At 40.6% G+C, this 144179-nt stretch overlaps 3 protein-coding genes and 1 long non-coding RNA gene across 7 annotated transcripts; 1 reads left to right on the top strand and 3 right to left on the bottom strand.

Moving 5' to 3' along the window:
- Positions 1-86155: 86155 nt before the first annotated feature.
- On the bottom strand, positions 86156-89654 carry LOC147147623 (uncharacterized). The gene is made up of 3 exons (XR_015086927.1): positions 89296-89654; positions 88438-88841; positions 86156-88193 (listed from the first exon to the last, which is right to left on the bottom strand). It is a non-coding gene; the product is annotated as an uncharacterized LOC147147623 (long non-coding RNA).
- Positions 89655-91358: 1704 nt separating this feature from the next.
- LOC147147622 (dual specificity protein phosphatase 18) lies at positions 91359-92171 on the top strand. Its single transcript, XM_086030957.1, has one exon. It carries the CDS (start codon positions 91478-91480, stop codon positions 92021-92023), a length of 546 nt encoding a protein of 181 aa, XP_085887083.1. The 5' UTR covers positions 91359-91477; the 3' UTR covers positions 92024-92171.
- A 194-nt stretch (positions 92172-92365) lies between these two features.
- tgoln2 (trans-golgi network protein 2) lies at positions 92366-101540 on the bottom strand. The gene is made up of 4 exons (XM_086030956.1): positions 101320-101540; positions 97653-98512; positions 94147-94230; positions 92366-94074 (listed from the first exon to the last, which is right to left on the bottom strand). Exons 1-4 carry the CDS (start codon positions 101372-101374, stop codon positions 94069-94071), a joined length of 1005 nt encoding a protein of 334 aa, XP_085887082.1. The 5' UTR covers positions 101375-101540; the 3' UTR covers positions 92366-94068.
- Positions 101541-106250: 4710 nt separating this feature from the next.
- Positions 106251-143455, bottom strand: tcf7l1b (transcription factor 7 like 1b). Of its 4 annotated transcripts, none has more exons than XM_086030825.1 (12): positions 142613-143455; positions 142435-142534; positions 142227-142354; positions 120204-120287; positions 111901-112036; positions 111133-111235; positions 110743-110826; positions 108655-108798; positions 108399-108561; positions 108188-108295; positions 108035-108086; positions 106251-107160 (listed from the first exon to the last, which is right to left on the bottom strand). In XM_086030825.1, exons 1-12 carry the CDS (start codon positions 142796-142798, stop codon positions 106685-106687), a joined length of 1764 nt encoding a protein of 587 aa, XP_085886951.1. In that variant the 5' UTR covers positions 142799-143455; the 3' UTR covers positions 106251-106684. The 4 variants fall into 4 exon arrangements, with proteins under 4 accessions (XP_085886951.1, XP_085886952.1, XP_085886953.1 ...); XM_086030826.1 differs by having other exon boundaries at positions 108399-108558; positions 142613-143452; XM_086030827.1 differs by having other exon boundaries at positions 142435-142507; positions 142613-143451.
- Positions 143456-144179: the final 724 nt, after the last annotated feature.

Here is a 144179-nt window from a genome sequence, read left to right as displayed (position 1 = left end):
TAGTAGGCATGGCCTACTTCCTACCTGCTTCGCTGAAGATAGCGATAGCGGAGCATAATATCCAAAATGGATAGGGGGAAATGCATTCTGGGTAATCCTGAGATGTCGAGAGGGTCGGCTACACCAGGGGTCGGCAACATTTTACAATCAAAGAGCCATTTTGACCCGGTTTCCACGGAAAAGAAAACACTGACCGCCGCAAACACTTTTTGGCATGTAAAATGAAGATGTATATTTATACTTGTAATATAGTGTGTTGCTTATGAAATACATGCATTCCATCCATGTTTCAGAAAATTTAATTTGATTTATTAATTAATTTTGAACTCTTACAAAAAAAGCGCAGAGTTGAAGGTCTCTTTCAAATGAATTAAAGAGCTGAACTTAAAATGTCCATTTAGCAAACAAAAATGCCTGAATTTTAAAATACAGTGGAAAGAAGAGCATTATTTCAGTGAAAAATGAAACTAAATATTTGCAAAATAACTGCCTGAATATTTATTTTACCTAGTTGATGGGACTTCTGCTCCTGAATCTTTACGCACATGCAGCATCTGCAAATCGGGGCTAGGAAGTCATTTTCATCTTTACGCAGGATTATAAGCTGCAGTATTTTTAAGAAAAATATTTTTTGTGTGTAAGCGTTCATATTACATTATAAATGCGACATCGCTCTCTTTTCTTGTGTGAACATAATTGCGCCCCTAAAGTGACCCGCATACGCAGAAGAAGAGACGGTCGACGTCACTCCCGACTTTGTGTTTACGGAAGTAAATGTGGTGCAGAATTTCGGGGCATCTCAACAGGGGAGCGATTCGGTCAAAGGTAGAAATACAGTATTTGGGGGAAATTATGAGGCAAGGCTTTTTTTATCTCATTTCATGGAGACGTGACTAAAGATGACGTCACGTTGCAAGCACGCGCAAAAAATGAGCCGATCGAGCCGTGGCTGAATTACTACCATCACCATAAATGTCCACTTTATGCTTCATGTTTCAAGTGGGATTAAATTAAAGTCAAACATAAAGTCAATAGACTTACTCAAAACAACTGCCGAGTCACTGTCAGCACTGATCCCTCCGACCCCGCAGAGCGCATTTTGGGCTCCTGACGTCAATGTCGGATGTATGCAACCTAGAGGTTCAGTCAAAAACTTTCACTTACTAAGAATACATGATGCACGTTTTTAAGACAAATAACATGCACTTCAATCGGACACTTATAATTTATTTTCCCAAGCCACGCAGAGCCACATCATAAGGATGAAAGAGCCGCATGCGGCTCCGGAGTCGCGGGTTGCAGACCCCTGGTCTTTACTTACCGAGAGCTTGTCATTGCTCTGAAGATGACCCCTGTTGGGCCAGTGGCGTCACGCACGCACAGGGTCTAACTCGCCGGGGCGGCCACTGAAAATAATTTCTGCATCTTTTTCTAGGTCTATTTATTGCTATTTTACCAGTAACCATTAGAATATCATTAATTGTGCCTGTACTCCTTTTTAAAAAGTTTTTAGGGTAACCTTTTTCATGTCCCATACACTTTAAGTCATCAACATTATGAAGCAATATTAATGCAATTATTTGGTAAACAAACAAATGTTAATCGAAATAGAATGTTTTATAATGTAGATTCATCAAATTAGGCACCTTTTGCCAAGATAACAGATTTGCACATCTTGGTATTTTCCCAGTCAACTTTATGATGTGGATGATGCTTTATGACCTGGAATGACGATAAATTCAGAGCTGTACATTACCAAGAGTTAATAGCTTGAATTCCTGGAACTCTTAATGTGTTTGAGACCATTTAAATTTGAAGGTGTGTCATGTGAGGAGAGGGATTTGGACCCAACAGCAGACGTGACATGTAAAATGAAAAAAAGTTAGTCTTTATCAATGAAAACACAAATTAACTACAGAGAGCATGACTGGAGGAATTCTGACTGGAAGAAAGCTTGCATACTAACTTGAAGAACGTGTTACTTAGTCACTCGAGATTATAAACCATAAGACATCCGGCCTATATGACATAATAAAGCACAAATCATAAAAGGACTATAGCAACTGCATCACAATTGATACATCCACCAGTCACCAGGTGTTTCCAAACTTTTGACTGGTACTTTATATACGTATACAGTATACAAGGGTAAAGCAAAGCAAAAGGCAACAGCCGTCCTATAAATGTTCCGCAGTTTAATTGTCATTAAATACATGGGAGCTGTCGAAGCATTTGCGTCACCCATTCTTTGTCTTTCACCTGCTCTGACATCCTTCCTCAGTGTAATACACAGTAGCAAGCGATCGATACATAGTCAGACCAGAGCCTGGAGGAATTGTGGCAGTAGAGGCAACACACATTAGAGGGGGCCAAGGCCAATAACGTGGAAAGGGATAGAAGAATAAAGATGAAATCGGAACCAAACAACAGCTTGTCCGCTTTGACTTTTCCAGATTTTTCTGTTATCTCTTTGAGTGAACCATCAACAAGTCAACCACAGTCTGATGTTTTTAAAATGTTCCCTTGCCGCCCACTTTATTTAGCTAATTATTGTAATGCGCATTGCACCACAGCAAAGGCTATGCCAGTATGTTTCCATAGTAACCAATCACATTACGGCTGCTGCATCATATACTTCTTAAGCCTCTTGTGGTGTATTAAAAACTGCCTATTTCAATCAGTGAGGGACTTATGCAAACACACAATTGCACAAATTATTTATTTACCTTAATATATTCTATTGTGTGAAAAAATGTGTCCTGTTGGCACACCATATGCTGATAGTTATTCTGCCAATTCTTAATTTGACAGAATAGAAGTGATTGTCAGATCAAAGTTGAAACATCAGTCTTTGAATTAATGTACTCTATTATTCACACTATGGAAAATCGGTAAAACATTTTTTCATCCTCTGATATTTTGATGGGAGACTTTCAACATGAGTATAGACTCAGTCGTGTAATTACAATTAGAGACCTTTGGTTGACCTGAAAAAACAGTTTGAAGAAATTCTGACATATGAATGAGGGTACGTTTATGCAAGACCCTATTTAATTGTTAATGTAAGATAACTCATTCATTCGTGTAACGTCAAAGGTCCAACTTGGTGTCGAGTAGCCATGCCAGCATCTGGGGTCCTAAGCCAAAGAGGCTGGCTTCCGAGGGTTGTCTGTATATGGGGCAAGTGGTGATAATATGGTCGGCTGTCTGTTTAGGGTCGCTGCACTCGCATGCCATGCCGCAATGTCTGACAGGTCCCACTTCTTCAATGATGTTTTAAAGCGACTGACCCCAGTTCGTAGTCGGTTCAACATGTTCCATTGCCGGCGTGGTAGGTCATCACCCCCTATGGCGCCACCTCCTGAATCCCAGATGTAGTGGTGGATGCGGGAGGGACCTGCTGACCGCCACTCTTGCTTCCAAGCTGCTGCCAGCCAAGCATCTCTGGAGATGTCCTCAGAAGTGGAATTGAGCATCTCCTGTGCTGCCTTGTTGTAGGGTTGGTGGGATTTGAGTCTGCTTGGAGGCGCTGCTGTTGTTGTGGTGTTGTGTAGGATGTGCCATTCATGCATTTGTGCCCTCTTGGCCAGGGCGAGGGTAGCAGCCTCCCGTCTGAGGTGAGCAGGGGCTCTCCCTGCTAGAACTGGCAGGAAGGACACTGGGGAAGGTTTTAGGCATCCAGTTATTATTCGGAGGGCCCTGTTGATGGCCACGTAAACTTTGCTCGCAAGAGGGCTTCTGCACCAGACTGGCACGCAGTATTCTGCTGCAGAAACGACCAGAGCTTGGGTCGATATGCGCAGTGTCTTTGCGGGCGCTCCCCAGGTTGTCCCTGCAAGGCGGCGGATCAGCGCAACCCTGGATGTCACTTTGGCCTTGACTTCTTCTAGATGTTGTCTGAAGGTCAGTGTCCGGTCCAGTCGCACACCCAGGTACTTCGAGTACATCGAGTTCCCTCTTTGCCTCTCTGGTATTGAGATGGTATGCTGCTACAACTGTCTTTCCAATGCTGAGCTGTAGATGCCACCTTCAAAGGTACTTTGCCAGAGTGCCCATATCTTTGTTAAGGCCCTCTTCCATCGACTTCCACGTTGGACGCCTCAGAATGATGGCAAGATCGTCTGCATAGCCGTACTTTCTGGATGATGTGACAGGTAGATCATGTATGTAAATATTGAACAGCATCGGAGAGAGGGCGGACCCCTGCGGAACCCCATTCCTCAGTCTTCTGAGCCTACTGCGCTGGCCACAGCAGGTCTGGAGGACAAAGCTGCGGTTGGAAAGGGACTCCATGATGAACCTCACCATGTGCCAATCTGGTATTGTCCTCAGCAGCTTCAGGTGGAGACCACGGTGCCACACGGTGTCGTATGCAGCAGTCAGATCCAGGTACATTACCCCAGCCTTCTCATTGTCCTGGAAGTTGTCCTTGATGTCCTGAGCAAGTAGTGAAACCTGATCTACTGTTGATCTTTCACGACGGAAGCCAGCTTGTTCTGGTGGAAGCTGTGGATCAACCACAGTCCTGTCAACCTCTTCACTGGAAGCAGCTCTCTGATGGTCACTAAGAAAATGGCTGCACTCCTTGTCCCAGCCCGGGATGTAGCTCTTGTTATAGCCACGTAGAATGGCCTTCTTTGCCGCATCCCGGAGGACCCGACAGTAGAATGCATAGACCACATCCACGTCCACTATTTCTGGGTCTGGCAGGCCAGCTGACCTTGTTTTGGCCACTCAATTAAATGACTGGCATTTTGTAGAGTGGACATTTTTAGAAAACAATGGAATTATCGTTCCTGTCTGAACATATTTAACTATACATTCATTCATGAAGGTTGGGGCACGCAGTGTGCGTGCGCATGGGTGTGCATGCATGTGTGTGTGTGTGCGTGCGCGTGTGTGTAAGTGTGGGGATGGGTGCTCAAGATAATGAGTCCAATGGAGACATATTACTCATACAACTGAAATTCGTAACATGAATATCTGAAAAGTAACTTCTGAAAAAGAGAGGAAAGGCAGGCAGCTGTTGCATGTGTGCAATTGTCATTGTCATCTGTATGCAGTGCTTATAAAAACAGAAAAAAAAAACCTCTCCTATCTTTGGGCCTTTTTGTATAAACTTGCCATTGGGCCGCTAACTCTACCTACTCAACTCCACGAGCTGCTGCTGGACTTGAGACCCATCAAAATTCTCTGCTGTCCAGCAACAATCATCCATTAGGACACTGATTATCCTTGCCAAATTAGTAAGGCAGCGGATGTACTTCCTGTGGCAGTAACTTGAGGAAGTTCATCCTGCTACCACACACACCTCCTCCATCACCATCTGGTGCTTGGCCGTCACTGCCAAGAACAAGAACATGCGACAGCAGTACGCCCACGCTGAAAAGGTGAATCTCTCTAGCAACATACCCCCCACCCCGCCCCAAAAACACCCACCCACCCACTCAAGGCGCAGCATCCTGACACTATGCTGCTAAGATCATGGCCACTGACACTAACAATCTTTTATTGTATCAAAGGATTATATTCTTGCGGTACAAATTGATTTCTCTTTTGAGAGTGCTTTATCCGTGAAATAGAATAATTATGTGTTACTTATCTTCATAATGTATGCATACAGTATGTTTTCTTGAGCATAATACAGTATGAAAATCTGAGTTATTTATTAAAACAGCTTTGATAAATCATACATTATTTTGGTTTGTCAAAGAGTGACCTTTTTTTCCTTAAAATGATAAACAAGCACACCTACCTCAGTATGTGCCTGATTTTTGGCTAAAACACTTCAATGTTGAAACCCCCTGCTGCCTGAAAGAGCCCCCTGAAGTTAATACAAGGAAAGGCCTCCAACATCATCACTTTTTCTGATTACAATCAGTAACATCCAGATGACTTTGTTGGGAATAAATTGCTTGCAAAATACTGTCAATTTACATAAAATATTCCTAGAAAAAACAAGTGCAACAAAAATGTATTTGCCTTACAAAGTTAATAATGCTCATTGCTCACTAATGTTGACACGGTCAAAGAAGTATTCTAGTTAGACCAGGGGTTTGACACATACAGTGGAACATTAATTTTCATGATTAATTAATTCCGAAAAGTCTGACTAAAACCAAATTGTACAAAAACTAAAGCAATATTCCCATCCGAATGACTCTAAATCCAATTATTCCATTTCAGACTCTTCAAAAAATGTATAAAAACAACACTTTAGAGAGAATAACTATAGTTTAACTTGAGTTAAAAATAGTAATAGTTTAACAATGCAACGGATAAATGAATATGATAAAAAGTGACGTAGCCCCTATTCCACCATTTTTATTATCATTTTTTTTTTTTTGGCATGTAGTTCTCAGTGGAAATAGAATGGACATCCCTGCATTAGACAATATACTTATTTATCAGTATTTGCAGTGGGGTCAAATATGTTCTTCTCTGAAGATGTTTTTAATATTTTTTACCATGTTACCTGCTCTTTTATTCGCTGTAATAAATGTTGTTGTGGACACTGTGTAGATGTGAGAGAAGGAAATAAAGATTGGCTGGTTATCTCAATTTTATTTGGACAACAATAATCTAAGCTTCACAGTAAAAGTTTCACATTTGAGAGGTTTTATGCTATTACACCTTTTATGAGCGACCACATCTGTGCCGCCTGAGGACATGCAGCATGTGGAGAAGATTCTCACACACACACACACACACACACACACACCGCCGTATGCACACACACTACAAAGTACACGCAAGTAACAAGTTGTCATTTGTCAATGCTGTACTCTCATCCACTTTGCTCTTTTTTTCAGTTGAATTTTATTTCCGTGTCCTGCTGATGTCTGAGTTCAACACGTTTATCTTCCTCACCTTCCCATCCTCCATCTCAATCTTAATTGCTCCCCTCTCATTTGTCCTCGCTCTCTCCCTTCGTATTGTAGACTGACAACTTTCAATTAAACCAGCTGTTTCTTCAGTCACTCACAAGAAAATTGCCTGCCAAAAAAACAACAGTGATATTTTTGGAATGTAACATGGCTATAGTTTGTATTGGAAATTAAATTTTCAGCCTTATACATCAGCAGTCTTATATCAGCCACGCATCTCTCTTCAAGCCATCTCTTTTCTTCCTGCTGTTTTAATGAACCTAATGTAGATAATTATTTCCACTTGAAATATCAGCGCTATTGCTGTAGTTATTCGTCGAGTGTATTGCCCATAGCATCTGGTTAAGTAATGTATGTATGTGCCCGAGCTGCCATATACTACACCATCAACATGAGCGGGTAGTTTTAGTGATTAAACATTTTACTGCAGGTTAAGTGCTGTTATGTTAGCCAGGCCCTTTTGGAATATTATTACTGCTTGAACTTGAATGGTAGGTTTGAAATATTCAAGAAATTGAAGAAAAATATTTTTCCATCATTGGAGGATTAATCACAGAAAAAATGTACTTGTGATAGGATTTTCTGGTTTCTGAGCAGTTAGATGAAGTAATTCAGCATGCAGACAAATATATGTACCGGTGAGCATCCATATTTCATCTGCAACTGCTTGCTCATTTTTCACAATGCGTATTCATTAACATCTCGTGCTGAATTGAGTTATAGAGGTGCTGTAATGCTGTGTGTCAAGCAGCCACCTCCATTTCTGTGTGTGATCTAGTTCAGCTCCTTTGCCTGATTTTAGACTAGTGTTACCTTGGTGAAAAGGTCAAGGTAGCCTTAAAAACACAAAAAACAAGTCACTCTTTGCCTGTCACTTTTTGGATGGGCTCCACAAACTCTCCTCAACATTTGAAAATATATGGGTACAAATGACAAAACAATACACAGGTGCAGGCTAACATTAGCTTCCCCTGTTGCCACACCTTATTTTAGCTCTTTTTGGAGAGACAGTCCTTTTCTCCCATTTCTTTTAGCTCCCAAGTGGCGCTTCAGTTTTTGCTGTTGCTTCCATTAATGAATCAATGTATTACCAAATTATATGCACTGTATATTAAAATGAATTACTAATGTAAGAAATACGTTATATGGACTGTGCATCATTTAGCTTTATACATTTACATACCCAGAGTGCGATATAAATAAACTCTATAATACAGTACAATCAGAAAGGGCCAACAAAATGGTGTCATATTTTTTGTGTCGGCTATTGTTGAATTACTGGAGTAACGGGAACAGCTGCAGTAGACACTCAAATGTTCATTAACAGCAGGTTCCTTTGTATGAATTTTCTTCTGTAGCCGAATAGCTGAAAATTCGCCGATTGTTTGTGGAGCCTGTCCAATATGACATTTTAATTATGCCAAGTCTGCACTAGTCTCTCCTAATGTTGAATATTTGGAGATTACTTGAGTCTGATGAATGTCGTTCTTATTTCATAGAGTCAGAGTCCTTGACACACTTATTTTGGCATTGTTAGATTGTGTCATCCTTTCGAAGTGATATTGAAAACAATGTTGTAGGAAATGGATTTATGCCGAAATGTAGATATAATTTCTGTGATGCTTGGGCACTTTGGAAAATGCACTGGTGTTGTAAACTTAATTACACTGTTCAGAAAGCAGTTTATTTTTAACGCTAAGAGATTTTTACTGAACATAATGATTTTCAAAAGTTAAATGATCTAAAACATTAGAGGGCTAAGTTAAATGGCTGAAAAAACAATGAAATTAAAAATTATAGAAGAAGATGGGAGGCTGTGAATAAATGTTTAGTTCTGGATTAAGACTAAAAATGCATTAAATCACTACTTTTTCAGGGGGTGAATTTTAGTGCCTACCTAATTTTTACAGAGACCTATTATTTACAGTAAGTGCCAATGTTCAACCCAATCAAGTGTCACTTCAAGGTGGGAAAGGAAAATTGGTTAAGGTTAAACATGAAGAAAAACTTGGTTAATGTTAGGGTTAGTTACTCATCTTGGATACATTTGGGAGAGCAAAACAACTTTGGTTAGGTTATGTTTGCATTCATATGTAAGAGAAGAAAAAAAAAAAAAGCCCACTCCTGTCGACCCCTTCACAGAATGGTCTCTAGGAACCAGCTAACCGCTAGTTAGCAAATAATCCTCAGTCTCCACTTTCCTGCAGTGGTCCATTTTTTGCTGCCTTCAACCTCCTGTCAAATATAATGTGTCGTCTTAACATTAAGACCAATAACTAATTAGGAGACCGTAGTTCTCCTCTACTTCTGTTATGTGTCTAGGTCTGATGCGTTCAAGGGAGCTGGACTTTTTTTTTTTTTGCACATTCCCTGCTATACTGCTAGAAATTGGAAAACACAATGACCCAAACTGAAATGAGTAGAGCAGGGACAGTCCTGTGAAGCGGAAGAGTTGCGTGTCAACGGGATTTTTACATGTCATATCAACAATAAAAGGTTGTTGTTGTTTTTAAATGCAATTTGAATACCTATCACCTTCCTGTATGGAGTGTGCACATTTTCTCCATGCTTTAGTGGGTTTTCTGTTTCGACACTCCGGCTCCTTAAAATTGTGTGTTTTGTCCATAGGTTTGAATGTACAACGGTTGTCTGTATGTCATTTCTGATTGGTTAGCAGCCAGTTTAGTAACAGTTTACAAACCACATTGAATAGGATTATGGACAAAGATGAAAGTTCAGTTCAGTAACGAAACCTGACCAAACAAACCACACAAATGGTTATTTCGGGTACAGTTTGAATAAAACGGATCTAAAGTGTGCTATTGTGAAAGTTCTTTTAACCCCACGATTAGAGCCATATTTCTCATGAAAGACAATGTGATGAAAATAAAAATGGAGTGGTGTTGAACATGACATATAGCAACATTCACTGGGATATTATTGAGATTTCACAATTTATTTGCTGCCTTTTTCCCCGAACTGCACACTAATGCCCTATTAAGCTTACCAGATCACGTTTAGCTGAGAGTGCAGAAAGCCCCCTGTTTGTGAAAGCTCTTCTAGGTCTCTTATAGTGAGAGTGCAACTGCAGAGTACGTAACGATCGCGTTTTCCCGTGAAAGGAAAAATTCCATCCAGAGGAGGGATTCCTGCTGCTGGAGGAGGCCCAGGATGCAGAAAGCAGATGCTGAGGTTGGCGCCGCGCCAACACGTGCGGGAGACCTGGGGGCCGCCGTGGTGTGCATGAGCAGCGAGAGAAATGTTTGCTTTCTAGATGTTACCGTCAAATGTGGGGCGCACTATAAAGAGTATATACCCAGAAATGAGTCTTGGAATCAAGGCCAGAGACAATAATGCAGAGCTTCTTAAAGGATAGCCAATCTAAAGTTACTTCACCCCGCCCGCACCCCCATGTAACCCTTGTAAAACTGTACATTTCTACTTAAAAAGCAACTTATATTTCTTACATTTCCTTTGTGAGGCGGTGCATTGAAACATTGAAACAATAGCCTACCTCAGCACACCAGTAACTTGGCTGTACCAATCATGCATTTTCCATCATTCTGATCTTGTTCAAGAATGCGGTGGGCTGTAGTCAATCCCAGATGAGTTTGGGCAAAGGGAAAACTGCACACTGGACATGTCGCCAGTCAATACCTAGCAATACCATTCCTGCATATTTTGTTTGAACATCTTTATCTTTTCTTTTCCTTCCCATTCCAAATGTAATGAATGCTTGAATACTTCTTTGTATTTCGGATTGTTACAAAAAGGAAAATGTGGAAATACATGTCTTTCATTGAATGATTTGCAATACAAAGTAAGCTCCAAGCAAACCACATACAGATAAAGTGCTTAAGAAAGATAGAGTATTCTGTTTCTATGGACAGTATCTCATTGCTTCCAAGATGATGGCCTACCTTATATAAAAATGAACAAATGAACCCAGTGACCTCTGTAAGCGTTCCATGAGCCCTCCCTGCGGGTTTCCGGGAATATAAATCTTTGGAAAATCGTTTTCCTGCTCAGCACCTGCTGGATGTTGAGACTGCTCACCTCAGCTTCAACTCAGCGTAGCTCTCAGATGCCGAGTCCAAGTAAAGCCACCATAATGCTTTACTCAACTGCCCTGCTTGGGTTTGATGGTTTGCAGTGGCACTGGTCAAGGCTGGAGTCATGTTGTTTTATGATGAGCAATGTCATCAAATGTGCTGCATGTACAGCATCTAAGGCAGATGTTTATCTTGGTCAGGTGTGATGCCTTAACCCTTTTATAAATGCCTACTGCTCTTTGTTGCTCTTTTGCTTTTTTCAAGGCCTTTTTGTTGTATAACCTTCAATTAAACATAATGTGCTGCTAGTTTAAATGACTTTTTCACCTCAGACCATGGTCATACCAAGAAACTAAGCACCCACCTACACTGGTGCCCCCTTTCTACTGCGAGGATTATTTTAGACAAAAGGTAAAGTGTTGTGCTTCATGGACAGTCAGAGGCAGGGCGTAGGTAACCACACAGAGGGGGTGGAGCATTCTCGATGGGTTCTTATGAGAGGACCGGGCCGCGGCAGTTGGTTTAACTCCAAAATTACCATTTTACATGTTTAAAATTATTATTCACATTGATTAAAAATTCTGACTGAATCATTTAAAGATAGTGTTTTATAATTATGCACCCTCACAGGCATACAGCCAAGCGTGAGAGAAGAAAACAAAGAAACAAATGGCAGCCAACACAAAACAATTAAAATGCTAATTGTTTTTATTTTAATGGTACAAGTGGAGAGGGAAGACCCAAGGCCATTCCTTTACTCCTTCCTCCAACATGGACTACTTTTGTATCTTGGGTGTGCTGTTTTGTGTGTTGTAACTTGTTGCATCGTGCCATATAAACATGAAAAGTCCAAACTATGTTTTGTTAAGTAAAGTTTAAAGAGGAAGTCAACCCAAACATATTCTTTCAAGAATATCGTCGCTGTCCTGTGAAAAACACTTGTGTCAAATAAAAAATAATCATAATAATTTCACGTTAATGCGATGTCTGTTACGCGGAAACAAGATTCACGTAAAAATAAGAAAGTTTAAAAAAATGAACATATGTGTTTTTCACAGGACAGCGACGATATGTTCTATGCAAGCCCACTAGTTGAAACACGGCATTCTGATAAATATTGCGTTTGTGGAATAAGAGTTAATCCACTCGTTTTTAGCCATCTCCGGGGGCGACTATTTTGTCACTTCTGTCGACTGAAAATGACATCACAACTGCGTAGGGCTCAGGTAACGACCTTTCACGACTGACCTGCTTTCTGAAGCTGAGCCGTGATTAGTCATTACTGAATAGTTGTGATGTCATTTTCAGTTGACAAAAATGACAAAATGGCCGCCCCATGAGATGGCTAAAAACGGGTGGATTTTGCTGCTTAACTCGTATTCCACAAAAAAGCATTATTATTCAGAATGCCGTGTTTCAACTAGTGGGCCTGCTTGGAAGATATTCTTGAAAAAAATATGTTTGGGTAGATTTCCACTTTAAGGAAGGTTCCTGTGTGTTGTTTTGAATGACACTTAATTTGAATAACAACCTCTGATTTGAGGGACACACACTCACACACGCACACACACACACAACCTGCCGCACTTAAACATTAAGCACTAAAACATGCCAACACACCAGCCAGCTAGTGCTGAGTCAACACAAAATATCCACGCTGGTTATTTCGCAAGCCTCCACCTTCCCATACTCACACTCCTTTGTCTCCTCCCACCTCCTGCCCTCATTCTGCACCCCTGGCCCAACATTCCCGCCTCTTTACACATTAAGTATGCATTGATTCAGCCTTCCCCGTCTTATAAATACAGCATTGATCTGCTCGGAGATCAATAGACTCATTCACATGCATACAGCTACTTTGAGAGCACCCCCACTCTCAACTACTCTCCGTAGCATCCTTTTCCTTTTCTTTTTTCCCCCTCTGAGTCTCACTGAGGTTCCCATCTACATCATTCATTACTTTATACCCATGTTAAAATGTGTATGCATAAAGGCACTGCACTTACAATCAACTACACAAATCCCTTTGATAAGAGAAAGTACAACCTATTCCCTAACTCATCCAAATCACCTTCACAGAGTCAACTCACATGTACAGTATAATACCTACGCTCTTTACTGTTAAGATGAGGAGAGACAGGACTGAAGATTTACAGTACATTCTAGTGACTTGTGTCACATATGATCTATCATATATTTTTATTCATATTGTTGTTTTCCATCTACAACGAAGCTCACACTTTTATCTTTTTATGTACAACTTTGTGGTAGTACTCTATTTGCTTTTCGGTACATTTCTTCAGAGGATTGTCATTGCTTCTTCTGTTGCTAATTCGTTAGTTGCTGGTTGCTTAATTTTTGACATTAAGACCTATATGGAGATAATGTTGTATACAAAACAAAGTGAGAACATGGGGTTTAAAAAATGAATAATATGCTACTCTGATTTCACAAGTGTTTGAGCCTTGGGGGACGAGCACACTCACTCTATTTTGCCATAACACAATTTAGTCAGTTGTGAGTTGTGCTACGTCCATTCCAGATGTTATGATTTAGATTGACATAAATTTCATCCATCCATCCATTATCGATACCGCTTATCCTCACAAGGGTCACGGGGCATGCTGGAGCCTATCCCAGCTGTCTTCGGGCAGTAGGCGGGGGACACCCTGAATTGGTTGCCAGCCAATCGCAGGGCACACAAAAACAAACATCCGCACTCACAATCACACCTAGGGGCAATTTAGAGAGTCCAATCAACTTACCATGCATATTTTTGGAATGTGGTAGGAAACTGGAGTACCCGGAAAAAAAACCTACGCAGGCACGGGGAGAACATGCAAACTCCACACAGGGAGGCCGGAGCCGGGATCCAACCCATGACCTCTGAACGGTGAGGCGGACGTGCTAACCAGTCGACCACCGTGCCGCCCACATAAATTTCAACTATTAAAAAAATGTCCATTTTGATAGGCCCATGCAAAACACCCAAATGCTATTGTGTCCTTGAACATACAGATTCTACAGAATCTTTCCAAACTCTGGAGTTAAGTGGATCATATATTTTTATTCTAAATCCATCGTGTGGGTGTCTGAAGGCAGAACATTAAAACTGTTGCTTTCCAAAGATAGAGTGACCCAAAAAACGGGCCCCAACTTTCAATAGACATAATTTCTTAATTTTTTTATGGACTCAAATGCAAATTGAGGTAAAACTAATTTATTGTGTTTAGAACATCATATTATACTAATTGGCCTTTTCTTCTTCAGAAATCCAATTCAAATTTCCAAATCTTCTTTTGGGGCCCTTTTTTTTGGGCGGGGATGTCACCCTGTACCCCTGGACTTAACTGCATGACTCAACCTGAACACTGTAGCATGCTTCCCATGTTTGTGAGGTGTGCTATTCAGGGCCTTGCCACACAGCGCTCGATCAAGAGGTGTGGTGTTCACCATATTAGAAAAAAGTCCACAGTTAATCAGTAAATTTTATTAGATAAACTCTAGCAAAATCAACATAACAAAAAACCCGAGCTAGCTTGCTAGCCCCGAGCCAGGACAGAGAAAGAACAAGAAGATAATGAATATTTTTACAATTCCACTACACTCTATTTTCCGTCATCGCATTTCTTCTAAAGAGATCGAAAATGGATAAAATACAGACACTATGTAAATGTCTACACTACATTTAATCAGTTGTCAAATAGCTGATGCTAAGGAATCATGCAGAGCACCACCATTAGCCTGTCCAGAAAGTGGTGAAACTCCCAAAAAGTCTGCATTTCCAAAGCCCCTTTCAACAATTACTTTCCATTTCATTCACTTACCGTCCGTGCCATGCCTATATAGTCTCCCCTCTAAAAGAAGCGAGCTGAGGAAGGCTGTTGATCTTTACGGGGGTCTGTCCCTGTTGTGCGCTTAAGTAGCTCCTTATTGCTTTTATGGCAAGTCACTAAAACCTGTCTTATAAAAGGGAGTCCTGGGAGTGTGTAAGGAATGGGTGGGAGACATCCATAAAAGACAGAGAAAAGAGGGGTGAAAAATCAATGACCATTCCTCCATTGGCTATGAATTTTATTGAACCTGCACCATCCCAACATATCTTGGTCACAGATGTACCAGGTTTCGATTGTGCCTGTGTGCACTGTTCATCGAGAAATCACACAAGGGTTCATCATTTTCTCATTGTCCTCCTTTTATTTCCTCTCTTGCTAACATTTTGAGGAAATGCTAAAAGTCAACATGAATCAAACTGCTGTGGAACCAGCAGTCTCACATTTAAAATGACTCATCTTAATGTCAGAACCTCACTTTACATTAGCCCGGGTGTGTAACGAGCAGACGTTTTAATGCCATTTTGTCAGTGTGCTTCCAAGCAACTACATTTTGACGAGAAGTTTGTCTCGTCTCGAGGATCAGCCTCACTTGGCTCAGTGTGCAGCAGGACCCTGTCTTCCTTAACGGGATTCTAATAGGCTTAACCTTTCTGCCAGCAGCAGTCAAAACATCAGAGATTGATCTTTTGCTCCAAGCAATTTCAACTGCACTACACAAGCCCGGCCCCTAAACACTGATAGAAATATACTGCACAAGTGTATAACATGAAATTATGTTGTAGAAAATGAGGGGGAAAATAGGCTGCGCATTCAGAATTCTTTGATGCACCTTTGTCAAAATAGTTCATATATTCCAAAAACATAAACCAAAATAATGCTTCCAGTCCATTGGTGTGCTGAAATGTCTGTCCTCAGGTTGTTCTCTTCGTGTATTCTTCAAAGACATGTAAATGTATTCTGGCGCTGTCTTTTACCTTCACTCCTATAAAGCAGGCTTATTAAATGCATTAGGGGGAATCAAAGTTGAAGTGTGCTTTGAGCTCATTCAAAGAAGGTGGTGATTGGAGCTCAAAAATAGTGAGAGGATGGGAATCCCTCTTAGTGTCTCGGCGTCTATTAATGCACACTGCTTCATGTAGCTCCAATTAGTTGTTCAGCTTTCTTTCTGCTGCGAATGCCGAGCCTTGTTGCTTCCGTGCTAAATTAAGCACAAGATCTTGATTTCAGTCCTCAAACCAATTGATTTAGCCCTTTAATCAATTTATTTCATTAGTTATACATTCCTCTTTTTCCCTCGGTTCGTCTCAGGAGCCAGAATGAGAAGAGTGACCTATCCCTGAGTGTGACACAGAGGAGAGTGATTTGAATGATAACCAAATAGCTAGCGCTGCCTGCGCTGTGTTTAAAGATCATATGTAAATCAAATGTCGTGGGGGAGAAATTGCTTGGTGGGATTCTGTCAGAAAACAATTTAGTGATCGTTAAAAGGGATCCCTCACCGTCGCGCAAACCTCCACAAATTAAATCAATGCACCCAACGCTTTCTGCCCCCTTTCACTTCTATCAAGACCCCCACCATGAGTCTCTCTCTTTCTCTTTCTCTTTCTCTTTCTCACTCACTCGCTTTCCCTCTCTCTCTTCTCCAGCTATCATCGTTCCTCACTTTCACAAGCTCATGAAAAGATCCCCAGAGAGATGCTAAACCTTAAAGATTTTCATGGTGAAATGATTATCACTCTGCTCCAGCACACCAATTTAGGTAAAACTAAAAGTGAAAAGCCGTTACGTAGACCTCGAAAAGGAACACGGGCTAACACGCGCATGATGACAGAATGAGATCCAGGGAGCCTGAAACAGACCTCACCCGAAACGGTCTCACCGTTTATCCTAATGATGATGAGTTACAAGAACGCAGCAGACAGCTCTGCTACAAAGTGCATCAATACAGCATATAGTGATGGAGAAAAATACTCAAAAATGCTAAAACCCCCCCACCAAGAGAGCCACTCATGCTTGGCTCCAATCCCTAAAGCCTGGATGTGTCAATCACAGTCCCCGGGGAGAGGCTGCGTGTTTCAGAAGACTTAAGAAATAAAAACATGCCGCGGAAAATCTACATTTGGTAGACGGAGGCGACATGGCTCACATCATGCATCATGTTTGCAGAGTTGTGAGCCAGCGTGGGTTTTACATGTGGTTTGCAGTGTGTATTTTCTTTTACACGGCCCACTCAAACAGGCAGAGAGGTGGGTGGGCTTGCCTGCTGGCCCACTATTACACACACTGAACGTTCCTCGTAAACACCGTGGCTGAACACACACCGACAGAAAGACAACAATCTTCCAGTTTACCGTCTTATAAGCTTGTAACACACACACATTTCACACACTCTTTGTGTCTGCTTGTCAAATGCCACCTGATATCTGTCCACATCTGGGACTGAAATTAAGTGAGTAACTGTCGCCAAGGCCTCTTTCTCTCCCGCTTCATTTTTCTCATCTCACCATCCCAGGGCATAATTAATTTTATCATCATCCTCGTTATTATTGTTCAATTGTTTTTCATATTTATTCATTTTTTGGTGTCCCGTTTGTCTGCATTGAATGCCAAGCGTATGCTAATGTGTTGTGGAGACATGGAGATAGGAATGAGGATGGGAGATGAAGAGTGGATGAGAGATGGGGGGGTGTGGGAGACAGCAAGAAGGAAGGGGAGGGGTGCAAGGGAGCAATGAGGTTGGCAGGCAGAGGTGGGGGGGGTGCGTTCAGGTGGGTGTGAGAGGGCTGTTGTGAGGTGGGGGTGGCATTATGTATTCCGCCTGCGTATTTGGAACCCAATTAATCAAGCAGAAGAGAGGAGAGATGCAGAAAGGATGAGATCGCCCTTCACGTTGATGAGGCCTGGCTGGGGCAAGCGCTCAACCACCTGAGCTCCTAACAGCCATGCCGACACACTGGAATTATGGCAATACCTTTACACACACACACACACACACACCCGCACACACACACCCGCGCACACGCACACACCCCCACACCCACACACACTCGCTCACTGACATAGAGTCTCATCTTCTCCTCTTCTACTATCTTTTAGCATAAACATTTTTCAAATCACTGGAATGCAAGGAACTACTTGTGCTATTCAGTTTTGACTTCTCACTATATAGTGCTTAACATATCGTAAAGTTCGGACCAAAAGCCACAACTTTTCCCCCTATCTTTACATTCTGCGCCTTAAACAGTGCTGTGGTTTGTTTGTGGATTTTTAGCTCATAACTCTTAACAATTTTTAGCTTCTCTCTAACTCACCAAAATTGTGTTGACTATTCAGTGAGCTCCATGTTGACGTATTAACTTCACATTTTGAATTGCAATTTGGATGGATATTCAGATGTGCTTTGTAATGCCTACAATGGAGGCATTAGGAGTCTGGACCATATTTTGTAGTGCATATTTTGTTGTGGCACAGGCAGCGTTTTCACTTTTGTGTTAGTTCGTTTCAAGACAAAATATTCTCCAGGTGTGGTCCATTGATTGCAAATGACATTTGGGAATGGGCATGAAAGAAATGCATGTTGCAATGTCGCAAAAATTAGCACATGCCACTTAAAGTAGCAAAGCAATATTTTAGAAGAATTCCCCTGAGGTAAGTCTAATCATCATCATCATCATCTTCAGATGCGGGGTGGGGGGTATTCTGAGGGGAATAGCGCTGTTTTCACACACAAAACGTGTGACATAGCACGCAGAGGTGGGGGACTCAGGTGGGAGTCAGACTCGAGATGCTAATTTTAGGACTTGCGACTTGCTTGCCAAAAACATGGGAATGACTTGGGACTTTGGTATCTAAGTGATGCGACTTGACTTAGACATGAACCTCATGACTTGACAAGTCATCCTGATAATAGTTTTAAATCTGCATTCGAACACAGTTTGTCTTTTAGGAAGGAAAGCGAGAAAGAAAGAAAAAACTGTTTTTAATCTTTCACCCAACCTGGCAACCCGGTCAGCGTCACTTGTTTGTGTGAAGTGGCAACGTAAAAACACCTGCAGCGTTGGAGCATCTCCGAGGAGCACTAATTTGAGTTAATGGATTATTTTGTCAATGACTTAATAAAGTTAAAAAAAAATAGAATGGAAAAACACATGGTTTGCACCTCACGGAATGACAACAACAATAACAATGTGTTAACTTCATTTGTCATTCCAAAACCCACAGAGGGGTAAGCCAACCTTCCAGTTTAGCTTGCGATACGAACACTGATTTGGGACCAGTAAAACATTTGGTTTTGAACATTTAAGTACAGCTAAGTAGCGTAACTAGGTGGGGATGTTTTTTTAAAACTGTCCGAACCGTTCGTTTTGACTGTGGCATTTCTGTTCCCCAAATGCAAAAGTTCCACCCATCCTCTATTTAGTGACAAGATGAAGTGCTGTGCACTTCGAAAGTAGCTTCTATTTATCAAAACATAGACACCAATGTCACCGGCATGTTACTAGCAGTCAATTGTGGAGAGAAAAAAGATGTGGAGACATGGTTTTGATGAAACTGGGAAATATACAAGAAGCAACATGTAAGGTTTGAAACTCGAAGATGAGAGAGACAACATCTATAAGTTGCATTTCATCTGTCTGATGCATATAAGATAGCTCTGTGAACCTAAACTAGCTAGGTTAGCTCAACAATTTAGCTCACCAATCGCTGGTCAAATACTTCATGTCGGTTTTGCATTTCATTGAGAAGCCAATAAAGCCATAGATAGAACACCACAGATACTGTCATTTTGAAACTATACCGTGTCAAACTGCAGCTATTATTTAAGTATAGACATCGATACACAGAGTCTAACATAGAGCACTATATCGTTAAACAGATTCTTTGCAGAGGACTTTTCTGGTTGTGAGCGTATGCGCCATATTTGATGTGGCAGTGCCCCCCTAAACTAATGCACGTCAACTTACTCAACTTCAAAACGTGACAACCTATAAAGTGTACAAGGTTAATGCCTTTCGTTCACCCATTGACACACACTCATTAGATTTGGGAAACAGATTGGCACCTGAAACAAAGTCTCCAACATGTTTTACTGAGCCACATTTTATGACTTGACTTATGACTTGTTTGAACCAAGTAATGACTTGACTTGACTTGCTTGAAATTTGGTGGCAACTCATCTTGACGTGCTTGATTTTTTTCCACAGTGACGTGGGACTTGCTTGAGACTTGAAGGTTACGACTCGAGACTTACTTACTTGAGACTTACATATGTGATTTACTCCCACCTCTGCTAGCATGCTTTCCTGAGGTAAACCGTACTGGGTTTAATACTTCTCAACAGGAATTCAAGCCACAAATCCACTTAAGAAGTTAGCAACTTAGCAAACAAGAGATGGAAAGAAAGACCATCTAGCTTTATTTCAGACCTTAGATTTGTGACGCATCTAACTTTAGAAGTAGTGTGCACTGCGCTTGTTGTACAGTAATTCAAGGTCTGTGTGCTGTTATACAGTATCTGTATTTTATTTGTGGAAGGTTGTTTAAAATAATCAAATTATACCTTTGCTAACTGTTTACTACACAAGAAATACAGGAAATAAAGAAATAACTAAAACAAATACAAAAATTAATAAAAACCAAGCTGAAATAAAACATTTGGAAAACAAAACCTCAAACTCATAAAAACTAACAAACCCACTCTGAAAACTGATTAACACTAAACTCAAATTCAAAACCAAATAAAAAGTAACTACAATGAAAATTCCAAAACTATTATAACTATGATGTTACCAGATATCTACCAATTGAAATTTCAGTGGGGGAGCTACGCAGGGCAACACAAAAATGCTTCAAGCCCCCAGAAAGCCTTCCCATCCCCCCACCTAGATCGACGCCCCTGGACCTGATTCACATGGTATCCACATACTCATAGCCGCAATGAGCGATGGTAGGACCCATGGGTCTCCGCTTGCCCATGCCTGATCTACATAGTGCACGGAGTCTATAAATATTGAACCTCCGTGTCCAGCATGTGGCATGGGTGTGGCATTTTACTGTAGTGTACATACAGTAATATGACAGGTCTGTTTGAATGCCATCCACTTCTTCACACACACACGTACACGCACACGTACACATACACTGAAGAGCATTATTAGATTAGAGCAGTATTATTGTGTCCATTCATGCAGTGTAAAAGGGGCTAATCTCTGTTATAGTTCATCCTAAAGTGTTCCATAGGGTTAAGATGAGGGCTTTCAAGTTTTCCACGGTCTGTTGATGTGTTTATGGACCTTGCTTTGTGTACCGGGGTGCAGTCATGCTGGAAAAGAAAAGGGACTTCCTTCTCCAGACTGTTCCAATGAGTTGAAAGCTGTCATCACGTTCAACATTTGATGGATGGGTGGATGGATGGATGGATTCATGTGTCATAGGAGATGGGTTTTTTTTTTCCATTTCATGTATTTCAGTCATGACCCTCAAATGAGAGACACTGTTTTCGCCACACCTTTTGCATTTGGTCACAGTCTTTGTAACATCTGCAGGGATGCACTGATTTGACCCATAAAATGCTGATGTACGGCAAAAGTGGAGAGAAGGACCCCTCCTAGAAGTTTGTTTTGGCGCTTCCAGTTAGCCTAAGCCACACTTTTGTTTATCCCACATTAAGTGTGAAGGACAGTTTCCCAAAATATCCTCTTCGAGTTATCTCTACTCCATCGTTTCCTCACATCACTTTACCCCCCCAGCCCCTATCTGTCACTTCCACTGCTCACCTGTCACACCGTCACGTCACATGCAGACACCCGCTATCCTTTTTTGGGAGGTAAGGGGGGTTTGTTGGGGCTGGGGGTGATATGAAATAATTTTGTTGTGGGGTCCCCGGGCGGTTTCGTAATTTCATGCCTGTGTATGATAATTTTATGCTGTCCTGCGTCGCGTAATTCAGGGCTGCCAAATGCTGACAGGTGATAAATACGATCTTTTCCGCCCGTGTGCAGCAGACCTGGGAAAAAAAAACAGGCAGGAGGGGGTCTGAGGATTGTACTAAGGGGGTCCTTTTGTTACTGAGGCCTTGGCGGAAGTAGTATGCACCACAGTGTTGCCACTGATGGAGCAGTTGCCCTCTACACCTTGCCTCACTTTGCATTCACTCCCTCCATTTCCCTCATCCCTCCTTTCCTCCACTCCCCTGTCCTTCCTCTCTCCCACTTCCTCCACCCAGCAGAGGGGGAGAGGCCAAGAAGACTCTGGCAACCTTGAGTAGCAAGGGCGCATTTTTGGTGCAGACAGCAGTCGCAGGAAATCAACAAGCAAGGGTATATTTGCACACATTCAAGGATACAGAAAAGGTGGAATTAAATAGAGGGACTGGAGTAGCCGTTGTTATTGGAGCGGGGGCGGCGGGAGGGTCAAAAAGGACAAGAAAGTGACCCAAGCGTGGAGGACTGATGGCTTTGTGACTGACGTGATTATTCACCTCCTTGTGCTGTGCAGTTAGAATGATGATATCAAAAGTCCAGCATGCTCGCGTCCCATGTACACCGAGTGCACTGTGACCTTCACGTTATACCAGCCCATCATGTACATTATAGTTTATTGGTTATGGCACAAAGATAGTTCTGTCATACGCAGTAAGCCTCAACACTGCCCAAAGACAGATGTTTTAAATTCACCTTTCTGACATGGAATTAAATATATTTATACCCTATTTCCATTTTGTTGTATATTAGATGTAGCTACAATCTCTTTTCAGCATTTTAGTCAAATGAAAATTGATCATGAACATTCCTCCACACCATATCTGTGGATGCCACACCAAGTCCAAGAAATCCACTCAATCAATCCGGAGACGTGGGGGCGAGGGGAGCACGACTGCGGTTCCAAGTCATTAAGCAGCCAGAAATTAATTGACTTCATGGTGCTTATACGACTGAGCGTGGGTTTAACCCAGGAGCTGCAGCCTCTATTAGTATTGCATGCATCCTAGAGGTGCAAAACTAGAGGACATCATCCCCCAGCTCAACTCAGCAAAAAAATAAAAGCGAGACTGTCCTGTGATTAATAAGGTGATCACCTAGTGATAAAGCACCTCGGTGATACATTGTAAAAGAAAGGTTAATAATGCATGCATGTATGCGTGCATATAATCGGAGCTCATTATGCTGCTGACACTGTAGCAGTTTGTCAACACATCCCAGTATCATTTCCAGTGAAACCTGCAGTTCATCAAATGGATGACAAAATGGAAATTTGAGATCATTCCTGATCTACAACTTTACCTGTTAAGCTTCGTGTGAACAGAGCAGACACGCAGAAACAAACACATCATTTCCATTACATTTTGGAAAGATATTCACCACAATCTTACAGTAAATGCCGCCACCCTCCTACCTAAAAATCATTCACTTTAAATTATGAGGCTTGTCGTTCAGGAGGAACACCTTGTAAAACACACACGTGCACACTTTTACACACTACACTAAGAGACCATCCTCAAGGCTTTCTTTTGACCTGTTGGAGCTCACTTTTAGAATCCAATCATGTGGAAGTCTCCTGGGGGGAAACAGGGAAAGAAGATGTGGAATAAGGATTCCGAATTAATGGAGCAACAGGACTCTAAAGTCAATGTAAACTGTATCCGTGTCTATGTACAGTATGCCATTGGGCTTGGCATGGCTCGTGTGTGCGTGTGCATAGTGTGTGCGTGCATGTGTGAGCGTGTTTAACAGAGCTGGGCAGTCCGTCCCTGGGCCGGACTTTTTATGAATGAGGGTGGGGGCTCACGGCCGGAAGGGTACCCAGGTCAAGGGTGGAGGGTCGCGGCCGGACCGGCAAAAAAGGTCAAGTGCCCAGCTCTGGTGTTTAAGTGTGTGCGTTTGTGTAAATTCAGTAAAAGGGGAGGATGAATCATCTCACAATATATGATTGGATAGAAGGCTAGATGAATGAAATGCAAATGTGCAAAAGACCATTTAAAAAAAAACATTTATACAGAGTGAGAGAAACAATAATAAAAGAAAACATTTTGAGGACAGACATGTTTTCTTATTACAGCCAAGAACAACCAGAACTGACATCACACACCAGTGGTGTAGAGATGGATGTTTGGTTCAGACTGTGACAGCTGCATTAGGATTTAGAATCAAACTCCAGTGTTCCAGTGCCACAGTGTGTCACACAATATTCTCAAGGGAACTAACGGAATAGAAGCCCTAAGCACTGTAACATTTTTAATGAAAAAAAAAAAAAACATTATCCAGAAAGATACTGTTTGTACTGTATAGTGTATATGTTATCACCGCACACATCCAGATACAGCACATACAAGTACAACACATATTATTACAATACAGTTGCTTAAATGCTTCTTATTTTGTATTATTACTCAAGTAAAAATAAATGCCTTGCCAATACCCATTTTTTACACGTTTACATTGCATTACTTTTGTCTGAATTGCAGTATGTTTCATGTCATTATTTCCTCTTTTGGGATATACAGTATTTGTCTCTTTTGTGGTTACGTACTCTAACAGAGCAATATCAATGGGGGGAACAAATAGAGTAGTGCTGTAAAATTATAGATTTTGATAGATTGGTTATTACAGCATTGGGATAATTTTCCTAGATTAGACAGGGGCAGTAGGAGTTGTTGCCTGCAGCATATTTGGTTAAAATGTGCAACAAGGGAGCAAAGAATGTGGTGAATTATGTGAGCAAATAGTCTGCATAATAAGCAGAAATGTCCAAGTTAATCACATAAACAACATTTTGTATCATTTTCCCATCAAGTTAGCTCTCATCTCTACCAGTAACACACAAGCCAATCTTAATCTTCACCTTCATTTAACAATCCATACATTTACCCTAATGCAGTAGGGATGGGAATCAATAAAAGGGTGCATCCAATGTTTTTTTTGGGGGTTTTTTTTGGCGTGAGAGGCATAAAGACTATAGATTGGCCTACACAGAATGTGCTATAATCACAGACAGTATCCAAGCCTAATCATTAGCTTCATGTCAAGGAAGAAGTCCCACTGTGCTCAATAAAACAATAAGATAGTTATTTCTCACACAATAGCCGTCCGCTTAATATATACAGTACAAGTAAATGGCATCAAGTCTCTTGGGCCTCAGTGCTCGTGGTGAAAAATGCAAGGATTATTTTACATTTTCACTAGGTCAGAGAAAACAAGCTTCTCCTACCTTAATGTGGCAAGTTTGTGCTTTTGCTTCTTGTTTTCTTACATACTGAAGTCTGACAGTGAAGAAAATTAAGTCCCTTGCTCTCGTAATGTGTTTTCATCAATAAATCACAATCACAACTGTAACCGAGGGTCTCACTACACACATGACTGTCAAAGACAAGTAGAGGCAACCTATGAAGCATTGAAATGGTAGCTATAGTAGTCTCTGGTGGTTGATGGAGATTTCTGTTTGAGGCATGTGTGAGTGTGTACATACGTGCATACATGCGTGTGTATTTGTGTGCAGCAGGACAAGGGAACGCCAAAAAGCACTGGGTGACTGCTGATCACATGACCATGGAGATAATGGTCCAAACAACCTTGACGAGAGAGGAAGAGGTCTCTCTATTTAATTAGAAACTTTAATATTTCATTCTATGCTATGCCTCATTAGAGTTCTTCCATCCCACACTCACAGGCCTGTGCCCACAAGCACACACACACACACACACGCACGCACGCACATACAGATAGGCACTTTCTGCAACGGACAACTCTCAGTGGTCATGAACACTGGCCAAGAATATTTTTTTTTCAGTACATGTTTTGTCAGATGGTGATGAGTAGTAGATAGTAGTAGACATTTTTTTTTTTTTTGCACATTTATCACAATTCAATGTTACAGATCATATCTCGCAAAGACAACCGAAGAATATATAAAATTCTGTTTATTTACAAAAGGAAAAATATCCGAACGTAGCCCCATGTGAAAACGTATTTGTACGCCCGAACTGAATAAGCGGTTGTGGCACCCTTGGCATCAATAACTAAAATTAAGCATTTGAGATAAATAAAATAAGCTGAGCTAACATATTAAATCGAACCCTTAAGTGTGTATATCGTTGCACCCGTAGTACTCAATCTATCTATCTATCTATCTGTCTGTATGTCTGTCTGTCTGTCCATCCGTCCGTCCATCCATCCGTCCGTCCGTCTATATCATCTATATTGCAAACAAGAGGAAAAAGAAACGTTTTACAGCGACAATGCTCCCTGATATTATATCTTCCAAAAAACAAAATGAAAAAAGCAAATGTGGTAGAAAATGCAATAAAGGAGACAGAAACAAAGAAAAAAAACAAGAGAGTCACTTCAAAAGAGTCAGACCTACTGCTGACTCTTTTGAAGTGACCTGAGAACAATGCATAAATCTTAACAAATTTGAGAAAAATATGAAGGAACAAGGCATCTTTGAAGGTGTATGTTTGGTGGTGATCCAAATTAGGATTGCTCATCTTTTATGCAGGTCTGCAATTCTGTGTGCCACTGTAGTTTTTATTTATTGCAATGTTTGTTATTCCTGGAAAAATAAAAGCGAGGTTAAATATTGAAAATGTGTTATGTATTCACCAATGTCATATTTAACCTATCAATGACGGCACCAACAAGAATTCATTTAGAAGCTTTCTATTTTGTGTGGCATCACAAAGACCTCAGGTCACAAAGACGCAGTGAAGTGTCATCCCAGAGGTCCCCCTCCCACCGGCACCACCACAACCCCACCTTGGTCCATGTAATGGGACGTAGGAAAGTGATGACCAGACACTTTAGCTGATTTTGTTCAAGGGCACGTCATTCTGCCAGTGACAACATTTTAATCTGAACAAGGCATCTCACGAGCCGCTGCTTGTTGTCTTTCTCTTGATCTCTTTCCCACTGAACAAAATACATGCCACAAGGTCAAGTTTATGTTACTGATGTGTGGAAAAACTCCCTTCATCACAAATCACATTCTGATTACTGTTTGTAAGAGATATTACAAACTCATGTACAGTATATAATTTGCTTCTTGTGGGGGTTAGGGACAAAGAACCATTGCAAATAGTAGATACCTTGCCCCTAAAAACATTTATGATTGTCAATGTTAATAGTTTAAACCCCAAATACAACAATAATAATTCTAGTTATAACGATGATAGTCTTAATAAGGTTCAGTATGTGCCAAACTAAATATAGTTGCTTGGGTTTTTGTATTATTTCTTAAAAAATGGTATTATACATGGGTTGCAAAGCAGCAACATAAAACCTTGTTGTGTCCTCACATACACTTTTCAGATGTTCAAGTCTAAAGTCACTGCCTGCCTTGTCGTTGGTCGAGCAAAAAAAAAATGTTCAGAATATTTTGGAAACCCTGCTGATCATCTGATTGGTGAGAATAGTGCTTTTTTTTTTTTGCAAAATCTTTCTTGTTGATTTTACCTACTTGGACTAATTTAACTGTTTTAGCAGACTGATATGCACTGAACCAAAGGGTCATTCCTTGACAAAATAACGTGTGAGTTCTGGTGTATCTAATATTGTGGCCGTTGAGTTTGACAGGCACTTGACAGTTTTTTTCCAGTCCGTCCTCCATCCGCGACCTAGGTACCCTCCCGTCCTCATCCCTCCGTCCTTATTCATAAAGATGATTGCCCTCCGGCCCTGTCCGTTCTCGTCCTGTTAAAGCGGTTCCATCCTTACGTCTGCCCCCACCCGCCAAAAAAAACAAATAACGTCTGTGCATGACACCGCAGGAGGGATGCTAATGGCAGAGGTTTATATAAAGATCATTAGCTGGCTAATTTGTTATTCAAATCCGCTTACCTTATGGGTTTCCCACTTCAGGGTTAACGGTTTGACGAACCGCTTGCCACCACACGTATGTATGTAAGGAGACGAAGTGAGCGCGTCGTAATGTAACTACTTTACCTAACAGCGGTCATTGTTTATACAGTATGTCAATACAGCGGACGTGAGAGAGGTCAGTCTCTGAACGGATGGGCAGAGACGCCCGGTCCAGGGAGTGCTTCCATTGGTCAGCCCTTCAGGTTGCTGATTGGCTCGCTGGTTTCCCCTCCGCTTTCGGAGCGTCGACTGGAACAGTCAGTCCGTGTGTGGAGAAACAAATCGCGCAGGAGCAGCTTCGGTGCTGCTACATGTGAATGTTCAATTGAATCTGGCAGTGCGATTCAATTGAACTTAGCTGTACCTGTACTTAGCGCAGGCGGGCACTTTTGTGTGCGGGGCGGCCACTCGATTGCGATGTGAAAACTTTTTTGGGGGGTTTTCCAGTCGTCGTCTACTACCAAGCAATGCCCCTCCCGTCTCCGAAGTGCATGAATGAAGCGGCTGCGGCATTCAGGTTTCAAATTTCCTGCGGTCAAACGCCAACGCTCCTTTTTTTTCTCTTTCTTTTTCTTCATCTCATTCTTCCTGTCCTTCTTCCTTTTCTTCTCCGTGCAGACCGAAAATGTGCAATGCACAGCATTCCCGCCGGGGCGTTCCCAATGTAAGTAAGTACGTGCACTTGGGTAACTAGTGGCACGTTTGAAGCATTCAGAGGCAATTTTTGTCATTTGCCCATTTCGCCGAGTAGGTTGAGATGAACTTTGGCCGCCTCGCGACCACATCACACGCATGTGGGACGGACTAAGGTCCACGTCCGCACTTGCTTAGTCCATCCCTTTTTTAAAACTTATCATCCCCCATCATCCTTCCCAAAAATGTGTGTCCGTCCAGGAGAAGGACCATTTCGCCTCCGGGATGGAATTCCCAGCTCTGTATATAGGTTTGTATGCATTATTCTGCATTGTATGCTTTATTCTGTTTACATGCAATTTATTCACAGCAGTGATGTGTGTGTGGAACATTATACATTTGTGTGTGAGCAGGCAGAAAATATGCAGGATAATTACCAGGAAGAGGTTGGGATGCAGATGAAAGGCCTTGTATTGATTCTTGAAAGGACCTGACAGCTTGCCTGAGTGTTTTATTTCTCCCACATTGTTTGTTTTGCATATAAAGGGTTGCATTTTCTCACAATTTCTGATTGCTGTAATGACAGCAGACCTTTTGCATGTTGAGGGGCAGACCAGGCTGCGGTAACGGTTTGGAGACAGGAGAGAAATGTGGACAAATGGTGTGGGTAGTAAAGGGCCTCCTACTTGTCAGACCACCAACAATCCGAGTGAGAAAAGGTGAATAATGATTTGAAACAAAGAAACCAGGACAGCAAGGATTACTTTTGAATGTCAAGCAACATAGGGCCTACTGTAATTTGTTCCGCTCGAAAGTGTGATGCTTGAACACGCAAGTCCTAATCGGATCAATATTTTTAGTGTCCATGAAAACTGTGCATCCGATCATAATTTTAATGCGAACTCCGAATGGATTAAAGACATTTTGTCCATATAAACGTACCCCGTGTTGCATCATTACAGATAACTCTCTGCCCATCACAGAGAACACATAGTATTTTATTGATTAATACTTACATTTCAGAAGTACCTATGGCTTAAACGCAAGGTGTAGGGAGTCTCTGTTGCCAAAATGCACAAAAATGTCTGCTCGCGTGTCTATTCCAACTAAGAACATTCACCTCATTCTTGTCAATTGTGCTACGTTATTTGTGGTTGAGTTTTTTCAAAAAGTACAGTACAGTATATGTTGAGTATCAAAATGTTGTTTCCCAATCAGAACAACAGAGTTGTTCACAATTGACAGTATCTGTTTTAGTGAGTTGGTATGCATGCAAGTGGGAATCGCCAGGTGAACGGTGCGTCGCCGAATGTCATTTTTGCACAATTGTCCAGTCGAATCATGTTCGCCCACGTCACTCGGTGTGCAGCACACCTAGACCCTTCTCACGCACTTCAATGTGACTATAAACTGAAGACCGGGACAATGACATACATATGTATGCATTTTGGCGATGAAATGTCAAGCATGAAAACATGGATCCGGTTCTGGTGAGGCCACCATGAGCGCTGGAATGCATCAGCGTGTAGCATCTCGGCCCAGTGTAAACAGTCAGTGCACGAGTGCACGTGTGTGCATGCCTCCACTTCTCCAGGGCTGCTTCCCATTTCCCCCCAGTGACCAATCCTTCCCATTCAGACCTTTGTTCCACCCGCTACCACAGATGCAATCTCAACCGCATGATTTTTACACAAACACAACATCTGGATGGCCCTTCTTTGCAGCCTTCCCCTATCAAAGCCTCCTCAAGTTTGAAAGAATGTAGTCTTGCTTTATGCTCAATTGGAAATCGGACTATTAAAAAGAGCAAAAACAGAATTGCATATGGTCCCACTTTAGGATTGGATAAACATTTTTTCTTCGCTCAGGCTGCGTTGGCAATAAGAATATATACAGGGTGTCCACCAAGTCTCTTTCCCCTTTTGAAAAACAAAAGCAATTGATGATTAGATGTATTAATTATATTTGTTTCATACTCAATGGTTATCTATGTTTTTACTAAACACACTGCAATCGTGCATTTCAGGTACCCTGGTGATGAAATATGTTCAGCAAAATGAACTCTTTAAAAAAAAAACAGCTATTCCTCAAGAAAAGCCACAATGAGTAACGTGGTTTATTGAAACAAAATCGGATACACAGACTCAACGAAACTACAGGATGGAAGTCATTTTTCTGTACCTTTGTCTATTTGTGCATGGCAAAATGAATACTTAGGGGTTTTTTTTGTTTTTTTTATTAAATCTACATCACAGTGTTCAGTTCTCAGTATGATAGATAGAATAGAGCTCTACACCACTGCAAACGATACCACTTCGATAATAATAATAACCGGTCAACAGCAAATTTTAATCAGAGTTGGCTTTTGGTGTCCTTAAATGCATTTTTGATACTGATTTGAATAAAAAAGAAATGTATTTACTTTTTTCTAGAACATCAGATTTTTTAGATAATTAATTTTTTTTGTTTTTAAGTCCAACCTAAAAAAGCTTGGGCAATACGGATTTTATAATATGTTGTAATTTAAAGAGGGCATTTCAGAAAAAAAAAACTGTTGCTGAACCTAACCCGTAATAATAAATATTACTAAATATAAGTGTAATGGGTGGCACGGTGCACGACTGGTTAGCACATCCGCCTCAGAGTTCAGAGGTCGTGGGTTCGATCCCAGCCCCGGCCTCCCTGTGTGGAGTTTGCATCTTCTCCACGTGCTTGCGTGGGTTTTCTTCGGGTACTCCGGTTTCCTCCCACATTCCAAAAACATGCTTGGTAGATTAATTTATCATTCTAAATTGCCCCTAGGTGTGATTGTGGATGTTTGTTTGTCTCTCTGTGCCCTGCGACTGGCTGGCAACCAGTTCGGGCTGTCCCCCGTTTTTTTTGTTAACTAGCAAATTATGTAGTCATTTTGGCTTCATGAACCTGATTTTTTTTTTAGCATGATTATCCTGCTGAAAAAAGATCATGATGATAGGTTCACATGTAGATGAGGTAGGACACTCTTGCTTGGTGAACATTTCCCTTTCCATATTCAATTTACTAGCCTTTGAGCAACAGTAAATATGCAATAAGATATTGATCAGAAAGTGAAAATGCCCCTTTACTTGTGCAACAGGGTCAAAGCGCAGGGTCAGTCACAGCACATTGCCTATCAGCTGACATGACACTTTTTCAAAGACGCTTCAGAAAGAATACTTAACAGAATTACTGTGCTGTTAAAATATATTGCGTTTAAGATTGATCTCCTTTATTACCACCAACAAGAAAGCACCGTTGCATAAAATGCAAACTTGCTGTAACTAAAAAATACTTAATCCTGTTAGCAATTTAAATAAAGACACCATGCGCAAACACAAAAAAAGTAGGCATTGTGAGTGTTTCTCTGCCTGTCTATTAGACTTTGTAAATCAACTTGGAGAATTTCTCATTTACATGTATTTTATAGAAATAAAACGTTTTATTTTTCATTTGCAAAAAAAACCCCTGCTTGCTGTATTGAGTGTTAAAACTCTATGACCAAAAGCAGAAGGAGAAATTCTACATGATTGTTGAATGAGTGAATAATATCATGAGATACTCTATACCAAATGTGATGCTGTAGAATTATAGTCATGTGTCATATTGATGCCAATCCAATGCGTTCGCCTGCAGTTTTCCTAATTGTGCTGCAACCTGTTATAAAGTTCAATTGTTAACATACACAAAGCCAACAGTTCCTCTATCTGAAATGTCATTCCTCATTCTACTGTCACCCCCATTTCAAATCATCACCTCCATCAATGCCATTTTGCTCCTGGGCTGAAAAGCAATTGAAACAATTTTCTTGCAGAGAATTATTGTCCTTAATTGCAATGAAGGGCACATTTCCCCCATCATTCCTTGGGAGTGTTTTTCTCTCTCTGGGTGGAAATGTGGGCATTGCCACTGAGCGTGGGCTCTCTGAAAGAGGTCATAATTACATCCTTCAGTATGCTCGCCGTCGGCAAGGATTTTATGCCTCATAATTATTAAATGGCAGATTCATTTTTGTGAATGTGTGTGCATGTGTGTGTAGTTTTGCCTTTGTGGTTGTGTATGTGCGTGTGTATGAGTTAAATTGCCAAGTGAAAAGAGAGAATTTGTTCTTTATTTGTTCTAGAGATTATTTGTTTATTCCGTGCAAACTACAGAAAAGCCACTAGAATGTCCGCTAAATATGTTCAGCGATTACAAAGTGTTCCCTCTTTGTTATACTCGACATTGCTGGCTGTCATGAGCAGAAATCAAATTCACTTGTTTTGTAAAGCAAATTAATTCCAGGTTTGTAGTACAGAAAGAACAGACAAATTATGATTAAATTATTATTACTATACTCACGCTCATAATTTACATTAGTGATAGTTTAGCTCACCAATCACGTTGGCAATACTGTCCTCTTGATGTCATTTCCATATCATAATTATATTGTCTCACTCACAGCAGAGATGATAATATCCCACTCTCAACATTCCTCATCTGCCTCCCCGGTCCTCAGGCTCCCTGCCACTACTATTGTATGCTGTTTACGCGAAAAAGAAAATGGTTCATCATAAAAACATGTTATATTTGGAAAAAGCAACATGTAATTATTGTTGTCCTTCAGAAATAATGTTGTAAGTAATCATTTCTTGGGAAGGTACATAAGAAAAAAAGAACTTATAAAACTGTATATATTTTTTGCCTTTTTCCCCCCACAGACATTTTTTGCCACTAAGATAAAAATGACATGCTAGTTGGAAGGAAATTATGAAGACTCTGTTAAATTATCAATGAACTTCGAGTTCATTATTTTTCAAGTGCTGTGGAGTCAAAGTTTGACAAATAGGCCAAGCACCTGGTTTCAAATGGTGCATATTATAATATGTTTAAAGATTAAACGAGCGCATTGATCATTCTAGTTCATAGTGTTTGTCATTTCCATGCATGAAATGAAATTAAGCTTGTACAGCAGTTATCTGCTGATCTTACACCAGAGCTGTGGTTTGAACATTGATAAAGAGGAGGAATGCGGTTTACTCGGTAATAAGTTACCATTTTTTGTCCTCCACTATTGAAAACTAAAATAGTCAATCTTCTCGAAAGTGAGCAGTATAATATCTTGTTCAGCACATGGATTGAATTATTAGTTTGTGTAAATGTGTCCGGCGAATGTAGCTACAGTATGTGTACAAAGTGCCACCAAAACATTCCAAGTCTCAGAGAGTCTCAACAGGGGGGAGAAAATGGAATATTTTAGAGCATAAGCAAGTCAATAGAAAATAATCAAATAAATGTGACTCCTGGGTCTCTTGGGAGAACCAAACATCTCCTTCTGCATATCAAAACTTCACCTGTCTGCCACAGCAAGGGTGCGGAAAAACGCCCTGTTTAGTTGTGTTGTATTTCTTCACAAACATGTATTTTTCAGGTGAAATGGAGGAATCAAGACTCTTCAGTTGTCTTGCTGCAAACAGACACCTGAGTTAGAAAGTGGCAGAGAAGTTGAGCCGTTAGATCTCAGTAGCATACGCTCCCCTGGGGAAAGTTCCACAGCTCAGGGTAGTCATCCCACGCTGCTGTGGAGCTCGCTTAAAATACTGTTGTCACGTAGCGATCACAGGCTTCCACTGATGGTACACAAATAGTCCCCTCGCGAAGCTCTTAAAAGCCCATTAGACGCCAGCGCACACTTTGCTGCAAATGCCAGTGCTAAGTGCTCCCAATGCCAAAGGGAAAACACAGTGACAGACCTGATACCTGATGTGGAACAATCCATGTTTTTACCTGTGCTTTTCTTTTTCCTTCCCACAAATATGTTTGTTGACTTTTCAATTCATTTCATGCGGTAAACATCTGAGAAAGTGGTAACAGACCTCAGATCAGGCGATGACATTTTTTCATGTTTGAGAGTGTGACACAGATGTGGAGCTGGTGAAAGCTGACTCCCCAGCAGTGTTTCCCTTCCTCGAAGCATCTCGCAGTGAAAGAGAGCAGAGAGGAATATGATCCTCTGCAGGTAGAGGTCAAGCATGACTACTGACTTCATGCATGAAGCAGCTGCTGAAGTTGTGCATAAGAGGAAGAGAGCATTAACTTGCTTTCGTTGGGCTTTTTCATACAGAACGCGGAAGCTAAATAGTGCCATCTGGTGACTTGAGTTGAATCCAGGGGCATACAAAATGAATGCAATGTAAAAAGAATAGATTAAGTCACTAATTCATAAAATGCCTCTCTGAGTGCAAATGCTGTAATGCCGGCAAATTAAATATAGATTTGTTTTAAACTGCCGAGTGCTATGTCTTTTTAAAAGCTCGCTGCAACATCCCCACACTGCCTTCCTTCTGAGCACCCTTCTAACTCGGTGATGAATTTCAACAAAGCAAATTTAAGGATTCTAAAAATAAATTCCACAAGGTGCCAGGTTTGGAGGAAGCAATAAGAGGCGAATATACGGCAAACTGCAGGACACCGCTTGGGGAGTAAACAGCATCTGTACGCTCCAGTGTTGGGTGAGGCTAAATAACTCCGGGGCTCTGTGATCATTTTTCTCCAAATGGTTGCTGCGGGGATCAGGGCTGCTAGAAGAGGAAATGCTAACAGCCTCTAAACAAGGACAAACCTGTAGGGACCTACGTAAGAGCCCAAGCTAGTCTCTTTAATTGCACTTCATTACCTCATATTGATTTAATTAGCAACCGCACTGCATATACGCTCAGGGTATGAATGGCTTCAAACAAAAGGGCAAAAATATACATATCCTTATTTTAGGCAAGAATTGAAACACTGTGCAAATGACAACACTTAGCTCATTCACTGTAATTACAATGTCATCGAATACCGGCTGGCACAATTAGAAGGTTTTTGACCACAGGCCTCAAAGTCTGGCTGAGAGAGCAAGAGTTGATGTTTTCTCTCTTTGGAAAACTAGTGAAACATAAAAATAATTCAAATGATTCTGTTGTGTTTGTGGGAGTGTGTGGGAGTGCGTGTGTGCGGGTGTGTGGGGGGGGGTGCATATGTGTGTGAGGTTGACCGGAGTCAACACCAGCAATAGGATTTCCATATTGAACATAATTGTTGACCATCTTTTACATGTTGGGTGTATATACGCTATGTCAAATAAAGTTAGCCACACATAAATAAACATGAAAGTCCCAGAGAAATTACATCACAAGGAGAAAACAATTAAATGATCATTTCAATGGGCTGTACTGTCTTGTTGTAGGGACTTTCCCACTGACCTGACTTGAACATTGATTTAGAGAACACCGCAACCGCACAAAAGGCCACTGTTGACTGGTGGATGGGAAAATGTGTGTGTGGTGTAAGCTTACACATAGGCAATGATGACAAACTCAAGTTTTTGTGGTGGTGAGAGTAGGTGTGAGAATTTAAGGACATTTACAGCTGAAATCATTTTTGCTTGAACGGGATGTTTGTGATACTTTGTTTCTCATTCATGAATGTTTACATGTTGTTCTGGTAGTTTAATAAAAATCAGTTGAGAGATCTGTGAAATACTTTGGTGAACGCATAAGGGCTGGTTAGCAAGAGTCAAAAAATAGAGGTTTAAAAACTATTATTGCTCAAAGTCTTACTACAGTGTAACATCCACATTCAAACACACTAATAGCTGCACAATTTAAAAACAGTCTAACATCAGGAAAGTCACGACCTACAAATCCAGAAAAAAAAAAACATTTAATGCCCATGAAGAGTAAAGGACTTTTTGTTTAAAGGCCTTTTGACACCGCACATGGCAAAGCGCAGTGCACTGCCGCCAAACTCATTCATTGTTTACGTGTTGCCACGGTGTACATCAGATGGCCCAATCGGTCGCTTACATATAGCTCAGAGCAAGGCGTCTGTTTTTCTACCGTGGCCATCTTGGGTGGTTACACGCGCGCTACATGCACATACACACAGCTGTTAACAGGGATCATCAACTTGCTTTATTATGGCACTTTCAAAGTATTTTGACGACTTGCTAGCTGATCTACAACCGTGATACTGGCAGAAAGATACTCGGTTTGAAGGACTCGACCTGTGCACATTGTCCAAGGCTGATTCTTCTGCGGATAATGCTTAGCCAAGTGTGTCTTGTCCCGACATTGTTTACGACATGCTCTACGACACACCCAGATGAAAGTTTACAAATCACTGGAGGCTTACAAATATTTTGTAAGCAGAATCTAAACTTCAAAATCGTATCCGAAGAAGCCAATTTAGCACGGGTAAGTAAACTACTGGGCGTTGTTAATGTTGTACAGATACCAGTAATGGTAACTTTCGAAAATGAAGATGTGCTTTTGGTGATTCTCTCTGGAATTTACCACTCATGTTCTGACAAATTACCATCACATCACTGGTTATTTAATGATCAGCCAGAACACAAGTCCTCACTAAAGCCAGAAAGAGTCTCCTTAGCACATTGCACATACAGTAGCCAGAGTTCAGTGTTATAGCCAGTAGGGGTGGGCGATACTGAGAATTTTGGTATCGATCCAATACCAAGTAAATACAGGGTAGTATCGATACCGATGTGATACCGATACTTTTTGCTTGGAAATGTTATGATCCCCCTTGAGTTTGTGTATATATATATATATATATATATATATATATATATATATATATATATATATATATATATATATATATATATATATATATATATATATATGTTTTATTTCATTTTTATTAAATAACTACAATGCAAACTTTAACAGTATAAAAAAATAAAACCATCCTCCGACCACGTCCGTCCTCGTCCTTTTAAAGCGCTTTCTTCCTACTTAGCACATTGCACATAGAGGCCTTTTAACTATTACAGAAACATTTGAAAAATATTATTCCAATTTTCCGATGCTGTTGATTTCTGGCAGCTATGATATAACCTTACATTGGCTGGTGGTCTAATAGATTATTTAAGCATTGTATATAGCTACCGGTAAGCATTAATCAATATTTTATCAACAATGGATGGATGGATGGGTTGAAATGTCTTCTAGAAAAAGTGAACAAGAAGCTCTTGGTATATACTGTTGGCAATGTTTCTCCACCGAGGATGGAGGAAAGGCTTCAAAGTTACTAAGATACTTGGAATGTCTTTGCCCAAGCAGCCAATCATCCAAAGTGATTTTTACTAATGTACGCCTTAAAATGGCTGTAGACTTATTTTAATCAAAAGGAGATGCTGCTTTATAAAGTGCATTGGAAATTCAAGACATGATACAAACCTTTTACAACATTTGTAATATTTTAAAGATGTATTATACATTAGTATATCTACGAGAAACAGGACAGTGAAAAGAGCCCAAATGTATTTCATACCCACAGACTTTCCCAATTTTCACAGCCTTTTGAACGCGCTTATCTGCATTTATGACACAGCCCTTTGAAGGCCTGAATATACTGATGGAATGAATGAACAGTTCAAATCACTAACCGAGTTTAAAAGGGGTTAGCTTGACTTCACCTCGCTTCTTTTCATCCAGCCGACGCAAAAGTCTTTTGACAGCTCTGTCATCTGTCGAGTCGTCCACCAAAAAAACAAAGCTGAAGGCCTCCTGGATTCATTCAACCTCTAACCTCGCCAGCTCAACTCATTGCTTTGCGTTTGAAAAAAAAAAAAAAAGAGCTTTAGTTATAGTCATGTCCATTATCTATTCTTGTATTATATCAAGTGTAGACCGGCCTTCGGTTAATCACCATGTGTGCGAGCGTGCGTGTGCGCGTTTGAGGTATAGAGAGAAAGTTGCATGCTCATAGGAAGAGATGGCAAAAAAAACAATCTGCACTGGGTAGATCCACAGCAGCAATCTGCAAACACTTAAAGTGAACATAGGTCAACATTGCAAAGCCAACATCTTTGGACACTCATTCATCTGCTTTAAAATTGTTAAACAAAAAACAGCGCGGGTATGACGCCTTTAATTTCCTTATTTTCCTCCTTCTCTCCACTTGGCACAACTTCTCCTGGAGCGTGTTCTTGTCTCCTTTTTCACTGGGCTAGCTTGGCACGATGGATGGATGCACTTGGCAGATGCACAAAGCCTGCCTGGTAAAGTGAAGAAATCCGGTGCCAATAAAAGAGATTGTACAGATGGATGCGAAACGTTGCTGTTTTCTGTTTTATTCCTATTATTTATATATTCAATCTTCTCACTTGTGTTTAAAAACATCCTCTTATTTGAATGCTGCCCACAAGAGTGTCTGCTCATAGGCTGAGAATTGGCCATTAGGGTATACTGTATGTTCAAAGGACACATCATCAACGGCTAATTAACAATTATTAACTGTGCCGCTGTGAAAGAAGACAAATTATCATAAATTACTACCTACTTAAATTGCTCACTCAATAGTTATAAATCATTAATTTTAACACCGTTATCACATGCTGAGGGAAGCAATTCAACAAAAGGTCTATTAGACAAAAAGGAATTCACTGGTCTCTTTCAGCACAAAACCTCACTTTCCGCTTCTCGTTGCTATTGCAGTCATTAGCAATAATTACTCTTTGAAACACATTGGCTTCATTCACACATATTAAAGAATAATTAAACTACTGCCTAATTGCATTAAGTGAAGCCGTGTGTGGGAGCTTCCCAAGCTTCTGTGTGCAATTAGTGCATGGAAGTAGATGCATGGAAATGTTGAGAGAACAAACCAAGTGGTATTCACCGGCCACAACATTACAGACACATCTACTCACTGAGCTGTAATAGACTCTTCCTTTACAGCGGTAAAATGTCAGTAATTTAATTCCAAAATGTTTATTATCGGAGTTGTAGTGGTGTAGACATGCACTGTAAAAAAAAATGGGGAGTGATATTTACTTGAAAAAAAACCTAGGAACGTTTTTTCACTCAGAAATTCTAAGTACATTTTACAAGAGTTTTTGAGTACATTTCACTAGTTTATTGATTAAAAAAAAGTCACTCAAGGTAATCTACTGTAACCGTTTCATACACAAGGTAACTCAGTATGGTTGAGGATCAAACCCACAACCTCCACGTTGGGAGACTGCAACTGCTGTGTGTTAGTACAGTGCTGGTGTCTCCAAAAGGAGAGCAAAAACATTCCGCGTCTGGAGGATTCCATCCGACACACGACCTGTGGGTTCGACCCTCAACCACATTGTGCATCAAATGTGCTTTGTAAAAAAAACTGCTTTGCCTCGACCCTTGGCTGACTTTTTTAATTTGATAAACTACAATTTACCGGTAACAAACTAGTCAAATTTACTCAAAAAATGTTGACAGTTTGTGAAATTGTGAAATTTACCTAGAATTTCTGAGTGAAAAGACTTTCCTAGTTTTTTCCAAGTAAATATCACTCCCCATTTTTTACAGTGTACTGTGTCAATAGAAACCTTTATTAGTGTGGTACTGGTGCTACGCCGCTGCAAACTACACAATAACAATAATGAATGCGTATCTTGTTAATTGAAGCATACAGCCATACGTTGTAGTGCCACAAATATCATGACATCAATGTCAGTATCGTAAAGTGTGAAAAGTGTTGTGACGTTAACACCTGCCAGAGCCCTCATCGCCATCGCAGCTATATAGGAGTGGGAGTCATGGTGAACGGGGGCACGACGGGATGGGATATGTTTTCACCAGGACGGGAAGGGACAGGATTTTTTTTCCTGTTAAGAGTGCGATGAGACGGGAGTTAAGTGTCAGGTTACCAGTGTTAGCCTCTCAGCCAACTCAACGTCAGAGTGTATTTGTGACCTGTCAGGTAACATATACGATCAACTGCGTGAGAAGCCGAACACTGGCGTGCATATTCAGGTGCTCTTGATGAAAGCACAGACGTGACTGACGGCAACTCACCATGTAAGTCTGTGGTGCTGACCACAATTATGAAATGGTGGACTTGCTCATACTGATTCCATTGCATAGCCAGACCATCACACGGGAGCTGAATCTGACAAACAAGAAATTACAAGGTCACTGGCAGTTTGTCACTGCTTCCTGTGACAATGTCAGAGCATTCACTGCAAAACCTGCATTATGGAAAGCGTAGCTCTCTCTGAAAATCTCTGCCATTTTTCAGCTTCGATGCGAGCACACTATTCGGTGGTGAAAAGTATGCTGATGGAGGAATTTGATCACAAGTTTGCCATCTTCAAGACACACAGACTCATTTTTCAAATGATTGTTGACACCTTATCCCTCAAGGTGTAACATGTCCCTCCTGTGCTTTAAAAGGAGTTCATTGAACTACAGTGCAGAGTTCCTAGTCTAAGTTCAGGGAATTGAGTGGAAAGGCAGGCAAAGCTGGACGTTTTTTGAGAGCTGGATGACCAACCAATAATAACTAATAAGTCAAACTACAGGTCCAAACTTACTAATAACCAGAGCTGGGTACTTGACTCTTTTTTGCCGGTCCGTCCTCCGTCCGTAACCTCGGTACCCTTCCGTCCTCATTCCTCCATCCTTATTCATAAAAAAATATCGTCCTCCGACCCCCGTCTGTCCGTCCTTGTCCTTTTAAAGCGGTTTTGTCCTTACGTAACCCCCACCAACCCCCAAAAAAAGTCTGTGCATGACGGAGCGATGCTAACGGCAGAGGTTTATTTAAAGCTCAATTAGCTGGCTAATTTCCTATTCAAATCCGCTTACCTTATGGGCACCCACTTCTGGGTTAACGGTTTGACAAACCGCTTGCCACCACACGTTGTATGTATGTAAGGAGATGAAGTGAGTGAGTCGAGAGTTGTAATGTAACTTCTTTATTTAACAGCGATCATTGTTTATATGTCAATGCAGCAGACGTGAGAGAGGTCAGTCTCTGAACGGATGGGCGGAGACGCCCGGTCCAGGGAGCGCTTCCGTTGATCAACCCTGCGGCTTGCTGATTGGCTCGCCCCTCCACTTCCGGAGCGCCGACTGGAACAGTCAGTCCATGTGTGGAGATACGAATCATGCAGGAGCAGTTTCGGTGCTGCTACATGTGGATGTTCAATTGAATCTGGCGGCATGATTCAATTGAAGTCAACGTAGTGCGGTGATGCGTTTGGAGCGGTGGCACGTGGAGCGAAGCACCGAAAATCCACTCCGGGCGTCTATTCAGCACGGATAAAACAAATGAACCTTTTTTCCCCTCTTTGCCTCGCGGCAGCCAACCAGCATCGGGGAGTACTACGTCACACACAGCGTCCTGTACACTCGGCGGGTCTTGTGTGGGGAGTGCAAAATGATGGAAAAGATTATAATTGTGGTCAAACATTACCTGATATATTATTCTACGGACCTGTCTTTCAGACTGATGGAAAATAAAAAGAGGAAGCAATGCCTTTGTCTGTCTGGTAACACCATCTTATGCTTCAAAGGCAGCTTTACTTATGTTAGTGCATTTCATACATCTCATGTGCTTTACATTTAAGAGCATTTAAAAATGAAAAACACTAAAAACATTGAAAAATTATGTAGAGAAAATAAAAACATCTTACTAAAATTACTAAAAGAATGTACAGTGCAAGAAAAAAACAATTTTAATAATTGTTTTTATTAAAACGAGTTCAATCATAAGCATGAGGGGGGGAAAAAATCATAGTTTTTAACCTTGACCTAGAACCATTCACACTTGGGGCTGACCGACCATGTGTGGCCAGCATAACAGCTACAGAAAAGCAGCATAGATCCATTCGCTCATCCATGTCAAGAACGGTTGCATACCAAAAATAGTACCCAAGCAATGGTAATTGTGTAAGCCGAATTGTTCCTAAACAAGATCGCTTGCAACCCGAGTCCCCACGGTAATGAAATACAATTGTTTCACTTTGGAGGTTCCACTTCATTTTTTTTTTTTTATCTTACATCAAAGAAAATGTATGTTGTGTTGTGCTTTCTGATCCCTACTCTCTTCCATAATTCCAACATATCCTCTGCACGTGTGTTCAGTGACCCAGGGCTCCCTTTTGTAGGATTTCATTCTCTTTGTTTCCTGTTGCCGTCAATCTTCACCCATCTCGCTAACAAGCCAGTTCTGGGTCCAGTGAGGTGAAGTTGCAGTTGGGAAGTGGTGTTTTGTTTAGGGCTGCTTCAAACTGACATGCAGGTAAATGGCTAAACGTGTACTCTCATCCATATTCCAGTAAGCTGGGCTAAGGCGTTTGTCCAAAGCCAGGCTATGAAATATTAAAAGGATGAAGTGAAAGGTGGAGTGCCCAGAGACCCTGTGGGCAGTTAAACAGCTCTTTGTGTGCATGCATCCTCACTGCACTGAATCCCCACCTGCCATACACCACTCAGAAAGGCTGGGATTTCAGCACGCGCTCATTGTGCTCCTCCAAGGTCAGTACACTGAGCTTGAATCAAACTGTGCTCTATGATCAGCTCTTACCATCCTCAAGCACAACCGCTGATGTTCACAACACAAACAAATCAATAACTCTGTTGACTGCATGACTGGAGAGGTCATGGTGAGATACTGAAGATATAACAAAATAAATAAATAAAAACACTCTAGCTTGCAGTATAGCCTATGAAGCCTATGAGCTCTTGTTAGAATACTATCAAACCAACTAGGACTAAGATATATCAGGTTTCAATTAACCACAGTTTCACAGGGGCAGTCCACAGAGGTGACATGGCGCTCACTCTCTCCATCCCATGCTTAATTGCAGCCCTGGGGAGAAAGTAATGAGATGGCGCTCCATTTGGCTTTCCCCAACCTCCCTCTTTTCGAAAGAAAGCCCAACACTCACGGCCAAACGGAGCCTGTTGACACCTAGGACAGGTGCTTTGCCCATTTGGATCCAGTTTTCAGCCTGCAAGCATGTTTGGATACTAGTAGACGTGACACAGTTTGCCCCTCTAGACAGCTCTAGGGGGAGATATAATGAATGGACTGGATGGAGGCATACACATGCAGCAGAACTCTTCTGTGTATGTACTTTGTATAAATGTATGTATCGGATCAGATGATGGATGGATGGATGGATGGATGCTGGATGGATGGATGGATGGATGGATGGATGGATGGATGGATGGATGGATGGATGGATGATTGGATGGATGGATGGATGGATGGATGATTATGGGTGTCGTCATTAAAATCATCATAAAATCATAATGTAAGATAACATAACAGGATTACCAGAAATCACTGGAAACAAAGCAAAAAAAACTTCTGCGTCACAAGTTAAGTTAGAAAGACCTTCTAGTGTTGGATGTTTAATCAGTCATCTATTTTGTACGTTAAATCAATTACCAAAAAGGAAAAACATAAAATGTCATAATGCCAGCATGCAACTCAAAAGACAAGACAGCAAAGTTTTGGTATTTAATCAGACAGCAGTAAATTCTGTGGTAAGTGCTCAAATGTAATTTCAACAAAGTGCTCCACACAAACAAAGAGATCAAGGCAGACATTGTGGCCAACTGCCTAAAACGTATTGGTAAGGTGAATAGGAAAGATTGCGTGGAAGCTAGCGGTTCTAGTACAAGCCATAATTGACAAACGTGGCATGCCTTCACATTTGTCCCATAGTGTGTGTCCTGATTGGGGCAAAACAGCCTGCCATTAATTTTCTTTGCCAAGATTTCCTGTCAAAAACAGTACTACAATAATGTATTGTACTGCTTATGAATGATACCGTCCCACCTCTCTCGCGAATTCAGCCTGTGACTGAAACAAGTCAAAAAGGGACCACACAAGTATTTCCTTGCGATGCCAACGAAATTCCAAAGCAGATGAGGGCACAAAGTTTTGTGGAAGCTACAGTGCATCTGTCACTAAGAGGGATGGCAGTGTCATCGCCAGCTGAGGCGGGAAATCACAAGGAGTCGCTCTAAGATACACTTCTTTACGGCGGCACTTTTTACTTTCTGCTGAGTGCTCCTGGAAAAATAAAACCTAAATCTTGGCTGTCACCATGGGGCTTTGGTGCACTACAACACTGTCCACTGCATGGGCACTTGAGAGGCAATGTTGCTGCTGCTGCATATGTTATAAAATAAATACATACAAAAAATATATAACAAATATTTTGAAAATGGAAAGAAGTGTGTGTACGTGTGCGTAGAATAATAAGGATGAGAAGGGCTCAGTATAGCTGCACAGCTGCAGTTTCTGAAAATCAAATTCGTCTGTAATGAGGCAGACAACGGAGGCTCAGGCAGACCCAGAAGATTTGAAGGGCAGACAGAAAAGAGAGAAGGAAGGAGGGGAGCTGAAAGGATGACAAAGGGGGGGTTGGAAATTATTGAATTAGTCAGACAGTAATAGCAGAAAGAGATGAGCATAATATGGACATGCAATGGGGGAGGGGGATGCAGGGAGTAGTGGGTATTACCTAAAATAAAAATCATGCAAACAATGCCGGGATTGAATTGAAACGCAAAGGTTTGCATTTGCATCCTTTATCAGAGGCAGGGGTGTGTTATCAGGAAATATTTGTTAGCATACTTTATATATTTAAGAAAGGAAGTATTTTAAAAAAAACAATTCGCCAAAAGCAAACAAGGGACATGGAATTTATATATATATATATATATATATATATATGTATATATATATATATATATATATATATATATATATATATATATATATATATAGTAAAACAAAGCAAGGTTCAAACTAACAAGGAAATCAGGGAATAAATTCAAAAATACAAGAAAGAATATATGATTTGGTTACCGTGACGAACAACAACACATGGCAGCAACAATGAACCGACGAAGACTGAAAGAAACCAGGGACATAAACACAACTAAAGTGATGAGACAACTAGCCACACCTGGAGAAGTCTCGCATGGCTGAAGTGAGCTGATTGGTAGACACAAGAAACAGGTCTGACGAGAACAAGTGGAAACGAAAACCTAATAAGTAGACATCACATGAAAGGGACACAGGGAAAACATGGCAAACCATTAAACAAAAATTAATCTAATCAAAACAAAGTCAACAAAAACACAGTGCATGAAAGGATTGTTATTTAGACACAACATAAATGGGATCATAATGAAACAGCATCTGGTGTAATAGTATATGCATTTGCAAAAAATCTTATTGGACATGACAGTGGACAACCCATTGTGAGACCACATTCCACGGTTATGCTGGAACAGAAAGGGGCCTTCCACAAACCTTTGTTGTTGGAAGCAAACAATCAGACATGGGCATTCCATCCCAGCTATGGAACGGTCTGTCCATCCGTCCCATACGGACGGCCATTTTGGGGACCGAGGTTGGAGGACGAGAGTTTTTTTTAAAAGGACAGAAGCGGGTTTTTGTCCATCCCTGTCCCTAACTAGTTCAAGTATCGACTGATGTGTTGAGTTGATTTCTTTTAGAAAGAAAGACCACTGTTCTGTTATGCGATACCACGGAGCCGCCTGCTTGCACAACACCTTTTTGCACAAAGCCTGCTTTTTTTTCTTTTTTATGTGCGTTCTTGCTGTATTTTATTGCAAAATAACGCCATAAAAACTGAAAATGTATCATGTTATAATGCAAATGTTTTGCAATAAAACGCAATAGTATTGCGTTATAAAGCAATCTTAAATATTCTTGTTATGTCCCCTGGCGAGTTCCGTAGCCTGATGACCGACTCTGGTTGTATTGGCAACTAAATACTATCACTTAAACTATCCATTCACGATACTCCCAGCCGGTAAGTGGATGTGAATAGGAAATAAGCCAGCTAATGAGCTTTAAATAATGCTTATGAATTATGAAACCTCCGCTGTGAGCATCTCTCCTATGGTGTCATGCACGGACATTTTTTTTTTTTTGTGGGACGGACTGCCGAAATGTAAGGATGTAAGTTCTTAAAAAGGACGAGGATAGACGGGTCGGAGGCCGATTATTTTTATGAATAAGGACGGAGGGACAATGACGGAAGTGTGCCCAGGTCGTGGACGGAGGACTGAGGACGGACCAGCAAAATAGGGTAGAATGCCCATCTCTGCTTAAAAGCTCTGCGAACAATTGCCTGCGATTTAGCGGGGGATCACGGTATTGCATTATTTAGCACATGGCTGAATTTCTTTCCTGCACTGTGTGTACAGGAAATAATGAAATCAAAAGAGTCGATACGCATTCGAGTAACATCTACTCGTTCTCAAGTCTGGACTTGTATACTATATGACAGCTCAATCTCCACAATAAGTATTGTCCCATGGAGTCTGACTTACTTGAATTCTTGGAAGGTGCTGGTCCAGAGTCACATTATTTCCCCCCCTGATCTGCAGTCACACAGCAGATTCCCAGGGAGCGTGTCACTGGAGGTGGTGGAAAAGGGGGGCTCAAACGCTCCGCTCGTTACTCTAAACGCTGCCTAATTAATAATGTATCGGAGCGGACGCACCGAGGCACAGCAGGGCTCCTCTGCTTGTCACAATCACTGACAAACGCACTCCCTACCACACAAACACAGACAGACCCACACACACACAATTAGGAAGGGACTCATCAAACCTCATCACAACAGAGCCCCCTACCCAAAGCCTACTATTCTGGGCTCTGAATATTTACAAGCCCTTGTTAGTGCACTCCTGAAGCTGTACATAACATAAGAATACATTTGCATAGTCACGCACTGTATATACTGTAAGTGCACTAACTGACCAAAGCATTAGGGATAACTGCATAATCTAATATGATCCAATAGAGTGTGAATAATAAAGTGTTCATGAACACTGATAGAGAGGTAGTTAATTCAACAATGTTTATATTAATCACTTGCTCTTTGCAATGGTTTAGAATCATGCCATATTTACTTGACTTGCTTCTAATATTTTGATTGCCTTAATATATATATATATATATATATATATATATATATATATATATATATGTATATATGCGGTCACCAAATCATCCTCTTAACGCAGGATTTGACCATGTTAGTGCACATTAATATCCCATTTATGAAAATAAAATAATTGTTTGATTGTGTTTAATTAAAAGGGAAGTGGTCAATTGCGCATACAGCATTAGCAAACCTTTCAGAAATACATTAGATTATATATCAGTTGAACTTGATTACAGCCTGTATAATACAAATCCATTTATTACTTTTATTTGTTGGATCGGAGCAACATGAAGGATTTTATTAATTATTCCTTTAGAAACTAGTATTTGTCGTAGTTATACTACAGAGAACCTTCAACACCCAGAATTCTAGTGGATAAGCTTAGAAAATATAAGAAATGTCCTCTCAAGGTGGGTGAGAGGGAGATTTTTATATATTTATTTCCTATACAGTATATGTTCTGGAAGTGACAAACATTCAATGTAGTTGCCTCTACTCCCCCCACTGCCTCCTTCACATTTGATTTATTTGCTTCTTTGTTTGTGTTTGTCATATGGAGAGATGTAAATTTAGCCACCCCAAGGGAGAGCATCCTCGCTAGTGACACAAAAAAAGACAGCGGATAAAATCAGAATAACATAAGCCACAAAAAAGTGCAGGGGGTGGGAGTAAAAAGTAAAAGAGAGATTGTAGTTAGAGAACAAGAGGGAGGTTTGAGATGTGCAGGACTCTGTAAACAGTCAGTGCGGGGGCTGGAAAATTAACGCTGCATAAATTGTGTGAAACATGTCCTATTTTCTCTCCATTCTTTCCCTCAGAACGCTCTTTTAAAAGGGTTCAGGATGCAGGGCTGTCACATGAACGCCAGACAGGCATTTTCTAACTTTGTTTGATCCTCCTTCTTTTAAAAACACTTGCCGATGACAGAGAGGAGGCAGAAAAAGGTTGCAGCGTGTGCACTGGGAAGTGAGAAAGAGGAGAGACAAGCAAACAGGAGACACATGTAGTCACACTTTCACACTTATCACACCTTCATTGACACGAGCTTCCTAGCAAGCACCACCTCTCACTGAGCTTGTGTCTGATAAACGTGTCAACCCTTCAGCATATCTGATAGTTGTGCATGAGGTGACACTGAAAAGGTCAATATGCGCTTGTAAAAAATTGTCGAGCAAAATATACGATGTGATTCACTTCGTGTATATTTATTTTGAGAGAGTTACCAGAAGCAAAGAGCTGCTGTATAAAATAGAAAGGCATGTACAGTATGCAAGTTATTTACCATACATACATAACATACATTATTTACATCTAGATCAGGGATGGGCCACGGTGCCATATTCTTAGTGGCCCCTTGATTACTTGATGAATTAATTTTCATCCTATATATATATATATATATATATATATATACATATATATATAAATAGGATGAAAATTAATTTAAAAAAAATATGCCCTGCGTTTGGCTGGCAACCAATTCAGGGTGTCCCCCGCCTACTGCCCGAAGACAGGTGGGATAGGCTCCAGCACGCCCGCGACCCTTTTGTGAGGATAAGCGGTATAGATAATGGATGGATATATATATATATTTATATATATATATATATATATATATATATATATATATATATATATATATATATATATATATATATATATATATATATATATATATATATATATATATATATGATGAAAATTAATTAATCAAGTAACCAAGGTTCCACTAAGTAATCAAGGGGCGACTAAGAATGTGGCACCGTGGTATATACAATGTTGTATATATTGTATAATGTATAAAGATTTTTTCAAGACCGTTTTATGCAGTCATTGAAACAAGGTAATGTGATTGATATGAGTTAAGCAGCAAAATCCACTAGTTTTTAGCCATTTTAGCCATTTTGGCACTTCTGTCGACTGAAAATGACATCACAACTGCTCAGGTCTCAAGTAACGACCAATCACGACAAAGCTTCAGAAAACAGATCGTCGTCACAGCAATTTGACGTGATTCTCAGTTCACTTTCACATAAGATAACAAGCAACAAAAGAAACTAGCAGACTAGCTGGTTCCGTTACTCACCCTGCCATGCAAGTAGAGTTAGCTGAGGATGTTGTTCTTCTGTTGACGATGGTCCAAGCAAGGCTCGTAGTTTTCTTCGTTGTGTAAACACTAGGTTTCTCCACTAAATAAAGATGAACATGGGGTCCCTTTGCAACATCTTTCTCCCACTCTGTAATACCAAAAAGCTCGGAAAGTGTTCGTTTTGAAAGTCATTTTTGTGATCCTTTACAGTTAGTCGGCTTGAAAATATGAAGTTACCCTGCCGTTCTTTCTGATTTTTCTTTCTGATTATGTAATCTTTGCTTATAAATGTTTATTCATGTTCATGTTCATGTTTGTTCTTTGTTCATGTTTCTCCAAAGTTCGGCCAAACACAATCAGGTCGTCCAGATAAACAATGACTTCGCGTAGGTGCGTGTCACAGATGGCCTTCTCCATTAATCGTTGAAATGTTGCAGGAGCTCCTGTGATTCCTTGTGGCATACGTTCAAACTGAAAAAATCCCAAAGGACATATGAAGGCAGTTTTCTCCTTGTCCTTCTCAGCCATTGGAATTTGGTAATAGCCACTGCGCACATCTAACACTGAAAACCACTTGCTTCCAGACAAACAACCCAGGGCGTCATCAATGCGTGGTACAGTGTACTGATCTGGGATGGCTCTGCGATTAAGGGTGTGATCAATACACATATGAAGTTGACCGTTCTTTTTTCGTGCCAGCACAATTGGGGAAGCGTATGGACTCCTTGATTCTGTTATGATCCCAGCTGCCAGTAGTTCTTGGAGATGACAACGGAGAACATCCAAGTCAGGCATGGCAATGTGGCGTGACCGTTCTCTGAAAGGAGTGTTGTCATTTAGACGGATGTGATGCTTTAGTCCCCTGGCCAGACCAACATTACATTCATCGGTAGAGAACACTTTGGGGTGCTGAGCGAGATTCACCCTTCAAACAACGAATCACAATAAAAGAACACAGCAAGGGCAAAACTCTCATTACATTACAACATAGAATTATTTTAACAAACTGCAAGTGAAATATATTTGAATCATTTAGTAATATATTAAATCGTACTACACTCACTTGGAGCAAAAGGTGGCGATGGATTTTTAGTAACCCTCTTGATGCTGAAATTTTACTGTACCCCGAATTTACCACCGGGCTACACCCTCCCCCTTCTAAATGTTTTGATGTCCCCATCAAAATTAATATAGATTACCGAAGCATTCTCAATGCAGGCTACAAAAATAAGATGTGTCTATACTGCAAAGTGAGTAGGCCTAATATTTTTGGGGGGGATTTGGAATGATGTGCATGTTAAGTGTCCCTCTTTCTGGATATCAGATGTTGACCACTAAAGGACCATAATCAGGAACCAGTTCTGGTCCATAATAGGGCCAGAGTAGGGCCAACTATGGTGATATTATTTGGCTGAGATATGGGCCTTGTGTGGCCCACATTGTGGATACCAGATGTAAATCACTAAAGTCATTCATTGAGGTACGTGGCCCAAGGCAGGTGGGTTGCCAATTTTGTTATCTGGGTTGTTGTTAATTATGTTTCCTGGAATTCCGCCCTAGTTTTATCATGCCACTACGAGAACACTTTGTACACTGCTCAAAGAACTTGGACAATATTAGAACTATGTTAACAGATTACAGCTGCTCAGGTGAGGTTCCGTTCATATTAACAGCAACAAAAGGCCACCCACGCATGTAAATTGTGCGCGCGTGTGTGTGTGTGCCTGGCTGTTTTAAATGATTTATTCAACTGTTCCAGCTGTCCCATTTACACGTTATTGATATGGAACCACTGCCACTCTCAAAGCGGGCTAATTGTGTAACATTGGTGTGACATTGTGTTGCGTCTTTCCATCTCATGCAATTGTAATATTTGCCCCATGAAACGAAGGTGTAAAATCGGATCAAATACAATGTTTCAATACAGTTCTCATGCAGGGTGGTTGATGTTTTTGTCTTGGATGTATATGATTAAAATGAATACTTTACCATTAAGGCCATCATCCGTGTTTACTGAATCTGGATGAGGATATACTGTACAGTATGCAGGCTACGTTGAGCAGCACCTGCCCACTTCTGGCAGGTGGTCAGCATTAATGTTTGAAAAGAGGTATTCAAATAATAGTGAGGGATGGTCAATAAGTCACAGAGGAGTTGTCCATCTGCTCTTGTGTATCAAAATTATCTTAAGCTCCTCTTCCCAATACAACAACCCTAAACTTCCATTCTCCTGATAACAATATCGTCTTCAACCTTTGTGTCAAACAACATCTGCCTGCAGTTTCTTCGGCAGTTAATGAATTCCAAACTGTGTGAGGAGAGGGGGGAAAAGCGGGGCATCTCTCCTTGGTCTGCTTCTTTCTCTCCCCAACACAAACAACAGCCATTTCCATTTACAATTTCAATTGTTAATTTGCATGAGAAAAATTAGTTGGGTGACATGCGTGGTGTTTTTCCCCCCCACGCTTTTATTTTCTGCTTAATTTTCCCACTAATTATAAGCAGCAATGATGCATTATTTACATAAATAATTGTTGTTCCGTCTGTTCCCTCATATTTTCCTCCATTCTTTGTGTGTCAGAGTTGTTTTGGCATTTGTCGTCCGCAGGGGTAATGCTCCTTGGAGAACATTTTCAGATCTCTCATGACTGAAATATCTTGGATCGTGAGTGTTTTTTTCGCCTGGTGTTTGTTATGGTGTTTTGCTGTCCTTTGTTCAATAAATAGATTCATCCTACATTTTTACTTCCCCTCAAAACTTCTAGCTCTCATAAATAAATATGTCAACTGTCAACATCCTTTTACTATTTTTACTTCAAGACTGAACACAGTTTCACAAGTTTAAAGGGAAGGTTGTGGTACAAAGCAGCAAAAGTAGGCCTTGGATGTATGGATGCACAAGTCAAATTGTTCTGTTTATTGTCACCATTTTGTTCCATCTCAATTTTCTTCCTATGCCTGTATTCAAGGTTGGAGAGCAGGATAGTATTTTTGTTTATCACAAGTTGCACAGTAAACTGACCCCCAGGACAGAATATTCAAACAGACCATGGGCCCTATATTGCTACATTGGCATCCGTGAGCTCGGCATATAAACGGGTGCAACTTCATTTTCGTGCCGATGCAAGTATAGTCTTGCATGTTTGGGTGTGTGTTGCACCTCTCTAGGCATTCCAGTGTACAAAGTTGTCTCGATCTCCAATTCAGCTAACAATTTGTTAAAAAAATAAAAAATAAAAAAAGCAGTCTGCGCTTGGCGTAAAAACGGGAACATTGTCTTTTTCGTGCTGGGGCAACGGTCACTCTATTTGTGTGTTTGTGAATTTAGTAGACGTGCTATGCCTCAATGGGTGTTCGTGCCACACCTTCTGGCCCATCTATAAATTTGGTTCCAAAAGTAGATTAGCAGGTCTAACTCAAGTCACAGGTAATGCGATTTTGGTGTATTTGATTGAGATGTAGGCAGACGAATTCAGCGCTCCGCGGACGTGCGTGGTGGCGGAAGTCATCAGATTTTATTAATGAAATTTGACACCAGCATGGGACATTCCCTCTGAATCATTGTAGGGATCAATTTATTGAAGTGATTAAATATATAAATAAAAATCAGTAAATATGCTAATCTGTGAATGCCAAACTGCAAGTATGCAAGGGTCAGCTGTAGTTTACTGATGGCAGAAATGTCTTAGTTGCGCTTACCAGGTCTTATACTGCCTTCTACTATGCAACAATGTGAGTTTTGGGGGTTTTGAAATGACATGCAGGACAAACACATTACCTTAATAAGATTACAATTTTGAGTGATTTGATTTTAGTGAAAAAAAATCGGCACAAATGAATTCTTGCACTTAATCAGCATTTTTGTGCCATCCTTGAATGGTAATATTCTATGAAAGAGAGCCCTTTAAAGTGAAGGGGAAAATATCACAGTATGTAGTTATTTTGTTGCTTGCTTCAAACTCTTTGTTGTTGAGTTAGGAAAGTGGATCTTTTATACAAGCACTGAGAAAAGTAGTATGCAAAATGAAATACATTAAGAGCGCACATATTTTGTCCATATTCAAAATGGCATTTTTGTCATACAGGAAGTGCATGGTCTTAATGTGGCCCCCCAGTAGAATTGATGAAAAATTGTGGCCCCCTCCATCATTTAAGTTGCCCATCTCTGCCCTACAATATAGTCAAAATTGAGTTTGCTATCGTCGTGAAGGCATGTATTGCTACATTTCGAGTGCTGGGTCTCATTGAGTATAAGGAGAATGTGACTGAAGAATGACTCTGTATGATACTGACTGAGTATAAGTAATAGTAAAAGCAGTATTATCAATAGCAGCAATAGTATGGAAAAGTAGCTTATTTTACAATCTCATTTAAGGATAATTAGGCATACCGTGGCTCAAATGGTCCAGACAAAGCAGTTAGTTTCAGAGACAAAATGAGTAGGCTCGGTCATCTTTTTTAGTCTGCTTCATTATACAGCCTCAGACTAATTCCTCATACCTAAACACCTGCTTGACTCAGATGTCAAGGCCCTGTTTGGTTTTGAACCTAAACCTGGAGGTCGCTATAAACGAGAGGACTGGACTAGACAGTATGTAGGTCTTCTAATTGAGGCGAGAAAAGTGTGCATGAAGTGAGGGGCAAAGGGCGATCTTCAGAGGCCAATTAATTCGGAATACAAAGTAGTGGTGCAATCTGCTCGGATTTCTGTCCTGGTGTGTGACAAGCTCACACGGACCAAGTCTGTGAGGTATAAGAGATGGAATAAATTAAAGCAAACCATCCTACCTAACCACATCCCACATGTTTTCAACAATCTGTCCCACCTACTTTCATTTGTACCTGTAAATCTTAAATGAAAAAGTTGTCATATGCATAGTGTCATTTCCATGCCAAAAAAAATATATATATATCAATGGACAACCTGTCTACATTTAACGGTGACAAAAATATACTGAAAAAAGCAATCTGCTATAAGGATTTTTTCTAGTTCAACAACACAAGATTTTCCTAAAACAAAAGGAAAAAAGTCAAACTCATTGTTATTCACGTTAAATTAATCTTGCTATACTGATCGGGCCCACTCAACATTAAATTAGGCTTCTTGTGGCCCATGAACTAAAATAAGTTGACACCCCTGTTTTAAAAACAGTACTTTATATACGAAGCTATGCAAAAAGCCACACAGAAAGCTGGTTGTTAGCTCCATCCAACATAATCGTTACACTATACATTTTTATGTAATTAACTTGAATGTATAAAAAATAAGGATGGAGGCTATGCGTGGACTGATGAAGGTCAGTGTAAAAGCAACGAGATAAGGTTTGCTAACGAAGAGCAAAGCCTAATTGTGGAGGAGAGAGGATTTTGCAGGATCAAGCTCCTCTGTGAGATGGTTAATTTATAAGATCAGTGGCGAAGTAACACGCCAGGTCGAGTGATGGTCAGGAATTGTTTGAAGAATTCCTTTGTCTTCTGTGGCAGTCTTGCATTGGTGACACTCTTTTGTCTTCTTTTTCACACTTTTTGGTTTTGTTTTACCCTTCTCCTCAGCGTACAATGTTGCATGTGCAAAAGTAATCGATTTTGACCATGCTATGAATTAAATATTTGCCAGTACCATCTCTGGGATGTGTCATCCCCTGTGTCCCACAATGTCTTCTACAATAAAAATAAAAAAAGATATGATGTGACAATTTAGATTAATATATCTTTTTAAACAACACGCTCAAGAAATTGCATTTCTTTCTTTCACCTTAGATTTGTTTTGATGGCAAATCAGACAACAGATATGCTCCCGCCTTGTCTTTCCTCAATCTCTGGTCCTTGAAGTCCACCTATCTCACAAAGTCACACTCTGTCTCACTCCACCAACCCCTCCCCTTTGCTCTTCCACCTATCTATATCTGTGGCTCATTGCTAATGCAGGGCGCATAGCCGCAGCCGTAGACCTCGGTGTGGAAACACCCAGCAGACAAGAAAAATGACGTCCGGCGCAATCTCATTTTCAGAGGGGCTGCAAGTCAGGCAGGAAATGGCTATTATTCCATCGACACTGTCGGTATTAAGTTATTTCCTTCTCTAAATACGCGAATGTTCATGAATATCTATTGAGTTCCGGGTGCAAGCGTGGGAGTTTTTGTCACCACACACTTGGGTGATTGCAACCCTATATTCTGCACCCTCACTTCTGAGATTGAAGTGAAAGACAATGGTAGCTGAAATTGGTTAATAAATCCAGTGGAGGCGCCTGTTTGAGTAATACTACCAGTTCATGCATCCTTTTTAACAAACTCAAGCCCCTGTGGCTTTCCTCCCCCAGATGCTTTTCTTTAAAGCAGGTGCCCAGGCTAAATAGCTTAAGTCTTCTGTTTTGCAGGATGGCAATAGTCGTGTCAGTTATGTGAAGAGCAAGATATCAAACAAGCACAACACTAGATATTTTTACATGCACAGTTTAATGGAGTTGCTGCTGTAGCTGTAATAAGGCGTTTATCAGACAGATAGCATTGAAATCACTTGCCTCGTGACAATAAACAAGTACTGGCCAAGACCATTTCCACTGCCAAAGTGGTGTTAAATATTTGCCATGGCTTAATCGGTACCATCTCTGGGATGTGTCATCCCCTCTATCCCACAATGTCTTCTACAATAAAAATATAAAGAAAAAAAGATGTCTCTTTTACGTATTGCTGACCAATAAAATCACATCATACTGTTATTAGGGATAACAGTGATTTGGACACAATTGCGTGGCAGCACTTCTATTACAATCGATTAGTGGATGAGGTCATTGATATTTTTTCAGTACAGTATAGTGGTCCCTGACCTTTTCCCGGCACGGAGTGGATTGCCATATTTAGACAGATTGGCATAGAAATAAATAAAAACACATCATTAATATTACAACTCAACTCACCATTACGCTGAATACAATACAATACAATACAATTTTATTTGTACAGCGCATTTCACAACAGCTAGAGCTGTAACAAAGCACTTTACAAACAAACAACAAAATAGCCATAATACAACAAGTGAAGTCAATAAATGAACATAAAACACTATGTCATTGGTAAAATTATTAGGATCGCCCTGTGCATGTTTCACATCACTGAGCCTTAGCTCAATATTCCATAGCATAGTATGTTTTAAGATGAGACATCATCACCAGGCTAAGAAACTAAATTGATAACAACAACATAAAAATAAAAATAAAAACAATCTGTGTGTTTCAGTGTTTCTGTTTCACTTTTTCTTTTATTGTATTTGAGGATGGACTTGCATCTTTTGCTAACGGCGCTAACTGGTGAAATGTAAGGACAGAAGCACTTTTAAAGGATGAGGACGGACGGGGTCGGAGAACGATTATTTTATGAATAAGGATGGAGGACCGATGACGGAAGGGTGCCGAACTCGCGGATGGAGGACGGACCGGCAAAATAGGCTAAAGTGCCTAGATTAAGTGATGTGACGGTCCATCACACTGTTTTGCCACACAAGTGCCCCATACTAATCATCCTAGAGTTTAAGCAACCTACAAAGTCTGTATACGTGTCTTCACGATTCGTTTTTCTTCAGTGAATTTCCATCCCACTTTTCAGGAAAGGGGGAGCTAGACACACTGCTGTCTCTTGATTGTTCAACACACAACTGTCCGCACTGTTTTTGTGTTTCAATTTAATTTTTAAACGGGAAGGAACTATAAAGTGACTTTTACTGCGGATTTGGGCAGAACACGGAGTCAAAACGTTGTATATGCTATTAGCACACCGCACCGCATATGTGCTTATCTTCCTTGTTTGATTCTCTGGCACAGCTAACACCACCCTGCCTACACATGCCGGTATGGAAATGCAAACCTGATCAGCATTTACCTGAACTGAACCTTATTGTGGCAAACTGAACAGAACTGCAGGGCCACATACGGGCTCACGGCTACCCAGCCCACAGGTCTTTTGTCACAGAACTATGAAGAATAGCACAAGTAACCTGCATTTGGTCTACTGGGATGAATGTGTGTGCACAAATCATGACACCAAAGAGCCAGGCTCTCGGGCGTGGGCCAGATCACATATGCAACACAGAGGCAGCACGCTCTGTCATAGCTCCTCATAACTGACAAAGAGATGAACATTCACAGCATAGATGGGGCACTTATGACAGAACTAGAGTCAATTTGCATTTGTCCAAGATGTGCTTTTCTCCTTTCGGCAATGGCTATACACATTGTTCAGCATTTCTCTGCACATAGCTTCCATTCAAGAGGTGATCATGGTGGAGGGTGGCAGATGAATAGTCAAAGGAGAAAAAAAAAAAATACCAGTGGAAATGGAGAGCTGTGGAACTCTGCTTACAAGTGTCCAGTCAGAGGCAGTTCATCGCATAAAGGAGACGGGCGCAGAATTGATTGAAGGTGGTGGACCATAAATGAAGGTATTGATTTTGGGGTCAGAGTCACAGGATGAGGTCCTGAAATAAATTGAAATAAACATATCAATACATCAAGTCTATTACACCCCAAGCACACACGTACACTTTCACAGATATATTATGAACATTGTTTAGCCTCACAGATGTTTGATTAATGCACGTGTAATGGCTTTTATGGGTAACGGGCTGAAATAAGTTAACTCGGTAGTGATTTCTGAGCATATGTCAGAGACAGCACATGCTTTTTAGTTCTGATGATTCAAAAAGCATTGGAACAGGGAAATTACTTTTTTTCTTGGAAATATCTGTTCTAACCAATTTATTATTCAAATTCAATTATCTAAGCTTTATCCAGTATCATAGTAACACAGCAAAAATGGTGCTAAAATGGGTTTTCAAAAAAACAAAGATAAAGAAGGGTTTTTCATAAATGGCAGTCATGATTGCTACCAGACTTTGTGGAATTTGAAAACCCGTCTCATCTGCATAGTAAAAGAATAAAAAGAGTGCTATAAAGACAGCACTCAAAAAAGGTTAAAGCACTTCATATTTATGGGTCAGAGGAAGACCATTTAGCAGAGAGAAATGAAATGACTTGGCTGGGAGACCAACAGAATCTAAGTGTAAAGACACAGTAGCCAATTAAGAGAAAGGTCAAACCGTAAAAGAGGAAGCAGTACAGGAGAAGCTCTGCACGCATAGCAATGGCATCTCATTTTTAGTCTGCCTCGCCACAGCTTGTATGCTGTTTGAGAATTGTATTTATGTCTTTTCTCATGATGATTTGTTTTATGAACCAAAGTGCTTGGACAATTAACATGGATAAAGCTGCAGGAGAGCTAAGCGTACATTCACGGAGTGCTGTATAATGTGATACTGTCCAGATTTGTGATGACAAAGAGTCAACATGCTGTACACAGAAAGAAAAGCATCATTGTTGATCTGAACTGTCGACTGAAACAAAACTGAGACATTTTTTTCATTTATTTCCCACACCATCATCAATATGGCTCAGAAAATGACCAGAAAATGGTGCAGTTAGATATCATGAAAAAATACAGAATGATTTGGGTCAGTTTACTTGATTTACATGGCAGTGGTGTTTTGTAACGCTCAAAACCAGAGTTGGGCATTTCGCCTATGTGACGGACCAGTTCTTCTATCCACCTATGATGGACACCCGTTTTGTAGGAGACAAACGATGGACGGGAAATTTAAAAAGTAGTCGGACTAAGCATAGTCGGAAGCCCTTTTTTTCCGGTTATGTAATCCATTGTTTTTCCGCGGTGAGCCTTCAATGTCAGGGACGAGGCTTCCATTTCCTGTTGGCCGCGGCCGAGGTCCTCAAAGGTCCTCAAATGTCCATAAAAGTCCAAAGAGGTCCTTGAAGGAAACGCATTTAATCCGACCGCGGTGAGGCTTCCGTTTCCTTTTGGCCGCGGCCAAGGTCCTCAAAGGTCCATAAAGGTCCAAAAAGGTCCTCACAGGTCCTCACAGGTCCTCCCATGGTGAGGCTTGCATGCCACGCTGAGTCTTTCGTTTCAAATATCGCCCAGCGAGTATGCCAGAGGTAGCGTGTCAAAGTTGGTAGTCAGAAACTCTAACGGAAGCCCGATAAAAATGATAGGTGGACCGGCCTGTAGGTGATTATTATTTGGTTCGGCCAGACAAAATGGCGGATAAACGGACCGCAATTTTTTTGTAAAATACCCAGCTCTGTTGAAAACACAAACATTTGGGGCAGCGGTAGCTCATGTTTGAAGGTCTTTGGAGCAGAAGGGCCACCGTCAAGAAGAAAAAGCCAACTAGTTATTGAAGAGATGCTCTTTCGCTCTGACATCTGCGTGTGATCTGGTTCTCTGGTAGACCAGTGTGAGTTGAACTTTCCCTTGAGGGATTATAATGAGTATAATAACAACAATAACAATAATTGAAAACTGTTCTAAAAGTGTTTTTTTTTATGATAGTTATTGTCTCTACTGAAAATGTTGTTTGTAAACAGAGTGCATGAATGTTAAAACATTATATAATTTAAATGCTATCAGTAGACTGACTAAATATCCTCACTATGCGTGTGTTGCACAGGCTGTACTAGCATTGACAAATTAATACAGGGTGATCCAAAAAAACTGGAATTTTTTAATGCAGGAGCACGGCATCGACAGGATTAAAAAAAAAAAGAGAAAATTCCATCATTGTTTTAAGGTTTCAATTACTGTGAATAAAATATTTTTCATGCATCACTCTTGGTTTTATTGGATTGTTCAAACGTTCCCTTTTTTTTGTGTCACCCTGAATTTACCAAGTGCAATTAGGAAATTATGCAATTATTATGCAATTCCAAAAATGTGGAAAATTTTGTGTATTTCAGGCATGTTTAAATGTACACGTGCACTAATTATAAATACTGACACACTCTCATACTATTGAATGAGGAGATGTGACGAAACCCTTGACTAGCTAAATCTGACTTAAACTTAAATCAGACTTCAGATATGTCAATGACCTCTCAGTATCAGCAGCGACATAAAAAAAATGTCAACTTCCCTGGACATAGTACCGTCACCTTATCATCAGTAAACCATGGCTCCAGTCCATACCAAATTTAGTGGGGGTGGGGGGATGCTTGAATCCATCTTGGCCAGACAGGAAGGTGAACAGACCACCCCAGGGAGTGTACGCATTCCCAAGGATGTGTCTCTTGAAGCCCTATAGATTACATTTATTGAGGTAATGAGACAGAACAAAAGCTGTCTATATCAAGCTGTTCCAGTGTATTTGTCTTGTACTGATGTCCAGAGGCTAAAAACTGCTATTTTTTTCTTTAGAGATATATGTGCTTGTGTGATATTTGTAAAGTTCCCCCAAGAAAAATAACTTCAATAAAATAATGGAAACCCATTCATCCATTCAGAGGTGTTTCTAGACTCAATAGGAGCTCAAGACAAGAAGGACCACCAGGGAGCCCACCACACCCCAGCCCTTAACAGAAACATGGGCAATGGATAAGCAAACATATTTTATTAAATAATTGATGTAAAATAACTAATCACTTACTGAAGCAAACGTAAGAAGAAAACAACTTAATGTATTTGGTTAGCTTGTCTTATAATGATATTGTAAGTAAAGAGTTGCGTGTCACAATCATTCAATATTTGAGATCTGTGTGGAATAATTGATGACCAGAGCTGGGCAGTCTGTCCCTGGGCCGGACCGGTCGGACCCTCCGGCCCTGCCGGATGCCCATTTTTGGGGCGGGTTCAGGGGGTGACAAATTTTTAAAAATGGCTGGACAAAGTATGGCCGGAAGTGGATTTTAGTCCAGACTACTACTTGGTCCTCATGCGTTTGACGTGGTCGCGAGGCGGCCAAATTTCATCTCAGCCTACTCAGTGAAAGGCTTCTTTTTAGGCTTCTTTCTACTCCCACGTCGGCGCGAGCGACAACTGCCGCATTGATTCACGTGACCGATGCATTGTGCTGTTGGCGACAGGTCTGCGACACATGCCACGCACACATCAGGAATTGTTGCTGCTCTGATCGGTCCATTATGTCACATGTTGCGATGACATACAGTTTCCCACACGGAGAGGAGAGAGAGGATGCAGCACGCAGCTCATTGCTGCTGCAAAAGCAAACTAGTTTGGCAATAAAATTAAATGCATAGCCTAGTCATCTCAGTCCCTTTATGGTTGTCGCAGGCACGATATCCATTGTTTTCGCTGTCTTTTTGAAGCGACGCCCCCCGACTTGGAACTCAACTGTTTCAAAACAACTTGTGTCCACGAGTATATTCAAGCTCCGCACAGCACTGACTCAAGGATAACGCTGGCACATCAAGGTGGAGGTCATGCACTTCTTCTGGCGTCTTCCCTACTTCGGGAAATACACTGTAGCAAACCTGCTGTATAGTGGTTTGCTGGTATGCTTTTATTTTGAAGGCAGGCCGTGAACGAAGGGAAGTGTGGAAAATAAATAAGTAACTTGTTGAATGCGACTTCTGGCTGTCTGTTGGACCCAAATAATTATACAACAAAACCAACCCTGGCGCTCGCAATGGAAGTAAGCACACGTAGTTGGGTAAGTAGTAAAGTACTAGTGGCGCATTTTGAAGCGTGTCCACAGCGGGTTCGACTACTACACATTCAGGCGCCGGCCTTTACTCAAGACTAGGCTAGCTGACCGTTTACTGAGCCACAGCAACCAAGTCAGCCGCAGCACCCCCATCAATTGTTTCCACAGTACCAACAGCCACAACAGCATGTTGAGCCTCTTCCTGGAAGATATTCATTTCAAACTAATTGAACTTCATCTTCAACGGTGGACAGTTGTAAACTGAACTGAGCCTGCCACCAATGCATTCCAATGCAAGATCTCTCCCCCTCCCCACTGTTCGACAGACTGTGCCTACATTTACAAATGAAAAGATGCTCATGGTAGACAGCAGGGTTGTTAGTTAGGAATCTAGATGCCTTTTGGCAGCGTTCAGATATTTCACAGAGTTTTTGAAAATCCTGATAGTCCAAGTGTTAATGGTGTGTTGTAAACTTCTCTGATGTTTACCTTGACAGAGACACACTAAAATGGTCACCAGCCAATCAGAGTGACAAAGGAAGTTTCCACACTCATTTTCACACCAAAACAATTTAGAGTATTCAATTCAAAGTAAATGTTTTTATTTTCCATGCATATTATGTGAGTGGTCAGGAATTATCCAATAAATAACTTCTGCAAAATGGTAAAACATGAAATCAGAGGTAAAAGAAGGCCAGATTTGGTGAGGTGAAAATGTGTTGGGGCTGACCATTCAGCCCGTTTATTTAAATTTTTCAACACAGTTGGTTCCCAGTCCTCTTGTTGTAGTTTGCATGTTTTGTATGGTAGTGCCGCTTGATATTGAATTCCTTGAAAACAGTCACAGTTTTTGGACAAAAGCAGACACAGTTGTTTCATAGTTCAGTGAAAATCTACGCCACTTTCCACTTCTCTGTCAATTTTTACTTTATTTTGCTACAGACTCCATTTTAGAAATGGGCTGGAAAGGGTCACACAAGGATCATGCAGCGAGTGGTGCGTTCAGAAATTCACTCTGACGCCCAACACGACTCTGAGAGTGGTGTGTTCGGAGAGACAGAGCGTGCTCAGAGCCTATTTTCGAACGCACTCAAGAGCGCGGCCGACCACGCGTCTGCTGCCATATTCTGATGAAATATAAAATATATTTTTTGGCGATGTGTATTTTCTAATGCGGTCAACAATGCTGATGGGCCACACAGTATTAATTTCATGCCAGAGGCTACAGGCCGGAGGAAATTTGAACACCAGACGCAATTGGCCCCCTGGCCGGACGTTGGACATGCCTGCATTAAATTATGAGCTAGTTACACCTCACTCTACACCTCTCTACCTTTTCCAAAGCATCTGGCTGTGCACATGGGCAGAGGGGCGTGCATGAGGAATGACAAGTGTAATGTGAAGTGGCGTGACAATTTGGGTATTATGCGTTCCTGGAGATGTACTGAAAGGGTTGCCATACTGCTAGACTAAAGGTAGTGCAAAATAAGGTTCGCACTAATGTCCTGGTACACTACAATTTGATATTTGCATTACTTCTTAAAATGCATGTGTAGTTATTGCTACTAAAACGATCACTTTCTTGACTCATAAATGAATGATTCAGAGTATGTAAAGGGACTTGTCGATGAAAACTCATCATGTTGCATTGCAATCACAAGTGTAATGCAGTTTGATTGAAAGCACAACCTTGTGTGTTTATGTGACATAAACACATTGCTTCTGCAACATTCTGAATTGTATGGACGATTTACAGATTGTTTTTCCTATGTTATGTTTGCAAACAATACAGTATATGCAGCAAGGAAGGCTGATATCTTCTGCCTGTTTGAATGGTATCATCTGGAAGAAACCAACTATATATATGCGTGTGCGTGTGTGTGCGTGTGTGCATGCATTATTTGATGTTTGGTTTCCTGATTCCCTCTCTTATCCTAAGTCTAGGGGCATCTGTCCAGGCTTCTGTTGAGAGGGAGTGGGTGTGGTGGGGGCAACACATTGAGCATAAACACACCTGTCTCTGTTACCCTTCCTACCTGCCCTCGTGGGGTTGCTGGGCAGAAGGCCCTATCAGTGGTCCATCTGAGCCCGGACATGAGCACTGCCAAGCCCAGCTCCCAGTAGAGCACTCTGAGCTGACACTCAAACAGAGTGTGGGGAGACTAGGCGGCCTAACTGGCTGGTTGATGCTTCTGTACTGTAAAGAAGCGTGGAGCATGTAAAACCACAGCCAGTCCCTCTTGGGACTCCACAAGCCTGATTCACTGGCGCACAGTGGGTGGAATCGATCTACAGCCAAGGGATGAGAGGCCACCATCAATGGTAGAAAAGAAGGGGGGGCATGGGAGCATGGTCTCACTAATATCTGATATTAAATGAGTGCATTCCCACCTAAAATATGTCCATTTACAACTACAGTGCATTGTTGCCTGCGTGAAATCAACTACTGTACATACTGTATAGTAGTCAAGATGATTGGAGAGTACTGCAGTTTCAGCTTGAGCCATGTACTAATGGTGATTTGGGCTCAGGGGCAAGAAGAAACATGCCACGCTAAATCCATCGGATGGAGTTATGATCAAAATGTACTTTTTCTTAGTGCTTACAAAATGAATGCCTTTGAGTCAGTGACTACGTTTACATGCCGTCAATATTTAGGTTAAGATCAAATTCCCGTTTCTGACTTTCTACCGATGATAATGGACATTATATTCATTTTCAATCGCTTTATTCAAATGCGGGCGTACCTATGTCTGCTCATGCCATGTAAACGGGTTTTCCGAATGACTCAGAAATCAGAATTTTGACCATAACCCGAATATTGACTGCATGTAAACGCAGTCATTGTCAGTATCAGCAAAAGGTACCTGAGTCTTGTCTGAGACTTCCTCATTCCACCCAATAAAATGTTGAGATTTTCCATTATGCTGTCAATGGTCAGCTATCTTTTAAAACACTCATGTGGTCCTTGGGGTCTACCTGGTGCACCCGAGCACCATGTTGGTAACACCAGCTATAAAACGTCCATTTTTCTGATGACTAAGGGATTAGGATGCAGACACCAAAGGCACATTATAGTGATGTTGACCACTTTATGACTTTTTTCATAACTTTATAGGAGTGTTTTCAAAGTACAGGAAGTCCTCAATTTACGAACGAGTTCCGCTCCTACACTGGCAATGTAACCTGAATTTCCGTGTATGTTGGATTCAAAGTGCACAAAAGCACACTTTTGGAGCGAGGGGGAAACCGGCTGCTTCATTCCTGTGGTGAGCGATATGAATAATCAAGTGTTTTATTGACAGTTGAAAATAACACGCGGAAATGACGTCCATTTGAGTCACGACACCGTGCATCGCGGTTCCCGGTGGCTTATTCAAATGTCGGAGCAACTCTGTCCGCTCATTCAGGTAAAAGGGATATTCAGAATGTTTCAGAAATCAGAATTTTGACCTTTACCCGAATATTGACTGCATGTAAACTAGTCACTATGGTGCTGGGGACAAAATGGAGTAGGAAACACGGGCGTCGTAAAGTCGAAACTTTGCGTATGTCGTAATTTGAGGACTTCATGTAATTTGCTCCTTGTACACTATGTGTTGCTTCCTTTCTCTTGTGAGTGGTGCAGCAGAGCCATCTTCCCGTAGCGGCCAGAAAAGTAGAGCTTGTGCGTGGGCATGCCACTTGTAACTTTGCGGCACGTGGCAAAAAGAATTCACTTCTGCTGTTTTGTGCTGCTGCACCTGCTTGCTGGCTTTTTGTTCCTGTGAAAATGAACATAAAAAACAATTGTCATTGGTAAATACATTTGAAGTTAAAATAAAGAGCACTGTAGTTTCCCTGGTATGCACCCTACTTAAGCGTCTGACAATTTTGGCCTGTCGGTTGATTTCCCCAACTTGCACAGGTACTACGTGCCCAAGGGTCCTAGAGCGCTGCCAACGGTTAAAATGCTTGCTCGGGTCACTACTGTTATGGGTTAAATGCAGAGGTCACGTTTTGTGCACTGAATGTAAAATGTGGTTGTGTCTGTAAAGAGGTTGCTCTTTATAAAGTTATCCTTGCATTTTACGCAGATTTTCCTGTCTTCCATTTGTGTACTTGCACTGACTGCCATGCTGTTCAATCCGTCTGCTGGTTTAGTATCCCGTGGGTGCTGCTTTGATACATATGGTAACAGAAGTGGGCTTGCTTGCCATGAGGCTGTTGGATGTTTGCCCAGTGCAAGGAATAAAAAGGAACATTCTCTGGAGATGAGTGAAATGCATTGATGTATGCTCATGTGAGTGCATCATATAATTCGACTGTCAAAATTAATTTGTAGGAAATTAAATGAAAAGTTGTGTACAGTCTTCGAAAAAGTAACCTGTAAAGGTGAATGCCAAAAGCTTGTTCAACTTGGGATTTGGCCAAAACACTACTCTAAAGTCACACAAATCAAAGATTACATCAAGCTTGCTGTCATTTTTAGGTTTTGTTAAACTTTAAACATTTTATTTTGTGTACCGGCAAATGTGGCACTCTTAAGACTATCAAGAAACTTGGGAGCAAATTGTGCTGCTAATTGTCAGAAAGCTTTGTCTGAGCTGCAGGTCATGGGTTCTCCAAATGGATAGTGACCCGAAAAATAAAGCCTAACTGCCTAAGAATAGCCAAGAACAAAAACATCAGACCACTCTGAAGGGCCCTGACCTCCATCCTATTGAACTATTGCGGAAGCAGCAGAAACGTGCATTCTGAAAAAGGCGTCTAACCATCAAACCTGACAGTTGGAGTCATTTGCTCACCAGGGCCAAAGCACTTGTTAACGCTACGCGGTGTACGATGATGATTTTTTTTTTTTTTTTTATTCTGTTGTACCACAAAAATAAAGCAATTGGTGATATTTTTTCACTCATTTAAATTCTAGTAAATTTGTATTTGTGTTACTTTTGTTATTTCATTGACTATTGTAGGGGTTTCCTTTTTATTTTACCATCTACAATGTATATACTGTACATGTACAGTAATCATAGTGTACTTCGACTGCATGTCCAAAAGCCTACTACATTTTCATGAGAAGAGACTACAACAGTGTCATGCTGTCAAATAGCGTTAATGTTGCAAGTTCAACACTGACTTCAGTCAAAAAACCCGAGCATGCAACTTTGTCATCCTCTAATTTGAAAATAGTTCACCCCTGTCACAACAAATCAAAATCAACAATAAGCACATGCTTGTGATACCAACTCTGTCAACAACAACTCTGCCAAAGGAGAACTTGATCGTCTTTCTCAATGACAATTTGTTTATTTGCAACACAACCAGAAAGGGTTACGAGATCGACACTTCAAATCAAAAGCATTGAAATACGTTGTCATGTCAGGTGATGTCTTTCATTACCCTCTAATCAATTAGACTTGAAATTCATTTCAGCTACCATAATGACAAGCAGGGTACAATAACATTGTCATTAATCGCACAAAACAGTCCGTAATTAAAGTAAGACTTGACTCTATTTCTCAAAGTTAATGCAAGAACTTCACATTTATTTCTTCAATGCCAAAGTGATGTCAAACTCAATTAATGGTCAGTCAGCGTATACATATTTCTCAATTCACATTCACTGAATATTTGAAAACATGCTATGAGTTGAAATCTACTCTAAAAAAATAATAATAATGAACGTCCTTCGGTGTTTTTATTTTTCAAGTCACACAGACTAGTCAAACTACATTAGACAGCATAAACAGTGTATGGCACAGGGAGCCTATCAGTGTGTGTGATCTGTGTTCAGACTACACTGCTTGCTCACATCATTTAATGAACCAAGTCCTCTTGCTAATGAGGCCAGCAAAGAACTCAAGGGTCAAGTTGTCTCATTCACACAGACAACACACACACACCCACACACACCCACACACACACGCACACACACCCCGACTTTGTCTCCACTTAAATGCACTTTTGAAGCTCGGCGTGCTGAAAAAAAATTCAAGTGTAAAATTGAGTGGTTCATTGTTAATTAGTTAGGACAGACACACTTAAGTTCATTAACCTTTGTTGCCGTTGCGCGAGTGAGTGTCTCTTTCATATTTCATTATTGTTGGAAATCATGACCTCAAGAGACATCACTTGCCTTTTTAGTATTATCTTGTTTTAAAAATGGCTGTGGGCATTAAAAATGATTGGTGCAAGAAAGTCATGTAAATACTGTATATACATTTGGCATTTCCTTTATTACAGTTATTGGACTATGATAAACATAAATTAAGTTAGGTTTAAATGAGACAATTTGCGATTTCGTTCACAATTTGAAACAGTTCTAAAGTATCTTCATAAGTGCGCCTCAAGGGGGTGGCATTTTTGCGGTCAAAATATACAAAGGATGAAGAATTACAGCACACTTAACATTCACCGGTAACATTCTGGTTGTGATCACTTGGTTTTGTCTCATGAAATGAGCCACTTCTCTGAGTTGCTCTCTTAGCCAATGAAATGCATCAGAATACACATGTGACGGTGTTGCGAGTCGTCGGAGGATATCCTGAATTTTTTCGACGAGTAATGGCGGTTCAGTCCCGGGAGCTCTGGAGGGGCTTAAGGCTTTAATGGGTTAATTGTCACAGAAGTCTTAAATCAAATATCCCATTGCCACAATTTGTCCTCATCAAAAAGAGGCCACAGGGCCTAAAGTAGCAAAAATAAACCAACCGAACTTCGGCTGATGATGAATAAGAAGATGAATTGTAAGCTTAAAGGTTGTTTTTTTTTATGCGGTTGTAATTTTTTTAATTTCATCTATTGAGAGGTCAATCTTCCTCAGTTCTATTCAAATTTCAGATGAATTACCTGTTATTGGAAGTTTTGGGGTCAATATTTTTCCTAAGGTACTGGTTGCTATGGACCTCTGAAAGATATATGTACTACAACTTGAATAACGTTTTCTCAGAACTAGGAATTTCAACCTGGCAACATTAAAATTGCTGTAACTTTGTTATTTTTTTAGGTTACTTGCACGGACTGTGTATCACTTGAAAGGAAATTAAGTGTAGGATTAGAATATATGAATATCTCAATTTGCATTTTTTTGACTTTTGGCCAGCGCTAGCCGCAATTTGTATTTTCACTTGTGGAGGCAGCACTTCATCACCAACCCACCAAATTGCTTTAAAAAATATTTTTAAGATGATGATGATAATAATAATTCGTTCGGTGAATTGATTTCTACTCTGATCCAGAGGGATTGATGGACGTTGCTGTCATATTTATGAATGAAATTCAATGACAACCACCACACATATCAGCAGAGCGCAGAATCTGTTTGCCTATGCTTGGATCAAACCCGCCAAAATCGCGCTACACCACCTGTGCCATAAATTAGACCTGCTCCGAGCTGGTCTATGGTTTAGTCACTTTCAGTCATCAAATTGCCAGGTGCGCTGGGGGCGTGTAAATGAAAATGCACTCGGTCCGCTGGGACACACAGCGTGGTCTGCCAAATTCCCAAACACGGAAACTAGACTTGCCCAGGCATGAAAATGAAGGTGCTGCAGTTTTTATGCCGAGCGCATATGTGCCTGTGTATGAAATAGGGCCCTTAGTGTGATGGTAGCACTCCATTATGAATATGGTGATTTTCTGGGGTAACAAGGTAACAGGTCAGCCATGGCCAAGATGAGGCCAGAGGTGTCAGATTTTTTTTTGTTGTTCCAACAGAATGAATCTTTTAAAAGACATGACAAAACGTGTTTTGTTTTGTTTTGTTTTGTTTTGTTTTGTTTTGTTTTGTTTTGTTTTGTGTTTTTAATTGTGAACTCCTCCTTGTTTAATGTTTAAATGTAAAAAAAAAAAAAATTAAAAAGTGTGTGGGTTGAGGATTCTTATTTTCATTTTCACTTTAAATTTCACTTGGGGTCATGTGTCACAGTTATTCACTTGGTTGAGCAGATACAGCCGAAGTGTAAAAAATCTTTCTGAACAACCACTTTCTAAAGCCACCTTACAGTACAAGACTGGAGGGAAATGGTGTTGCTTGCTATGTCATGATTTTACTTTCAGTCCAGCAGACATGTTTTGGATTGCTCCACCTTTGCCAAGGTTGCCATTTAAATTACATGGAATATCTTGTCTTTTATCATTATCATTTAAACATGAATATATCACAGCATAGTCTCAATGGTGAACCACGTGTGCAATGACATCCTTCACTAAGTGCCATACACTATCAAAATAAAATGATACCAGCAGAGATACAAACAATCATATTATTCTTCTCTGCAGGTGCTGTCATTGGCTCGCTCCCTCATCCTCCTAACTTCCTTACTCTCCTCACTTTCCCTTTGTTCCCGGACGGCACACCGCCATGTCCAGGTCTCGCCTCCAGGGAGTTCAGCCTGGCAGGAGGTTTGTTTTCAGAGCTTTGCTCGTTTCTCCCCTTTCTCTTCTCCTCATCTCTCCTCTTTTTTTTTTCTTTTTTTTTTTTTTTTTATCTGTACGAGTGCAAGCTAATTACCAGCACATTCTCCTCCTGCCAAGTGCACGCCGCTTCTGTCGAACACCTATCCACTTTCCACCCTCCATGCCAGCACCACCCCCACCCCTCTGTTTCTCTCCTCCTGGAGAGAGGAGAGACGGAAGGGATGGGTACAGATGTGTATTAATGAAGCAGTGAAGGACAGGGGGTGACTCATAGAGAGGGTGAGCAAGGGAGGGGATGTAGAGCAAAAGGCGATTTGCATGCAGAGACGAAGAGATTCTACACTTTTTCCCAACGCCTCGCTTCCCTATCTGCTTTTCTCTCTCGCTCACTCAATCTCTGACTGTTCCTCTCTTCCTCCACGTCCCCTTCCCATCATACTGGGTTCTTTCACTTTGCTGCACCCTCAGTCTCCTCTACCTCCTCGTCCCTCTCCTTTGCTCTCTAGCTTGCTGCCACTGCTGATTTGAATAATTCAGCACAAGCTGGTATTCTCCAGGGCCCCATTGTCTGTGCGCAGCAGGCAAATAAGGGGAGAGAGAGAGCGAGAAGAGGAATGGGGGGGGAGGGGGGGTCCAGGGCAGTATATGTGCGAGTATGTGAGTGGTGGAGGGGAGTGGGAGGTCCGGCCTGCCCGTCTTCACCTAGGTGTGGTGTAATTCGGCGCTAATGAGGTAGAGGAGGAATACCTGCCTTGTACTAGACTACAGAAGACTCGGGTAGGCAAGCATATTAAAGCAGATGTACATGTAGCCATCTGCATTCAAACAACACCTTCATAACCTTGACTGTTTTGCTTTGTTTTCAGTTATTGTCTGACTTGTTGCTAACCTTCACTCTCTGTGTGCAGTCTGGCACATGTTCAATGTCATCTTTCAGTGGAAGAAGTAGTGACCCAAAAAAAACAACCAAAACAAACTCCCAAGGGTAAAAAGGCAAAATTGAAACCATTGTCACCACTATCATCAGTGTATATCGGCAGCAAAGAGTTTTAATTCTTTACGCTGATCACAGTCAATACGTCATCAAAATTTGAATACACTGAAAAAGGTTTTCATTAAATTTACTCAAAAAAGTACTTAAAGTAGACTGAACAAATGCATAGTCTACTTTAAACATGTATCCCGTTCCGGATGATTTCGTTTCACGCAACCACTTTATGAAATAAAATAAATTAGTAAATTTACACACCGTTTTGTTCAGCGTATGCACTCCACATGTATGCACTCTGGGAGAGAGTGCTTGGGAGGTATCGACTGCTGACAATAATCATCTGCATGTGCATTACAGTGGTGACTTTACGTTTGACTTTAATTTAATCCCACTTGAAACCTGAAGCAAAAAGTTGATATTTATGGCGATAGTATTCATTCAGCCACATAAACTGTTCATTTATTACATGCGGCAATGACGTGAAGTCATCTTTAGTAGGCGTCTCCAATGAGATGCAAAAGGGTCGGCGTATTTCGCCAAAATATTTCTACCTCCTCTCATCTCGCTGCTCTGGCGACATGAGATGATAAAATGAGCCCCTACATGCGGGTCCATATTTACTGGTGTAAACACTGTTCCGCGTGACATCTTTTTTTGTGCACGTCTCTTGATGTCGTGCTTTGTGTGCATGCGTGTCACATCACGGACGTGTTGCGCTCACATTAAATCTCATTTGTTTTTGTTATGTGAACAAGTGCATAAAAAGATAGGATTTAACAAAAAAACTGAATTGGGCATTACGCCTTGCAGTGTGAAAGTATTGACAATACTGAACATTTCATGACACAACGCGCCTTGTCGGTGAAAACAATCCACCGTATTGTACAGTAATCCTTCATTTATTGTGGGACCAGAACCCCCGATCCCCGCAAAAGGTGAAAACCGTGAAGTAGAGGTTAATTTTATTAGTATTGTTTTTATTATTTTTTATTTCATATTATGTTTATTTTTTATTTAGAGAGGATTTACGCCTCTATTACACCGTTGCGAACCCCCCCGACATAGTTTCCACCCTTCTAAATACTACTCAACAAATGTAACTTTAAAATGCAAAATGATGAGTAAATACTAAGCCGCATGCTGTGAGAGGAATGTTCGCTGCAAGCCAGGCAGCGGATGATTACGATGGAACGCTGGTTAATAACTACATTAAAGTTTGAAATTTTATCCTAACTAACTAGAATCCTGTGGTGCATTTTAGCCAAAGGGACAATCCTGGTGTATAAATGCACTTTTAAATCCTCATTGTTGTTGTACAAAGCCAAAGAGTGTCATTTCTTCTGCTCTTGGTGCGGCTGCTTCTTCGTTGTCTCCTTTTTTTTCGCTGTCGTCTTCTTCTTATCTCCTCTTTTAAGACGATAAAGAAGAAGCTCTGTCACCGGCAGTAAACATGGCAACTTTGGCTTTGCACAATAACACCAACAAGGACCTTTGGATAAAATGCAATGCGGGATTCTAGTTAAGCTGTTTTGTCTAGTAAGCTGTTTTAAGACAAACTTGAACAAACAACTTGAACATTTTAGTTGCCGATGTTTCGTTGTGCTTATGCTTGTCGTTGGTTGAGCGCGGTCTGGTCACAACTTCTGAACACAGGTGTTTAGTACCCACTTATCCGACTTCACTCTGACTAACAAAAACGGCACCTTTGAATATTATGAGTTTTCAAACAGAACATTTTTCAAAAATGCCATTTGTTTATTAGCGTGGATGAGACTGGCGAGACACACCAAGGGAAATTCCGGTGAGGCTGCGATGATGCGCAGCCAACCAGCTCACGGTCAAATCCACCCGTGCTCTCATTGATCGATCTTGCGCCGGGAACCAGTCATGTGCCTTGTACTGCCGTGGGTCTGTACAAAGTCAACTATCTCTCTTTTGTCTTTCCACAATGTGGCTTTCGATATAGCTGTATTTTTTCATTTTTATTTTTTGATGAGTACTTTTTGAAAACCCGCGATGCACTGAGGCCGCAAAACTCGAACTGAGAAGTAGCGAGGGATTACTGTATTGCTTTTGCCTGTGACTAGCATATAACGTTCGCAGAAAATCATGCCCTGATGTTTTTGTGCGGTTGGATCGTCCAACCTTAACATGATGGAAACTCAATTATCATACTGTGTGGACCCTGAACGTCAGAGAAAGTGGGTAGGCGGAGCGAAGAGAGTGGAACTGGCCGGTTTGGAATGGAAACTAGCCAAGACCGCAGTGCTTAGTTTGTAGTAATCACTTCTAAGTGGTAAGAATCGTTTTCGAGTGTGATGAAATGTACTGTTTTCTTTCCTAGATATTTTAGGCTTTAACAAGCTTGCTTCATTATCTATGTAAATGTCGAAGAAAAAAAAATCACAAATCAAATGACAACGATCCAAAGTTCAATGCTTTTCAATGAGAGGGAAGTTTGTTTTCACAGACTTCACTACCATCTTGACATGTGACATCATTTTGACGTAAACCCGGAATATCACCAATGGCTGGTTGCCAACATAAACAGATAGATACACTGGAAAGTCACAAAGGTTGTACAATGTTGAGTTCTACTAAAGAAGATTTTCTGGAAATAAGGGCCTTGAAAGACTAACTAAACCTGAAATTCAAACTATCATTATGCACAGCGTCATTCAACTTCAAGACATCGACTAATTAATTTCTCTGGGATTTCCGTGTTCGAATTTACTGCAGCTTTTAGGGTCTGGCTGTTTAATAGTCAGACAATTAATTGAATATCAAGCAACAGCCAAGCGATGTTGTGTTTAACATACAATTATTTAAATACAAATACATATTAGAGAAGGCATAATGACAAAGCAAACAAAAAGCCAACATGTGCTCTTATTCTGCCTGTTGACAGAAACACTTATTCCAGCAGTAAGTGACAGTATTGCTCTACAAACACCTGTTCACTGATGTGTCTTCAAATCATGTATAGCTTTACTTTATTTTAGTTTTATAAAGTTGTTGTCAGGGGTCGCCAGTACAGAGTAAAAAAAAAATCATTTTAAATATCACTATCTGAATATGTCCTCCACAAATGAAATTAAATGGCCTTCATCCCAACAGCGCACATTCAAACAAAGATTCTATAACCAATTTAACAATTAACAAGGGCACATCATCTGTCGCACTACATGCATTAAATCATCACTCACTCACTTGCATGTGGTTAGGGCCGCCGCCTCAAAAAAAATCTCGTTTTAGCAGACCGCCCTCAGTCCGCCCACCACCACCCCCACCCCACCCCTTGGCACCTGGACACCTGGCAATTATTTTGAATAGTAAAAAAAATATATGTCAATTTCTTTTGCAAACATCACGATAAGCATTGCCTGTTCAGTTTTCTGATGGTGACGTTTTGATTCTCTAGCAAATTAATTAACTTTTCTTATTTAAAAATGTGCTGGAATTAGAGTAACTTGGAAATCAGTCAGACTGCTTTTGATTTAGGAGGTTGATCCGAATTCCTTTACTTGAACTTTGACACTTTCTTATTCGGCAGAAGAAAACACCTCCAGTCACTGCCTGCCTTCTTCCCATCCGCTATCAGTAGTGACTTTCACAAAAGGGGGGGCGGGGGGGCTGAAATGTGTCCCGTCCATGGGAACTTCCCCAGATGACAGACAATACAAAGACTGGCCTCAGATCAGCTGAATCTAACAAAGCTCCTGAGACTCCATCTACACGGCAGATTTTTCACACCCTACTGGTGATTTGTTCCCATAAGAAAATATGTCAGTAATCGCTACACCTTCATGAATATGGACCAATGTGGAAGCTTTGTACTGGCTACACGGTGACTTCAGTCAAATGGCACTCTCTTAAGATGACACACTAGCCCGTGAGATGGAGGCTGGTTGAATTTCTTTAAAAAAAATATATATATATATATATATATATATATATATATATATATGTAAGTGTCACTTGGTAATCCACATGCATTTCAAAGCATCATAATTTCCAGATTTGTCTCCTGTGGATGAGCATTTTAAAATAATCTCTATGAATGGGAGACGTGTTTTTCAGAGACCCATAGCCTGTTTCTCTAGGTACACTTTACAAATCAATTGTGAACACTTATTGGGTTGTTTATGTAGAATAACTGGCTTGTTAACATGTTAGATGGGCTCATTAAACGGAAAATCACAAATCGGTCCTCTCTTCCCATTTTCTTCCCTCATTTTCAGCTCGTTTTATGTTTATCCTATGCTCCATCCAATCCAAATATATGAGTTATGTGTTAGGCATAAAATTAGAAGAAGGTGAACCTTCAACCTCACTTTGACAAGAGAATATTACTTGTCTAAGGACAAGTCATTCAGCTAAAATCAGATGAGAGTGGAATTTTCCAAGTACAGTTTAGGGCAGGGGTGCCCATTACGTCGGGATTACTGTACAAAGGCATCTATCATCTGTCCTCACTAGTTTTTTTTTGTTTTTGTTTTTTTGTTCACATAATACAAAACTCTCGATGGGAGATTAAACAATTGTTTGTGCAATTACCATAGAAAGAGTCTAGTATAGAGAAAAAAAAAGAAAGAAAATCCTCATTATTGTATTACTACTTTCACACCAACTACGTTAGGAGCGTTTCTGGCGGCGCGTTTCAATTGGAGTCAATGTAGCTTGGGCGGGCAGGCAAGGTTGTGTGCGAGGCGGTGCGAATGATGCGTTTGGAGCGGTGGGACGCGGAGCGAAGCACCGGAAACCCGCCCATTTACTCTATTCGGCGCGTGTACACCAAATCAACCTTTTTGTCATTTTGCCTCAGCCAATCAGCATCAGGCATACCAAAGTCTCTCACACACAGTCGCACAGCGTCCTGTTCACTCAGCGGCTTTTTTTTTTTTTTTTTTTTTACAGTTCTAGAACTTTACCAAGATAGCAATATTGATAGCATTAGCATAGTGTGCAAAAAAGTTGACTTGTTTTATACGCACCGAATGGAGCGAATGGGCGGATTGTTGTTGCTGCAAATCTGCTTGAGGCTGGCTATCAGCAGCTACTGTCAAGACTATGCGTCCCTGGCTGATTCCATTCGGTGCAAGTCATCAGAGTACGGTAATTACAAAACTTTTGTTGTTGTTGTATTGTGCTCTATAGGTTGATGCAGTCTTGCAAGGTACAACAGCATGTACGTACATATCAAAATAATTCTCAATATATTTATAAATAATGTGATTTGCATTTTCAGTAGGTGGTAGATCATTTTGACTCGGTCATGTCATAAGTAGCTCTCAGGCTGAAAAAGTGTAGGCACCCCTGGTTTAGGGGAAAAAATACCAAGAAAACAAGACATCTGTTAAACAACTGATAGGAATTCTTGAAGATGCTTAGGGAAACCAGGGGATTTAAAAAAATGCAAGAAAGCTGGAGCAGGAAGAAACGTTACATCCAAAATGACTGGAATGTATTTAATTGATTCTGTAGGAGTCTTGATCCACAACATGCAAAGCTGATCAAAATTACATTCCATTCATAAAATGTCATTTCACCATAGCGGTGTGACCACGTGCCGTCTTGTGTAACATGTACTATCACAAGTGGCTGACCCCAGCACATCTGGGTTGTTGTTGTTTGATTCATAACTGAAGCCTTCCCAACAGCTAAAGCAACACAAAACAGGTTTACAGTACACATCTCGACACACACCCTCACATCATGAGCAGGCCTTGTCACTCCCACGGGCATAGACAGTAATCAGGTGGAGAAGTGAGTGCTTAAGGAGTGTCAACAGAAACAAGCCCAGTGCATGGTTTAGGCCAGATTGAAGCATAGCTCATTGCCAGTGACATAATGTAGATGAATGGTGGTGCAATCCATCAGAGGAGGATGGCTGGCGTGAATGTGAGGCTGGAGGAGAGGAGGGGTGTGACCCTCTCACTGTCTTGGCTGCTCGTAGGGATCTCCTTACCCTACACCTGTTAACACCAATCCCCTTTGTACAAACAGTAAAATGATCCTTTCATCCAAAGCAAAAAGAGAGGAACTGAAAGAAAGTATACGTAAAGGCCGAGAGAGAGCGAGAGAGAGAGAGAGAGAGGGAGAAAGAGACAGAGACAGAGAGAGAACTATGAAGAAAAGAAGGGCAAGCAATATGTTTGTTTGGTTTTGGAAAGATTCACACTTCCGGTCATGATGGATTTATTAGTCACATATTGTAGTTCACGTACATGTTGTGACTAACACAAGAGGGACATCTAGTGGCATATATGTGAACTTGTCACATTTCTAAAGAAACTCTAGTGGGAATATTTCCAAACGTTTTCTGTGTGGATGTCAAACGTCACAAAGTCAGCTGTGATGAATTATTGTAGTACGTTACAACAATGTCACAAGAAAAAAAATGAAATGATTCTTTTCAGATGAAAGAGAATATAGTATGCTTTGAACATGTTCTTTTGTAGACTACATCTGCATGTCATCTTCTTTATGTGCAAACACACATGACCACCACATTTTGTTGATCAGCAAGACGTAATGTAGCCCTGCCCATATTCTGTCTAGTCAATGAATAACCGGTGCATAACAATAGAATGGAAAGCTGTAGAACACAGACAAAAGTGACAAGCAGCTTAATAATTACCTATTTAGATCAGAAACTTTTTAAAACGTCTGATAAAAGAAGTTATTATTTCAGTGCATTGTCCAAAAATTAGAGTAGCTATATGTTTATATATGTTTATGTGTTTTTTTAATTTTCCTTCACACTCACACCTCTGTGCAATTTAAACTCTTCAATAAACCTACCATGCTTGTGTCTGGATTGTCAGCGTACGCCTGAGTGCCCAGATAAACATTGTGGTGGTAATGTATAAAGATGAAATCATAAAACCTAGATACAACACTGTCCAAACACTTGAAGTAGATATGTTCCATACCACAGATTCCCTTTCCAATTCGATACTGTGTAAAATTTAGATGATATCAGTAATATTGATTCGATTATGGTACTTTGTGCAAATACACCTAATGTGTCTGATAATGTTAAAAATGTAATGTATTTCAAATGATAACTTCATAAACAATACTTTACTTAATATTGTATGTGGCTCAGCCAGGCTTCTTCTACAGAGTGTGTCTAGTTTTGTCTTCATATTCAAGTCAGTGAAGTCTTCTGTCCACCTCATCATAAAGCCTCTCATTCTGTGTTGTGGTTTAACCTAACTTGTTTCACAAGGTTACATGTGTTGCTAAGAGTCCTTACCATGCATTTACCATGAGCATCACAAGCAGCGACTTGGCTGTTTTTAGTGCTGGAATACCCCACGCATGACTGACTCCGTTTTCACTCATAGGGCCATTGTGTCTATACAGAGTCAGGCTGAGACTGAGTAAATGACTGACCAGTGTGTGGGATGTCAATAATTTGGCTATTTTCCGTTTTGTTCCCGTTAATATTATTAATTACAGTACTGAAAGATAAAAAATGATCAATATTTTGATTTGAGCATTGATTGTAGAGCATAAAGAACTGCATTTGAGGTATCCATATTTCAGTATTAGTTACTAACTTTAGGCGTAACGTTCATGGAAAACTTTCCATTGAAGGGCTGATATTTATACACAAAAGATACTGTCTCATTTAATGAAAGTACAGTATTAGTCATGCAATTTACTGTCTCTCTGTGATTTTTGTGGTTGTGCAGTGTTCCGATCTGTTGCCTTTTAGACCATTCAGTAATTCTTTAATGCCTACGTAAATCATAATTAATTTGACAATGAGCATTAAAAAGCATATGTACACTGCCTAGGCTGCCCCTCAGTGAAGTCACACATTATTAAATGCATTGAAGAATGAGACTATTTAAAAATAATAATCAAACGCATTTTCTAACACACCGCGGCACCCACTGCCGGCTCAACTGACAGAATAAATACAAAACCCTTTTTAGTTCCTCATCCTCAAATGTCTCCTTTCCTCCTCTCAGTCCTCTTTTCTCACCCTTACACTGTGTCTATAACGACTCACGTCCATCGAGCAATTATTATGAAATTAAAGCTATTTTCCATGGCTGATGTTTGCCCCGGTAATAACCACACCAAGATAGGCTTCATTCATTTAGCATTTTAGTTCAGCTCAATTCCTGTCGCATTAGCAAGTGGAGCAAAATCAGAGTGTCACTCAGATATTCTGCTTAATGGTTCGGCAATGGCCCGGGCTTTTTTTTTTCTTCTTTTCCTTTCGCGATCCTCCTAACCCTATCTTCCTGCCAATTACGCAGTTTAATCTATATGTAGATAATGGTGTCCAGGACCTCCCTGTTGAAATGTCAGGTGTGAAGAGGTTATTAGCTAACTTTTAATTACTGTCCATCATTCAGTAGCTCATAGGACAGATTGGCTTTCTTTGACTGTTCGCTTATCTGGACTCTAAATGTTGGCTGCAAGAAGGGGAAAGAAAGACATTCAGGAAGCGTCAGGCTGTTGTGATATGAAGTCATAGCTTCATATCATCATTTTCACACTATTAAGGGGGCTCTGTGTGTGTGCAAGAAGATGGTTTGACCAAGAACATCCATACGTTTAAAAAGTTTACAGGCTGAAAGTGGGCTTGAAGAAAGTCTAAATGCATGTAAGCAATTTTGCATGAACATTCATCAGAAAAAGAGTGTGCTTTTAAGTTTTCCAAAATACTAAAACCATGTTAGGTTTTGTGGTTCAGCAAACTCTGAGCCATGTCATCCTCTGGAAGATTTGTTGGTCTTGGGAAACTACAGCAGCTTTGGGACACAGATGGCCCTTTTCATTGCCGTTTTTTTTTTTTTTTTTTTTCTTTTTCATAGCCATTTTCTCCCTCTTCAAATGTTTAAAAAGTCTGCAAACCATTTTCTCAAACTCCCCCTGACCCTGGCTTAAAGACCCGATTGTACATTTCAAGACCAGCAACCCCTCACCCTAACTCTGCAGTTCTCAACTGCAACTCATCGTCTTCTATACTGTGTGTTTGGGGCCCAAAATAACATGGGCGTCAGCCACAATCTCTGAAATCAGGGACTCACTTCATAATGCATACAATTGTGTGCATTTACAAAAATGCAATGTTTGTCTATACTGCATGTCATCAGGCTACCTCCTGGTTCTTAGAAAATGAAATGTACCATTTTTAATTCTAAGGGCAGGACTATTGTGGATCCCAGGATTTCTAAATATTTGTTTTTCATTTTGTTACTTAGCATGCAGGCTACATTTTCGATTATGCTATTTGCAGATTACCAGAACTCTACCATTTTCATTTTATTGACAGAGGGAGTAGTTTAATCAGTGCTATAACAAAAACTATTTTATATATACATTTTTATTTCAACCATCCCTCGAAAAACAGGTGGGTCAAAACTAACTATTTTTGGGTTAATTAAAGTCTGAAGCCCCTCGTGAGACATTTCTCTACAAAATAATTAATATCTCAGCCCCTGTAGCAGATAGAAACATAATTCCCCAAAAATTGCAGAGCTTAGACATGTGGCTTTCACATAGGCCCGAGTTTATTCATCCTTACTGTTTCAATCGAAGATGCAAGAGAAGCTCTATTTTAAACTGAAACATGTAGGGCAGGGGTCGTCAACCCGCGGCTCTGGAGCCGCATGCGCCTCTTTCATCCTTATGTTACGGCTCAGCATAGCTTGCGAAAATAAATTATAAGTGTCCGATTGAAGTGTATTGTAACGTCTTCCAAAGACACGACGTCACACGTAGCTTAATTATCGCCCGAGCGGACGCTAAATTTTTAGTAAAATGCCCACCTCTGGTTAGTGTACTCACTTTGGCTCAGATACGCACACAAACATTGCAGCACCAAACACATCCCACAATGGCGGCAGATTAATGTCTGTTTTTTTAAAAATTTCTTTTACGATTCCCGCACTCATCCTGTCCAACACACAGGCACAGTTACAAGGCAACTCGTTTTCAAAAGATTACAGTGTCTGAAGTACTTACCAAAACAGTGTGATACATGAAGAAATCTAAATGTCAAAAGTGTCGTTGACTTGACCACGATGCAGCGTGTGTAAACATATGAACAGTATGTCGATCACTGTCATGGCCGCCAGTCATACTTAAAGTCTACACCTGCACAAGACACCTATATATGGGCCTCTAATGTTGATTTTTTTTGACCCAACAAAATCACTACTGGAATATGACCTAATAAATATTCAATTTTGAACCAACAATTGGGTTATTTCATAAGAAATAACCCAGAATTTTGACCCAACACAAAGAATCCAAAAATTGCGTTAATGAAATAACCCCACTGTTTTTAGAGTGATCCATCCATTTTCAGTAGCGCTAAGAGCTTATCATTTATCACTGCTAACTGTGGCTTATGGGCAGTCAATCACAGGTCATATACAGAATAAAGCTTGTCAGTTATAACACTTGTGAACTACCTCTGAATGAATATACTAGTTTAAACTCTGCAATGCTGAGCATTGCCTATACAGCGCCACTGAGAGGGCTATAACACACCTACTTTTCTGCAAACATTAAGATCACACTTTGACACATCTACAGCTAGTTATTTCTTTGTTTCTGTCTTAGTCCACATACATGTACTCAAAGAGTATGTTTTCACAGACTGCATGGTAAATGTTAAACCCATTTAACTGAAAACATCATTAAGTCGATTAATGCTTTTCATGCCAGACTACCTCCCTTTGAACTGGAGTGTGTGTGATATTTAAGACTTTAAGTGGAGCCGGATTATACTTTGAGGGGTATTGTGTGTATTAGGACTGTGCTTGCAGCGCTGCCGTGAATTATGGATGACCCATGAAGACCCTGGGCCCCGCTACCCATACCTGTGGAAACCTCTGTCATCTGGTTCGCATCGAACTCACATTTTAGGAGTGGGGGAGTAATGCACCCTCAAACAAGTAAAGAATCAAGCAAAGCTGGTGATGAGGTCATCGAAAGGGGGGGGGCATAATGACATTTGTTCAGTATAGATTCAAACTGGCTTTCATACTGGCATTGCAGTCAAGAGAGACTTCCACCGAGGCACACAATCTTGACTTGGATCAGCACCTCCACACATACCTGAAGCTTGTCATTGAGATTTTTTATTTTTGTTATACTCATCACGATGTGTCAAAGAGAAATTCACGTTATACTATGCTCTATGCATTTCTGCTGTACGACACAGAAGCAGAAGATCACACAAATGCAGACATGCAAGGAGAAAGAAGTCAGAGTGATGGGAGTTGTGTTTCAGGGGAGGTTGTGTCTCGCTCAAAGGCACCTTGACAGTAGTCAGGATGCAGACATCTGCTTATTTTGTGTTTTATATGTATATACAAGTGTACTGCGATTATCTGGCAAGCAGTTCAGTGGACACACTTGTCATTCAATATGTTTTCTTCATTTTGCCCTGCCCGCCTGGGGGTTAAGATCAGGGGATGTCGTTAATATGTTGTCAGCTATGGGAATGTAAAGCCCTTTGAGACTTTCTTGTGATGAAGGGCTATATAAATAAATTTGACTTTTCATGACTATTTACATTGTAGATTCTCACTGAAGGTAAAACTATGAACGAACACGTGCAGTGATGTACTTAACGAAAAAAGGTGAAATAACTAGAAACATGGTTTATATTATAATTTCTTCAAAATAGCCACCCTTAGCTCTGATTACTGCTTTGCACACTCTTGGTATTCTTTCAATTCATGCAGCTTCAAGAGGTTGTCACCTGAAATGGTTTTCCAACAGTCTTGAAGGAATTCCCAGAGGTGCTTAGCACTCGTTGGCACCTTTGCCTTCACTCTGCGGCCCAGCTCACCCCAAACCATCTTGATTGGGTTCAAAACATGTTTTCAATTATTTCCACTTTTTTTTTTGTTAAGGACATAACTCCACATGTGTTCATTCATAGTTTGATTGCCTTCAGTGAGAATCTACAATGTAAACAGTCGTGAAGGTCAAGAAAACGCATTGAATGAGAAGGCGTGTCCAAATTTCAGATGCGATAAACGTGGTTTTCTCTTCAACTTTGGGATGATGAGCAAACATGATGACCTGGAGCAGGGTCGGACAGATGCTGTTGGGTGAGACCATGCAGGTGTTTAAAAACAAATTGTATTTTCAAATCAAAATGAAAACGATGGAAACCTTTGTAATTATTTTGTTTAATCAATGTGTTGTGTTCTCATTGCTTTGTGCCAGCTAAAAGCCATGCAGCAGCATTCTGAACTACGTAGCTGTAGTCGAGCCAGTTATGTCTGGCTAAGCTCAACATCAAGTGCATTGCAGTAGTCTAAATGGTTCATAATCAAAGCATGAATTAAAATAAAGGTGATGCAGAAGTCTGGTCTGGCGTTGGTCAGTCTCAATTGAAAAAATCTTGACTTGACAATTAACTAATCTGAGTATCAGAGCTCAGCGTCCGGTTTCACTCCCAAATTGGTTGCTGGTTTCGAATATTGCACCCGAGTACCCAGGTCATTATTTACTGTGGTGACATCACCAGGTCCAAACAATATGACCTTAGTCTTTTTATCATTAAAAATCAAAAGATTTAAAGATATCCATGTCTTAATACCCTCAATATACTCAATGAGTTGTTGCCTCGAGGGGATCTGGTTAAAGCGCATTATTTATTCACTGTGCTAAACAAAATACGGGGTTGTTACAGTTAGACACAGTGATATAAGAAAATTGCTAATAATTTTAGCAGATGTCTCTGTTTCCTAATAAACATGGCAACTGCCTCTTAATATTACACAAGGCACATGTAATTTTTCTTTCTTCAACTTACGCTGTCCTTGGTTTTGAATTTCTTATGCCACAGTGTTGAATATGGACTGACCAGTTAAGTCAAAACCAGATTATAGTGCTTCGACAGCCGTAGTAGGACACAGCATATCAGTTGGGCAAATTGCTGAACTTTGACTGAAATCAGCCCGGAAGTGAGCAGCGATGGAAGAATAAACAACATGACAGCATTGCACAGGAGCACATGACTTAGTTATAACCAGAAAGTGGGAAATCAAAAACAACAAAACATGTGGTCTGAAGATGTCATATCAAAAACTTTCAAATTATAAAACTTAAAAGCGTGCATTAAAACCAGTCAAGAGTGAGCCCGCGCTCATGTGTGAGACCAGAACATGTATTAAAGTGACCTAAAATTACAACACGAGACGTGATGGTTTGATGCATTCAATGTTTATAAATTGTGTACATGTACCACACAAGAGAGTCACTGCACACAAGCTTAAAATGTGAAAAGACCAAAGCAAAGGCTATTACAAAACAGATAACTAAACGAAAATGCGAAAAATGTCATGTGAAAAATTGATAGCTCACTCATACGTTTTCTGCCACCTATCGTTTTCAAGGTGATGATAGGTCTCTGCAGGGAGACAGTCAATCATAGGTTACATACAGATAAACATCCACACAAATGGGCAGTTTTGAGTTTTAAATTAAAGCAGAGTGCATGTTCAAACATAAACTTTAAGAAATTTTGGACTGCAAGGTAGTTGTTTTAACAATGGCGGAGGAAGAAATGATAGTACTTCATATAGTTCAGGTTATCAACTGGTGGCAGTTTCCTAAAGTTTCTGGTCCAGTGATTCATAACTCTGTAAGGGTCATGACACCTCGGCACCTGTTGGAGCTGGATGAGCAGCGGCGATTGTTAGAATCTCTTACATCTTTTGGAAATAAAAGCGAGTCAAATGTTGTACGGTATAATTTTTCTTTCTGAATTCCTTATACTCGTGTATGCATTCACACCTAATCATGCAACTGCTCCCACTTACACAACACTAGAACATGTCAACATACATTACACAAGATACAGGTTGCCAAACTGAACAAGTAAATCTGTGTGCAAGCTGGTCCCTTGTAGATCACTAAGGTAAGTCACCCCGTGCCACCATGTCTAGTTAAATTACCTTATCCTAAAGGCGTGCTGAAAAAATGATTATTTTAAATGGTTATTATAAGGAGAAAAAATACTATAATGGGTTTTATTTGACTTCATTGTTGTTGTATGAATTATACAATACCTAATAATAAAATTAGCATGATGTGACTTTTGTGTATATGTAAAGAAGGGACCATACCGGCTCCAAGCACCCACAACCACCAATCCTCTAATTTGGTGAGGCTGCCCCCTCCTGGTAGATAGCAGCCAAGCATGTACTGCATTGTTTTACAATTGAATCATCTGTTATGAATGAGCAGTGATCATGTGCGGTAATCACGCTTCACGATTACAGCAATCATGCAACTAAATGTGTCATTCAGGATAATGGTGCTCCAGGACTTTGCATTCCAAGCAAAATACCCGTTCGACTCTATTGAGCACATAACAGAGGGGCGCCGTAAGGGGGAGAAAAGTCATGTCGATTCAAGGGCCTATAGCTGACAGGGGGCATTGAAAATATTTTTAGCACCTCTGGCACGACTTGAGGTCATGTGTGATTTCATGTTTCTTTGTGGCATGGTGCTGCATGGGCCCCAAACAGCACAATATCATACTTCACATCTTTTGCAGTCCATTTTTGGATGTCCTGGTGTGTGTAGTTTTTTCTTTATTTTAAAGCTACTCATGGCAGTTGGCAGAGGGTCTTGAAGGTCATTTTTGTTAATTAACTGACTTTAATTTATATGTTAAAGAAAATAAAAGGGAAGAAGAGAAAGGAGAAAACAATGTACAAAATAAAACTGCATAAAACTGTTCTTGGTCACCACGGGGGGATATTGGTTGGCATGTTTGTCTCACCATTGGGAGGTTCTGGGTTCTATTCTCTGCTTGGGTCTTCGGTGTGGAGTTTGCGTTGGTACTCCGTCTTCCTCCCTTTGGCGATTTCAGGTACAGTACGTGCAGTCACAAGTAGTATGGAAAAAGAGATTGAATGAATGGATGCTCTTTGCCAGATATATGCAGGCCTTGGCAACGTCTTCAGTCTGCACTCCACTGAGTGCCTTTGTAAAGGGTGCTTTTGTTTACGATTCGACATCTGCTAAGCAAACAGTTTATGGTTTTACAAATGGTAGTTCTTTTGTCCGCGAGCGACACGAATTGCATGATTTTCACAAGTTATAGTCATATACAACTCAATGCCACAAAACATAGTAAATCTGTTTATTACATATAAGAACATTCAAAGTCCAAAAAAGTGTTTGCTTTGTAGTCCATTGAGTCAAGCACATAATTTGTGTATTTATTGTAAGAGTTGTTGAATAATAATTAGATGGGATCGTGAAGCTACAGAACAGAGCCAACCCCTTTTTTATTCTCAACTAAAATAAGTGAGTCATTGTTGTTGTACAGTATTTTTATAGTCGTGCTGTTTTGCATTATATTCTCACTCTTACAAGTACTGTAAAAATAATCTTAAGGATGGCAAATCAGGCAGACAGACAGTCACTATCATCCATATGTGTCCATCCACTCACTCATCTGTGCACAGTCAACCTTGATAGCATACTCAATATGTGATGCAACTACTGTATACTAGTACATGATGGCAAGATGACTTCAGTCAGTAATCAAGATCAAAGTTGGTCAGTGTGTTTGTTAGTCAATTAGTATGTTAGTTTGTTAGTTATTTAAAGCTTTTTGGTTAGTATTTGTCATATTTGTCTTGCTCGTTACACAAATGATGAGTCCTCATGATTTCGAAAGTTAATTCTTGTGAACACAGGCCATGCTTTAGTCTGTTAATCAACAAGGACAAAGAATACTTCGATTTGTAAATATAAAATGAATTTAAAAAAAAATATATGCAGAGCAGAGATGTTAGTACTTGGCAGCCGTGCCATTGTTAGTATCAGAGGGAGTTAGTAATGTTGCCCTGGGTGACAACAATTAAGGCACTCACCTGCAAAGCTTGACCACACTGTACACACAAAGTCACACATGTTCGATTCTTCGACTTGAGCCTAAAGTGTGACATGATGCATTACACACAAGATCTTTGTGGACTTTGTGGTCAAGACAGGTTTGATAAGCCACTTTCCTGCTTCTGGCTCATGCCATTTCCTCCCCAAATCTTGAAACCCTTCTTGACACACTCAGCTACTCTTTATATTTGATGTCCTTCTGTAATGATCAGCCTGAATAGTTCATAGAAGAGGGGTTGCAGGATCAAGAGAGAGCTTTTGTGTGTGTTTGCGGCCATAAAGCAGAGGGTTAGTCACTGATTGTGAGGCCAGCCAAGAGCACTGAGCAGAGAGGTTAGTAGTCATCACACTGTTAGCAAAAATTAGTGTTGTTAGGGAGATAGTGTTAGTATAATCCAGACCTCTGTAAAAACCTATTTGCATAATTTATTATCATATGTTGGAATTTGTTTATGAATCAAACACAAGTTGGTCCTTTAGTAGCATTCTTGTAATTATTCACAAGGATCCTCCATATGGGTTAGATGTAGGTTATTAGTATAGTTTGATTTAGTAGCTAGGGCAAAATGCATAATAATATATTTATTGATATTTAATCCAGGGTCTGGTGCATTCAGTAGTCAGAAGTTTTAGAATAAACATGCACACGGACAAACAAAGACACCGAAATATTGCACATGCATACAGACGTGCGTTCACGCAGACTCACAGTTCAGTAAAATGCACACAATACATTATCTACACGTCCTGGATTAGAGACACATTTTAAAACTGCGGGAGAGGTTTTAGGCGAAAACATGGGAAATGTGTGTGTCTGCTTTTTTATTTGACTGTAACAGCTATGAAGTGTGAGCTGTCCGATAATGAATGTCTTATGGTGAATTTAGTTATGTTCTTACAGAAGAAAGAGAGCAACTATTAAGAGAGGTAACCAAGGTAACGGAGGGGGGGCGGGGGGCTTTAGTGCACACACACAGCAGGAAATAAATGTGTTCTGCGCCGCAGTGGCTTTTTCACATGCCAAAATGTGGTTGATAAAGGTAGTTTAGGATTTGCATGCCTGATTGAAAGGACAAAATATTGTCTCTATGTCATATGAGACCACCTTCCTGCTTAAAATCGGATATATTTCTCATTCTAACAGGTAGAAAGGTAGAAATCTGATCTCTCAAATGCATTGTTCACTGACACACAAAAGCATTAGAAGTTGATCCATCCTTTGAAGGCACAGGCTAGCAGGTACTCTGTTGTTCCAGATTCCTCCTGCAGAAAAAAAATGAACCAATAGAAATGGAATAAGTAGCTGAGATTGTACGTTTTGAAATTTGACCAAAATATGGGTGTGTTTGTTATAGACAACAACATGGCAACACAGCCATACACTTTATATGCACATATCACACTCTCACAAATGAATACATACAATACAGAATAAATGTGAGTAACGTATGTGAAGCGGTGAATAATAATAACCTCTTGGTTTTAATCTACAGACGTATTTTTTTACCATCAGTGAGGCAGCACAGGGTGAGTCATTCGAGCGATGTCACCGGCACAGGAGCACAATGTGTCCAAAGTGAGCCTTAAACTGGTGTCTCTCCGTGTAACTGGGACACACAACACAAAGCTGTACAAAAGCCAGAAAACACCTGCACTGCCCACAAGCCACTCCTTGATGTTTTCAATCCACAAATTCATTAAACTACATCCACAGCTACCACAGCAAATGTTTATTGGGATCACATTTATTGAAATGGGCTAATATTGCAAGATATAAAATGAGCCTATCTCTTGGGTTTATTTAGAAAATACAGTCTTGAGCACATAACCTGTCCAGCTGCTGCTCCGGTAGTCTGAATTGATGTCAACAGTCCTTGAGGTTGAATCCAGTAAATCCCAGCACCTTACTTCCTTAAAAAAAATAATAATAATAAATTAAAAAAAAAAAAAAAAAATCACAACAATAGAACATGAATACAAAATACAATTAAAACAGGGAGGGGGGGTGGAATCTCTCAGACTCGTCCAGCAACCTTTTTTTTCAGGAACCTGCAGGCAAAGCTTGTGTTGAATTTAGGTCACTTCATTTTCCAATACAAAAAAAGCCGTCAGTCAGTTTATGGTGTAGAGCTAACATGAGCCAAATGCTGGTATGATAAAACAAAGAAATCGTTGGAGCTCAGAAACAATCATTATTATAGTCTACAAGAAAAAAGCGGTACTAGTAGAATCAAAGCGGGTTCTCTGTACAGTCACAGCCAATAATAAATGTTATTTCAAGAAAGACGAACCGAACCGACTGTGCCACACGCAATACAAAGTTACTTACAAATATGTCACAATATAGCATGGATCGTTTCCTTACCAGTCATCTGTAGGTTGCACATCTCCCACAACGCCGACATGATTGTATTAGACCTCTCACGAAAGCGGCCAATGTAACAAACGTGCACCATGTTGTTCCCTGCAGTAAAAGAGAGAGATGGTGTCTCCGACTCAGTGTTCAGCTGCAGCGCTGCTGCAAGCCCAAGTGGGAGTGCCGGGAGCAGCTGCGCACAACCCAGTTTGGAGCACTGGATAATGTGGATAAGTCCCAAAACAAAGGACTGTCTTGGCTGTGAAGGCTGCGCCGACATGAATAAGTCAGTGGAGCCGTTCCCCAGCTGCTGCTGTTTGGGCTGTTATGTATGTGCGCCCTCCATCCGCCATCTGTTTCCTGGGCAACCGAGGACTGCCTGCGGGTATCAACACCCCCAGCCACCACCTCAAACAAGAAACACTACTATTCTTGTTACCATGGTGCAAGAGTATAAGCAGGCATGTGTGACACAGTTAATTTGTATATTTTCAAACAAAAAGATAAAACAAAGACAAAATCGTAGGTGCACCTCTGTCAATGAAAGAAAAAGTCATCAGGAGTCGGTACCGGTACAGTATACACATCTGAAGGTGGGCCTACTGTGCAGGTGAGTGAAGGGGATTTTAAACTTCTAAGTTGTGTACATTCTTATACTGTATAATGTACATTGTATTTGTTCATTTTCAGTGACTCCAACTAACGAGGAGCATCAGAAATAACCGCAGTTTGACTTCTCCCCATGTCATTGTCCTTGTGCACAAGACAGTACTTCGCCAATGAAGTAAAATTTGGTGGTTGTGTCTAACTTGAAGCCCAACACTTGGAGCTGTGGGATTTATATTTTGTGGCAACTGCAATTCAATAAAATGTCTTAAGCATAAGCCTTACTACTTTAACATTTGACACACACCAAGGTGAATGGATGGATCAGCTCGACTGTAGATTAAGCTTGATAAATTTGGCATCAAGTATGTAAATCGTGTAGATTTTGTGTAGTTTGGGGTTTTGATCATCTCCAACATACCTCTGTCACATTCACTACAAATTGGAAAGAGATGTGGACTTGACAGAGTATTCAGCACTTTTACACAGGCGTAGGCATGCTTTAAGGTGCTTGAAATCAGACATGTTCAAAGTCCGGCCCGGGGCCAAATGCGGTCCGCAGTCAAATTTTATCCGACCCATAGCCTCTGTCATGAAATTAATAATGTCTCGCCCGTAGCCTCGTTGACAAGCGTATAAAATACACTCTGAATGCAATTTCACATTTACACACAAGAGGCCACCTCCATAATCCTGTGTGACCCTTTACAGAAAAGTTTCTAAAATGGCGACAATGAATAAAAAAAAGGAAAGTTGACAGCGAATTTAAGGAAAAGTGGAAATTGGTCTATTTTTTCATTGAAATACACAACAACTGTGTATGCCTCATTTAGAAGGAGATTGTTACTTATTATTTCTCGGTTATTGAATCTAAAAGTTCAGTCAACATTTATTTTCAACAATATGCCATGTTTCAAATTAACCCTGGCCTGTAGTGGTGAATACGATATATATTTTTACATATTTCCCTTGTTATTGAATTAAAAAGTGATGAGAATATTTAATTGCCAGTTGTTATTCATGTTTGAAATGTAATTTGCACTGGTGAATACTGTTACTTATTTCTCTGTTCAGTGAACATTGCATTGCTATGTCATGTTTCAAATGGAACAAAAGACATGTTTTAAGAATCTTGAAATTTAAATAAAAATGTCAAAAATGAAAGGCAGACTGGTTTGATAAAATGTGCTTGGATTTATTGGTGTTCCATGTAAAAAAAGAATGTCAGGCTAAATGGTCGGACACCCACATTTTCACCTCTTCAAAGCTGGCCGTCTTTGCAAAAAGGTTGGACCCCGCTGCTTTAAATTGTTTCCAGGGGGCAGGACGTATTAACAACAGCAGGTAGCAAATAAACAACATTTATTTGAGGGGGCCAGGCCCACCCTTGCCCCTGGCATTTAAGGGCGTGTAGAAGTGCCTTCCAATATGTATTTAACATCTCGCCCAGCTGGGGGCGACAGCATACCCCCTCTTGGCTGTCTTATAACCGGAAGTTGCGTGTGCTATCGCGTTTCTCCTCGGACACGTCTTGTTTTGTTGACACTGGAGTTACTCAAATATATTGAGCTTGACCCATGGTCTCATGTATCCGCCGGTCGTTGCAGGTCTTTCCGGCCTGTGTCGAGTCACTGAACATCTTTACGTGAGTAACGGCAGAGCGGCGGGTCGCGCCTCTCTGGTTAGAGGGAACAACATAACATGCATCATAAACGTCACGGAGACCAAAAGCTGTACTACCGCCCTTCCCGGTGTAGAGTACGTCCACATTTCCTTGTCTGACTCACCGTCCACACCACTCGGCGACCACTTTGACGAGGTGGCTGATAAAATACATCAAGTAGCACAGAGCGGTGGTCGCACGTTGGTGCATTGCAACGCAGGCGTGAGTCGCTCAGTGTCACTCTGTATGGCTTTTCTAGTCAAGCACCACGGTGCGACTTTGGTGGAGGCTCACGCAACGGTCAAGACCTGTCGGCCCATGGCGAGGCCTAATAATGGTTTCTGGAAACAATTAATCCAGTATGAGGAGGAGCTTCGTGGGTGCTCGTCTGTCCGGATGGTGTCCTCGTCACTGGGAGAGATACCTGACGTGTATGAAGAGGCGGCCAGAAATATGATGCCACTCTGACAATCTGCTGCTGTTTCTCGTGCTTGGGGAACTGTTCAGTCTGAAAATCAGCGACTGATAATTACATGTGAACTCATTGTTTATTTCATTAACTTCACTTGCACAATGTAAGAGGCTAAGAGCTACATTAAAACGTGCTTTTACTAAACCAATGCCCATTTTTGACAGATTAGAATTTAAGATGTTGCGTTATGCATTGTTTGGTTTTTGCAAAATTGTTCAACAGGTTGTGCAACATTGCGTCAAGTGTTCTCAATCTCAGGTGGAAATTACCACGACCTACTTGATTATCATGCTTTCCTTTCTTAGGTGTATGATGTGACGGGGGAAAAACTACACAACTTCAGAGATCATAAAAACATTTATTTTTGACAGCAGGATATTCCAAACATTTTAGCCAGATATATTAAAATGATAGCTTTACAGAAACCAGACAGGTTCGACTTTTCTTCATTCATGACCACTGCCATTTGTAAATGGTGCTCCTTATACAATAATGTAAAACTGAATATAATACAATGAAGCGAGTTTCATTTGGCACGCACATATGTACTACAAGACTAATCTTGTACGTTATTTACCCCCAAAGATTTCCCCCAAAGTATTTAAGGAATGCATCTGTTAGTCGTTTTCCTTCAGAAGTTTTCACTGAAAGCAGCATGTCGGATAAATGTCGGGCGAAACGCAATGCAACATACAAGAGGATAGTCTTTCAATGTCATCCAATACAGAACCATTCAACCATTTCAGGAACTAGCTACCTTGCTTCCATTCTCTCATTACAAATGTACATGTGTGGCGAACAACAGAATAGTGGTTAAACATCATCCAACACAGAACCAATTCAAACATTTGAGTAACTGCTGTAAAATCCTGTTAGTACACATTTAAAAGTATCTAGGAGTTGTAAAAGGAAAAAAAAAATTTGAATCACTTATTTAGAGCGTATTTCATACACAACGCAAATCAATATTCTTACATACTGCAGTTAAAAGTAAAACATTTAAAAGCAGTTACAAAGTAAGGGATTTAAAAGCAAATATTAAAAATGAAAGTTAATGTTACTAAAAGTGTACTGTGCAAGAACAATATTTTTGAAAACATGATTGTAAAAATAACTTAAGTCATAGGTATGGGAAAAGAGAATGGTTTTTAAACCTGGATTGAAAAGCATACACTTTATTGTGATGTTTTGAATCACTATTCGTTCATATTATTCGCTCTGATAATAAAGGGTACCGGCCAATAGGGAGACCGGATTATACACGAGAAACAACAGCTTTGTATGGGTGCGTTATCCAAGGGACTTCCTTCCTACTTCCACTCTCATTACCAATTTCCATGTTTGAAATTTATAAATATAAGAACAAAAAATACAACACAAACTCTCATTTAAGTACATTTGTCAGTTACGAGACATTTTCATTCATTCAAACGTTGCATTTAGGTCTTTTTTCATGTTCAATCATCTGAGTCTTGCTGGTTTCCAATCTTTGTGAACGCCAAGTCTTTAAATTCACTTCTCCAAATAAAAGAAAAATATATTGATTCTCAAATGTTTCTAATTACTTTATCAAAGAAATGTGTAATTAATTCTTGGGAATCAAATATTATAACATAATAGAGCTGCAAACTCAAGCAAATTTTAATAAACGTAGGTAACTGCAGACCTTCTTTAACAAATGATAAAATATTTTATATTTTTTAAAGGAGTCATAATGGCTTATTTGGCTCACAGTGCAATCATAGCTGTACAAACACAGCAAGTAAATAACATTAGAAAACAAACCGTCCATCTGCTACTGAAATATCCTGAGTCATGGTTTCTCATAATTAAAGTGGAATAAAGAGACCGGTGCAAAAAATGCATGCATGTTTAACTATCACTTCGTTTTACTCGATTTGTCAATAAGGCAATAGTGTCATCTGCATAGTCATGCAATACAAATCTAGAGAGTAGAACCAAAATGCATGTCAGTTCAAATGCTCACTTCCTCTGATGCCATCCCACAGTGCATTCAGTGTCTCAAGGCTACAGCATCTGATTACAACTGAGAAAAAAAATAATGATTAATGAAATTCACACCAAAGAAGGAAAACACACACACACACACACGAATTACCTGTTGTTCCAATTTTTGGTAGTCTGTGGCTTTTGGTCGACGTGCAGATTTTGATCTTTTTCCTTCCAAAAGGAAGGCAATTATCTAGGGGCGGGGAAAAGGAAAACATTCTAGTATTGGATGAAATGCGAAAGGTTGGAGATTGACAAACAAGAAATGGGAAAATAGCTTAATATTTCTGGCTGTTTGAACTGTTAATTGTATGGCTGCAGCTATTGAAAATTTTGGCATTCGGTTATCCTCCTGAAAATTCTATCGCATAATTGGGTAATCAGATTTTTTTTGCTTGGTTATAAATACAGAGGACAAAAAAAACACATTTCCATTTGGCTGTTTGAACTGTTAATTGTATGGCTGCAGCTATTGAAAATTTTGGCATTCGGTTATCCTCCTGAAAATTCTATCGCATAATTGGGTAATCTGATTTTTTTTGCTTAGTTGTAAATACACAGGACAAAAAAAACACATTTCCATTTAATAATGAATGAGGAACTTGTTTTCATTTTTAGATCATCAAAATTTTATGTTTAAAATTTAAACGGCACAGTAGCATAATTTCCTCTCTAGAAACATTAGTGAGATTTTAGACAAATGATTAACAAATTTTACTGAATCAATAAAAAAAAAAAAAAAATTAAACAATATGCGCATTTTTTTTACATAATATAAGATCAGTAAATCAATTATAATTTACAGATGCAATTTCCATATTCAAACAAATCTCTCCCCCCATAGATATTGGTCTATGAGATGAAGTGACGTCAGGACCACAGTTGTAATTTTGCCGGCTAAAACACACTTGAGTAAGCCCGGTTTGCTCAAAAGTGATCAGGCTGTCAGCATCAAGTATAGAGAGTCATTTACGTCTAAAGGTAATCAAACGGCTCTCGCTAGCCACTAGCGCTGATATCCGCCAACACTGAAGTCACCGCTGAACGTTGGCAAAAGGTGCCATACAATACAGTGTCATTGTAATCACGTCATTTTTTTAGCGCTCTTAATGTGCGATTGAACGTTATTTGAGGACAACGTGTTGTTGGCATCGGTAACAGGTTTGTCCTGTCTGGTAGCTGAGTCAAGTCAGCCGTTACGCCGTGACACGCTTCCAGTAACAACTTAAAAATAAAATCCTTTCAATTTCTCAAAAATTGACAGTGTGCCTTGGAATGCGGTGCGCCATATATATGGAGAAATGCCGGCTATTCAGTTCGTCGTCTTTAATTCAAATCCCATTATATGATATAATATTACGTTTGCGTTGTCATTCTCTTGCCCATCTACTGTACTTGCTAGGAGACGTCAATAGACATTTTTCATTATACTGGAAGGAGGACTACTTTGTGGTTCTGCGTCTTAGAATCATGGAAAATGTAGTCCTATTAGCCTCATGCAAGCTATTTCTGGTGGCGCATTTGTAATGTTGCAATGTAGGACAATATCATTGTGGTCGGTGGGACCGAGAGGTAAACAAAGTTGAATTCTTTCCCATTTACTTCAACATTCATGTTTTCATTCTTATCTGCATCTAATGGCTGGCAGCATCTCTTTTTGTCATAACAAAACTAGAAATACTTTCTGGTTTTGTGTCTGAGAATCAAGGGAAAAGTAGTCCAAGTAATGCTGCAGTCGCCGCGGAGCCAACGTTAAGATGAGCTTTTCTGGCTTTTCCAATGTTGCGATGTGGATCCGGCCCGGCGTGAGATAAATGACTCAATCGGAAAAACTACACACTACAGATCTATTTTTGCCCGATTTATTAAGTAACGCTCACTTGCCTGAGAAAATAGCAGAATCGCCGGTATAGACATGGAAGTTGTCGTTGTTTCGGACTGCGCGCTCGTGGGAGGAAGCGGAAATGCAGAGGAAACTACAGTGGCTTGGATACACCAAAAATAACAAAATCGAACGTGCTGATTTGAACGTTTTTAACATCATTTCATCCAGAAAATTTGGATAATCGAGCTTAATCGAGCAGCCCTAATGATGATTCTGACCGGAGCAAACCAGGGGACATGAAGAGAATATTTAAGATTGAGTAATAACGCAATACTATTGCGTTTTATTACAAAATGTTTGCGTTTTAACTTACGTTTTTATTTATTATAAAATAATGAATGCAAAAGAACGCAAGGTTATTTTAAGAGGAAACAAAGATTTTCACTTCCAGGTCGTTTAAATGTATGCGCTGGTAGGACATATTTCGCAAGCAAAGGGAGGTACTAAACAGTTAACAAAACTATCCCGAATTACACACGCAAGACATGCCGGTCGCGTTTCTGTCTGTGAGGTGAAATGGCTGACTCCTGTGACATCCATCCATGGTATTACATTTGTTGAACCATTAGAGGGCAGAATATGCATGTGCAATGCAACCACTGGTAAGCACATGAAAAGCGTTGTGCAGGCTTAATGAAGGCGGATCCGTAGAAGACAACATACAGTGACTGAATATTTATTTGCATTAGCTTTAGCACAACTAAAGCTACATACTCCTCCTTCGGCAATCAGTCAAGCAACATGCTGACGTCACTCGCCGTGTGCTGCTCTGACGCTGCTCACCCTACTGGGTCTCATTACTTGTCGTACTAGTAAAACTCGGGCGCGTTAGGGGCGCGTTTGAAGTGTTTTGAGGTAATTTATGTCATTTGCCCATTTTGCCGAGTCGGTTGAGATTTTTAATTTTGGCCGCCTTGTGACCACGTCACTCGCATGAGGGATGATTAGTGGGACGGACTAAAATCCATCTCCGCCCTTGGTTAGTACGACCCTTTTTTTAAAATTCGTCGCCCCTTGTCATTTATACCAACAATGGGCGTCCGTCCTGGACGTAGGGACGGACCGTTCTGCCCCCCAGTCCGTCCGACTGTCCAGCTCTGGAAACAGAGATCAAGTCCGGAAATTTAAGTTTAGCACGTGGGAACAAGTAAATTTTATTTGTGCTCATAAAAGGACAGTTGAAGGCTTCATTGTGTTTTTTCCTGATCTTGGAATTTGTGTTGTATTTGTAAATTGTTTTTGTGGCGTTTGATGACTGCAGATGGTGTCTTTTGGCACCAATCTGAAAATAAAGTAATGTAAAGCATTTGTCTGAAAACCTCTCACCTGGTCATCAAGCTGAGGCCGAGCTATAGTCAAAACTTGTCTTGGAGAATAGATGATTGAAAGTTTTCTCAATGCGGGGGGCATCCATCCCTCCCAATCCCCCCTAACCCCCAACATGAGACCTATACTGACAACTTCCATTGATGCATAGGCAGAATTGTGTACTTCAAGATTCTAAATATACATATCTTGGCAAAGGCGTAATTTATATTTGTTGTATTGTGTGAAACAGGTTTCAAAATACTTCGATCATGTGATGTGTTACTTTGATCTCAAAAGTGTTTCAGATTTCCAACATTTGAGCCGTGTGCATCAAGACAGGTACAGGTGTGATAATTGCAGTTGCGACTCAGTAAACAGGCAAACAATGTCAAAAAGAACAAAGATTTTCATAAGGCACGTACCTTGCGCTTGTTGTGGTAAGCGATGTAAAGCACTGCAACCACCACTGCTGCCGAGACCAGGTATGCAAAGAAATGACTACTCTCCACCTCGTCACTTCCACCATACTGACGGTTGCCTCCCATTTTTTTAATGTCTTCATTGCCTCCAGATTTTGCCTTACTGTCAGGTTCATCCAATTGTGCCGACTTGCCATGCTGTCCCTCTGAATTGTCCTCCTTGCCATGCTGTCCCTCTGATTTGTCCTCCTTGCCATGCTGTCCCTCTGAATTGTCCTCCTTGCCATGCTGTCCCTCTGAATTGTCCTCCGTTAGAGGCTCTCCTTCTGGTTTGCCCTCATTTGTAGACTTTCCTTTAGATGTGTCCTTCTCTGCAGGGTCTTCTGATTTGTCCTTTACCAGCGCTCCTGGATTCTCCTCACTTTTCTGGTCTGCTATTTTCTCTCTCTCTTCAAGATTTACTTTAGATTCCTCCTTTGTCGGAGGTTCTTCCAATTTTACTTCCTTACCACCCTCCGTTTTTGCCTCCTGTGCAAGCTTTCCTTCAGATTGCACCTTAGTTGTGATTCCTCCTTCAGGTTTTGCCATCCCTCCAAGATCTATTTTAGATTTTGTAGGATCTATTTCAGATTTTGTATACTTCTCATTAGTAGGGTCACCTGACTTTGGGTCAGTTGTGATTTCTTTTGTCTCCGATTCCTCCAGAGTTGTTTTGCTCTTGGCAGGTTCTTCCAACAAATCTTTCACATCCCTTTCACCTTCTTTAGGCTTTATGCCTTGTGCTGGTAAATCCTCCGCCGCCTTGTCATTTGTCTTAGGTTTAACAGTCACACCTTTACTCACTTTAGAAAGTTCTGTGGCCCCTATAAAAATGAATACAAATATTATTTCCTTTCAAAACCAAACACACACCCTCATCTGGAGTTTCACACCATAATGGAATCATACCTTTCTGTTGTATTTCAGTATTTTAACATAAACATTGTATAGATACCATATTTAATACTGTCCCTATTTTTTTTCAATTATTTTGCCTTGTTTTCAATGTGAACATTACGGGGCAGTGAATTTCTCTTATGGATAAATAAAGTATCCATCTAACCCTTGATTATACAGAAGCACCTTGTATAAATTCAGTCAGAAGGTGGCCAGTTCAAGTCTGCTATGGGTAAAAAAATATGGAATTGGGACAGTGCACACACCTCCTGCACACACCTCCTGCTGACTGGATCTGTTGATTAGAAGATGCCAATAGAATAACACGTAATAAGTTATAACACAAAATGCTAATAAAATAATACATTCCTCGATTCATGTCTTGGAGCTCTTTAATAAAATAATGGCTTTTCCATATTACACATGTATCAAACTCAAGGCCCGGGGGGCCAGATCTGGCCCGCCACATCATTTTCTGTGGCCCGTGAAAGCAAAGCAAGCATGTCAACTTCCATGATGCTTGATAAAATCTGTACCAAAATTTCGAATTGCCGCATGTAATAAATAATAATGTTGAGTATTTTGCAAGGATTTTCTTTCTGTTATAACAGTATTAGTTGAACAAACTATTATTCCAGACTTTCGATTTCAAAACTAGTTGTCTATCAATTTGCCGTGTACTGAATATGAGGAAGTAATTAAACATTTATATGGTTTCACAGTCATAACAGCCCTCCGAGGGAAACTACAATGTGGCACGCGACAAATTTTTTTTTTTTTTTTACACATACGCCATATTATAATGAATTGTTTCCCACCATTTGTTTTACTCAGCTCTGTGCATGGGATGTCACTGCCAGGCCAAAAAAATACACTGCCAATGTTCACCATACTTTTGAAGCCAGTCGGATATGAATAGATTCAATTACATCTCTGACACAGTTTTGCCAAATCAGGACATTGCATTATAAGTACTTATACAGGTGCATCTCTTTTTCCCCCTAAATCCATACTCACAGGTAGTCCATAGTCACTGCTAGTCAGTAATATTCTGTCACAGTTTTAATTGATTTCCATTACTTAGGACAGGAATCAACATCCTTCTTGGAACTGAGAGCTACTTCTTGGACATTGAAGGGCCAGCAGATTTAATACACACTTTTGAAATAAAATGTTCAAATTTCTGTTATAGTTATTAATAATTAATTATATTCATATCTGTATAGATACTGGCCGTGTTAAATTATTCATCCAAATAATTATTCACAATGACTTAAAAAGCTAAGGATAGAAAGCTCTCTACATTTGACATTTTCAAGTAATTACCTGTATAACCTACCTAATGAATCACAATGCACCATCACTGATGAGACAGTTTTAGAACAGGCCAGCGGACTACGCATGGTCAACCTTTTATATCACTAAACTATATAATGTAAAAAAAATAAATAAACACCATATGGTGACAGAAGCCTAAATTACTTTGACGTGTTTGGTATTGAGGCTGTCTCAGTGGAAGTTTGGACTCAAAGTATAGTCTAGTTTCAGTGGTTGATTTCCCCCCTTGTGTGTCTCAAAATTTTCTGTTTCGTTCATCTGTTGTTAAGACTCTTAACGTTTTTCTTTCAGTTGACTGACTAATACCGACTTGCTTTTGTTGCATGTTGACTACTTATTTGACTAGACGTTCTTGGGCTGATGTGTTCTGGTTTGACAACTTTTTACCTGTTGTGAAATGGAATTAAATCACACCCGCACATTACCAGAACTTGTGCCAGAGAAACCACATTAAAATCAAATACTTGAAATGTATGTACTTTGGTCTAAAAGTCATACCCTGGGTTTTTGTTGTTAGTGTTGGGTTTTGTGTTTGTTGTATATCCTGCAATTTTCTTTAAGTTGGAAGTTGTTAAAATCCTTTCTGAAAAATACACAACTCCACATCAATTTCAGACCTACGTTAGCGCACAGTGAACAGTCTGCAGTACAATTGGATTAGGACCTCGCATAAGATCGTGACATATTTCAATATATATTATAAATTACGCCTGGTATTTTAGAAGACACTCGCACTTGCATCCATTCGGGTTACACTTACATCATCCCCCTATGCTGCGCACAATGTAGTTAATGCTGTGATTAACCGGTGTTAATTTATCGTGTATAATTTGTTCTGCTGGTTCACTTTTTTGTTTAAAAAATATGAGAGAGCGCTAATTCTGGAAATTTGTTCAGCCACCTCAAATTATAATGAAAATTGGTTTGCCAATTCACCACTCAAGTTTATTTGTTAGAATGGCTCCAAGTAATTTGCCAACAAGCGTGTGATGGCAGATTAGCGTGCCTTGAAAGATCATCAGTTGGTCACTGTGTGGGTGTTCTGGGGTAAATGATCTAATTTGCCTCATATTTGGTCTGAAAAGTCACATTTATTTACAACAAACAATGTATCTTTGTTCTTTTATCTATGCCATTTTAATGTTAATTTTATTGTTATTTATGTGTGATTAATAATTATATTATGAACTTTCATGATTTAGCTCATTATCGTGTTTATCAAAGCTGTGATGCGTGTGCAAAGCTATGATACTCTTCAAAGAAACTGGACATATTAAATTCATATCGCTACTCTGCTGAGTTTTGCTTACTGGTGGGGTATTTACAAAAACATCAAGCAGTTCAATCGACGAGGGATGTTAATTGGGCCGAGGCTTAAATGTAAAAAGCCACTCACCTATCACCATGGAGGAACACACAACTGTAACACATGCCAGGAAAACAAACCTCATGGTGTTCGCAAAGGAAAGCAAACTAACTGCTCGATCAAAGCTTTACGCGAACGTTACAGTCAGCATTGACCAAGACCACTAGGAAGTGTCAGCTTTGACAGCGTCAGAACTCAGTCTGCTTCCCTCTTCCGTGTACGCACCACGCTCTTCTTCTGGGTTCCGCACACACGCACGCAAAATGTTCATTACTGACATCTAGGGCCTGGAGACAGATGTCACGTAAACGATAGTATTAATTCCGCCGCTAGATGTCAATGCTATAACGCGACCGCAATTTTGGACAGCACCCTTTTTAAAAAGAAAACTTAAATGGGGGTTTTCGGGAGTACAAAGATGAATGTTCACGTTGTACGGGGAATGTTTTCAAGCAATGTGTGTTGTTACAACGAGGAACAACCTTAAAAGTAACCGCCATACGTCTTTTTTAAACCGTTTCCCTCACATTTTTCAAGCATAACAACGTGTTTCCATCTGAATTTCCCACAGGAGTTAATCACAAACGTAGCTTCATCTCGATCGTGTAGATCCTTTAATAGCCTGAATTTTACTTGCCCAGAGCCGTTGCTTTGAAGGTGGCCTTAGTTTGGAAGAGCAGAACCGTGGATGCGAGAATACATAGTAACACCCTAAAATACTTACAAGTACATTGATAGTGTCAACTCATGCTTAAGCATCTGGAGATCAGGTGAGTCACGAGTCTTATTAAAGCCATTTTTTCATTAATTCACATTCATTCCATTCCAAAAGTAATACGCATATTTAAGGGCGACTGGATGCTCAAAACGAAAAATTCAAATAATGTAGGCGATTTGGCAATCCTTTTAAAGGATTGCAGGTTTTTATGAAGTAAGGGACACAAAAGGGATGGGATGCATGTGTTGTCTTCGGTTCTGTCTCCATTTTCTTGATATCCCTCCAGATTCACCTTGCCTATTGCTGTCCTAGATTTACCAACAAATATGTCCGTCAGATATACTATGTCATACATTCATTATGTTATTTTATTGTCTTTTTTGTCTTTTTTATTTATTATACGCTATATTGACCAGCCACAATTAATCAGTTCAACAAAGTGAATGTTTTAAAGTGGAAGTCAACCCAAAAATGTTTTTTTCAAGAATATCTTCTATGCAGGCCCACTAGTTGAAACAAGGCATTCTGATAAATATTGCGTTTGTGGAATAAGAGTTAATCCACCCGTTTTTAACCATCTCACAGGCACGGGGAGACCATGCACAAAGGAAGACCAGAGCCTGTCTAAACCTTCGACCTCTGAACCATAAAGCGGATATGATAACCACTTCCAAAAGACAACCAGAAAATGAAGAAAGTACTGCATGTGATCCGTTTCTTTTCCATAGGAATCTGCATAGCATGCCCATTTCATTTTATTCAACATCTTAAATTTCTTGTTAAAAAGGCCAGTTTCTTTCTCATTTATCTTGTCGTAGCACCCTCTGGTGGCTAACCTGTTAATGTAATTTAATTTTAGTTAGGCATGTTTTGGCCACCTATTTCAGGTCCCGTGATAACTACCAGACGAAGGGCATAGCATATGAAAAATGATTCAATTTTCCCAATGAACACAGTACTAACTAATATTGGCATTATAGTGTTAAGAGATGAGATATGATAAATCCTCTAATGTTAATTTAAGGTGTTTTACATCTCAGCAGGGACTTTGGTTCTTGTAATGAATGTCTTAATTGAGCTATTTGACATTTGAAAAGTCCAATAATCCCTCTCATTCTTGACAAACATTGGAATTTCCATATTTAAGGTCAAATAAATAGGCATGAATAATACATGAACAAGGTTCTTAAGATCACAGCTTCACAAAGGCAGCAGCTGAGTCTTGCTAAACTCAGAGATTGTTAAAGTAACACCTGATTCCTTTCACTTTGGGAAGCCATGTTACGCAAACACAGCATCCGTTTATTTTTAAAAACATAAGGTCGAAGGAAGGCCTTCTAATGAAGCCTAATGTGCATCAGCCATTTTTCTGTCCTTAGTTGTAGTTGATATAACCAGAGCTGTCGATGTGACGGACCGGTCCGTATACAGTATCTGTCACTGACGGACGCCCGTTTTGCTGATGGTTGACGAATGATGGGAAATTGTTTTAAATAGATGGATTAAGCATGGACGGAAACCCCTTTATTTAGTCTGCCATTCGTCTGCAGTCAGTCATTAGTCTATTTTTCGCCGCGAGGCTTCGATGGCAAGCGCGGGGAGGAAAATAGCGAGTTGTTGTTGCTTGGGGGACAGGTTTGAGTGAGGGACCAAGCTGTGAACAGGCTTCCAAAGCACAGTGAGTCACTGCGGACCGGCCTATGGGGGTGCTAGTGAAAGTTTAGTCAGACTCGCCAACGGACGGCCGTTTTAAATTAGAGGTGGACCGGCCTATAGACGAGTACTATAGAGGTCATGCCAGACTCTGACTGGGCCAAGTTGTATTTTCATGTATTGAAGACATTCAGTTGTTGATTTACTTCTGCCATTTGGATCATTTTCCTGTTGCATCATCCATCCCCTGTTGAGCTTCAACAGACAGAAAGGTGGTCTTTATTTCTTGTGAAAAATACTTAATGTGACAAAACAAGATATTTGAACAGGTGTCTATTGATTTTTTTATGTACACTGTGGTGTAGATGAAGATCATATCGCATTTTATGACAAATTTCGGCCGAAATCTGTGTGAATTCCGGAGGGGGTCACATACTTGTTCTCATATTCTTAAATCATATTTAAGATAACCAATGTTTGCCTTCACAATTACAATAATGAACAATTTTGAGCGGCACTGTCAGAGAAGTATTGATTATATAACATATGTTTAGTGGTATAAAACACCTGAGATCATACTGAGAGTCTTTTCTTATCTTTAGTTCCTCTCATGTAATCTAGCAGCCAACATATTAAGAAGCCCTCTCAATTTGAAGTAGTGCAGTTCTACACAAAAATAAAACAACCGCTACAGAAAACACGTTGCTAAACACCTCTCTGACAGGATTAACGATAAAAATATCATGCCTATCTTTGTACAGGCAAATGCTTTGATACAGCACTTACATGGAATGTCTTTAACTTGTGCAGATGTTCCCAATGTTTTGACCTTCAAGCTAATATGCCAGATGAACAGCACTGAAAGAACCATCATATTTTGAGTTCCTCCATATGATTTCTTAAGAGTACTGCTGTCTCCATGTGTGGCCTTCGGGAGACATGAGTTGCTGGCTGTTTTGACAACTCGTTACCTATGATTTAAGTGACAGATTGTGAAGTTTAAGAGACTAGTTTAGGGTCAGCTGTTGTGGCATCAGGTTTCAGCCTTGAATGAAAGGTGGCAAAAAACATGTTAAGATGTATTATGGCTGTTATTTATCTTAAACTAAAAGTAGAGGATTGGTAGTTTTTGGTAGTGATTTGTTTTACAGGCTCAGTTGTAACCCACATTAGGATATAATTAGATCAACTCATCTAATTAGATCAAGAGCTGTATCATCAACTTTTACATTAGCAATTGGCATTGACCGAAAACTATTAATTTAGTTATGTGTGTATTAAAGTGGTTGTACTTTGCAGTAGTGTGGAACTGCAGTAGTAAATGTTACTGAGAGGTGTTTCAGGTGTACATATATGTGACTCATGCAAGAACCAACGCATTTCACACACCTTTTATTATGATATAGTGCAGTTCGACAACATATCGTTAGATTAATACTTCTCTGACAGTGTATTAATATATTTGTAACTGTTTTTTTTTATAATGTTTCAGATGGATCACATTAGATTGCATAGTTGTGACCAGTTGTCTTTATTCAATATATCGTCTTAAAACAATGGCCTAAGTCATTTTTGACAACATTTATTTTGTTGCCTTAAACATCTCCTCAGGATGCTGGCCACCACCGCTGGTAAAATCGGCTGCTTCCTTAGTTAAACCGATCATTCAATTTTAAGCCAGAAATGAAATTATTAATACACATTAAGATCATCAGAATGTGGTTCAGTTTGAGTTTTCTGAAAAAATAGAAAAAAATGACTTATGTGATTATTTTAAGAGGGTGACGATGTTATCTATCGTATCAATAACAACAATCCCTGGATGTGCTTTCTTTGGCAACATATTTATTGGGGTGATTTTCGAGCTCTGATGTACCCCTCTCGATGTTACTGATGTATCCAAGTAAAGATGCTGGGGGATATTAGTGCTTGTCCAGGTCAGTCCCCCTGCTCCAACATAATTGGCCCATCTATGCCATAACTCTTCATCTCCAAAGGCACCAAAAACTGTAACCTAGCTAGTGTGTTTTGCACTAATTGAAATGCCTAATGAGGTCCCAAGGGCTACAGCCCATTACCTCTGAATTAATTAAAGCCTAAGCTGCTCGCCAAATGGTGAATAAAGATGCAGTAAAAGTGCAAGTGGAACAGGGATCCCGAGCAGGTTTCACTGTGCTGGGACAGTGCTGACCTCCTTTTTTGTCATTGATATGGGACACTATATGTTGAGAAGGAGCAGATGTTCATTATTATTTTATTTGTGTTTACTTGAGGCTTAAATTTTTGTCAGCCTGGTTCGGGTTCTCATTATCCAATGTGGTTTGCCTAATTGTGCTTTATTAAACATTAAACTGTGTCTGTAGCACCAGCAAGATTTTTTATTTAGCCGTTCCCAGTTTAGAGCGAAACAGACAATAATGTTCTCCACCGTTTATTCAGTTTTAGTGTGAGTTTCACAAAACACTAAAACTCTTCAATAAAGCTTTCATTGTGGTCACGAGAATATTAATACTAACTACATTAAATTATACAAATGAATTTCATCAAATCACATGGACTACATGAACATGAAAAACAGGAAACATTTTCTTTAAGAAACCATTTCAAATGTTTATTTAACATGTCAAAGAAGGGTCACACACTTGTGAATTGAAAACAGGGCTGAAAAATTATTGGCCAGCTCAAGAACAAAAAAAAAACAATACTAACATTAATCAGATTTTGGCTACAAAGAATATGTGTTTTTGTTCGATTTTTGTTTTTATAAAGAAACTGTATGTACATTGATTCTTTTATACAAGAGGTTCATTGGATAAATGCATCAAAACAAAACCGGTTCTGCGGTGAACTTTACAAAAAATACATTTTGTTTCATTGAGAGATCTAGAAAAGGAGACAGTCAAATATTGACCAATAATATTTCTTCCTTTTCTTTATTTGGGAAAAAAAAGGTTGCTTTACTACCTATCTTAAAGAAAAGCAATATACAGCTTAATAAATGGTAGAAAAAATGTTTTTGCGGATTCATTCAGTTGGTTTGGTAACCAAGGACAAGGGCTGTGACTGGAAGAGGGCATGGTGGGAGTGAAGGGCTGCCTGATGGAAAGGCGAGGGCGGGGAGAGCATGGAAGGGTGCAGCGATGTGAAGGGGATCGGTCGGGTCAGGATGGGTGTAGTCGACTGGCTACCTGAAGTACCAATTGGGATGGAAATGGTCGGCTGTGAGGCAGATGATGACGAGGAGGATGTGGAAGATGCGCCTCCCGAAGCTTTTCCAAGTACGGAGAAGTGGTGGTGCATGCGGCCCTCCGGTTTGGTGGTGAGCGATAGCGGCTGGGCCTGCTCGGAGTGAGTGGCCGCAGGAGCAGCCGGGGAGGCCAGCGCTGCGGAGGGGGTGGCTGGTGAATCCAGCATGCTTCCGTGGGAAGACGCTGGGCTGTCACACATCTTCTCTGAGGGCAGGTACTGAACGCACTGTTTCTTGCTTCTTATTGAGAAGTCTGACAAAGACAAAGGAGAGATGGAAAGCATTGAATAATGGATCTGATGCTGGCTTAAAAACTGGTACACGTCCCTCAATGCCGCCAGTGACAGAAGTCAACGAGTGATTATTAAAACAGTGGATGTGGTAGCAATGAAATGTTCACCTCACAAAGTGAAAAATGTTAAAGACTCAACTGGTACACATGAATGAAAAGCATGATACACTGAAAAGGCCCTTAAGGGTTTGGGCAACTTATGTTATTATACAGAGCTGGGCATTGGTCTATGTTTTAGTCCATCTATGAGTTCCAGACCCATCCATATTTCAGACGCGCCCGGTCGGTCCGAGCCAGCCAAATGGGGTCGAAAAGGGACTTTACCGGTACCATGTCACATGCAGGTGCCCTACTTCTGACACGCAGCCAAACAAATAAAAAAATAAAAACAGTGTTGTATACCTTTCGGTCCTACAGATGCAATGACATTTTGATTTTATTTCACCACGTTGTGCTTGTGTGTGTTCCTGTTGTTTTATTTGATATTTTTACTTTATTTGGCGGCGTGTGGTGCGATAATTATGTTCTCGACACCGATTGGCTGTCGCCGACGAGGGACAGACCGGGACCGCGTGGAAATACCGCCTAGAAGTTATAGACGCATAGACGATGCCCAGCTCGGTTATTATATATTTATATTTAGCGCACAACAGCAGACATACCTGCCACTATTGGCACTGTACCTCATAAGTTGCTTGTCAAAGTACAGATTGAAGAAGATAGCGTTAGAGAAGGAAATTGAAAAAAACAAAAGCAGATATATTCATTACATATACATTGCACGTTAGCTCTGTGGCTTCTTTTAGAAAGGAACTATAAGTGATCGACTCATTACCTTCTGGTTTTGAGTCAGGTTTATTGTCCCTCTTCCTCTTTTTCCGTTTTCCCTGTTCACATAAAAAAAAAAAAATTTAAAAAAAACGGGTTATCAAAATGGACGGATCCACTTTGCCTTCAAACGGTGAGGTCATGAAATTGTCCTACTCACGTAGTTATCCCGTGCTGACCATCCAGGATAGAGCTGGGAGTGAAGTTGCCTCTCTTTTCTAGCCAGCTCATAGTATTTGGCTTGTTCCTCTCTTGACAGGGAATGCCACTGTGGGAAAAACACAAATGATACATACAGAACATCAAAGCTTTAGTCAACATCCCGATGGACAAAAGAAAAAACACACACTACATCTGTCTGGGCCACTTACTCGTCTTCCAAGTATCTGGTTGATAGCAGCACTTTCCTTCAGAGTGCACTCTGCTACTACTTTGGCTCTCATCTCCTTCATATACAACATGAAAGCATTCAGAGGCTTTTTGATATGAGGCTTCTTGTCCTCTTCTTTCTTGGGTGGGATGGGCGATTTCCTGCTGATCCGAGACATTGGAGGGATGATGTTGATAACGTGATCATTAGAGCAAATGCTTGTTAGGATTTCAAATCAGAAAGCACGTTAATCTTACGCATGCATCGATGGCGTAGTGTTGTCACTGTTGGGCTCTTGCTTGATGGCTGGCGACACGATGGCAGGATGGGGAATGCCGGTCTGGTGGAGACTGTGTGGTGGAGGAGTCACCATGTGAGGGGAGAAACGACTGGACACCAAGCTAGGGACAAAAGGGGGAATGGAGTTTAAGAAAATAGTCCAGGTACTCAACATCAACAAGTTCATTGAACATGCCACATTGCACCTTCTCGCCTTTGAGAGAGAGCCGCTAACATCTGGGTCTGCCGAGACTACACTCATACACATACACAATGAGTTACATGCTTGCTTTTTTGTTCAAATAAAGACTTTTTCAAAAGACCCCTTTATTCAGTAATGGCCCGAGAAAGTAAAGTGTGTTGCTACCATGGTGACAGCATGGCCGTGACACCTGAAACCATTTTCCTTGCCACGTTCCAGACCGAGGAGAGGAGTGTTCTAACAACCTTCCACACAGAACACCTTTTTAAAAGTATCTTTCAGTTTTTCCCAATGCTTTATACAATGAAGCTCTGTGGGAGAAATTAGGCACCATAACCCATCTATCACGAGGTCCTGTTAGATTGGACAATTCCTTGATTTTAAGTCTTTTAGTAAAGTTGCATGTATCATGACAGGCACTACACAATACAGCCTTGTTTTGCTCCTTGGTAGCATGCAGAGTCAGCAGATTTACTTTAAAATGCACACTGACTGAGTCAGCTTGAGCCTAAATATGGAGGTTGATTCAGTGGTTTGGAAGAGATCTGGTGAAATTCACTATTTCACTCAATACGATTTGTATACTCATGAACTGTTTAAGTAAATGCAGTCTATACTGAACTGTGCCAAAATATACTGTATAACACTCCACATAATTTGACAGGAGCCACACAAAAAATAACGGAATGTTTTGTTTTAAATAACAATTATGGTTTTCTTGCTGTGAGTGCATCTTTGACTGAGGCCACATGTTCTGCAGAAAGCTTTTTGAAAATGTACTTTTCAACTATCACTATAGGGCTACCCACATTTCCATTTTGAGTCAGGATCAGACTTTACTTTGTGTTGCTTCGGAGAAGCCATGATTTTGTCCTGATTGAGTTTTTCCAAATGTTTGTATCATGAGAACCACAAAACCTTGGCGTGACTCAGAGCTTTAGCATATTTAACACATTTTATTTTTTCACACAGTCTTAAACAGTTCCCAATGTGTCAACTCATCAGCATGGCACACCTGCCATTTATTCTGCACATTCTGTAAATACCTCGTACACATAGATTCCATGGATGTCACAGAAGTAGCAGGTACATTGGAAGCTCGTTTCACGAGTTTAACCCATTCCATGACGCCGTTTGCAAACGGAAACTTTAGCGAACTACTGTAATGTTTCCTACTGAAGGGAACGGAAATGCAGTTAACACATTCAAGACCCACAATGACGTTTTTATTTACCTTATTTTTATCGACGTGTAGTTAAAAATAAAGTAAATAGATATGCAAAAAAATTCAAAACAGAACATGGCTGTGTAGTCGCGCAGTGGAAGGTGGTGTTAAAATGCAAGAAAACAAACAGTGTGAATGCAAGAGTGAACGTTTGTCTGTCTTTATATATGCCCTGCGACTAATTGGTGACCATTCCAGGGTGTGATTTGCTTTTTGCCCAAAGTCAGCTGTAATAGGCCCCAGCTTTCCGCAACCCTGAACAGGATAAGTGGTGTAGAAAATGGATGGATGGCATTTGCCCGCAAAGTTACGCTAACACTACCACCAACCCGGGCAGACTTTCACCTCTCTCGGGTCTAAGACAAAACACCAGACAAAACAAAGATTTCTGCAATGTGGGACACATTTAGCCAATTATGTTTACGTGGCACAAGAAAAAGCACAATCAAGACACATGCAGCATCTATGCCGAGACTGTTCATGAACCAAAAATAGTGCGTCAACCAAGGTTATTGTTTTTCAAAAACCTAATTCCTACAATGATTTGCTATCAACTGGGTCATTCAAAAACCAAGGGTCCTCTGTGTAAGATTTGTTTCTTTGGGAAGGTGCGAGTGTTGCTGAACTCGATCCGCTCACCTGGACATGGATGCATTCATAGCTAGTGCTGGATAAGGGTGACGGAATCCCCCAGGAGGGATGGAGTACATGTGCTGGCCCTGCCTGCAGATAGAAGGAGAACGTGAGGGAAATGTGAGGTGGATCACACACGGTTGACATCAAGCCCAGCAGAACTAATCCCCTACTCATCAACTCAAATCCCCTGCTTGTGGAAAAGCGCGCAAGTGGCAAATGATTCAATGACTCCCGGAATAATTCTGAAATGTTCTCTTTTTCCTGTGAGTAACTGATAACATATCATTAGTATTATTTATTTGGAGGCTAAAACCTTTTTGTTTTTCCTTTTGTGTAACTCAAGATAAATATTGCGCTAAACATTCCGCATTTTTTGAGTGGTAAGAAACTTACTGTGGCATGAGCCAGCCTAATGGGTGGGCAATAGAACCAACTGCACCAGGAGACAAGGGGTAGTATGGAGAAAGTTCTGATGGGTGAGGTGTCCGAGGAATACCTACAGGTGCCACGGACATAACAAAGACAAAGAAAAAGACATAAAAAAAGAGGCCTTTAAAATGCAGAACCCACACTGCCTGTACCAAAGTCAGGCAATTATACCACTTACGCCAGGGGTGCTCACACTTTTTCAGCATGCGAGCTCCTTATGAAATGACCAAGTCCAAATGATCTACCTACTTTATTTATTTATTCATGTATTTTTTTTTCTTTATTTAAAATATACTTACAAGTCGTTATATGCACAATATATATCGGTGTACCTTGGAAAACTGCATGAACCCATATACAGTATACTGTATATGAAGTGAAGTATGCAACAGGCACATGACTGGCTGCTCTGTATGTCAATCAAGTGACAGGTTTTACAACAGATGATAGGCAGGAGACAACTTCTTTTTTTAAAACTCATTCACTGCCATTGACAGGCCACTATATCAATCACATAAAACTGCTAGGGCTGGCCGTGACTGAGTTCATGCCATTAGAGCTACCGAAACTCAAAATGGGCACCCCTGTTTTTAGTGTAACCAACACAAATTCAAGTTGAAAACCAAACCATTCTATTTACACTGTATTGTTATTTATGTGACAGTATATTCATGTATTATCTACATATGCTTTGTTTGATTAATGAAATTCTTTTCATCCATGGTGCATTACCTGTCTTTGGGTCAAGTATTTCCGGAGAGAGATGTGATGGTGGCGTGCCAGGGGAGAAGTGTTCATTGCTGTATGTGATGAGGGGTGTCAGCGGGTGAACATGGTGGGCATGCTGCACCACAGGAACTTTATTTGACTGTTGATGCAAAAAGAAAAGAATATACCAAATTTAGGAAGTGAACACTGGCTAGGGTAATATTTAAAAATGATGCGTATATCCACAAAATGTGTCAGCAGTTGGCTATTGCTTAATCAAAGGAATAGGTCTTCCCATTTCTGAAAGGCCTTCATGCTCAGCATGTGTCTGACCGTTCCTCTGATGCAATCTGGATCAGAACCAAAGAACACTTAAAAAGCCTTGCAGTCACATGCCAAGACCATTACAGTCATTTAGCAGAGGAAAGAACTGTTTGTTCAGTCCAACTAGAAAAACAACAGCACCACCATGCCCAAATGTCACACTAGTAACCCACAAACAATCCAGCTTAGGTAAACTTAATGCCGGTAAACAACTGGAGACATCATCTCCCACTCAGTCTGACAGCGGTAAGTTGGCAGATATGTGGGAAATAGATATGAACGGGTGGATTACACTGCCACACTGTGCTATGCATGACCCCAACCTCCCCAAAACACTCCAAGTTCCTCGTAGAGAACTGAGAGTCCCGAGATAAAAACCTGCCTTTAATGGAGCACTTGCATGGTTCTTTTTCAACACAAACATTTCGCCACAATGAAAAATGGGAATTCTTGACAAGATCTGACCAGCATTACCACTCCAGTGAGGATGAAGCTCCTAACAACCAGCGTCTACTTTCATTAGGCAATGCTCAGCCTAGCAGTCATTTCCCTCTGGCTGCCTGCTGAATAGAGCACTTGTTGGCTCAACTTGTCACATGGGAGGGTCAAGGGATGGGGAGGGGGTGGGGGGAGAAAAGAGTCTTGTTCATCCAGACTAACCTTTCTTCAATGACCCTCCCCACCCCCTTCCCAACCTCTCGTCTCTCCAACGTGGTCTGGAAGGGAACAAGGTTAGCATTCAACCATTTGTACACGCTCTTGCTTCACGCTGCTTAGAATTGTTCCAAATCTCTTCCATGCTATTTTTTTTTCTGCCATTTTTAAGGAGGGCCCAGCCGTTTCCGCCTTTTAAATCTTAAACAAATTGGGTTCTGCAATTTCTAAAGCATACTTTGATTCTGATGATGCCAGATGGAGAGAGGAAAATATTTACCGGTGTTAAACACGGCTATATTAAGATCACTTTGCTTAAGGATTTTTGAGTTTCCCCAGACCCAGAGCATTTAGGGGCAATGTATACGTACTAAAAACATTTTTTACCTAAAACTAAGAGGAAGCTTTGAAGCTTCAAGGCAGAATTATTGTGGACTTGCTTGGTTGGAATCCCAGGTCCCACATGTCATGTATATTTGAGTTGTGCTTTGTTGTTCTACTTGTGTACGGTATGCTGGAATTTTCCCTATATTGTGAAGGCTGTTTGAGACCTCTAGACCTGGGTGCCAACACATTTTGGGAAGCAGTTCAGTGAGAATTTCAAATGATGCCTATTAATAATTCATTGCCTGGAATACGCAAATACTGTGCTCTAAACATATCTTTGAGTTTGATGGCACAACTTTCAACTCCAAACTGCCTTTGAGTTCAGCCTGACAAAACGAACAAGCTATTATGACCTGTTTTCTCCGGGTTGAGGACAGGGATGTTCAAGTCATCCCGCTTAGCTTGTCAAAGGATTGATGAATGAAAGCATTTTTTTATCTAAACTAATTGATCCCAATAGTACTGATTAGTAGTTCAAATGAACAGGTACAATAAAAAAAAAACTAGATTAATGACTAAATCCCTGCTCAAACCTAAAACGTAATGTCAATGTGTTGTTGACTTTCTCTATCTGTGTAGGCAACATTATTCCAGCCTATGACAGCTTCATATAGCAGTATTCATGGCCCACAAGCAAAGTGTACTAAAGAAACCACATGTAACATGAGCTGTGTTTTAAATATAAACAACATCTACGTTTTAGAACACATAACAAGCAACCTGGGAACAGATGGTATCGACAATGGCAGATAGAAACCTCGCTCTTTACATTGAAAGTGCTTTCTGCAAACAAGTTGGCAGTGGTGCATACCACTGAGCCAGTGACTAAAAACAGCAAGGACCGGTCCTTCAGCGATAGGACATAGTAACAGGAAGTTTTAACAGGAAAAGGAGCCAGTGCAGAGAAAATAAGAAAATATACCTCAATCTAAGAGGTTCTGAAGCTAACTGAAAAGGCCAAGGTGGCAGTACCTCGCTTGGCTGTCCAATTTGGAATGGCGCTAAGAAAAGCACAGTCCTTAGCCAATGTGGGTGGAGGGGTGGATTTCATTCAAGCAAACATGTTTTTGGATCCTGCACATCTGAATTGAATTACTAGGCAAACAGCCGATGGGGAAGAGAGCTTAGAACAAACTGAATAACCCTGCAGCTTTGTGTGTCTTTATGCTTGGCGATTCTGGGTGGGAGGCTCAGAGGCCTTTCAAAACTCCAGGAAAGACAGGGTGAAAAGAATGCCTGGCATGCTGAGCAATCCAAGCCTTGTTTGTCAACGCCAACAGGAAGCGGACGTGAGAGGGAGACTGACCGTGTCCTATGTCTTTAAAATCAACCACTCCAAATACTACCATTCGTTAAAGACAACGTGTGTTTTACGTCTGGTCATTGCCTCTGAAAAGGTCAATGGCAGTAATATTCCAGGGTTAGAATAATAAAGAAGAGATTGGCATCATATTACCGCAGTCGCCAACAAGTGGTGTGAAAATACGCAACGGTCATTAAATTAAGAGGGCAGGGAAATTTAGCAAAGCATCTGTGGAACACAAACTTAAATCCTCTGTATTTGTTTGGCTATTTCATATTGGTCTATATCGATATTTTTTTTTTCCCCATCAAAATAAGGACCGGGGGGAAAAAAGGCTAAATTTAGGTCATTTTATTTTGACAATTAATATTTAGCTTTTAATAAAACAACATCCACAACTATGAAAAAGTCAAATAAACTGATCAATATAAAGATTAAGCAAACAACTTTTTAAACTTAATGTGCTTATTAGTAGGACTGAGCGACATGTTTCACAATTTAAGTACTTCATATCAGTCAATGTTGAAAATTATTGATTTTTTTCTTACCTATTTAAAATAAGAAAATTAACTGTTTTGTGTAGCTTGTAAAACGGTTGCACCTCCAGGAGTGCGCCCATAAATGCTTATTTATGGGAGACGCTACCCCAAAGCAGCAGGCTCATTATTGCCATAGTACATTCATGTTTTACTTGCCTGATTGTGACTTGTACATTGCACTGAATAGAAACCTGAAACTCTGTCTGTGCATTAACTATCCAAACCAATATATCAGCAACTATTTGTTATTTTGCATGCTGATTGTTCATTTTCTTGTTTGAGAGCCGATTCATCTAATTGAATTGACTTTGCTTTCTTGACTGCAGATGAAAACAGAATCAGTAAAGGCTAATAAATCCATAAGCAAAGTAATTTGAATGAATTATAGAAAACTTTACCAAAAGCTAGTTGTACTGTTTTTAAAATATCAGCAGTATGTTTTTTGTCTGTGCACTACCGTGCCGCCCTGGCGATAAACCATTAAAAACTAAAAGTTATGATTTTAGATGGAGAAGTAAAAGCCCAAATGGCTTGAAATAAGGCTATTTCCTTTATAATTAATCTCACTTCTTAAATCATAGTTGAGCCCAAAGCACAGACAAACGCAGGTCGATATGTGACATGAGAGCAATGCTCCTCTTGACCATATCACTTAATTTACTTGAAAATTTGGAGGAATAAGTGACTTATGACATTACCATGTCTCTTATTGACAATTGGCAGTCATACAAAACTCAACAAAGAAGTCAATTCTTGCATCAATGTCAAGCGAATATCTACCCATATTTGAGCTGTCATCTGATAAGCATCTGTTGGATCAGACACTGGTCAGTTTTACCCCATTGAAGAGTTCCAGCTTCCACTAATCAAATATAACAGCAGAAGACATCGACAAAGACAGGAGGCCTTTAATACAAATTATTGCAAGTGACCTCAGTCATAGTCAATGACCTCAATGTGTGCCATGCACAGCCATTATCAGATGAGCGTTAATGTCTGCGAATCGCTGTGTTTTAGAAAATGATGCACGCATAATTCATACAGCAACACCTCTACTCTCAGGTCCAGTTCAAGTACCACTGATAGGATGACAAGTTCCCCATACCGCATCACCTGGCCCTGCAGCACATTTCATTGATTATTCAGAAAGAAGCAGCCAGTTGAACACAAACGCATACAGTATGAGGGCTTTGGGGGTTTGTGTTGTTCGCCTAGTGCCTGCTATCCACATCGAGACACTATTCCCTTCATTCCAATTTTCCCACTACTATCGTTACTACCAAACGCAATACTCACTGAATGCTAAACAAACCTGCCTGTTGAATAATTGAGGATCTCAGGCCAAAGGAGGCTTTGATTTGCATAGAGGCCCTATGGACCAAATCTGAATAGTGACAGGGCTGGTCTTTCCCTGACATTCCTATCTGCCAATTGCTATGATTTCCAATGTACAGTATTATACCTTGGTCTACACTGCCAGAATTAGCACAGTAATATAATCCCAAGTAATATCATACTTGTGAGTTGTGACTGCGATGAGTAATGGATAATATTGTCCGTTTGTCTTGATAGCACAGTTTCACTGTAAAACCTTGTTATGGAATAGCTATTAAATTTATTGGCATGCATATAAGCATATTAGACTACTGAACATGTTTCATTTGAAGTAGACTGAGAAGGCTTGAATGCTGCGATGTACAGCGCATAATATATAATATACTGTATAAGATTTCCAAGAGCCTATCAATTAAGTCATTTCTAGTGGATTATAATATGAAAAAAAATAATGCACGCCGCCATGTTAGCAAATGAGTGGAAGTCTGCTTAAGCAGCCCCTCCTGGTGTATCCTCACCCTCTCCTTGGGTCCCTCTCTCGTTCCCTTTTCGCCTAATCCTTGGACCCCTGTGGGTGTCCAGCCGTTCACCTTGCTCTCATTAGTGCGGAGTTGGGGGCCATAGGGAGGCTGCAGGCTTGGGGAGACAGCCTGCCGCTACCCTCCTACACCCACTCTCCTCAGCTGGAGTAATGAGCACATAATCAGCCTTGCTCCCTCTCCGCAGCTAGACACCAGAGGGGAATGTGGGCCCGAAGTGAGGTGGAAGGACACTTTCTCTCCTCTGTACCCATGGTAGCCAAGATTAGCACGTTTACCACCTTAGATCAGATGGTCCTCTGGTCACCAATTAAAGCATGGTGAATTGAATTCCTTTGAGTTGTCACTTACAAAATCTATAGCATTTTAACAAAACTCTTCCTTCTTTTATTCTGCATCAAATTGAATGGGTTTTTTTTAATGTATGGCCTTTGATTATAAGATTAGATTAGTCGTGTCAGTGAAGATAGTTGAAATTAAGTAAAGTAACCATCTTTTACAAAACAAAATATATTTCATTTACATGGCATTATTTTTAACCTCCTGTATTGATTTTATGTAATGAGCTTTTTGGTTGCTCGAACATGTCTGGTCTACCTATAAAAATGAATTTAAGGTGGCGTTTGCAATAAAGAAACAAACACTATTTGTTATATATGTTAACAATTTCTTAACAAAGTCATTATGACTTGACTGTAGTGCATGATAAATATGATCTATGAAAAAACCCAGCCATCTCTGGCCCCATCTTGTGCCTCTAAATTTATTTACAAGAAACCACTGTGCCAAAGGAAAAACAACCATTCAGAGACAGAAGGCATGACTTACAGGCTGTCATTCATTTTTTGCACACTCGCAGGTACACTCATCATGGACACATCCCTGCAGCCTTGCACTGAACCTGCTACCTTGTTACCCCTAAAAAGCCCCCTTATTTGGCATGGAGTGTTACACAAAATGTTAGCGGTTCGAAGTTTTATTTTTTGTGAGGATGCAGGGATGTGCCTGCAAGTGCGCGACAGCTTGTAAGTCACACCTTCTTTCTCTGATTGGTTGTGTTTTATCTGGCCTGATGAGTCAACGACCAATCAAGGCTCAACTTTTTTCTGAAGCTAAGCCATGATTGTTAGTGATGTGAGCCCTGAGCAACTGTGATGTCATTTTCAGTCGACAAGTGGCACAATGTGCGCCTCCAGAGATGGACAAAAAGGGGTGGATTTTAATGTTTACAAACGCAATAACGGAAACTCGTAGGCTGCCTAATCTTTTGACCGGAAATGCTCTATGTGTTGTCATGCATATGGTCCAATAAGCGCCAGAGATGGCTGATTTTTTTTTTTTTTTTCATGAAGTATTTAGCATGTGCGACTCCAATTGTGTTAGCCCTGCCAGATCCGGCACTGGCCCTGTATATTCATGATATAATATGATAAGTTTCAATGATTATTTCAGTGTCTTTATACTGTCATATTTAAAAAAATATTACTTCTGTATAGTTACTTTTTTTTGCAGGATTTTTTGTTGGGGGTAGTGTCACGGTGGACGACTGGTTAGCACATCCGCGTCATAGTGCGGAGGTAGTGGCTTTGAATCCAGGCACTGGCCTTCCTGTGCGGACTTTGCATATTCTCCCCATGCCGTGTGGGTTTCCTCCGGTACTCCGTTTGCCTCGCACATTTAATCGAACACTCTAACACTGACCCAAGGTGTGAATGTTTGTTCCTCTATGTGAGCCCTGCGATTGTCTGGCAACCAGTTTAGGGTTTATCCCGCCTACCACCCGAGGAGCCCATCCCAGCAGTCATTGGACGAGAGAGGCTAGGTACCACCTGAACTGGGCCAGCCAATCAAAGATATGACCTGTGATATGCCTTTAAAAATGTTAATGTGGTCACCAAAAAATTGCCTTTTTACTATTTCCTAATTCTTTTTGGAAATATTTGTTTTGTTCAACTTATCTATTACTTTAATTTAATGAATAAACTGATGTAATCATATCATCCCCTAAAGCCCCCCAAAGTCCCAAAGTTAAATTGTTGATCTCATGTTGCTACTTCAAAACTAAGTGAACAACACACAGTGAAGTTGCAAAGCAGCTGTAAGTGTCAAATAAAATTCACCGGGGTCACTGGCAGGTCAGGACATTTTTCTGATAAAATATTTGTCATCGGTTTCAAGTGAGAGTAGGCAGTGGTGGATTCCCACGGGCCGACACCAGCCCATCCACAGCAGTTTCCTATTGAATGCGCTCGATAAAGACTTTGTCATGTGCATCACTGCGATTATGGGAAGCAGCAAATTGACCACAAACTCAACAAGCATGTCTAGAAAGGGTATCTGAGGTCAAGCGGCTGAGTCACAATGGCTTCTTTACTTAAGTGTGACTCTTTTCCATGTGGTGGCTAGCATGACTTCTCTATCAATACAATCAGACAGGTGAGGATGTTGATAGGTGCCAAGAACTTCACGCTAAGTTTAAGTAAATAAAAAAACATGAATGTTTTCAGTCCCACAAGTCCCAGCCCAAACACAAACAAAACGGGTCTACTGACGCCACACATAATCTAACTGCAGTGAGACACTACGAGGTCTACAGGTTTACACCTGTGTGGGAAAGTTCAAGACGAGCACAGAACACTTGAGAGTTTTATGGAAGAAACTGATTTATTGCCATATTGACAGACAAAGAAGTCCGCAGTTTGCCCCTGGGCGCTGCAGCTGTTTAGAACTTAATGTGGAGGGGTCTGAACCAGAAAATTTAAATGCAGCCTATAACTGTTATTGGGAGTAACCATATTATGGTGATAGTTTGATTAAAGCAGTTTTTTTTTCTTCTCAGTAAAAGGATTCTTTCAAGAAACTAACATGATTGGTTTGATAATTTGATTAACGTTTTGAGGATGTAGTCTGGAGGAAACATCTCATTAGTAATAAGATTGCAGGAAGGGGCGATTTTTAGAGAATGTATACTCAGGCAGACTTTGTTTTGTTGGATTTCTTTTTTTTTTTTTTTTTTTTTAATAAATCCCTCCTACCCCAAATGTAGAGTTTCTTCACCCTTCAAGTCGGGCAGCACTTTTGTCAAACGGAACACTATCTGTGAAGCAAGCATCAATACAAATGCTTCACTTATGTGAAAAATAATCTGTAAAATAGACAACACTGACTCCAAATTTGATCCTAGATCCAATTAAACATTTCAATTATGGTGTTTCCTTGCGAGCTGCTGTGTTATAGTGTACTCACTAAATGTCCTGGTGTTGGAGAGCGGGAGTCTTTGAGTCCTGCAGAGCCGGGGACGTCCAATAGAGGCCATTTCATCTGCAAATACTGTGGAGAAAAAAGAATAATAGCAAAATGAAATAACAACACAAGGCATATAGCAAGGCTAGCATACGTGAATATAAGATTTGCTGCATTAATGCATTGTGACTTCAGTTATATGGACTCAACTTTAGAAGCCACACCTTTTGCTAAAGTAAAAGTGACTGGTGTCAACGACAGACTGGTGGATGACTGTGAAATTGCTGTTTGTCAAGGAAAAACAAGTGGACAGCTGTGGATGCCCATCGCAGTGCGGGTGAGAAGAGACAGCTGGAAGGAAGCCCCAACAAGAGTGCAACTAAAGGTTGGGCTGCAGAGTTGACGCAAACTCTGTCTCAATTGATTTGGCCTTTTGTCCCACCTTCAGTATCGCTATTTTTCATACACTTTTCACAGTTATCACAAGGTTGTGTAATTATTTGCATTCAGTAGCACCCACCAACTGGCCACAGAAAACAGAGCTGTGTACTCAAGTTTTTTTTCTCCTCTTTTGATTTATAGCGCAATGCAACAACTTCAACATTTTTTTGTCCTCCAGCAATCGGGTTAGCACGAAGCCAAATTTCGAAAAGCACGTCTCAACCATCTGGTTTATGAATCACTTTAAATGTCGCGTACAGCAGTTTGTCATGCATGTGGGTTTTTTTATCTTGGGGGAATTTCAAATTAATTTCGCTCATCCGTGTCCATTTAAAAACAAAGAGTATCAAAGTTAAAATTATTCCCCCCGTTTGGGCACGTGTATCATGGGCTCTGAATTCCAGCTCGTTACACCACTGTCATTTATTTGCATCGCATTGTGGTAATGGAATATATGTGTGTGTGTGTGTGCATGTGTGTGTGTGTGTATATATATATATATATATATATATATATATATATATATATATATATATATATATATATATATATATATATATATATATATATATATATATATATATATATATATATATATATATATATATATTAGGGCTGTCAAAATTAAAGCATTAACTATGGAGATTAATTTAAATTTCATAACGCAGTAAAAAAAATTAACTCAGTTAACTCAGTCTTATTTACTTCCTGTAGCAGCTAACCTCTGCTCACTGCACAGCCAAACTTGGAGGAGAGTCACTGTCACAAAGACGGACTTTTATGTAGTTTTACTTTAAAAAGTTGCTTGTTGGTTCATTGGAGAAATCTAAAATAATGTGTACACTTTGCTATGCCAAATTCAAATACTGTACCTTATTAGTTGTACGTCTTTGGTGTATCATTCAACTGTTGTAATTTACAGGAAAAGAATCATATTCAAGGATCAAAGAAAGCTATTAGAACAGTCTTTGAATCGAAATATACTTTTATTTTTTTTCCACATTACCGGTAATTCCAAGATTTTACTCAAGTAAATTTCGGTTAAAAGCTTCGTAAAAAATTGTAGTTGAAAAATGTGATTAATCGCGATCAATTATGGAAAATTTTGTGATTATACATATATATATATATATATATATATATATATATATATATATATATATATATATATATATATATATATATATATATATAATATATATATACACAGACACACACACACACACACATTTATGCATGTGTGCGTGTGTGAATACTCTATATGTATATATGAAAACCTTTGTCCCATTTTCAAAGATGGGTGCAGGATAAATGATGACAAACAAGCTTGCTGGAGGAGTCATGCTTTCACGTTTGGATTTTTTAAAACACCATTCATCACTCATGTTTGTAAGGAGGAAGGAAGCTTGGATGGCTGTGGGTTAAAAATGGAAAAGACATTATAGCAGAGGGGGGACAAGAGGGAAAAAAAACATTTTCAGGAATGAGTTTGTCGAGCAGGCGGAGGGTATTGTTTCCTGACAGCTGGGGTCCAACAGAGTACCGAGCCAGGGGGAAGGGGACCCTTTTTCTCTTCGAAAAAAGAGGGGAATTTCTTGACATCAGCCCTCTTCATTTTCACTATTCTGCGTGAGGCTGAATTGTGGGTTCCAACTAATGGGCCCAAGTCCATACAACTGTCAGGAGGCAGTTGCTTTTACAGACTGCTAGCTCACTATTGAAACGTTCTGTCACTGTGTGCATGGTGCCTAATGAATGCTGCACTGTGGGGATAAAATCCAAAACAATGCAGTTTTCTACATCTAATCTATGTCAATCATGAGGCCTTCCACAAATGAAACAAGTGCTATTGTGAGCATTTGGTTAAGCCCAGCCCTGCCCGCCATGACTCTCCTACCCAATCCATCCATTTTTGACAGCTTTCTGCCAAGAATGAGGAACGTGCCCTGAGGCCCCTTTTTTAAGAGCACCTACCTTTCTTTTAATTGCCAGTGCACCCAATGGAGCAACTGTTCACACATTTCCTAGTTGCTCACTGTCACATTAGCTGTTGGACGTACGATACAAACTACAGCAGAATGCCACTCACAAACACATGAGAGGGGGCATGAGGGCATAAGAGGATGTGAGTTGCTGCAGAAAACAAATGGCCATGAATTGTGAGCTGTTTCTCACCGACGCGTTGTACTAAAATAAAATAATCAAGAAAAGTTGACTTGCATCTCTGACGAAAGCGAAAGTCAACACAAACATATTTTTTTCAAGAATATGTTCCCAGCGGCCCAGGCCCACTAGTTGAAACACAGCATTCTGATTAATTTTGCGTTTGTGGAATAAGTGTTAATCCACTCTGGGGGGGCGGCCATTTTGTCCTCTGTCGACTGAAAATGACATCACAACTGATCACAGCGACCAATCACGAGTCAGAAAACAGGTGAGCGGTGATTGGTCGTCGTGAGCAGTTGTCATTTTCACTTGACAGAAGACAAAATGGCCTCCAGAGATGGCTAAAAACGAGTGGATTGACACTTATTCCACATACACAAAATTCATCAGAATGCCGTGTTTCAACTAGTGGGTCTGCTGGGAACATATTCTTGAAAAAAAATATGTTTGGGTTGACTTCCGCTTTAAACTACCAGTGTTTTACACATTTTGAGACCACCAGCATACCCATGTAATTTGAAATAAATGACAACCTAGTTAGCTTCATTTTGTTTTAATACAACTGGAACATACTTATGGTCCCGGTCCATACGCATATCTGGTTCAACATGACAGTTGGAAGCACTATTACAAAGACTCGAACAGTCAACTGAAAGAAATGTTTGGCTAAGTGATATTTAGCTGATCCATTTTTACAATTCTTTCATTGTCTTCCAGTCTTGCTCGCAGCCTCCAACGCTCAGAATAAACTTCAGTCAATGTGCTACTTTCACAGGACCCAGTTGCAACAAAGGTGGCAAAGATGTCACAGAAATTTTTCCAAACTGGAACTGATACCCTTTGGCTTTTTGAAGAATGAATATCACATACGCTCTGGGGCATGTGGCCTGCCAGAGTGGGTTTCTAATTGTTACACTGCTCTCACAGGGCACTGGAAAACACAGCCAAGAGTCTTTGTCATCTGTGAAGTGTGTAGTGCCCTACTGTAGGCCAGCATCACAGTGTGGAAAAGAGACAGATGTCTGGACATTTGCTGTCAAACTAAGTTGCACACTCTGCCAAAGGGACACAGGAAAAAAATCCAGAACTATACCAGCAACTAACCTCATATTTCAGAGGCGGAGCAATAATCACAATTGCACAATGAAAAAAACAGAACATCTTTGGAATTCAATCTAAAATTCTATACAAAACTACAGTCGGGATAGCTGTGTGGCCACATGCATCTCTGATCCAATCAGACAAAGTCAAAGAGCAAATGAAAGAGTGAATGTGTGCAAAGGGGCGGCTCATACGAGGCCTCACGCTTGTGAAATGGCTTCGCCTAACTTGTAGTGAATAGCATAGCAGCAGGAATGCCTCCACGGATCGCTCCGGCAGATAATGTCAATCACCTACTGTGTGGAGAACCCCTCCCCATTGTTTTCTTTTAGCCCCCAACAGCAAACAAATGGGCCACACAGCTTGCTCTTTTGACTGAGGTGTTAATTACCATCCCCTACCCATATGAACAGCAGCTCCAGACAATAGCCCTGTCAGGCCCCGACACAACAGTCCCTCCCTGGTTTGCTCTGCTGATATCACCTGCTTATGCGGGGCTATTGACACCTCAATCTGATCTACGCATGAAGCACAATTAAAGCTTTCAGAACAAAGGAACTGTGATAAGTAGCCCCCGCCTAGTCTCCAAGTTTGCATTAAAGTCATTGTTTGTCAACATTAGAGGTAATTACATTGACAATTCTTAAGCAAACCTCTGTAGTCATTGTGCTAATTAGTGTGTAATTGATGGGGAAACGACAAGCAGCTCAGCTGGTCAGAACTGCAAAGCCCTTTTGGGCCACAGCAAAATTTTGAATGGCCACCAGACCCTCTTATCCCATCACCATGAAGTAAGTAGATTAGTGAAGGAGGAAGCCATTTATTAAGACTATCTACAAAGAGAGTACAAGAAGAGAGAAACAACAAACATATTTAGAAGGCAAAGTAGAAAGTAAGCCTCTTCTTCAAGGTAAACATCATGTCTCACACTCTTTTCGGTGCATTTTTGTCAACCTGCAAACTATACTCGAAACCAGCATTTACAAATTATTTGAACTACTTTTACCATTTATTTCGGTTATGTTTTCGTGAAGCACATGTTTCTGTGTTGGAGATAGCATCCTGCTAATGGCTACCACATTTGAAGTGCCCATTAGCCTACTGAGGAATGAAGTTAAGTGACTATGTCAGGGACACTCCCTCGGTTTGCCGGGCTTCTATTGTGACCTGCTTGGTCGTCCCGCACTCTTATTCACAGCCAGTAAAAAAATGGGTCAAAGGTCAGACATCCAGAGTGCTGTGGTTTCTATGGTAACATGGCCTATTAAGGCCAGGCTCATTGGCCTCTTAACATGCTCTTGTACACAAAAGAACTATTAGTGCAAAGAGGGAGAGAGGAGAGTGAAGAGTGGAGGCAGCGTCAGGGAGGTCCTAACAACACAATTTCAATGTTTTTCCAAGATTTCCACGATGATTACATCATCATGAGAATACATGTTCAGATAAGTTCAGAATATACTGGAAAAAATAATGCTTGTTGTAACAGTGAACAGCAGCGTTATAGTCCACATTTTGCTCTATGCAACATGCTAAAAATGTGTGACTGACTCATGCATATTATGTACGTTGTCAAACTGACCCGCAAGCTGGGTTTATTTGAAAAGTCCTGGGAGTGAATTTACTGCAGTTCCAGTAATAAAACAGCATGAACAAAATACAAGGCCAAGATAAACCCACCCCCAAAAGAGCTTCTTGAATATTCTAACCCAGTCAGTTCGAATTTTTGCAAGTCAAGCAACTTTTGCAGCATTTTTTTTTTCTTCCTTTTGCGTGACACGATCCTGAGTTATTGCTTCCTGTATCCACAGCTTTAGAGTGTTAACTCTGAGCTCGCAAGCGCTATTATACCATGTACCTACCCTAACTAGCTGACTTTCAGGTCATTTTAATCACACATAATTGCAAGAAGTGCTTTACCTATGGTGAAAGTGATGAATAAGTGAGTTATTGTGCTAGGGAGTACAACAGCAGGTCATTAGAAGCTAACTGTATAATTAAACACACCAGAACATAACTATGCATCTGGTAGGAGTGCGGCCATCTCATAAAGACAGAGAGGAGGGTGTAAAGCTGTTCAAGTCAATTACAAGAAGTTAGTTATGTGGTTTCGTATACCTTCCAGATCTGTTTTCAATTGTCACTGGCACCTCTGCTCAGTGTCAGCATGCTCTCATGTCAAGATGGCATAAACGTCCAGTGTCAGATGTGTCGTCACATTTTGTATCCTGTGCCATTGTTTGTCCAGTTGCACAGGAACACTACTTTTTATTGTTCAGGGAGTAGGCCTATTTCATTGAAATTCACAGCCGTAAACGTCTGTATAATTAACTCCAGAACACAACGTGGTTAGCAGCGCTCGGCTGGAGGTTTATAGCAAAGCTCGACTTAGAATACAGCATGAGTGTTCACCTCCAAGTCGACACCAGTGGCACACAAGTGAGAACCTTTCGTTTATACCCGAACTCAGACTGACTGATACAATGCAGAATTTCCTGCCTAAGCATTCGAAGTAATGATAAGCCTCCTCACAATGAACAGGGTGAATAGCACAGCACAAGCCCCCGCCGCCATCTTGCTTTTCTCAGACTGGGGACAGTTAGGGATTTTTCTTGGCTGTTCTTTTAGATAAACTTCCTTAAAAAGAGTTGCTGACAACAGACAAGGCAGTGAAGACGATTGAGGCAGTGAGGTGGGCAGGAGTACGTGTTGGGAAGGCAAAAGTTTTTTTTTTTTTTAAGTGACTAAATTAAACACATTTGTTTCTGCTCGCACATACCACAAGTCTTATGAAAACAGAGGCCTGATTGTGTTCACTCGACTGGTCCACCCCTGCCCCCTTCTCCTCCACTCCTCACCACCACCTAACACCACCCAGTTCCCCCAAGCCACCCCCACCCCCTGGCCTGAGTGTGAGCCCCCCCAACACACGCACACACACACACACGCACACACAGCTGCCTGCAGATGCCTCCTGTGTTTGCTCTGCGAACACGAGCACAAATCTCCAGGCCCACAGACTTCTGGGCCCTGCCTCATCTCACATTTTACTACCTGACATCCCTAGCACCCCACTGTTAAACCCACTCTGACTCTCCTGTCTGCCTGCTCACCACCTGCGCGCCAGCTCTGACCCACTCAAACACAGACACACACACACATTCACACGCTGCAAGTACGCTCTGTCACTCGGGCCTGTGGGAATTGTGCGTTTTGGAATATTTTGGCACAGGTGATGGAACAATATGTTTAAGAAAATCATTGTCAAAGGTGCTGCAAGCCAAATCATTTGGTCACAAGCCACTTTCACAGTTCTAATTAAATTAGACAAATAATAGCAAACAAAATATTCTGGCCTGAAGTTGTTTGATATACAATGCGAGGATACTATCTGAACAAGAAATGTTTCTCATAATACAGACACATCCTTCCACAGTGCGAGATAGAACCCGACCTACTGCCGTGACATTCCCCAGGGTTAGCTATGCGTATTGTCAGCAGACTGCAGTGAGAGTTGGATAGCAGCCAAGCATGTTTAAATCTCAAACATTTGTTAAAAGTCCCCGCTTGCAATTTGGAGGCTTCATTTTCATCATGCTGTTCTTATGGTATTGAGGATTGAATCATGACCCGCTGACATTTGGCTGCAAATTTAACTTTGCTTGTTTTAATATTTTGCAATACAAACATTTTCCGGTTGGAACGTTATTTAGGTTTCACCAGACTGGATAAAAACAAAGATTCATAGCCATCTATGAATAATGTATCTGTTGATATGAGAAAATTCACCTCATATATATACTGGCAGATGTTTCTGATCAATTAAAATCAGTTCAGTGTTTCAATGTTGACCACACCAGGCCAAACTTGACATTTTCAAATGCGTATATATACAGCTGCTGCTATCTTTCAGTTCTAGTGCTCTAATTAGAACCTCAAGGTGATTATGCTCTAAATATCAGATTTCTGTGGACTTTTTGTGGACTTTGTTCAGGAGAGTCCCCTTACAATTACACAGAATCCAGGAATGCAAAGCATGAACAGACAACCACTCCAATTTTGTTATTTTAACAAAACAAAACTCTGAAGGTTTATGAGCAGAATACAAGTAGGAAAGTTTATCTTTCTTGAAGAGCTGTTTCTGAACCCTCAAATCTGTGCCACAATTTAACAAACTTCTCAGTCCAAACTGCACACTGCTGCAAACAATTAGAGTAAACCCAAGAACTGTAAGTTGTTCTGAGCGAGACACTGGGAAAGAGAGAGAGCGAGAGTGAAGGGGGAGTGACCGAGAGGAGGAGAGGGGTGCTTGCGCACAATTACAGCAGGGATTTATGGCCTGAGAAACAATTTATAAATCACAGTGCCTGTGCTAATGTGCTCCAGATTGTTCTCCATGCAGCTGCAATTTTGGTCTGCGTGAAACGGCATAATAAACCTGGCTGGAGGACATGTTTGGGTGGTGGCGGGGCAGGGAAAAGTTGAGATCGTGGGTGGGGGCTGATGAGGGTGAGGTTATGTGCTCCCAAACTTCCAGAGGTGTTTTAAACAAAGGAAACGTGAACTCTTTTTTCATTATCTGGTGTGAAAGTTTGGCCGAGTGACCTGGTCTAAAATGTAGCCTGACCAAAAAAAGAGAGACTTGTCTTTGAGCATTGATGCTCAGAAAATGTGAAGTATGCAGATGAAACCATGTTTTCAAAGTTCCTATTGGATTGGCACAGTAGTCGGGCAGCAAAAACGTCCAGAATTCTTCCCGACAAGGAAGTGCGGCACATTGTGCAGGTTTACACGATTACTACCCAGGCCAAAATCGAAACCAGATTTCTGACCTCATTGTGAAAGGCTACCTTTATTACATTGTAAGATAAGTGAAATGAATTCTTAATTATAATGAGAAAAGGCAAATGTTGCAAGCTGATCCCTTCATTGTGGGAGAAGGCTGGTGTGGAAGAAGGGATCGGATGTACCGAGGATAGCCTGGGCTTTTGTGGCCACTCAGCCAACTGGCCCTGAACCTTGGCCTCTAACCCTTCACCTTGGGGGGCAAACAAAGCTCTGAGTGACATCTGAAACTAGACACTCTGTGGAGAGAGAGTGTCTGCTCAGGACTCCAATAACCCCATTAACTCTGCAGGAAAAGATGTGTGGCATTTTACTTTGTTTTTGACAGATGTGTATAATGAGACTGTTAGACTGTTAGGGCACCTTTATTCAATCTTGTTTACTTATAAGCACATCCATCTTGCGCGGGGATGAGTTAAATGCTCCATATTTAACGACACAAAGCAGAGTCACAACTGTGAGTGATACACACATGCCTACAATTAGGGAATATCACAATAAATTCCTCCTAATAAGAACAACATGAAGCTAATCTTCACTTTGGAAGAGACTCGCTGATGCGTTTTCCCCATCGCATCAGAGAGGTTCTGTGGACTGATTCTTAAAGCGCTGACATTACCGGTAGTATACTGTAAACACAAACAGAGAAAAGTTGGTGGCATATGTGCAGCCATGTGAATGCGAGCCTCCGTCTCCAGTATGCTGAAAGCCACTGTAGTATTTAAATCAGGCAAGGAGGGAGGAAGACTGGGCCAAGCATTCTGGAGCTCAGCTGTGAGGCTCTAAGCCGTTGCCCTAGGGTTTTTGTCCTGCCTTTCAGGGCAAGTCTGAGGTAGTCAAAGAACCTATTCATGGCCGGCGCTCCCCCTGCCAACACACCCATACAGCCCCAGTTAAGTCAGCCGAAAGCTATAGAGCCTCCCCATTTCACACGAGAATCAGACCTGCCCCTAAAGCCTGCTTCAGGGATCTCCAATGGCCAGCCCCTCCAACCCATGTACAAATCAAACAAAAGGGCTTCGCGGCCTATTCCATGTCATATAAGGTTGATTGGATCTTTTTTCTCTGATGACGATACTCTCAATTTGAGGCAAAAGCCAGCGACATTTGTAAGGATTTGATGTCCAGCCATGGAAATGGCCGGGGGATTATGTCAACAGTGTGCCATCCAAGCGCTCCGACACAAAGATTCACCTAATGCTTGAGCAGACAGTACAACCTGAACGAATGTCACATGATTCAATCTCTAAACAGAGAAATTAAATCATGCTGATCTTCTGAGTGAGGCATAACGTGAATTTCACTAGCATCGTATGTCTAAGGAACACAGGGTTCCTCCACCACAGTTGTTGCTTAGAACTAATCAAGAACATTACCTCAACATTTTCAATTAAGCAGATAAGGTCAGAAAGGAGTGTTATGCTGTGGTTGGGGCAGATGTGACACTAGCAGTCCATCAGACGTTACTGTCGTTTATTCCACCAAGTCGGTCTTGAGATAAGGCTGCTCCACATTCAGGATGACTTGTGCTTTTGCTTCGCTTTAATCGGATTTGATGCTTGCCAGAACATTGTGACTCCTTAACAACTACAATTGGTTTATGAGGGTAACAGAGCAAAGTACGGGGCACCCAGAGGTTGCATTATTATCAATGCAAAGTTCTAATTTGTATATGCATATAATATATAGGCGGCACGGTGGTCGACTGGTTAGCACGTCCGCCTCACAGTTCAGAGGTCGTGGGTTCGATCCCGGCCCCGGCCTCCCTGTGTGGAGTTTGCATGTGTGGGTTTTCTCCGGGTACTCCTGTTTCCTCCCACATTCAAAAAACATGCATGATAAGTTGATTGGACTCTCTAAATTGCCCCAAGGTGTGATTGTGAGTGCGGTTTGTCTCTGTGTGCCCCAACCAATTCAGGGAGTCCCCCGCCTACTGCCCGAAGACAGCTGGGATGGGCTCCAGCATGCCCGCGACCCTAAGCGGTATAGATAATGGATGGATGGATATAATATACATAAAAAAAAAATTGGTCAACACAAAAATTCCTGCCTCAAGACTATAGTTAAGAATTTTTCAATGGGATTTGCGGCACCCGGAACAAATGTTTGGCCATTTCTGGGTTTCCGCACGGACATTTATTGCTGTTTCTGTTACTCCGGTGACAATTGTCCACGAAAATGAAGATGCCTATGGTTTTATACTGAAAAAGGACAAAAATATGGTTTTATGTAATTACTGCAATGCGCAGCTGGCGGAGATTAGAGACTAGAACATGGGACCCGTGACCCGCATCCTTGAGGTAACAACAACACAGCTTTAGATTGGTGTTTGTAAAGCGGAAATCAACGCAAACATATTTTTTTCAAGAATATGTTCCATGCAAGCCCACTAGTTGAAACAGGGCATTCTGATAAATATTGCGTTTGTGGAATAAGTGTTAATCCACTTGTTTTTAGCCATCTGTGGGGGCGGCCATTTTGTCTTCTGTCGACTGAAAATGACATCACAACTGCTCACAACGACCAATCACGGCTCAGATTCAGAGAACAGGTCAGCTGTGATTGGTCGTTGTAAGCAGTTGTGATGTCATTTTCAGTCAACAAACACAAAATTAATCAGAATGCCGTGTTTCAACTAGTGGGCCTGCTGGGAACATATTCTTGAAAAAAATATGCTTGGGTTGACTTCCGCTTTAAGTGAATCACATACGCTACAAACGCTATGCAACCATCATGGTGCATTCAGTGTACTTTCACAACATCGGAAACTTGTAAATGCACAGCGCCGTTCTGCACACTAATTGTTTTTCTTCAATTATAACATTTAGAGATCGAGAGCCAAAATCGAAGTCACAATTGAATTTGGTCTGGTAAGGATTAAATTTCGATAATCATCCAGCCCTACGACACAATGCGTTCGCTTGTGGGGAAATACAAATTGATTTAGCAAGAAAGCAGATCATCTTGACAAGACAGTTGCCATGTATTGCCTTTGCAAATGTTGAGTGAAATATAACAGGCACACGACAATTTGTTGACACGTCTGGCATCAACAAACCTGCAAGGTGGTGGGAGTGGAATAGACCAAAATGTCTTGCTGCCTTATTTATTAAAAACAACTTGAAGATAAAGCTACTTGTGCTCAAATAATTACGTATTATTGCCCATGCACGTTTTGAACACAAATTGGTGCGTACGCATGGTTAGTAAATGAGGTTCATTGAGAGCATGCAGAGAAGTATTTTGGTGTCAGACAACATGTACACCAGAAATTGGTGAAAAAGAATATGTAGGTCTTCGGCAAAATTCTTCACTGTTACATACAGTTAAGGCCTAGATAGACCAAAACGACGTTGGTCAACAGTGACAGACGTTTATCCCGCTTATCCCGCCCGTGCTCCGTGCACTGATTCGCTAGCTAACAGCCAATCAGAGTGACCAAATGTCCCGACTCACGACACCGATTCAACATGCTGAAACGCCCGCCAGACGCTTCCTGACGGGGTCCGGTGTTACGACAGTGTGCGCTACATCAATCAGATGGCGCAATCAGATGCCCTGACGCTTACCGACGTCCGACGTCAGATTGGTGTATCTCGGCCTTATGAATTCCTGTCTTTCTTTCAGACCCGCCCGGTCGGTCCAAGTCAGCCAAACGGCATCGAGAACGGACTTTACCGGTCCCATGTCGCACGCAGGCGCCCCACTCCTGACATGCAGCCAAAAAAATGAATAATAAATAATACAAACAAAATAAATAAATAAATAAAACAGTGTTGTATACCTTTCAGTCCCACAGATGCAAATGTGCACCATTTTGTTTTTATTTCTGATCACCACGCTGCGTGTGCGTGTGTGATATTTTGTTCTTTATTTGCCGGCGTGTCTGCTTGTGCGCCGCCTGCGTGTGACGTGAAAATTATGTTGTATGCTTATTGGCTGTCACCGACAAGGGACGGATTGAGACCACGTCGGTCGGCCGAAATACCGCTCAGAAGTTATAGATGATGCCCAGCTCTGTGGTATCAGTCAAAAAACACATCGTTACCTCCCTAATATTTCATATTAATGATGAAACTGCTGGGAGACTTAGTTTCTCCGGTCCGTCCTGAGTCGTCCCTGGGGCCTCCTTCCGGTGGAACAATCTACGGAACACCTCGCCAGGGAGGTGTTCAGGAAGCATCCAAACCATCTCATCTGGCTCCTCTCGATGTGGAAGAAAGGGAAGTCTGAGCTTCCCTGCTAGAGCTGTTACCCTTGCGACCCCACTCCAGATAAACACAAGAAAATGGATGAATGAGAAAACGGTCTGTCCAAAATGACTGACAAATGTGAATAGCTTGAAAAGGGCATCCTGGCCATTGTAACGTCCAGAGCTGACTTGTGTAGTCATCAGAATTTCTGTTTTTGAATTCCCTTAACGATGATATACAACTGGTTTGGAACGACTGTGTTTAACTGTACATTGTCTGGTGGCTTCAAGAGGGACTTTAGATGATCTATTACAGCACTGTTTGCAATGTCAAAGCAGATACTACAAAGTCAACTCTTTGATAAGCTGCTTCACAATTTTATAAAGGTACCTGCCATTTCTATCAATGGATGCTATAAAGTTGCATCACCACTGCTGGAACAAACTCAGCGGGAAGCAGCAAAAGTGATTTATAGGTTTAACATGAAGAACAGCTGCTCTGCTTGCTGTCAACTACTCTCATCCTGGACGGATATCCATTCACTTCTTAATTTAGTATGACCAGTACAACCTCACTGATATGAAGCACATACTGTATGACATGGCCTTTGGCCATCCCACTGTGGATAGAGTGTGTATGAGGCAAGGGGAAGCCTGATAGAAATCTTAGCAGTACTGATGTGACATGTATGCGATGTGATAGCTTCCTGCTGTTTGCTGATTGGGCTGCGAGAGGGAACGGCAAGGCATGGTGCTCTGTGGGAGACAAGAATCCCCCGATAAGTGAGTGCCTCAAGGTCTGGAAGTGGGCCCACTTCAGGATAGCAGGCAAGGAATAGTAGGACCCATATCTGCCCCAGTTTCTGCTCCCTCCACCACCATCTCGTCAACAATCTCCCTTGTCTTGCTTGCTCTCTCTCCCTCTTCTGCTGCTGCCTGTAGAGCTTAAACTGAAAACAGCTGCTCGGAATACCAGACTGATGAAACCCTGTTTAGAGCATTTTCTTTTTCTTCCTGCTGCACAATCACATTTTATTAGCATGGAGTGAAATGTTTAAGGTCCAATTATGGAGGGAAAACATTTTTTCATGTGAACTAAACTATAATGTAAGAGCTACATACAGAGCCCAGAGCAAGAGACAATATTCCCACCACGCCCCCGCCGAAAAACAACTTGAGCCTTTTAAAAAAGAAGAGTACTGTGAAACCCGCTCCATCGCCGGTTCCGGTTAGGCTGATTTTGCTGATTGTTTTGTAAGTGTTTATAATTTTGTATTTTCGCCTGTATTGCCTGCATTGTCTTGAGTTTACATTCCACACATCTCGGAAAAATACCCGTATGTATGTACTGATTCAGCCAATCAGAATGTCGGTATGGTTTTGTCAGCTGCTGATTGGCGGTTGTATTCTGTCAGTAGAGACACACATGCGCGCTGCTTGCCTTACTCATTCACTTCCACGTTTTCCCTTCCTGTATGGAATGAAATGTTAGCAGAGTGGCATCCTGACATTGGGTTGCACTGTCTTTTTAAAACAGCATTAGTGGAGCTACAAAGGTATACAAACAAAACGCAGCCAACCAGCAACTGTCCATACACATGTTCATGTGTAAAAAAAAATCCCAGATGTAGAAAGGTTGAGACCATGCTATTGCGCAGCAGTACTATATGCTCATGCAGGCGTACGATTTTAGACAGTTAATTTCAACACATAACTAGTTTGTCTTATTTTTGTTTTGTTTTTACAAAGAAAACACCTTTATTTCAGCATTGAAACTGAAATGTACTGTATTACGGCAGCTTCATCATCATCTTAATCGTGAGTTGTCATGAGTACACAATATTTTTGTGTTATTCACTGATCTAGCTCTCTCAATATATTATAGAGTTCATGTTTAAAATGTGTTTGTATCATTTTAAAAGTGTGTTTAAAAACCTTTAGAAAAATTGCAAGTGCTGTAAATGCTATCTCATATGTCGTCAACAACTCTTATCCTGCACATGGTCGCGGGGAGGTGCCGGAGACTATCCCAGCTGACTTTGGCCGAAAATCCGGACTACACCCTGAATTGGTCGGCAACCAGTCGCAGGACACACTCAGACACAGTCACTGAACCGATCCCAGGCTGCCCGCACACGTTTGGCGAGTGTACCACTAACCCTTTATAGTAACACGCCTAAGGTGTATTTCTACAGCATGGATTTCACTTGTTGCGTGGGTGTTCTGGATCATAACCCCCATGATGGAGGAGGATTTACTGTATTTCTGTACCAATCATACAACCTTAGTCATGGTTAAAATAGAGATCTTGAACTTAGAACAAGATTGAAAGAAAAGCAGCGAAAGAGATCACATGGCCGCAACCTACGCATTGTTGATATAATAGCCAATAAAAAAATGTATGGGGTATTAATGCTGAGCAAAACCAAGCCGGCCTGCCAGCAGCATCACCAAACCATACCGATACACTATATGCCATACATATATATTTCAGTCAATTTTCAAATAGTATTGTCTAGCTTTTCCCTAATATCTTGGCTGTCCCTAAAATGTGTCACTACCGAAACACACAATTACAGAAGAATAGAAATAATTCTACTAGCCGATTCATATTTTTTTCCATTTCCCCCTCTACAGAGTATTTTTATAAATTAATATAAATGGTTTTGACATCAAAATCAATCTAAATGAATTTTTAACAGAATTTAATATTCGTTTTTCCGAAATAAATCAAAATGCATATGCTATTTTTCATTGTAAAATGTAGAAAGTTGATCATATTGACTTCAAAAGTCATCATTAGTTAACACAAACATACCTTTTAACTAGGGATGTTCCAATCAGGTTTTATGACACAGATACCGATACCGATCATGCATGAGTGAGATCGGCCGATATCGATACCGATCTCATGGAAGATCTGTATATTTTTCCATTTATTTATGGTGACTATACTGCGCTGTGACAGTAACACATTATGCATAACAAGCTGCAGCATGCGTGCCATACGCCGTCTGCTCGCCTTGACTTTATTCAATGCAGTGAGCCTCGTAAACTCACCATAGTCTCCCAATTGCTTGTTCTTCAAATGTCAGATTAAGTTGGTTGTGTTGAAACTTTTGGCCATGCCCCCCTCCGTGAGGTACCTTTTCATAGCATATATTACAAGACGCAAACTCCACACAGCAGACAATGCTACGTTCACAAATACTGCGGTGGGAACGATTCTGGTGGCGCGTTTCAATCGTTTCAATCGTGATCGTGCCCGATCGATCGTAGCATCCCTACTTTTTATACATTCAGTTTAATAGTATCAAAATTAATGCTTTGTGGTAAAATAGATCATAAGATATTACTAAATATGCATGGTCATTGTTTTTTAAAATTTGATTTTCATTGTGGGACAGCAATTTCAACCAATTCGGCAGAGTGGCTCAATGGCTTACATATATATATATATATATATATATATATATATATATATATATATATATATATATATATATATATTGCATGGGTGCACTGAGTGGGGCCGATAGAGATCATTGCCAACAGCCTCTCAAAATGTCCTCTCTCCTTAGTTTCACTCGTTTCCTCTCCTTTGTGGCCAACCGCTTCTTTCTTAACTATCGTGCCATGTGTTCCATATTGCATGTGGAGTCTCAAGACCTGATACAGATTTGCAGTTTTTCCATTCCAGCATGTTGGCCGATGTGCGGTGCTCAATCGCTTCATGTACAGCGCCGGTGAAGAGTCACAGACGGTAAATTTTCTACGATGGTCCGCTCAGTGTGCAGTGGGCCTTAGACTTGCACATAAGTGATGCGCATTATGAACCACAAAAGGCTTGAGAATGTGCACTGGCATTCATGAAACTGATCATCTGATGAGCTCCAGTGGCATTTGTATTTCATTACTGTGACAACACAGTGCAATATAGCAACAAATATCTAAACCTTTGACAATCAAATGTGAGAAAGAAAGCCCAGAACTATTGGTCCTTGCACCACTCAGAACACAGAAAATGATGTAACTGCCATTCATGTCACACATGTCTCCATCTTGTCCGTGGTTGGTGACGATGAAAAGCTAGAGGTTTTCAGAATCCGTCTCTTAACTGTCAGTCCCACAAATGCTAAACACACTCATCTACTGACCATCACCAGCCAGCTCTATGAATGAAGGCTGATAACAAAGAGATAAGTACAAAAAGATAAGTACTGTACAGTAGTTTCTAAGTTACTGTTGAGTTACTGAGCAGCTATTTTCACGTCGCTGTAAGAATTCTCTTTTCTTAAGATATTTAACATAGATTGTCTACATCGTAGTTTCAGAGCCCTGACAAAAGGAGATAGCAATCTCGGGTGAAGTAGATCCTTCAGCCAACAACAAAGTTCACCAAAATGTTCACATGGAAAAACTATGTAGCGAAAAACCCCAGACTATGTAGTAGCATCAGGCAAACACCAGAAGAGAAAAACACATCAATCGATATAAAAGCACATTTGCACACATATTCATGCTGTTACATCAAAGGGATTCATTGATGTCACTGAACATGGGGAGTGTGCGGCTTGAGAGAGGAGATGTTGGTGATCCTTTCCTCAAAGGGTGCTGAGATGTTCCTGATGGGCCCCACGCTGGAGAAGCCAGAGTGCACTTTAAACAGAATTTGTAATGCCAGGCGGGCGGGTGGGTAGGTAGTGAACTAGCAAAGCTACGGGGTAGAGACAGCCATTGACGCTATCTCTTGCTTTTCGCAGACCCACAAGGGACTGACAACATTTCCAACAGATCCGCACAAGCGCTACATGGAATTAGGTAACTAGCAAAGCAATGCACGTTTCCATAAAATCCAGAAAGACAGGTTGTGCATAAAGCCACAGAGGTAACGTATTATTTAGGTGTCACCTGACATGGCATCTGCTGAGCTGACAGTTGTTCAGTGAGTACTTTTATGCGTTTGACAGGATGTAATTGCTCATATAGTTACCACAAAAATTTGATTTACTTTGTTTTGCTCTCAGTAAATTTTGACTCTGGATGAGCTATTTTTATGTGAGGGAAATAACTGAAATTCAAGGAAAGGGCAATATTAGAATACAGTCGAACCTCTGAAGTTGAATGTCCCTGAGGTTTGGAATTTGACCAATATTTTCAGAAAAGATGTCCCTCTGAAGCACAATTTCATTTCAGTTCATTCTATGGTCAAGCATGTCATTAGAATACCTCACGAGAGCTCACTCTGTGTTTTGCTTTTTCTTTAGCATTTTGTGGACATTTTTAGGAGGGCCAGCCGCATCAAAGGTCTTGAAAGAAAAGCGTGAGAAGAGAAGAATATACAATATATTGGAAGTTATGTAACGTGGAATTCATATTCAAAGCACCGAGTGTCACATAAAATTATATTAATTGTATGATGATTAATCTCAACTATTTTGTTTATTTTAGATTTTACTATAATAGTGGTGGACTTAATTTTACACTTGTAAGATTGCTAAAGTATAAGGTGCACCTTCACCCCGAATCACCTTCTCATTATGCATTTGTCATCAAAGATAAAAGCGTCATGTCATGTCATCTTCCAAACCGCTTATCCTATATAGGGTCGCGGGGAGTTGCTGGAGCCTATCCCAGCCGTCAATGGGCGAAGGCAGACTACACCCCGAACTGGTCGCCAGCCAGTCGCAGGGCACACATAGACACAGTCACTGAGCGGGAATCGATCAAGATAAAAGCGTTTTATCATTTTTATGTGCAGAAAATAACAGTGGTAAACTTTTTTTTTTTACACTTGCATGACTGATAGTATTACTTGGGTTTTCTCCCACATTCCAAAAACATGAGTGTTATGTCAATTGAAGGTTCTAAATGCTAATGTCAACGGACGTACAGTATGTCTACGTGTGCCCTGTGATTGACTGGTGACCAGTCCCAGGTGCCTCCAGCTCCAGCTCACCCATGACCCTAACGAGGACTAGCGGTATAGAAAACGGATGGATATTAAATAGAATATCAGCAAGTCTTGAAATCAGCAAGGCCATTTATGTGGTTGCTGCTAATTGGGTTCTAATTAATCAGTGCCACTAAACCCATGGAGGTGTTTGTCTTTGAAGGGAAAATCTATTAAAAACTACGTATCCAGTCAAAAATGGTGTCTCTGTTGACACAGTGCTTGGCTGCAAAAATATTTGCATTCTAGCATTCAGATTACTTACAGTGGAGGAATACAACACTGCGGGTTGTTAGAATGTGAGCGCCGGACACTGTTGCCTCTGTTGCAACGTATCCACGGGGCTTCACCTGAACACGCCATCACCACCTCCCCTAACCCTCGCAGACTTTACACACACAAACGTGCTCCACGCATGAGTGCACGCATACGCGCACGCACGTACCAAGGTGAATAGAGTGTGCAAGTTGATGAAAAGACACCTCCACACAAACAGCATTTGCTTATGTAGGGAGAGGCCCTTTTATTCATCAGGACAATGTCTGTGTTGACTTTTCTTTGTCCGATTTAAGCAGCAAACGCAACAGAAAGCGAGGGGGGGGGGGGAGAAGTCAGAGAGGCATGCAATTGTAGCCTCTGACATGTTCAGACTTACACAAGCTCTCCATTCATATCTCAATCTCCCACAAAATTCTATTCAACAATCATGCTCATGAGTTTGTATGTTTGATGAAGATATATTTGAGAGACTAACCTCGCTCTCGCTTACTCGCAACTTCTCACACACAAGAGGCATTTCACTCTTTAGTGGCAACGATGATGATACTTGCGGAATTGTTTCAAAGTGCTGATCAGGCTGTCAGACGTGGCCATGGAGCAGATTTAGCCATTAAATCTGGCAGCGCTCTGTCACTACTGGAACAATGAGGTGACGATCGCGTCAGTGGATTGACAAACAACAAGCTGGATTTAGACTTGGTGGGACAAACCTCCGCCCCTGAACAGGCAGGCGTCTGGTGGAACATCTCTGCAAACATAAAACCTCCTCCTCAGCCCTCGCCGGATTACAGCGGAATGTCAGCTCGGAACGGGCTTTAAATCAGTTATGCTTGGCCCTTAGGGGAAGTCTGAGCTGATCCCATGTAGCCCGTCTCTCATTGCTCATGATAGATTTGCCACATCCAAATTTAAAAGCTCCACACCCACGAAAATCACTGCCTGATTACTCTTTACTCTATCTCATAACTTTTATTATACTCAACGTCTATTTCTAAAGTAGAAGTATGATGCATTAAATGAGATTACACCAATAGTTTGTCTGAAATGAAAAAAAATGGATACATCAGGCTATATAAAAACAAAAACAAGCCTGAACGCATTGTTGTACACGTAATCACAAAAAAATAAACGTTTGATTACCTTTTAAACCTATTAAATGGCAGTTTCGACATGCAAACAAAAGCAGAAGATCATGTTACCTGCTATTAATCACATGATCTGTTTGCAACTTGAGCGTGTCTCATGTTGCACAAATATACAAAAAAAAACTGCACATAAAACAAACTTGTCAGGCCCAAAGCAACAAGGCACAATAAATAAACCCTGCCCAGGCCAGTTGATTGTTTGTCTCTTAAGGCTCGAGGGATGACAGCACATTTCAGGGTACCCTTGGGGCAAATCTTATCTCACAAGACATTCTGCGTTTTCGACAAGCTTTTGTGTGATGAATGTAACTGTAACGACCATACGATAAACTTGCGCCGAAACGTTAAAGCAGGCTGTTGGAATAATCATTGTCCTGCACTTTACTCAAATTTCAAAACAATCTAAACCCTGAGTTTTAGGAGAAAAAGCCAAGCCACTCATCAATTAGACTACTGTGTGTTAAAGAACTGTGCAATATGAAAACCCCAAGATGGCTCCTAAGTATGCCAGCTTTTGTCTGCTTGCTTTTTTTTCTGCTATGGTGACGACAGACGCAATCAGCTAGCACTGCCCCATTGACCTCATTCTTTTTTTGTTTTGCTCATGTGGTGGGTCTAAGCTTTTCACTATATTTCATCTTAGGCAGCAAGCTTTAATTTGAATAGCAACAATCAAAGACACAAGGGATGAATCAAGTAGCCGATGAGGTCATATAAACATGTGCAAATATAAACCTACATGAAACATATCAGATAAATAATGTGCATAGACATCGACTATGGTGGCCATAAGAAACAATATATGTGAGCTACAAGTTGTCGTGTATGGCCCAGTGAAGGCAGAGTGGCCATTTAGTTAATGAGCCCCAATGGAGACCTCCAATGAAGCCATCAAGACTGTTCAGAATAACAATGGTCAACTAACGCCTTTCTAATTGAATGGAAGGTACAGGGAGGTGAGGGGAGAGGGCCTGCAACAGTGAAAAGACGACGGAAAAGAAGATGGGAGGGGGTCTTTTCAGTCCGATGCCTGCGGGCCTTAACGAAAGTACTTGTTTTTGGGGGGGCGGGAGTGACAAGGGTTGGGGGTTGGACTAATCTGAGAAACACAGCTCTCTAACATTAAACTATTTATAAGAAAGGATGGCCGACTTAAAAGTATATACGTATATAATATAATTCAAGAAAAAAAAAACTTGCTGGAATCACAGTTAGCTTAGTGGCTAATTCTACTTTACCCAACATGTCACCATGTCTTTTTTTTGTTTTACATTCACACAAAATTGTGCTCAACATAATACTAACTATAACAACAAAAGCATAGTATTTTTAGCTTCACACACCATACAACATGGCATACTAAACAAGCCCCAGCGAGCGCTCCATCAACACTTTAAATCTGTCTCATCAAAACTTAAAATGTCTGTGGACAACTGTCACAGACATCACAGTGCGATGCCACCTACATACAGTATGTCAAAGCAAGGTACTGTATTACATAGCTGTGACTATTGGGTGTGACTTCAGCAACTTCTTTTATAAGTCGCACACAGTGTAAACACGCAGAGCTGATGTGGAGCAGCATGCAACAAAAACACCCCAAACTTAAAAGACAATTGCGCACATGCTAAACACTAAATAAATACACAAAGTTTCCACAAGTTATTACACATTCAAATAATTTTGACTAAGTCTTCCATTTGCATAATCAAATATAACTCTAAAAAATAGAGAGTACATTTTGATCACCCACATAAGGACAAAGAAGTATCGGGAGGCCTCTCTGAGGTAGTAATATGGCGGTCTGGCAGTACACATGTAACTTTTAGGCTGGGCCAAAGTTTGTGAGGAGTGTGAGAGACTACAGGAAAGAGTGTTAGAGATTAGCATAGCACATGGAAACTTACTGTTCTTGCACTGGGAGAAAGAGAGCCATTGGATAAGTATGGATTGGTGAGGTCTGGGATCATGAGAAACGGGTAGCCAGGGTAGTGAGGGCTCTTAAAGAGACCTCCATCGTGCTGTCTTCTCAGTGCTGCAAATATACAAATATGTTAGTCAACATATGCAAAACTATTTGTGAGTTCACATTGGATGTGTTTGCTTTTTTTTTACCTTCAGTAAAGTAGTCTCTTGCTTTCTCATAACTTTCTGAGTCAGCTCTGGTTTGGGGACGCCTCTCTGCTTGCTGACAGGGGGCATGCGCACATAAGAACTAGTTAAACTTTTCAGCTAATTGAAATAAAACACTGAGATGGGGGGGGGGAATAAAGGCTCCGTTTATTCTTCTTACCTCAGAGTCTGACGAGCTGCTGTTGTTTTCCGACTCGTTTACTAGCGATGATTTCACGTCATCCAAATCTCTTTCCGCCGAGACATTTTCAGAAATCTTTTCCTCCTGCTCCCCTTCGTCTTTAAAAGATATCATTTCATCATTGGCCCCCAAATCATCCCCGCCGCCTCCGTTCAGCTGAGGCATTTTTGCACACCAGTAAAGTGGATCGACAAGAGGGGAAAGAAAAAAAAAACGTGTATGCAACCGCTAGAACAAACCACTTGTAATCAGATCGTCCAAACGGCTCAGTGGGGAGACACAACTAACTACAAGAAAGTGTCCATGTTTCATCTTCTGGACGTGGTCCTGGCGTCCATGGCAATAATAATCCACGGTAATTGCAACAACTTGTCAAAGTTTGTCTCCTTGGAAGCGCGTGCGTCCCCTCAGCGTGCGTCCCCACTGTGGGATGTCCTCATGCAGAGCCCCGGGGGCCACAAAAACTACTGCAGTCCAAGCCAGTAAGAGGTTTCTCAATGCACTAAAGATCCATGCGTGAGGAAACAATGGCTACAGCCCCTCCAAAAAAAAAAGGAGAAAAAAGAAAAGGGGGGGAAACGCGAGAATGTGTGACTACTTGCCTCCGAAAGTTTGCGCCAACGTGTGATTGTTTCAGTCCGAGAAGGAAAAAAACTCAAATGAGTTGTTTAGAATGAATGTAAATAAAATAAAGTAGTATATGTTTATCTGGACGCGGTCGCTCTTTCCCTCCACATCGCAGCCCGAGAATGTGTCTCGATAACAAGTTGGCTGCTCAAGTGGAAGAGCGCAGCCCAAGCGTGCGTATAGAGGAGGAGTTTACTCTGAAAACCGACACTTCTTCGTCCAGCAAAGCTCCTATTCTTAACCCTCAAGATACCAACACACACACAGTGAAGACGTCGAACTTTTGTCCTTCTCATCCACGAATAAAATAATCACACACTGGACACAGAATTAGGTACACTAACACGATTCACAATTGAAGGTGAATTATAAAAACAAACACACAATAAATGCTATTATTTGAGTAGTTAGTTAAAATTTAGTTAGGTTAATTTAATTTAATTATCTGATCTACTTCCCTTGAACATAAACTTTACTGAATTAAGATAAGTACTGATCCTTTATTTTGATTTGTTGTTGTTGTTGTTGTTTTCTTTGTGTCTTTCATGTTGTGTTTATATGTTCAATAAATCAATCAATCAATGTTGATTAGAATTAGAATTATTGGGCTTTGGCAGAGGTCAAGTGTTGTCTTTAAGTGAATTCAGATATTTTTGCCCATATACATTATAATTGTTCAAAGGTAATTGCTACAAACACATAAAGCTTCAAGCTGTTTTTCACTATTTCAATTTTCCTGTTTTTGGAGGGGGCACAGTGATGCACTTGGTTACCAGCGTGACTCAAACCCCCACATAAGAACTTGAGCTCCTTCCTACACATGAGCAGTTATCCTGTCCAATTGCGACATGAACTTAGCTAGCTTGCTAAATACCTACAAACCAAAATTGATGTTGCCTTCTGATAGTTGCTGCCGTGG

Source organism: Filicampus tigris, chromosome 5, assembly GCF_054856515.1.
Source record: "Filicampus tigris isolate MCC_2025a chromosome 5, RoL_Ftig_1.0, whole genome shotgun sequence".
Taxonomy (NCBI): domain Eukaryota; kingdom Metazoa; phylum Chordata; class Actinopteri; order Syngnathiformes; family Syngnathidae; genus Filicampus; species Filicampus tigris.
Note: the sequence above shows the minus strand (reverse complement) of the source record. Positions and strands in the feature narration are given on the sequence as shown.

Bases quoted from the DNA above. Each gene is read 5' to 3' on its own strand.
- tcf7l1b (XM_086030825.1), bottom strand. From the start codon at position 142,798: ATGCCTCAGCTGAACGGAGGCGGCGGGGATGATTTGGGGGCCAATGAT. The intron at 142,355-142,434 runs GTAAAAAAAAAG...GTATATTTGCAG, and splicing joins AAGAGACTACTTTACTGAAG to CACTGAGAAGACAGCACGAT. The intron at 112,037-120,203 runs GTGAGTACACTA...TTGCATCAACAG, and splicing joins CTCCAACACCAGGACATTTA to TCAAATAAAGTTCCTGTGGT.
- tgoln2 (XM_086030956.1), bottom strand. From the start codon at position 101,374: ATGAGGTTTGTTTTCCTGGCATGTGTTACAGTTGTGTGTTCCTCCATG. The intron at 98,513-101,319 runs GTGAGTGGCTTT...TCATTTTTATAG, and splicing joins GTGTTCCTCCATGGTGATAG to GGGCCACAGAACTTTCTAAA. The intron at 94,231-97,652 runs GTACGTGCCTTA...CCCCGCCCCTAG, and splicing joins CTTACCACAACAAGCGCAAG to ATAATTGCCTTCCTTTTGGA.
- LOC147147622 (XM_086030957.1), top strand. From the start codon at position 91,478: ATGTATCCGCCGGTCGTTGCAGGTCTTTCCGGCCTGTGTCGAGTCACT.